Below are 121,896 nucleotides of genomic sequence, written 5' to 3'. Positions count from 1 at the left end.
TCAGTTCTTTCCACCACTGGGGCATGCTGGACTGTTTTTAAAGACAGTCACAATGTCCACCTTTTAACTAAGTCAAAATGTTTTATTTTCTGTTTTTTCACTTTTCTAGGACCAGTGATTAATATCCTTATCAAATTACCTGATCTTTAGGAGAGTCAAGAGGACTATTCCTAGGATGAGAGCTATGCAGGAGGAGTAAGCAATAATGTAGACAGTTTCACCTAAAAATAAAACCAGAAAACAAAAATGAAGTATTTGCATTTTTTTAATAAGAATCAGACTTGAGATCTGTATTAGAAATCATACATATGTGAGCTAAATTAGTTATAAATTTTGGCAAAATTACTTAAGAAGAGGAAAAAGACCTAGATGTATGTCAGTGGTAGGAATAACTCGTCCTTTGCCATTTGATGCAACATAATTTTCAGACTTCTTTTAATAAATACCAGTTCCAATAGCACTTCATATGTATAGCAGTGCCTTTCACTGTTGCAGGGGAATGGCTTGTTACTATGATTTTTAAGTTTTCTCCCTACCGATTTAAAAATGTCAATTTTATTCTGTGTGTCAGAGCAGACTTAGCTCTTACTTATCAACTAGACTAATTTTCCTTTTTCACATATTACTGTAATTACACTGTGGAGCAATACTCCACCTAGAATCAAATTAACTTAAAATGGGATCTAACACTGTTTTTCTGGGCCCCATTCCCATGGAGTTTCCCTTTTCTGTTAGGCTTCTCACCAAAAAGTCACCTAGGTGACTTATGTGCTAAAAATTCCAACTGTTGAAAAACTGGGAGCGGTTTCAAATTTTCCAGAGGAGGAGTAACTTTTTTTCCTGAATCCATTGGTTTTGATCAAATGTCTTAAGGAAACATTTCAGTTGAGAGTGAAATATAAGCCCTGGACACGAGATGGAGAGGTGTGGAGGTTAGATGATTTCACAAGTGGCCACAAATGCAGAGCCACAAGCATAAAACACGAGACCTTTCTGTGACTTTCCTGTTGCACTGATTCTGTCATCTTTGTACAATCAGATAAGTTTTGTTTATATAGGAATTCAAATGCAGAGAGCCCTAACTGCTCCTGAGCTTCTCCATCTTACATAGCCAGTGAAAAATTTACTAAGGAAGAGATGGATTCCTGGACTCATCATTGAGCCACTTACCTGGGCTGTGAGAGGTCATATTCTGGTCTCTGAATAAGTTATCAGCTATTATATGTTCCACGTGTTATGTATATGCACAGAAACCCTAAATGAGACATTTCTGTGTACACTGCATACATGCAGCAGGTGTAATGTATCATCTAATACAAGCACAGGTGGTATGGATGCTGGAGCAGCCCTGGGAAGAGAGAGTGAATATGTATTCCACAGCAAGGAAAACAAGGAGCTGAGCAGGGCATTGGACCTGCCTGGCTTTTGTTGTAGGATTGTGCCCACTTTTTCTCTGAAAACTATCCCAAGTTCAAGCTTTCCAAGGTAAGAAAATGAAAGCAGTCAATGAACCACCACAATCTGCACAAATGGGATGAACATTCCATTTAATCCAGTAACATACTGGAAAATACTTAATATGCTGAATCTATGAAGAAAGAGGGGTGAGGTCTATCTTAGAGAAGGACTTCTAATGACATATATTAAAAACTACATCAGCAGTTTGCCTAACTCCCAAGTTACAACATTTCTTTAAGATGATGGGTTTTACCGAAAGAGTAATTTGTAGGCATTTTTTTCAGTTTCTGAATCTTAACTGTACATGCAGCTATTTTTTAAAACTTTTTACAAGTGTAGGAGCAGCTGTAGGGGCAACAGTTTCTTACTTTTTTGAAGTGGAAAGCGACTTTCACACATATTTTAAACAAATGTAAACTTTTAAAGTATGTCACCACAAAAATTGTTATAGCTAACAAATTATATATTGTACAGTCATGGATGGTTGAAAATGGGCTAATAAATTTTCAGCAGAACAGTGTTATTTTTTTTATAAAATTTGTAAAAGGTGCTTTATTTCAATCAAACAAACACTGAAATGACCAACTGAAACTTTTTTTCTATTTTTTTGACAAAATCTGAAAAAATGCTACTTTTTCGATGAATAGCTGGTAAAAGAGATGTTGACTCAGCTTTATAGGGAACAAAGAGGGATTTTGGTGAATCTTACTCTATTGTAGATCTACCTGCTTACGTATAGCTAATGCATATTCAACAAACAGATTAATCCCAGCCTCTTCTCAGAGGTTTCCTGGCTACCTGCAGCTTGTCACAGGCTTTTTTCTACAATTATAGAACTGTCAGACTGACAGTGTTTGATACCTTATAAATTAAACTCACTGGAGCTGAACTAATCTCCGTTTCCACAGCAGCTGGTATACTTACAGATAAAACCCACCAATTACTTGGTTATCTAAGTACTCAGCGCAGCAAAACTCCTCAGTAGGAAATATATGATAACACTAAAATCTAACACAAAATTTTAACCATTTTGGGTCAAGCCCAATTTTATTGTATCTCACAAGAACAGGGTAAGTGTTCTGTATTTCTAGCTTCCTCTTCCATAGGAAACTCACAACTTTGCCTCAAAGCTCCATGGTGATAAAAGTAAATCCTTGTCTTCTCACATGAATAATTTTTCAAACTAAAGTGCAGGAAGCAATCTATTAAATTATTTGGATCTGTAAATTCATTGATATAATTTGCATAGGATAAAGCCAAAACCAGGCTGAAGACACATAATTAGGTAGGCACATTAGAAGTTTGGATAAATTTTACTTGATTTATCACTTTTTGAAATTGTTTCCAAAATGAGATCAAATTCAAGCTTAAAGGAAAAGCCTCATTAAATTTTGTATGATTCTGACTCTGCCCACACCACATCTTTTTAACAGAGTTGTATCAGCCCAAAGATGACTCTGTTGGCCTGTTCCCTCCTGAGAATGTGAATGTGTTTAAATCTAGTAAAGATTTTTACATAATCCTGGTGTTGCATTTTTACACCCAAAGCTGGAACAAAAATTTTTCAACTTCCATTGTTCTACTTATTTACAAATGTATTTGAATATATATATATGCTTAAATTTATTTTTTTATTGTGAAAGACTCCTATTAAAGCAATCTTATCTAATGGGATGATTTTCAATTCTGCTGAATAAAATCGAGAAATCTGTGGTTTTTGAGCAGTAAGCTATATTTTAAAGCATAAAACTAAGAAAAAGCTGAAGACATACTGAGTTTCTTCTGGGCATGTTCATCTGTAGACACTATTCATTTCATCTGGTGAAAGAGTTCCTTGTATCTTTCAATGAAAAACTAAGTAAAGGATTCTTCTGAGATTTTAATGTGGAGATATCAGCAGATTTTATCTCATGTTTTTCAAGAAGAAAATAGCCAAGAAGCGAATGTCTTCGAAAGTCTTCACACATGTGAAAGGCCATATTTGACAACTTAACTGTTTTGCCTCTGTGCCCTGAATTCTTCTTGGGATTTGATTTCATTAAAGATAAATATTTTGTGAAGATGATAACTCCCTTTGCAGCCTGAGTGAAGCATATTTATTAGCATATGGACACTGAGTTAGATTTTTGGCAGTGGGATTTATGAAACAATTTGCAGTATGGTTTTTTACCATCAGGCAGATATCCTGAATCAAATTCTTCTTCTTGACCTGGCTTCCTATGAGACTTTTATGGCTTAGAGTTCCCATCTCGTGTACGTGACAGCTACAATAGAAAGAGTATTTTATTGTATGGCTTAGACTGGTCAGCATTCTTTTTGTTTTTCTAAAGCCATCCAAAGTTCTGTTAAGACTTCAAGGAAAGGTTTTTGGAAAGTTTTCAGATTTCAATGTGAACAGAATTAACTGGGTGCAGGCTGCTTCTTGCAAATATTTATCTGAATCTCTGAGTGAAATGTAAAATACATTTTACCCACCAAAAAGGGCTAGTCACAGGGGTGCAATATCTCACATTTTGCATTTTCTCAGTGTAGAATTTCTTGTATTATGACTTGCATTATTTAACCACTAGGGTCTTGTTCCAGCTAGGGATTCAAGCTCCCTCTGTAATTGGCAAGGAGAAGTCAATACTTTCAGTAAGTGCAATCCAAAAAGATTGGACTACTCTTCCTTTGAGGGTCCCTGACTTTCTTCTCTGGCTACACAAAGCACTTGGATGACATTCATGATTCTTAAGTAACTTTAATGCTAACATTACAGCCAAATGCTTAATTGTGCACATACAGGTCTCAGGAATCTCATTCCCTTAATCCATTTTTATATCCTTTTTATCCCTTATCCAGGTTGCCCACTTCAGCAATAGTTGAATAGTTGATGGAGAGGTTAGAAGTCACTTTATTTTGTACTGCATGCAGAAATTGAATTATTTTTTTCACAGTTAAAAGTGTTCTGTATGAACAGTTCTGGGAACTAATTTGTAGTATTGTCTGGAGAATTGTAATCTGCCCTGCACAAGGTAGAACAGGTCACTCTCATTAGGGGTGATATTTGTGCATTAAGCTCTTTAGTGTTCTCACTCTGTAATTGGGCCCCTCAAAAGGAAATATAAAACAATATTATTTCAGCAATGAAAACATTTGTATATTAATTCAATATCCTTTATGTTGCTTAATTTCTTACTGTAAATGCATGGAAATAAAAATAGCTGCAGCTCTGCAGCCTATGGGATACTGTGTGCCCTTCTGTTGTGTAAGGAGGTGGAGTCTGATGGAGTGTAACACAAACCCATTCTCAGACCACTTACTGTGGCTTCTCATTTTGTTGTTGTAACTACTAGAGCAAGTCAAGAGAGATTGAAGTCGGTGTGACACCAAAAATAATAATTTGTATTACACATTATGACTGCTACTCTCTAATGACTGTACAGAGAGTCAGGCTCTGGCAGGCTTAATAGCTTAATTTTCCCCAATTATAATACAGTGATTGTGAGACATCTATTTCAAAGCCATTTATCAGAGTAATTGGTTCAGTCTGATTAACTTTATTTTGTGGATATATAAGTTAAGCCAAACAGATAGGGAGATTTCCAGACCAAATGAATGAGCAACAGGTTGAGTCCACCTGCCTGAATCCACCCAAGGGACCAGCCTTTGGTCTCTTCTATCATACATCAGGGATATGTCAAGAGCATTGCTGTGGAAATCATGGAGTGCCTTGCCCAAACTCACCATTAATTGCAGAAGAATGGAGCTGTGCTCCAGAAATCCTTTCCCCTGGCATTTCTGTATTTACCCAATGAAAACCTTTCTTCCGAATAGAAATTTGACCTGGATATTGGAAAGAAAATATCCATTCAAAATATTACTTTAAAATAATAATATAAGTGAATATTGTTTGATACTTTGATAACAGCCACAGAATTTATAAAGGGAGCTATGTAAAAATACTGTTTACTGATAGTTGAACAAATTGACTGAATGCATAACAGTTCTTCCTGTTCCACCTCAGTTTTCTTAATGGATGACAAGCTTTGAAAATATTCTCTGCAACAAAACAGCTTAAATTCTCTTTTCACATAAACTGTTTTAAAAATAGGCCCATCAAAAGAACTGTGTCCGCCAAACCAATATAGAATATAGAATTTCCACAAGGAAGAGTTTATCCTCCAGCTGCATTTCTAGACATCAACAAATTTTTTCACAAGGGCCTGTTGTCTCAGTGGGCATAATTTCATGAATATACCTGAAAATACATATCTTCTGTTGAAATGAAAAATAGGAGGTTTACTTAGGTAGTATAGTTTTCAGAGTAGGAGGCTAAACCATACAAGGATATGTCTGGTCAATCACATGAACAGAAAGCTGAGAAATTTTGTAATGCAAGAAAGGCTCACATTTGCAGCTTGGAACATTGTCCAAATAACAATGGACTAAATCTACCTGTAATTTGTTTTGGTTTTTTTCTGTGAAATCCAAAAATACAATTCAGAGATAAAATATTTTAGAAACTTATATTTTTTCTTTCCCTCACTGACATTTTTGCTTATTCCTGTTGAGACACTGATCCTACATTGGCAAATGATTCAACTGTGCTTCTGCTTCATACAGTAGCAGTCACAATTCTTGCCTTTTACTGAGTCTGCAGCAAATGCAATCCTGTGAGCACAGTCTCAAAAGCAAACATTTGCAGCAAAGGCAATGCCATGCAAGACTAGGAAGACAACATGGTGTAAACACCGCTGGTGGGTCTGTTCACAGCAGTTCTGGAGGCAAAGACCCCCTTTCCAAATCCTGGGTATTTGCCCATTCAGAAATGTTTCAGAGTTTAAGATCATTGCCATTGTAAGAGTGAAAGTCTGCCAAAGATCACCAACAGACCAGAGGAATAATTCAGCAGATGGGGCTGGGTGGACACTGCAACAGAGTAGTCACTCCACATCTCTGTATTGCCACACAGAGAATGGCATTAAAAACATGCTTTATAATAAAACCCATAATCACCACCATCAGTTTAGCTGCACTACAACTAGATATCTAGGGGGGAAAAAAAAAAAGCCAAAATAAAGCAAGAATAACAATAAGCTGCAAGTGTTCAGTGGAGTATGTACTGATCCACCAAAGGCTCTGGATCCCTGAATTTTTTGTTTAACCACCAGGAAATTGTTGTACAACACAAGAAATAGAAGCTTCTGTTCTTCAGTCCCAATTAGGTTAGGGAAGTTTCAATCACAAAAACCCTCAAACCATTTTATCCTGAAACTGCTTCAGGGAATGGCAAAAGCTCATCAGCAATTATTTGATTATTCAGACATGAGGATCATTCTTTTGCTTTGTAGGTTAAGAAATAACTAGCATGGTGATGGGTTCATTTGGACTGTTAAATTCAGCTCTAAAGCAAGCAAGGAAATAATATTCTTCAGCAAAATCACTGCTAGAAGTCTCAAGTCTAGCAGTGTTACATTATCACTTTTCCAGGGGAGTTATAAGATTTTTAGTATTTTCTCAGAGACTGGATTTCGGTAATGATTAACTAAACTAAGAGCAATGTTTCAGCAACTTGATTTTAATTTTTGGGTAGCCTTTGAGTGACATGAAAAAAAAAAATTACACCCTTATCAGTGGGACAATTTTGGTTTCTAGAACTAAACGAGTAGCCACTTCATTCAATGAAATGCATGCATGCAATCCATATATGTTTTCAAAGTACTGTCCATCAGAGAAAACTATGAAATAACCATTTCTTTTCATTGAAATCTTTAGTATCGTCACCTCTCCAGGTTAGTTTAAGAATGTATATAATTTTAGAGTATACATGTAGAAGCTGGCATTGGGCATGATGCACTGGCGAGTAACATATCCTAAGAGGATTTAAATTGCAAAGTAGTGGGTGTGATAAGTCAGGGATTTGAGGAGAAGAGAATACTTTTGGTCTTTGATCTGGTTTATGGACCAGATGTCTGCATGCAGCTGGAACACTGCAGAGGCTGCAGATGAACCTCCAGGTTCAGTTTATTCTGCAGGAGACCAGGAACCACCCTATGATAGAGAACCATCCTGTGATGTGACCCATGGCACAGTAAGTGGGGACAGAGGAGCTTTGCTTTGAAGGCGCTTTGCAGATTCACAATAAAACATTAATATTTGCTTTCATATTGCTGTTTATTGCATTAACAATTCTCTTAACCAAAGGCTTGGCAAGGACATGTATCTTTAACAAAAATAATTAGCTAATCAAGCACATGAAAGCCATTACTGGTTCTGAGAAAGTACCTATATTTCATCTCAATTTAACCCAGTTTTTTTACTGAAGACCAAATCCTAAAGCCTACTTTAAACATTTGAAGCTATTTTCTGCAGAATGAATTCTGTTGCTAAATATATGTAAGGTTTACTAATATTCAGACTCCAAGAAGAAAAGAAAGAAAAACCAAATGCTACTTCATATTATTTGTAAGAACAGTGTACCAAAGTACAACATTAAGCCAAGAACAAGAAGGTTTTGGACTATTCCAATCTGCAAATTAAAATAGACTCTAGAAATTACTTCTTTATTTCAGAAAATTCAAATAATGAGACATGTAGTCAATTCCATTGGTTTACTACTATTATAACTTTTTCCCCAGACCAGAGGAATAAAACTGTGTGTCCAATTTTTGTTTTGATTTGGATTTTAAAAAGCCCTCATCTGTAGATATCGCTGATACCAATCGTAGCAAAGATATAGTAAAGATTTGATGCAAATCAGCATCTTAATTCTCTTTAAAACTAATTATTCTGTAAAGCTGTAAGCGTTACTCACGTAAGTCACTGAAGCAGGATTTGCTGTGCAGCATGTGATGGAAGAGCTCACACAAAGGCTGCTCCACAGGAGGCAAATTCTGGCAGGTGCACTCCATGTGCAACATCGTGCCCCAGTTGCTGATGTAGGCTTCTTTGCAATCAGCGTTGGCAGAACAGGGCATGTCATCCTTGATTAAAGTTTCAAGACAAGCTTCATCATTATAGCATTTTTTTGTCACGTGTCTCCAACACTTTGACTGAAAAGTTGTGTATTTTTTCCTGGTAGGGGTAAAAAAAATGAAAAACAAAAAAAGTGTACAATGACTCTTCAACAACTGTGATTTCATAAAAAGACATCTAATGAATACCACTAGAAGAGAGTGTATTTCCAAGGTAGCATTTAAGCCTTAAAAATTGCAATATTCAGTGACAGCTGATATAAATTTTGCTCTGATTTTGACAAAAAGCAACTGCACTTCTAATCAGCACCTGTTTCCCAGAGTCCAGTAAAAAAACCAGTATGAATTCCAACAGTCTCAGATATTCAGAGAAGAAATGTGAATATAGGAATTAGACCAGTCATCACAATGAGACTACAGCAGGTGCTGTTCTAGTGGATCAGTTTTTGAGCAGGGTGAATGAAGAATAAACATTCAGCTTATTTTGCAGTAAATAATCTACATCCAATGTCAATCCCTTGGCCATCCAAATGCTAACAAAATACAAAATGTCCAAGGCTCAGGAAAAAGTACAAGTAATTCAGTAAACTTAAAGATGAATTGATAGCAGAGATAAATTACATTAATAATTAACTTGTCACCAAGTTCAATAATCTCAAATTATTTCTGGTTTTTTGCTGTTAGGATGGAAAAAAATTGGCCTTTAATGCACTGTATATTACAACAGAAAATACCCATTATAAATTAACTAAAAAAAATGTAGATATTAATTAAAAACAAATCTATGTCATTAAGTTTTAGAGGACGATAAAGGCAAAGTCTAGTATATTGTACATTAAGTTATTAAAATATTCTTCCTTAATCATATAGATATGTTATTAACTTGCTGTTGATATTGTGTACACAAGCATGTCACATGGAAAAGCGTGGACTGTTGCAATACAGGCTAGAAAATTTTTGTAAATATTTTCATTCAAAAATAAAGATTTCAAAGCAGATGCCACCTCTGCTCTAATGGAAATATTTTCATTCACTTCATGATTTATGGATGTGACTAGCCATAATTCACAGACTAATTTTGCTAATTGTATGCATTTATTGTCAATGCCAGAGAAACATTAATGTTCCCAGAATGATGGGGAATTCAGCCATTATGATCTTACATGTACAGACATACATTTCTAGCCCTTTGGCCGATCTCACCGACAGCAATCTGAATAATCTGCACAAACCCAAAACCATCTCTTGGCCTCCTGGTTTATTCACTGAAGGTTAATTTGAGCACAACTTTGAGGTAAAATTCAACCCTAATCCACAAGGTGACTACACTGAAAAACAAAGTGGGCCAATTGACTATCCATAAAAGGAGGCAACGAAGTTGAACTACAACTATGGGTAATCCTGCTGTATGTTTTAAAAATATAAAATGAAACTTTGAAAAAAAACATTATCCTTCATGAGTTTGGTGGTCTGTGTATGCTTCAGGCCAGATTTTTGAAAGGTTTTTGCAAGTATCCTTGAGATGAAGACAATAAGACAGAAGTTTTTTGAACAGGCCAAGTTGGTTGCATGGCTGTTGAGTACAAAGGATCAGACTCTCCTCTCGAAAGGTAATTACTTTTACCAAACAAACTTTGTCTGGTCTGCGGCACACCTTGTGCAAATTGCTGGAGGGCAAAGGTGCAGACAGGCAGGTGTTATCTGAAGAAAGTGGTAATGAAAATATTCAATAGCATAGTTTGTCCAGCAGAAATGGTGTTAAGTGTCATGACAAAGGCAGAAGAAAAGCCCACATTAGTTTCCAAACCTTTCTGAAAATTAATCATTTCAGTTTACTTGTGGTATTACTTCTGGAATTACCACAGTTGGTGCAAACATCTGTGAAGATGTCAAACACAGCAGATACAGTACAGAAAATAATTTTGTTATAGCTGAGATATAAAGAATATAATAAAAATTGTTTGACCAAATCATTATTCAAAAGCACCTTAGTGGGCAAAATACTCACCTACACGATTCATTCTCTTCACACATGTGGATTACATTCAGACATGATGGGGGTGGAACTACAGTAACTGCACAGGCCTTGCCATGGAGAAGTTCTTTGGCTCTGTGGCAAGATTCATCATGCTGGATGCAGTCACAAAATATCATCATTTGGGCAACTTCAAAAGGCATGTTTCGATAGAAGAACCTTATGGCTGCTTGACATCCTTCCACATTGCATTTCTTATTTACTGAGCAAACTTTAAGGTATAGGGACAACTGTTTGTTACACACTTCATCTTCAATGCACTCCCTGTTCACATCCAAACAGCTTCTGTTTGTTGTGTACACTAAAAAGAATAACAGGTTTTAAAATAAAATCTCAAGAGGATGTTTCTCAAGTGATGACTGGTAGGTATCCTGTCTACAACATTCCCAGTAAATCAAACTTGATTCCCAAAACTCTGACACAGCTCTTCTAGCATTGCTGCTTTTAAGCTAGTGAGTAACTTCATACTTCTTTCTTGCACTGCTTGGTGGCCACAAGACACCCTCCTGAAACTGCTGAAATCTCCAGTGTGCAGTCTTATGCTAGGCTATGTAATAAGTAATGAAGAAGAGAATATAAATGAATTTTTTTTGCTATTAACATCAGTTTAGATATTTCCAAACTGTGAAATAAACCTTCCAAAAATATCTAGAAAATTCTAGACCCTAAAATTCTCATGGGATAAGATTTGCCTTTGTAAATTTGACAGAATCATGATTGTTACCTGATTTATATTTACATTACTTGATTGTTACCTGTTACATTTTCGGGTTTTTCTCTATCCAGTACCTTAGCTGAAAATATGTTGGATCTATTAACTCCCTGCTCATCCATTTGAATGAAAAGGATTAATTTTAATCTGAAGGTACATTGTATACTGTCTGAAAACAGAGATAAAATTATTTATTAGGATTCATCAGTAAATTCAGACTTACCTTGTTTGGAGAGAGCAGATAAACCCCATTGTAATTTTGTTTCCATACTAATATTGTCTAGAAGAAAAAGATACAGATACAGGCATAAATTCTAAATAATATCTTAGCTTTTTAACTTTGAAGTATTGGCTGTCTTGCTGGCATAGTGCCAGGAGTGAAAATAAAGGATAAAACAAATTGGTTTGACCAAATAGAACCCACTAACAAATTCTAAACCCTCTATTACATACATTCATATGTTTTAGGGTCAAAGCACAGTTTATCAAAGGCTGCTGCTAATGTTTTTTACATAATTATAGAACCTATGAACTCAAGAAGAGTTTTTTAGAGCTTCTCAGTGCATTATAAAGTCAGATTTCTTGTGAATAAATAAAAGCCAGAGGCCTTAATGTGTTTATCAGTTAACCAGTTTCCAAGTTCAACTAACTGCTTGTCATGACCTAAAGTCAAGGCTGGCAGACAATTCTTGCCATTCAAAGATTATTTTTATTGGTCTTATACTGTGTCTAGTTATAGTGAAAAACAAAAACTGACGGATTTAGATCAGATTGTATCAAATTAACACATTGAATGACAACAGTATTTGCACTCAGACTACCATTTTCTTTCACGTTACAAATTTATTTATAAATAAAACTCCTAAAATGATCTTGTTTTCAATATTGAATTGCAAATGGGCACGAAACCTTTTTTTTGTAGACTGTGGACACTATTGTTATGTACTAAACATTCAGACTGCTGGAATAGCACTAACCTGTGTCAGTGACCAGATTTTTCTCACCATCAACATCAGCATTATAGTCATCATCACTGCCATCACTTTCACTAGCTCCTGAGGCTTGGGTCTCCTGAGAGTATTGTAAACATGGGTTGTTAAATATTCCCTTCCAGATTTTAATGCATCTCGTCTGAAGCGGCTCTGAGCACGTGCACTTTCCCAGAACTGTTTTCCTCAGTTCTTTCCAGGCTAACAAACACTTTCCAGGCACAGGGAAGCTGCAGGTGTCTGCAGCTGCCTGGCAGGCGCGCTGGAAGCTCCTGTACGCGGCAGAGCAGCGAGGCTCCGCTTGGCAGCGCTGCTCTGCGCTGCTGCAGTCGCTCTCCAGTTCCAAAGAGTGTCTTTGGTCTTCAGGGTTTCTGTGCTGCCAAACACTCAGTTCAGTGTCTGACCTCGAGAAAGACTCCAAATAGTCTGTAGAAATAGGTACAAACAGAGTTATAAATCAAATGGATGATGGATAACTGGAGTGTGAATATCATAGAAAAGACAAAACTAATTTTTTGGGGGCATTTATCAGACTTGAGAATATGCATCATCACAGCACAAAAATTCAGGGAAAGGGTACTTGTCTCAATGAGTGAAACAGCCCTAGTTTAATTCTGAGCTGTGTGTAAAGACATAATAATTTCAGAGTCTTACAAACTAATGAATCTTCCTCATGTTTACTAGGTGCTGTTAGCTGTATGGTACAGTCCACTCTAACAGTCCAACTGCAAAACAGTAGTAAAAATATTCCCTAAAATTATTGCATAAAAAGTTTAGCTTCACATAATTTTAACCACCTACAGTTTTGACATATCATGGATTATGATTTTAAGCAAATGCATAATTTTTAAAGAGAGAATGACAATTCCAGAAGATGCTTGATTCATTACCTAAAATAGTAATTTAAGTTAGACAGAGAGAATTGCTCCTGAAAGTGCATAGCAACACCATATGCTGTCCTTTGTAGGTAAATTCAACACTAAGTCCATCCAAACTTGTTTCTACAGTGAAGATAAATGTAATCTCAGTTGGCAAAAAAATACAACATGACGTCTTTTTGCTAGAAGCAAAAGCAAGTGCTCCAATGACATCAATATCAGGTTTCAGATATCCATCCTTCTTGTTTGGGCAAGGAGTTTGGGGCAGATCAGGGTGTTATTATTCCCTCTGCAATAATGCCATATATTCTAGTACTGTATGATGAATGCTGTGTGATGCCAATAGGGTGTGAAGGATCAGTGCCAGGAATCACTTTGAAACTCACTTTGCAGGCTCTCATTCATTGGCTGATTTTAGCTGTCTTGTGTCAGCTTTGCTAATTATTATGCCAGGAGACTTTGGACAAGAAATTGCAATTTCTTCATATACCAAGTAATTCTCAATTACTGAGATAGGTTTTCTGCAGGGATAAGAGTTCTCAAAAAAAAAAAAAAAAAAAAAAAAAATTGAGGGGAGTGGGCCCATTGATCACCATAGAATTTTTATAAGACATTTTAAAATATTATGTATAGCTTTATGGAGGTGTGACTATGTTTCACACATCCAGTAGCCTGTCCTAGATGTAGTGAAGGTCCTCCTGCAAATCAGTGTGACACAACTGCACCCCTGTGCATCCCCATTCACTCATTCTCCCATTCAGAAGGTACTGGATGTGTCTCTCTATATACACAACTTAGATCAAGTGCCTCTCAAATCTCGCTGGACAATGAGTAGCCCTCAACACACACTGTGTATTCACTCTTGCTTTCCAGTGGATTCAACAAGAGTTTTAGAAGCCATTTCAATTTCTCACAAGCATTTTATCACTTTTGCTTGTGGAATTTCTTTCATATGCATGCTGGAGTGTGAATATAATAGAAAAGACAAAACTAATCTTTGGAGGCGTTTATCAGACTTGAGAATATGCAAAGAAAGTTGAACCCACTTAAAATGATGGTTATAAATTTACTGGGTTTGGTCTTCATAATTACAACTTTATGCTTAGTTACCTTTACTAATGCTGCACCATTTCCCAAGCAAAGTTGTGATGCTACAGATATTGTCTGTAGTGCAGACACAGTTTTTAAATTCTGGGTATTTCTCAGCCAGGACCTGGATTATTCTATTACATCCAACAGTGTCTTCTGCCTTGCATCTATTACCTAGAATGCACCATTAAAATTATAATTTCATTAATGTTTATGAATGCTTAAGGGATACAGTTACATAAAACAATTCAGCTGAAGAACAAAAATAACATGCTTTGCTAAGATAAGATGATTTGTCATATTTTAAAAAAAATTAATAACATTCAAAGTAATATAATAAGCTGTGGATACAATATTGACTTCTTTTATTTGATCTGATCCATTGCCAGAAGCTCTCATTTACAAAGTACATAAAATCTTAAACTCACACCTTTTATTTTAGGCAGGTAAGGCACTGAGACCAAACTAAAAATGTGTCAGGAGTGGAAGGTGCACACACTGAACTGAGAGACTTATCTTAATCCTGTGTAGTAGAAACGAGGTGCCCGGTACAGGGACAGGAACACACAGTGCAGGCTTGAGGCATCGCCATGTGATGGAGTGAGAGACAGGACACAGAGGGTAGACCCAGCCCCATGATAATGGTGATGAGAACCCCAGGCTGAGGAGATGCCAGCTCTGGGTCAGATTCTCTCTCTCATGTGAGGATGGTGTGAGCCTACAAATGCCATTTGGATACTCCCTTGAACTGCTACCCTATAGAACAACTTCACTGCCTAAGTGTGAGAAAGACAACAGATTTAAAGTAGGCCAAGAATAGTCTGATTTTTAGGATTTTTTTAACAAAAATGAGGGAGATGTTAACATAAAAAAAAAATAAATGTGCAGAAACCTTAATTTGCTGGCCTAGTTTCAAGTCTGTTTGCACATGCACTTGGACTCAGTAGTAAAGACACTCACACAGGATGTCTTGTTTTCCGTGTATGGGTAGCGAAAATAAAGCACATGTACTAGTTTGTGGTACAAAGGTAAATCAATCATCCATCTACTTTATGAGCTAAAAGCTTTTCAAAATTATTATTATTATTATTATTATTATTATTATTATTATTATCATTATTATTATTATTATTATTATTATTATTATTATTATTGATGATGATGATGATGATGATTATGAAAGTGGGATCAAGTGCATCCTCAGCAAGTTTGCTGATGACACCAAGCTGTGTGGTGCAGGTGGAACATTGGAGGGAAAGGATGCCCCTGGAGAGACCCTGACAGGCTTGAGAAGTAGGCCAATGCAAACCTTATGATGGTCAATGAAGCAAAGTGCAAGGTCCTGTACCTGGGTCACGGCAACCCCAGACACAGTTGCAGGCTGGGCAGAGAAGGGATCGAGAGCAGCCCTGCAGAATAAGACTTAGGTGTGAAGGTTGATGAAAAACCTGTCATGAGCCAACAGGGAGTGCTCAAGCAAAGTCAGCTGTGCCCTGGGCTGCACCAAAAGCAGCGTGGCTAGCAGGCTGAAGGAGGTGATTCTACACCTCTGTTCTCAGGAGACCCCATCTGGAGTGCTGCATCCAGCTCTGGTGTTCCCAGCATAAGAAGGACATGGAGCTGTGGGAGCAAGTCCAGGAAGCTGATAACAGGACTGGAGCTCTTTCCCTGCAAGGACAGGCTAAACAATTTAGGGCTGCTCAGCCTGGAGAAGGTTGTGTGGAGACCTCACAACAACCTTCCAGCATCTGAAGGGGACTACAGGGAAGCTGGACAGGGACTCTTTGTTAGGAACTGTAGTGACAGAACAAGGAGTAATGTGTACAGACTGAAAGAAGAGAAATTTAGGTTAAATTTTAGGATGACATTTTTTACTGTGAGCATGATGAGACACTGGAAGAGGTTGCCAGGGAGGCTGTAAATGCCCCATCCCTGGTAATGTTCAGAGCCAGACTGATAAGGCCTTGAGCAACCTGGTCTAGTGGTAGTTGATCTCTAAGGTGCCTTTGAACCCTTAACATTTTATGGTTCTATGATTTATTACTGTTTAAGAAAGTTACACATAAGAATGTTACATGTGAAGCAGTTTAATTTAGTTAAGTTTTATTTTGTGGAAGCCATGATCTACCTTGTTCAAACAGGTATATAGCTCCCCAAACCAGCACATTTCCTCTCTTTACCTCATAGATATTAAATGTTTCACAGTATGTAAGAGAAGCAGCATGTGGCTCACAAGATCCAGCCAGGTCACAGGGCAGCATGAGGATTGGTTTTAGGCTACTGAGCACACAGGCTGACGTCTCTGCCCTGTGCTGTTCCTGCCTTGCTGCTTCCCCACAGGTGTGGAGCAGGACTCTACACTCAGTAAAAGGCAAAGTGAAAAGTCCTGTGTCACCAGCACCATGGGCAAGCTTTGATGTGACCAGAGCTTTAAAACACATGTTGTTGACACAAATAGCAGTGCAAGGCAATGGAGGCAAAGCTCTGCATTTTGCCTTTACCTGAAAATAATGAGAATCAGCTATTCCAGATTTCCCATCCCTGTCCTGATCCCCTTTTTTTTCAGACTCTCAGTACTGCCCTTTCTCCAGTTGCTGACTAAGGAGGGTTTGGGGGGTATATCAAATAATATGCTACTAATAGGGGAATGTCCCAGGCCAGCAAGAGCTGCAGGTCCCAGCCTCTGCTCCCACTCCACCTCTTGCATCAGCAAAGAAGGAGGTGATGGTGGCTGGGATTGCCTGTATCTCTCCAACCCCATTTCCAACTTTCCTTCTGCTTTTTCAGAAGCAGATCATGAGCTCTGACCCTTAGTCAAGGAGCTCAGGAGATTTATCAAAGGTTGCAGACACAGGATACTCCCTGACCATAAAAATAGGATGGAATCCTTTCCATTGTGGTGACACAACCTATGAAGATGAGTGGATATTCTATTCTGTATTTTATCAGCTAAATAAGGGATAATAAAAGAATTTAAGGAAATCGTATTCCAGTAGAAAAAGAACAATAAAGATCAGGAGGGGCTTGTGTAAAAATTAGCTTACTCACACAATTTATGACTGTCTTCTTCAAGGTCCAGAGTACACTTCAAGGGTGAAGGTGAGTAGAAGAATAAACCCCCATACCCCAGTATATTTTGTGCAGCACCACAGCCTCACTCAGCTCACCTGTCTTCACAACACTGACAAGTCGTGGCCAGGAGTCAGGGGCTGTGTTCAGTGGTCCCCTGAGTCAGCACCTGATGGCTGGGGCTGAGGCAGAGGATGTGGGGCTATGAACATGCAAAGGGCATAGACAGAATCAGGAAGTGCATCAGATTTATGGGGCTCCCTTGCATGTCTTCTTGAAAACTGTGTAGAAATAACCTATTATCAGTATTTCTCTGTTTGTACATGGTATTGATTCAGCTGTGACAAACAGCAGAAAATATTTTATTACTGGTTTTCAATTATTGGTGCTTTACCAGAGATTAGTTCCAGGTAATATATTTTATCTTATACATATGCTTCTAAGGCATTTACAAAAAAAATGCTCTCTCAACCTAATGTTTGGAAGCCATTATTCATAATTTGTTTTATTATTGTACATATTTTGTACATAATTCATGTACACAGGACCACAGACAGAAGTGTGACAGAGTAGAAGCTGACACTCCAGAGTGATAATCTCTGCTTTTTCTTAATCAGCTTTTCAGTCATCTCAGTGGGAATTGAAGACTACAGGGGAAAGTCTGAGGTTTTCCTCTCTAGCACTGGTGAGACCACAGTTTGGATAGATCTCCAGAGATCCTTCCGACCCCAATGAGTCCTTTATCCTAAGAAAAGTAAACTCATCCAAATCTAATTCAAAATGAGATTCCTTAAAATTTAAGTGCTCTGAGTATTTTTTGTTTTGTTTTGAACACTTTTTCTGTTTCCCATTTAGAAAAATTAAGAAAATTTATACTTATGGTTAAAACACAGGTTAGAATTTATTTTTTTTTAACTGAAATAACAGGAAGAAAATCAAACAAATAACCAATCCCACAAACAAAGCATAAAAGCCCAAACCTTAAAGTCTTCATTCTGCAGTGCTGAAAGCCTTTTGATCATTTCAAAATGAAAAATCTTATTTCATCAAAATTTAGTATTTCTATCTTTTCTATCCTGACCTGGAAGCTGATTCATAGACATTTTTACACTCTGTTTTTTCTTTCCACCATATTTTTGCCACAGAGGTGAAAGAAGGATTGGACTCTGAAGAGTATAAACTGAGGCTCTGGAAATGCTGCTGGAGTAGTGGGGAAGCAGCAATGGAAAATTTGACAGGAAAAGGAGGGACTTAGGCATTAGTTTGGAGAGTGTTCCCAGACCTGCACTGAAAAGCAAAAGATGGAGGTCTTGATGATGCACGCATTTAACTTTGAGGTTACAGTCTGATGGACTGAGTTGTTGAACTTGTACCCCAAAGGAGTTTAATTATCATTTGTAGCTAGGTTTTGAACAAAGAAGCTAACAGAACAAATATTTATCCCATTGTCTATTGCCTCCAAGTAATATATTTGTGCTCAAAGGACATCTTCCATTCCTACAGCTCATCCATGAAGTTTCTAGACTTTCACATGACAGACAGTGTTATTCATACTAATGATGCTGCTAGTAGGTTTTCTATTTCTGTGTCTATTCTCTATTTTCTATTCTATATTTTCTATTTTCTGTGGGCTGTCTGAGGGGTATCATCAGCTGTCTGACTGGATTTACATGCTCTGGAATCATGATACCTAATAAGCACATTTAGTATAATTCATTCTAGACCCGACACAATATCTGAGGGCTCTGCAATGCTGGAGAGTCTTTGCCAAAAGCTATTATCCTAAGGAAACATACAGATGCAAATCCAAATGAGCAATCACAAGAATAATTATTTCTGGAAGGTTCCTCTGGCCCAGTTACAAATATTATTAGTATCAGTGAATAAGTACATAGGACAATAAGAGAGAGAAATGTATTGTTATGAGACAATGGTGTACATCCAAAGGAGAGCCACAGAAGTAATCATGCTGGCCCACTTCATCTGACTGTAGGGTATTGAGATTAACAGGCTACAGCACAAATATATATTTTTGTGACAAGTAGTTCTGGTGCTAATTTGTTCATGACTGATGTGAGAGAAGCAAATTCAGCTTGTTCTGTTTTGGTTCTAGAGAGCTCATCTTCAGGTCACTTGAGCCAGAAAGTACTGCATATTCCAATTTTTTTTTTTCTAAACAGCAACCATATCTTCTGAAACTGTTTCACTTCACATAAAATATTTAACAGACCAATAGAACATGGGCTGAAGACCAGCTGCTTTGGGGACTGTTGTAACTGTCATATTATCATGTATTTTTCATTTACTTCATCTGTTCTTAAAAGTATTCAGCCATTCTATGCAAAGTAGATAAGTATCTGGGAAAGGACACACTAATAATAAAGACCCCTCAGAGAATTTTCTACTCTAATTATTTTAAATACTGCCTTGTGACTTGGGAAATTTGGGACATCAAATACATGCAACAGATCAGCCAGACAGAGGCATTTATTCAGGTAGCTCACACTGCAGGTGAATGTCTTAGCAATGGCTTATTGACCACGAAGGCAAGCAACTTCTGCTGCCTGGCTTCTCCCCAGAACTGTCAGACTGGGTCCTGGCATCAAGAGAGGAACATTCACATGGTCAACTCTGCTGCAGCTGAGGCCCCAAACACATTATAGCATCACAACATGACTTGTTCTGTTCAAATAACGTCATCATCATCAGAAGGGAGATTTCCAGTGAGATGTAGATAATTCTGATTCACCACTGCACACGAGCCAATGAAAGGTAAACTTAATCAGAAAATAGTCCCTGGCCCTTAGCATTTGCTAGTGATGATGTAGTGGCAGATCACTTGACACTTAGCAATCAACAAAGGTGTCATTACTAGCTTGGTCTAATGACACTACCAGATTACAGTGCCACTCTTCCTCTCCCTTCTGTATTCACAGCACCTGGATTCTCAGCATTTAACAGCAAGGTCTTGGAAGGATTTAAAGAAAGAGCTGAGTAATGACACCCAAGACTTGCTCAAGAAGACAACAGGCCTTCAGAGATAGGAACATTTTCATTTGAACAACCACAGAGATTAGGATGAGTTTCAGGTCAAATTTATAATACCTGGTTTTTCCCTACTTAAAACATAGATTATTTTGAAATGAAGCACAAACTATTGGAAATGCAATAAACATAGACAGAGACTAATTATCTGCCTTCATTTACATGAGAATCAATTCAAGGAGGCCTAGTCATGACATAATCTGCACTTTATCATACCGCCACCCCCAGCAAGTGAATCACTGTGATGTGTTGGTACTTTTCACTGAATAAATACAGTGTGCTCCCCTACAAGACAATTTTCTTTGAGGTCTTCTTTATTTTATTTGTTTCTTATTCTATTACAATAATTAAAAATTAGTCTAATTACTACATTGTTTTGAGTATTATGTAAGATTATAGAACCATAGAATGGTTTAGATTGGTAGGGACCTTCAACCCCTCTGCCATTGGCAGGGACACCTTCCACTAGAGCAGGCTGCTCCAAGCCACATCCAACCTGGCCTTGACCACTGCCAGGGAGGGGGCAGATCAACTCCTCCAAATTGTGTCAAACAAAGTCGGAAATCCTTTTCCAGTTGCACGCAGGCTTCATTTAACAGGATCCCACAAGAGCCTAATTTCTGCTGCATTCAGACTTCTTGAGTTGGTTCAGGCTCTGACTTTGATCATAGTGCAGAAATTTCATTTATCACTTTCTTGAAGACACAGTGTGACTCTTACTAAAAGTAGCACTGGCCATTGTAAAGAAGCTGACTTTCTTTTGCCATAATTGTTTTCTTTGAAATCTCACTGGCTTCATTTAGTTACCACAGCAATACTGTAATAAACTATGAATATGCAACCATACAGCAATTCAAAATTAAGCTGTGTACACCATACAGAATTACCTGAAATATTGCAGGCATCTTCAACCACATTCCAGACACTCTCACATCCATTTCCAGCATTAATACATTGCTCCCTCAAGTGCAGACAGTCAGTAGTCTGGACAGTAGATATACACGTGAAGTAAATGAACAACACTGTAAAAATAGAATATAATGACTATTTAATGCAAATACTGTGCTGACCCTTTTCCTTTACACATGGATTTAAAAAATATAAATTACTATAGTTTTTCTATATTTTCAAATTTGCTATCTAATTAATTTTTAACAGAACAAAGCTTTTCCTGAGTTTTGCAACTGGAAAATTAAACTTAAATGTTAAAAGTTTCAGTGTGGCATATTATGCATTGGTTTTACCTCAGTATTATAACAGAAACCATAGCTATACATGAAATCAGTGCACAGATACATAAAATTGCTACAGTTCTCAGATCCATAATAAATTACAGAAAGGAAGACAGTAAAAAATTAAGAGGAAACAGCATTTTATTTGCATTAAAACTCACCAAGCTAGGCTGTTTAGGAATTCCTATGAATAGAGTGTGTGAGATTTGATAACTACAGAACTGTTAGATAATAAATGTGATTTTATTTTATTTTATAAATACAGTATATTTATATATATATCACCCTCTTTATTTTTACTTCACAGATGCATAATTTCTTGAAAACAACCCCCACATTTATGTTTTTATCTGCTTTCCTGAATGCATTGAGCTTGTTAATTACATAAAGAAGCTCTGGAGATTTCAAGGTAAAGAATTTTAAAGCAGCACTGCTTGTGAATTATCAGTAGAAAATTAAATTGCCTTGTTAAGAAAGGATAAATCAGCTGGAGTTTATCTCTTTCATTAACATTCCCATGGTAAGACAACCTCTAATTTGTAATCATGTGTCTTTACTTTCTATAAAATTAAGTTTCAGTCACTGATTTCAGGCCTTATCAAAACTACCTGCTGAACACCTGATGTGTTTTCTTTAGTTGTTGAAGGACACAGTACCTCTCTGACAAAATACCTTTCCCTCCCCCACACCCCCTGCTTTATGTTTGGGTAAATTCATATGGAATTTGAGTGGTTTCCAACGTTGTTTAATCCCTTAAACATCATGTGCAAGAGGCATGAAATATTGCTTCAGGATTTGTCCAGACCCTATCAAAAGAAATTAAATTTTTCCAATGGTACATTTTAGAATAAGAAGTTATATATCAAATATCCCTCTTGATAACCTTAAAGACCTGCTACAGTCTAGAGGTGATGCCATCCCTTTTGGAAATGATTTACTGGTGACCCAATAATGCTGCTGTAGGGAACACTTTTTGGATGCATGTCGATAAATATGAAGCAACGTTTAATACTTTATAACTGACAGGTGCAACAGCATCTAGTGTGCCTATGAGACAAAGAAGAGGCTGCATGTGCTTATTTTAGCTGGTGCTAATCCTTCCTCAGTTGTGCATATTCCTGGCAGTTCTCTGCAGGACTGATGGCGATCTCAGTGAGTTCCAGCCTGAAACACTCCTAGGCTGTGTCTGTTCATTAGCCTTGAAGACATATTGAGAGAAACAGCTCCTACCTCTTGACATTGAGGAATGTGCAGCTGCCCTATCCACAGGGACATTTTTGGCTTATTATGACAACATTTAGTTCCAGGACTGTCTCCAAAAGGACTTTCTTATTGTGAAATTAGTCACTATTTATTCAGATGACAGAGAAAAAATGTTGCCAAATACCTTACAGGTGAAAATGACTGCATATATAAAACAATACAAAATTATAAACCCACAAATTTATTAAGAAAAGGTATTTTGCTGGATGACCATTTATCTATTTTGTAGATTCTAACACAACAGAAGACTTACTCATCTGACTAGGATTCACAGCACAAAGTCTCTGTGCTCTCTCCTTCCCTCATGCTCAGACAGTTTTCAAGGACCAGTGGCTGAGACAGTCAAAACAGGACTGATTGCACAGCCTTCCTGCTACTTTTTAGGGAGTATTTCACACTGCTGCTCATTTTGAAACTACCTGGAAACTGGCCACAAAATAAGAGGTTATTTTTTCGCAAAATAAAGGGGTGAGTAGCATCATCTATTATTGAAGGCACTTCAGCCTAGGAATGGGCTTCTTTAGGTCTAATGACATATTAATATCCTTAGCAGTACAGAGGGGGTACACTGCCAGAAGCCTACAGGAAACAAGCTTTCCTATATGATTTTAGAATCCAGAGCACTGGATTATTATCCAGTAGCTAATGCAATTCCTTAAATTGACAAATATTACTTTAGTTGCTCACTTTACTTATTTATTCTAGTGTTTGGAATACTAAGTGACTTCTACATAGAAAGACTTCAGGGCACCAAGGTATTTTAGAGGGATCCATACTGACAAGACACACATTTAAATTTATAGAGATGCCTTTATTTTTTATGCAAAGGCCTATTGATTCACTGGGTAGGTGTAAAATTCTCTGTTCTCTGTAGAATTTGGTGTCTAAAGTCAAAAGGAGGAGGGAAAAGGAACATTTTTGCACCTCCACTTTGCAGATTGGGAACTGAGGAATGAAGGAATTACATTTCCCAATTCATAAAATAATCATAAAATAATGTAAATAAATAATAATGAGTATTGGAAAACCAAGCCATGGTTTCTATCCAATGGCTACAGCAGCGAGATAATAAGCTCTGAAGGCAAAATGGCAAACTGTAGCTGAATATACTTGGCATATAGTTGAAAAGTGATACAGGACAACTTTATTCTAACAAAACCTGGGGCAGAACTACCTACGGAATACTTTTAACGCAGAAATACAAGTTTAGAATAGTTGGGTGTTAAAGAGAGAAGCAGCAAGTATATAGTATGTAGCGAGTAGAAAAGGAGAATAACAAGAATTAAAACATACTCGTCTCATCATATTCTCCTGTACCAAATCTTTTCTGTACCGGCTTGGTTGATTTTCCCTTTTTCTCCACTCAAACCCAAAGAAGTGTCAGCAGCACTGGCAGCACCCAGCGCTCTCCAGCCGGCAAACAAGTGGCTGCTCATTCACACCAGGAGTCCCGGCCGGGGCTGTCCCCGACGGTGCCGTACCTCCCGACGGTGCCCTATCTCCGTCCGGTGCCCTGCCTTCCTCCGGTGCCCTATCTCCGTCCGGTGCCCTGCCTTCCTCCGGTGCCGTGCTTCCCTCCGGTGCCGTGCTTCCCTCCGGTGCCGTGCTTCCCTCCGGTGCCCTGCCTCCCCCGCCGTCCCCTGCCTCCCGCCGTCCCCTGCCCCAGCCCTGCCGCAGAGGCGCTCCCGGGGCTCCCCGAGCTGTGGGGCCGAGCCGCGGCCGCGCACCCCCGGGCCCCGCGCCCCGCCTGGAGACCCGCGGGTGAAGGAGCCGTGGGGAGGAGGCGGCCGGGGGCGCGGGGCGAGGCGAGGCTCCGGCGCTGCCCTCCCGCCGCACTTACCGGGCCCGAGGAGTGCGGCCATGGCGGCGCGGGCGCGGCGGCTCCCGCCCGGCGGGGCCCAGGTGCCCGAGCGGCGCCGCCCCTTCAGCACCGGCCGCGGGACAGCGCCGCCCGGCCCGGCCCGGCCCGGCCAGGCCCGAACAGCGCCGCCTCCGCCTCTGCTGCGGCCAGGGACAGCGAGCCGAGCCGGCCAGCCCCGGAGCGGGCTCTGCCGCCGCTGGCACGCCTCTGCTTACTTTTCTTCTCCTGCCACAGTCGCTGAGCCCGACTGCGTCCGGATGAGACGCGTGAGTCTTTCGGCATCTTCCAGGGGATCTGTCACTCCCTCTGCACTTAGTTGTCATCTGGTCTCCAGAGAAATTGACAGAGCAGGTCTTTGGCTGCTGCTTACAAGCTCTTTGGAAAATGCCTGTTGCTATCTCCTATCACCTTCTGTAAGCACTTTTCAACGCATTTTAGATGTGAATTTCTTTGTTTTCATCTCAGATGTGGAATACAATCTCGATCGGTTAAGGGGACAGAAGACCTATGGAATATGTTGGACGGCAGACCACGGGAAAAAAAGAATTAATCTCTAGTCTAGACCCAGACTGGACTATGAGTGTAACCTCAGGTGTTCAGTAAAATACCTCAAGAAACAGTTTGCCATACAAAAGTCAGCAGCTGACTTAACAATGAAGCAGTCAACCATAAAGGATGCACTCATGCACCTGCTGGCTTCAGTGCTGGCTTCAGTGCTACTCATGAATCTTCTTTTCACAAATGGCCTATCTCATACAGAATATGTTTAACTGTAGTTGGTCCTTAAAGGTCTAAACAAAAAGATGTCATAAAATTTCCAGCTTAGCTATCAGAGAGACAGATATTGTGGTTGAAATCCTGTCCCTACTGACAAAGCAAAACATAACCCAAAGTCCAGATTTTGGTTATTTTCCTTAGCTGAGGGAAAATCAATTTTGTATGTAATTTCTCATATTTTTTTACACAGATTTTTAGCTTAGTTTTTGTTTTAACTGAATTATTTATGTAAGCTCTTAACAAGAAAGTTACGAAATATTTGTTTGTGGGCTTTTTAAATTGTTCAATAAATAATATATTACTTTACCCAATATATCCAACAGCCACTGAAAAACCTAATTGTCAAGTAGAAAGGACAGCCTGAGAGATTAATATCATTTTAGCTGTGAGACAAAATCTAGGTTGGAAAGCTAAATTTGCCTTTTTTGTGCTTAAACCATTGTATTATGCAGCAGTAGGATATGATACATCATAGAGGGAGGGCTGAGTTAAACTAATGTATGGTGTATTCTCTGTCCTATAAAGCACTCTCCAGGTTAATAACACGTATCAATTTTGATAATATCAGAGAATGAGATGGTTCTCTCTGTGTAGTCCAGAAGAAAAGGAAAAACATTGTGTTTTTGGAGGTGGAGACAGGGAGATATTATCTTACATTCATTGTGACTGCAAGGCACAAGCTTATCACTACAGTGACAGCAGTAAAGGAGAAACCGGCCAGAATATGAAATGTGTTGAGAGACAAAGCACCAGAATGATGGTGGCACAACATCTTATATCTGCAGGAACAAATTTAAACCCAGTGTTTAATGCTGCTGTGGGCAAGTAGAGACAATGGCATGAAAACTCTGTTTCTCCATTTCTCTCCATTTCAGTAGTGGAAATATTAGAATAGCAAAGCAGCTAGAGGTAACAAAATGCAATTAAGGCTCAGCTTTCAGATAATTTTCAGTATTTATATGCTGGATAAGACCTGTACATTCATTATACCCTCTATTGTCCCAGCTATTTCTATCTCCAATGCTGGCTATTGCTCCCAGTGATTATTTTAATTAAAAATGGTATTTCTTGATTTTTTTTAAACTAAAGAAATAAAAGCATAGCAATATTTTCATCAAAAATATTTATTTTTGAATGAAAAATATTTTCATAAAAATAACCAGATATTTATCTTGATAACCATATTTCACCAATATTTAGCTTGATAAGCATAGTCTCTGTCAAAAATACGTTAATGCTCTCTATCTATTCTCAGAATTTCAAATCTGAAATAACATCTGATTGTAAAATTTGAATCTGAAAGATATGCTGTTTACTCAATAGAAATTGTCCAGAGAAAACCCAGAATCATTTTCTAATGAATGTCTCATATTTTATTTATCTTCTCCACATAAAAAGTACTGCTAAGTTAAAGTTGTGGTTAAAAGAAATTCCTAGAAATGTTGGAACATTTTAATTCTGAAGATCTAGGTGAAAATAAGAAAAGATAAAAAAGAGAATAAAAGATATTCTTTCTCTTACAAAGACAAATTCAAGGCCAGAACCTCCCTTTCTAACATGGCACAGAACACCTCCAGTCTCAAAAAACTTCCATTGACCTTTAGTAATGTTCTTGCCTCAGAACTAACTGAGCTAACACAATTTATCCCCCTGGCATTAAGGTAGAAGCAAAAAGAATACAAATGGTGTCAGCAGGTAGTTTTCACCCCCTCTTTAGAAAGATTCTAATTAGGATTTTTCCATGAGCATGACTGACATTGATATTTTAGTTCTTTGTTTGCTGGCCCCACGTTAGGAGTACTGTACCCTTTTCCTCTCTGTTCTCACAGGGATCTGGACAACACACCAGATGAAGCCTAAAAATTTTGCTGGCCTTCCACAGTGACCCATGACCTTCTATGTTTGAAAAGTATACATGTTCCCCTCTTATGCTCTCCAAGTTTTCTTAAATAACCATAGCTTTCTACATTCTTTCTCTTTCTTCAACGAAAAGCTAAAAATACATTTTCTGAAATAAAAATAAAGCTTTGCCAGATCTGCATTTAAGATATATTTTTCAACTGTGAGCTGAAATATTTTATGTCTCAAATAAATGATTACTGATAACTATTTTGCAGCTGGGTTACTATAATAGCTTTTAATTTTTTGACTATTTATTTGGTTATAGCTAAACAAAAGAAAAATTTAGAGGACTTTTTAAATTCCATTTTCCCATATATGTAATGTTTTAATTCAGGAGCTGTTTGTTCAATCATTTCAAATTATATATATAAAAAAGACATATCCTGTTCAACACTCTTTAACAATTCTGCATTTTCCATGGTTGAAGAGCAAAAATAGCCTTCTCATGGTAAAGGAATTGAGATAGCTATGAAATCCTGTGGTGCTTTCCACAATTATTTGGGTTTTATTTTCTTAGAAGAAACAAAGCAAAATAATTTCTTGAAATAACATTGACATAATAGCTATACTTAAAAATTAGGCTTACACATAGGAATATTGAAATTCCTATTATTTTATTTGATACTTAAACATTCTGTCCATTTATATATTTTTCTTTATTCTTTTTTAATCAAAAAAAGAGTATGCTCCTTTTTCTCTTTAAATAGAAAACTTGAATATACAAATGAATGCAAATCCCTTTCTCTCACTTAACACCAATGTAAACTAGCAGGAATTGCAACAATGTCAAGTAAAACAGCTGTTGGGGAAGGCTAAAGCATAAAGTGATTGAGCACTTCATAAAACTATAGTTGCCATGATAGACAGTACATTGCATGACACTAGGTCAAAGGAAAACCTAGAAAAAATATTTACAAAAGGTAATCAAATAACACCTGGTCAATTAACAATTGGCTTTACAGAAACATTTGAATATATGACACAGTTTTCTTTCTAGGCCGAATTCTTTTTAATGAAAAACAAAGTCCTCCCTCTCATCTTACCATTTCTTTTGAAAAATCTGGACTGAAACGCAAAAATAGTACCACATGGAAATTGTATCTCAGTTTCTGATAATTAGCCTTTTTCTAACCAATAGACCACATTCTTCTAGAAGACGAAATCTCCAGTGATGCACCATCTTCATCCTTTTAAGGAGAAAAACACAATACATAGTAGGAAGCTCCAGGCCGGAGAGATTATCCCATAAATAGATTTGTAGATTTGTAAATTGATTGTATCTTTCGTATTAAATAGCAGTTGAGAGAGAAGTCATGAAAATGAAAGACTAACTAATATTTCCGTGTCAAAGATTTTAAGAGATCTTCTAGAGCAACTCTTAAACATTACAGACTAAAATGAGCTACCAAAGTTAAAATGTCCTGACCTTCAGTGGTGCTGACACTTGTTATTCCTGTTGGCCTGAGTAGGAAATTTGAGCCTATAGCACCTTTGAGCATCACATAAGTTTTATTTAAATGGTTACTTTTTAGGCACTCAAATCTGAGAAAGAAAAAAAAAAAAAAAAAGGCTGTTTAAGTGTAACCTTATGAAAACATCTGACTTTCAGCACTTTGGATTCGTATCTTAGAAGCATGTCTGTACTTCGAAAAGTAATGTGGACTCTCCCCAAATCAGTATGAAGTGAAAGTTCCATAATAAACACAGAACTTACTACAAGTGGATTTGGAGAAAAAGAAGTGCAAAGTAATGCCAGGATATCACTAGTGCATAAGTAAGCGTTCCTTGTACATGAGTCAATCATTTCTAGAAAGAGGATATAAATAAATCATGTTTGAGCCTTCTTTCAAATACTTAGATTTCTTTATATGATATATTTTAGAACATTTCACAGCATCTAAAATATATAAAAATAAATATCTACAATATTTACAAAGTATGATACAATCCAATCTTTAAAAAGAATTGTAAAGACGTTCTTTAGCTCATACTGAGGTAAGTAGGTTTCTGTAAGACTGAGAAGAAAGAGGATAGGCAGTTATTTTGAAGGAATCCCTTTGTCCAGTTGCAGTCTGTACCACAGCTAAAAGCACGTGACACTCTCTGGCAGTTGTAGTGTATTGAGCCAAAGTCACCCTTGCTGTAACTCCATCGAAGTAAGTTTAGTTATACTAGGGACAAATTTATCCCACTCTGCATTCTCTGTTCTGGCAGTGTCTTCTGCAGAAACCCTCATGGCTTCATCTATATTTGAAGTCATGTTCATCCCGGGTATGTGGAGATGCAGTTCCGCTGACTTCAATGGGCTGAGCATAGCTGGGATATCTGTAGATAAAACAAAGGTTTTAAGATTGTTTCACTGCTTGTATCAGTTGGCTGGCTAACTCACTATCTGATTATCTCTCTCTGAATTCTGTGCAGGTGATAATCTAGCAATAAAATGGTCTTCCAGAAAATGTTTCAAATTGCATTTGAAAATTTTAAGTGAAAGCTTCTTGACTGAAGACTAAGGGCATTTCTGATGCATAAATCTTGATTTTTTTTTACTTTTCATGTGTTCTACTACTTATTAATATGCACTATTTAGTAAATTGCCCTGAGGTTCCTTCTCCAGATGCCTCTCTGATCAGCAGGGCACCACAGCTTCCTGTTGACAAGTCAGTCATGGAATCATTGATAGTTTGGGTTTGAAGAGACATTTAAAGACCATCTAGTTTAACTCCCCTGCCATGAGCAAAGGATAGAGAGAAAAAAATGATGATAAATGAGAAACAAAGGGTAAAACATAATTTACAGCCATGCTGTCATATGGGTTTCATATTTGTGACTTTGCTTGTGCCATACATAAAGGAATGGAAATACTACTGTATTCAGGTGAAAATCCCCATTCCTTATACATTAAACAAAAAGTGGCTTCCCAGCTGTTCCTGAACACATGCAATAGCCTACCTAACATGAAAAAGAACAGAAAATTTTGGAAAAAAATAATATTAATTTCTTATTTGATCAGCCTAAGTCACACCAGAATGCATGCTAAGCAGATAATTTGAAATAGTAAAGGACATTATGGTACTTCAATCTCTACACCCAATTTTGTTCAAAATATTTGTTATAAAATATACCACAACTTCAGATAATTAGATCAGAGTAGAATACAGCTGTTCATAAACACAGTCCAATGACAGGGAAAATAATTTTCATACTTTCAGGTGCTTGTTCTTTATTTACTTAGGAGTCTAAAAGAAGTAGGTATCCAAAGAAAATAAAGTATGACTTCTTTACGCCCTCCCTATCTGCAACATGACTTCTGAAATAAATATGATGAAATTTTCTCTTGCCATTACATAATCAAAGTTATGGCATATTCTATAAGATATTTATTTTCATTTTCTTTTCTTGCAGTCAGTTCTTAATTTTAAACACCCTTCTCTCTTTGTGCTTAGATCCCAATATTGATGGATGCACAATTAGAATTTACTTCTATGGGATCAAAAGGCATAGGGACCAGTATACTAAGAGTGGGTAATAGATGCAGTACCATTTGATGGAATTGTGTTTACGTTGGACAATGCAACCTGTTCTGAAAGTTTTGAAATGTTATCAAAATTGCTGATCTGGGTGGTCAAGGATTTCCGACTCTCTGTACTGGCACGACCTCTGGTGAACCGTTCGTCATGGTGGCTGCGAATGCCAAGGATGCAACAGGAAAATGCTGCTTTAAATTCTTCTCTAAATTTCCCTGTCAACCACACAAAAATCACTCATGAAAAAAGTGTACCATAAACCGCATTTCATCAAACTTTATAGATTTGTATATATAGGAGTTATCTAGAGCAAAATTAATGTGAAACACCCAGATGCTCTTCTAATGAAGAAGCAGAAAATTACAGTTTAATCATCTTGGAGAAAGACGAAAAAAAGACAACCTTTCTAAGAAGACGTGCAAGGTATGATGTGAAGACTGAATTATTATTGGTAGACAGAATGGACAAACTAGAATTATTAATGAAACCACCTCATAGATAGTTTGCTGATTAATTACATATATAACAAAAAACCAAATGAGCAAATATAGGCTTGACTGATTGAATCCTTAATTGATATGTGAAATGAGAGAGCATGGCTAATTTGTGTTTTATCATTAATAGATTTTAAAAGAAGCTTCACAATGTTTGACAGTTCCATGCTTCTGGGGCTCAGAGGAAATTGTTCAGATCAATCCCACACTACACACCACAAAAAAACTACAGTGGGCCAATATGTAGAGAGGATCAACAGAGTTTTGCCTCCCTGTATTTAGCTGCAATACAACCAGTTCAGGTCCTGATTCTGCTCTCCAAGCCAAATGACACATATTCAAACCAAGACAAATCTATAATAAGTAAGTAAACAGCATCTTGGCTGGTTCTTTGAAGTTGACCCTACTTGGCACAGTCTGGTCATGCAAGTACTATTAAAGACTCACAACTTCCAAATCCCAGTACTTGAACACAACATGCCAGCAGGGGACAGCCCCGGGACTGTGCTGCCTGCCAGAGAGCATCCAGGGAGTGTTTAAAAGAGTGGTAATTGTTTCCGATCCAAGTCATGCCAGGAACTTCTCTACCACATTAATGTCATGGACAGTCACACTCTAGCACTTGGACTCAGGCCCTGGCACACTCTAGGTTACTTATTGGTAGACAGCCTGAAGGTAATGGGATACTTCAGGCAACTTCTTGTAGGAAGAGGATCTAGCTCCCACTGGAGGAGCTGAGCTGAAGTTAAACAGTCATTAATTCTTGCTATGGTTCATTACATTCAAATTATACATTAAACTTGAATTCTAGGTAACTGTAACTTACCACTGAGGAAGTTATAAATAATAGGATTGGCTGCACTGTTTGCATATACAAGCCAGTGTGAGAATGTGAACCAGGCATATACAGTTTCTCTGTCATCAGCATGATTAAACATCCCAAAAACCCTACAGAAAGAGAAAAGAAAACCTGAAAGATGGCAAAATTAGAATTAATTTTTAAAGATTTTACAAGTTCTAGCCTAATGTTCTCTCTGATGACCTATTTGGAGCACCACAGAAAGGCAGATTCAGCAGTGCTTTCTTGAGAGAATCCTCTTCCCAACCCTCAGCCTCCTGTCTTGGTGGCTTAGCACAACTGAGACTTTACTATGGTGAAGATGCATGACTTTTTTACCGAGTAACTGAAGTCATCTGGTGTAGATAAGCCAAGAAAAGACTGGAAAAGTTGCTTTCGATGTACTTTACATGTCACTGAGCTTCCTGGCTCTAAGCCCACTCTCCAATACACTCTTTAGGCTACTCTCCAAATATCTCTTGAATTGAAAAGGCATTGAACTGCCTGCAAACCTGAAGCTACCATTTTTCCTCCAGGAAAATCTGCATTTCCCAGACTCTTTACACATTACTTCTGCCATTTAAATGAAAATCTAACTCTGGGCCTACTCTGCTATTGTTATTGAGGCAGCCTGTGTATTTCCTCTGTTTCAGGTTGTAAGTGGCCTGAACCATCTTCTGGAAATAGCTCTTTCTCTAGATTTTCTACAGAGGGACTTGCAAATGAAAAGTATTTAAATTAGGCCTCAGGGAAGAGCCAGAATTGAGTGGGATGTACTTAAACCTTGAAACTATCTCTTAAAAACTAAAATCTTCCAATAACACTCCAACTAAAAAAGCACCAATAACATGCTTGTTATTTTTAGGATATTCTGCCTTCTGCTATGTGCCATTACTTATTGGTATTCCAGAGGGCTCATGACATGTAAGTTTACCAAAGCCTCAGTCTGTCAGGCACTGCAGAAAAACCAAGAGTGTAGACACATATGAAATGTACGGAGAGGAAAAGATGAAAAATTAAAATAAAGCTTCATAGGACCAACTGAAGGGTTAGCCTAAGATCTCAAAACTCTACATAAGTAGCTTAGGTTTGAACTCAGCATTTCACAGTCCTCAGAGCCAAGCCACAATGCTACACTCTGCTGCTAACCTTCAACTGCTGCTTTAGGTGACTGCACTTCCCTGGGGGCATTTACAGCAAACAAGCTGTAATCCCATGTAAATGACAAGGTTTAATGAGGAGATAGGTTTGATCATTTTCATGAGGAAGACCTTGTTAATAAGAGTTCCATAATCTGGCCTCTAGTTTAAGTACTGTGGATAGGTTATATACATATATATATATATGTAAAATACACAATATATAATATTTTCTTGTGATTGTATGCTTATTTTCCACTTCTTTATCATGCAATAAGTAAGCTTATCCATCAAAAGTATCTACCAGAATAAAAGGAATCTTGTAACAGACAGAAAGCTTTACCAAGTGTTTATATTTTGGGATAAACTTTACCTTTTCAAGACATTGAGGATGCTGATTGGTAGATAGCAAAGTGCAAAAACCAGAAGGACAACCATTAGCATACGTGCTGTTTTCCTTCTTGCACGAATCTGTTTTATTTCAGCTGCCACAGCACTAATCTTTGACTTTGTTGATTGTCCCAGCCCACGGGGCTGTGCTGAGGGCTGCTGAGGCTTCCATTTCTTCTGAACAACAGAAGAAGTTCCTGGGATCTAAGGCAGACAAAATAAGGGACATTTTGAAAAAAAAAAAATTTAAAAACTGATTTTTTTTCCACAGATATAACAAGAAAAATAGACAGTTTGACATACACAATGTAAGCTCACACAGATAAAAAGGATTTTTAAATTAAATTAATTGACGTTGCTGCTGTAAACTAAATTTCAGACACACTAGGGGGAGTGCATAAAAAATTGTGTTTTATTCACAGGTATCAACTGATGCCTTCAAATTTTCTGCACTTCCCACATACCTTGCCTTGCTTGTGTCCTCAAACTATTAAAATTACTAACCCTATTTCTGCAATTACATTGCTATAAAGGTCTACATTAAATGTTTTCTTGTATAGCGGAGTAGTTTTCCCCACTAATATGCTGCCAATATAAGATACTAAACAGTTTTTCAGTACTGGAAAATGAGGATTTAAAGCCTGCATAGCTTTAAGTGCCATAAAACTTCCAGACATGCAACCTGGATGACAGTGAAGTAACTAAACAAATAATTGCAGCTGAAGTGTGGATATCTCTGCAAAGTTCTTTAAAACTGAGGGAAATCATGGAAAGGTGCCAAGACACAGAAAGAATGGGTTTAGTCAAAGCCATATTGCAATGAGCATATGTAGGACCATGCTATTAAAAAAAGAATTGTTTTTTTTGTTTTCTGTGCCCTCACATAAAACAAGCCAAGTTAAACAATTTTGCTTCAGTTCTTTTAAATTACTTCCTGCCTGCAGCGAAATGTGAAAGACTGCAGATGTCAAGGACTTTCTCAGAGAACTCTTATTACAATTACATTTATAATATTTTCAATGCCATACAGTGTGAAAACCTTTTGGCTGTAAATACAGTTTTATTGATGTGTAGTACAATTGTATAGGAGGTGATTAATCTTGTGAAATATTTCAAGTTCAAAAGTATCTGGAAATTTCACATTGTCTACTGTAAGTTTTTTTAGTATTTTTTAATGGGGCTTATCCAGAAAAACTGACCAAAAAATTATGAATTTTTTATATTTATTTAAGAAAGATAAAAGTACACTAAAAAGCATGCACATTCAGAATTGTTCTAGAAAAACTACTATGTTGAGGTTTTGTGGTGTCGGGTGGTTTTTTTTGGTTGTTTTTTGGTTTTGGTCTATTTAGTTATTTGTTGGCAGGGGGAGGGGGTTGTGTGTGAATATCTTCCTTGCACAGACAAGCCCTTAGATCAGCATTTATGTGCCACTAAACATGATTTACAACTATTGGAACATTTTGGCAAAGTTGCCATGTAATGATCAGGAAATCTAAGAAGCAAAATTGGAGATAAGTTATAACATTTTGTTTTTTCTTGTGTATCCATGGATTTAAAACAACTCAGCTTCACAATTGCACGTCTGTCCTATTGCAAGGGGTTTACCCTACCTGGCTGTGGGGTATAGCAGAGAAGTGATAGAATGAGAGGAAATGGTCTTAAGTTAGAGACAGGGAAGGTTTAGATTAGATATAAGGAAAAATTTCTTTACTAAAAGGGTTGTCAAGCCTTGGAGCAGGCTGCCCAGGCCAGTGGTTGAGTCAACAGTCCTGAAGACATTTAAAAGATAAGTGGATCTGGCACTTGCGGACATGGTTTAGTGGTGGACTTGGCAGTGTTAGGACTGTGGTTGGATTCCATGAACTTAAGGGCCTTTTTCATGATAAATGTTTTTATGATTCTATGATTAAGTATGTACAAGTATATATAAGTGTATACATGGGACCATAATGCATATATTTGCTTTTTGGTAATGAATCAGTCATAGAGATAATTTTGAAGCATTTGTGTAATCCCAATGTTTTATGAAAAGCCTATTAGCAGTGAATAAACAAGTACTAAAATTTAGAGTTACTTTCTTATGCACCTTTTCTCTATCTCCTCAGATGGTTATCAAGGGGTTTATAACCAAAGAAAATCTCTCAAATGTAGTATCAGCTCTCAAATGTAGTATCAGCTCTCAAAGATTGGAAGGGTATATTTCAACTACCAAAAAAAAAAAATTTAAAAAAAAAAGATGGAGTTACTAATTATTAATACAAATGGACTTCAGTGTCAATGCACTTGGACATCAGAAAATTGAAGCATACTTGGAACTTGATATTAGAAATCATGTATCAACACTCTCATCGTAAATCCATTCAGTTCTGTGTGTTCAGAAGCTCTTTTTAATCTACTTAAAATCCACACAAGAATATAGACATCTAAATCACTATTTCCTTGCTAATCATTAAAATAAATTACTCAAAATTTCTAGTATTTTTAAAATTATTTTTCTTGTCTTTATAAAGGTGAATTGTTAATTCAAAGATTTGCTTCATTTATACAATCAGAAATTTTAAGAGCTATTACGCAAAGTACGGTAACAATAACTTGTAAATCAATGTTCTATTTTTCATCTGAAAATTTGCATGCACAACACATTACATTTTAAAAAAGAACCTTTAGAAAAAATGTAGGGCATAGAAAGCATCTACTGTTTGTTGTGTTTTTTCTATCATGAACATCTGAAAGGCTCATTGTACCTTGCAATAAGATCACCACATTTACCTGAATTTCTGGTAAACAGCATGATTTTTATTTTAAACTGTTACCAAAGAATACATTTAGAGCACTGAATTCATTTGTGCTGCATGACTGATTACAGCACACCTGCTGCACTTAGAAAAGTGCCTGATGGCTGCAGCCAAGTCACAGTTGATAGTAGATGTGCAGTGGTTTTAATTTCACTTAGCACAGCCTCTTGTACATAATGCTATCATCTAGGCCAGGCAGAGACAGCTGTAATTTGGCACCACCGATAGCATTAAGCCTGTAGTAGAAATTCTTTCAGCCACTGAAAAATAAAGGATCATCCTAACCTTGTCAGAATGCAAGATGAATAGGGAGAAGAAATATTGTGAAGAACAAACAGACCAGCTAAAACAACTGGGGAGTGGAGGCAGGGGGAACCCCAAAATAAAGGTTGCTTTCCAGTCATTCAGCTTCTGTTCTGCATCTGAACCAGAAATTTCAACTACATGTAGGTTAAGAACAACTGCTTTCCATTAACTTAATTAATTTAGAGCTTGAGAGGGTTGTCAGGTTGTAAGGAAGGTATAGAAGAGAAGGTTGAGAAGGATTATTGTGATAAAGTCATTGGGTGATGCAGGACAGATTCAGCAAGGCAGAGCATATTAAAAATATGTTTAGACTGAACTTAATAACAAGACAAAGCAAGAAATCCTTTGTTCTGGAAAAGAGTCTTCTCAAACTGTAAAGGTTAAATTTTATCTCCAAGATATCTTGTTAATTAATCTTATCAACCTAAGAAATTAAAAGCAAAAATAACAATTTAAACATGATAAATTTAGCAATTTAAAGCATGACAACCATGATAAACAGCAATTCTGGTTTAACCTAATCTGATTAAAGTAACAAGAATTGCTGTTATGACTTATGGAAGATAAAAAAAAGCCTTAAAGTGGATTTGGTATTTCCTGTATATGAGTTACTTGCAAGAGATATATTCTGTCAGCATAAGATTTTATTTTTGATTTTATCATATGTATATCTAGAAATCTAAAGTCTATTTATAATTTCTTTGATGAATCAATTTGAACTGCATGAAAAATGTTTCTCATAGGGCCGGTATTAACCCTTGCCCAGGACAGCCTCAAAATTGGATGGTATCAAACATGCTGGTGAGAGAAAAGTGATTCATGCCCATATGTTGATGGAAATATGAACCATTGTTAGAAGCACTTGAGAGAGAATATCTTGCATTATTTCTTCTACAGGATGAGTTTATTGTCCTTTACAGAATTACAGGGCAGCTGGTGGTGGACTACAGCTATAGATAAATCCTGGACAAAGAAGACAGAAGAGAGCACCACAGACTGGTGCATGACAAATTGCAGTTCACACACATAAAATAATTTTTATAGTTTCCTGAGAAAAAACTACATCTTTTTTGACACTTAAATTCAAATGTTCTTTGTCTGTCTGTCTTGGTGGGTTTTTTAGTTTGTTTTGTTTAGCATTCTTGTTTTCTTTCCTGTATTTTTTATTTGAAGCTTGAAAGAAACAGATGTTCACATTAGAAATGGTGTCAATTATTTGTCATCAAATCACACCAAATGATATTGGTAACAGCCAGATTCACATCAGGCAATTCCAGTCTCCCAGTACTGATAGCTGGACCTTCTAGTTTTCATTTTGTTCAGATTGGACCTGACATCAACCCGAGTAAGAAAAATAAAAATAAAACTAACAAAATAAGAAAGCCAGTCTTAAATTTTGACTGCTACAGGAGATTTTAGCAGTATAAATAAGGTCACCTAAGGTATTTTGGTAATCATTTCAGATACAGTGAGGGAGATCTTTCTTCTACCTATAATCAATTTTTCTGTTGCCTTTTGCTTTCCTTCTCTCTAAGAGAAAGCCTTTCACAGACAGAAAACGAGAAAGCAGTTTATTTTCTGACTCCCTTAATTTTTCAATACATCTCAATGCTTACCCAAGGTGTCTGTACACCGGTATGGATGTAAAAATCAAAGTCTTAAGCGACAACATGGAGTTTATAAAGAAAGAGGTTGTGCATGGGAATCTGCACAAAGTTGCAAGAGCAAGTAAACAGAGCCAGTGCTAAGTGACTTACCTGGCGACACCACAGCTTTCGGAATATTTGCAAATAGGCCAACACCATAAGACACAGTGGTGCCATGTATGTCACCAGAAAAAAGCATGTGTGATACATTTTGGGGTAAACCTCAGCTGGAAAGAGAATTCAAATAGGAAAGTTGCATTTAAATATACATATATTTCAAAATCACCTTAAGAAAATTATTCATATAGATATGCATGTATTTTTTAACATAATAGGAAAATGTACCAAATAATATTATGGTCAAGATTTTTTTTTTTAATCACTTCTAGATACATTCTATTAGAAACATGCTTTTCATCTCAAGGATCTCCTCTATCACATTACTGATTTCTTACCATATTATTTCTTTACTTTACATTTTACTTTTTGTTAAAACAGTGATGGATAAATTTTGTTATCTAAAAGTGAAAATATTTTGTTATTATAGGTAAGTAATCATCCAATCTAACTCATCTTGTCATATTGAAAAGTTGTGTAACTGTCTTTAGTTTTAATTCTGCAAATGCTACTACATTTACTACTAGTTTACTAATCCCTGAGTAAACTGCACCTATAAACACTGCAACTGCAAACTACAGCACAGGACACTGATGGAAGGAGAGACAGACATTTCATAAATCACTCTTTGGAGGCAGAATATATGTGATTAAGACTCAGTAATTAATTATTATTATTAAATTTAAAAAATAGAATCAATGCATTAAAGTGCTTTAAACCTAGGATATCTCCAGGATGTTTTTTAACTCAGCTTTAACAATAATTAATTTGGTACTGTTGTGTTCTAATTTCCCATGTATCTCTTTTCAAAAGACAATTTATGAATGTTATTTGCTTAGAGAAAACATTAAAAGTGCTGTGAGTGTATTGAGTTTTAAGAATGTTGCATCTTAAGCTCCATCAGTAGTTTATACCAGAATGTGCACTGCCTGAAAACTTGTCTTCTTTTGAAACATTAATTGTAGTTTGCCATTACCAACTGTTGCTATTAATTACAACTTAACATCTATGGATGGCCTCAGGAATGGAATGAACATTTTGGAGCATAACAACACATAGCAGGAGAGAAACTGCACCTCATGAGGAGTTAAACTGCAAGGCAATCCTAATCATTGAATCTTGGATAGAATAAAGAAGGAAAGTTTATGTTAATTTCCAGAATTTCCAAATGTTTCAGGATCATAAGATCTGCAAGTGAGATTCTGTATTGATTGTTGTTTTAATAAAAAAAACTTTAAAAAAATTAAAAATAAAGAGTTGCATGAGATCAAACCTTTGGTGCATCAAAATTATTTTCTGCTTGTTAAAGTGACTGTAACTGTGGACCCTATCAAAGAAAAGCATGCCAGGAGAATCTCAGAGCTTGTTCAGACAAAGCTATACAAAGACATGCTCCATAACTCTCACAGCAGGGAGGAGAATACCATCATGTAAATTCCAGGCTCACTCTTAAATGCAGACTCAAGTAATCTCTCACTTGTCATTGGACCTGAAAGTGCCACCTGGAAGTGGCCAGTCAGAAAACCTTCAGTATCAAGGAGATGGAAACCTGCTACAGAAAAATCCAGCCTATCTTCTTTCCCAGCAAAGGTAATAGAGATGCTGCCAGGGACATTTGATAGTTTTGATGGATCAGGGTCCAAAAAAAATTCAGATGAGTAGTATTTGACATCTTACTTGCTCTAAGATCCTGTAGCAAACCAGTTTACCAACTCTTAACTAGCAGCTGCAGTTTACCAACTCTTGTCAATATCCCTTGGGGAGCCAGACCATTTGGGGCAGTTTTTTTATAATTGGCATTAAGCTGAGATTATATGTTGATTAATAATCCCAAACTTGCTTTTGCATTCCAGAAAATGCAGCCCCACAGCAGTCCTGCTAGCCAGGGAAATACTGATATGCATGCTTCGCAGGTGGGGAGTTTAAGGAGAAACTGGAGTAACGTGACTGGCTGGGATCACAGGAGGTCAGAATTGAAAGTACATTCTTTCTGCTCAGGAGGAGGTGCCACCTGCCCCATCAATGCTCTGCCGGCAGCCGGGCCCCTTTCAGGTAGAAGCATGGTACATATTTAAAAGGCCATCTGGAGTTTATGACTTCCAATTTAGCATTCCAAGTAAAGTAAAACATTAAATGAGCCTAGCTATCTACAAAGAACTGAGGACCAGGTTGGAGGAAGATCCTAACACTTGCCTTTGAAGTTTAGCCACCTGGAAAGTGCCAGCTGCTAAACATCAAAGGAAACCTGTCCCTCCTCCACCCAGGGCAAAGCCCTTTGCAGAACTTTTCCCTAAGAAGCATGACTCTGTTTAGCTTCTCAAGCCAAAGAAAAGCTTTAAAGCTGTTTGACAATCACACCAGCAAGAAGGAGGAGGGCTGGCCAAGGATATTATTCATTTATCAAGTGAGTTCCAGGCTCCTTAAATGCAAACATCAATCAGTCTGTGGTCCTGCCTGACTGGGACAGCTGAAACTCTTACAGCCCAGCAGAAGAGGAGAAAAGTGTCCTTGCCTTCCACAGTCACATAATGGACTTCAGGACAGTGGGTGATTGCTCTTAGCTGGAGTAACCATCTCTTTAAGAATAAAATAATGACTCTCATGTCTCTGGCTACTATTCTCTTGAAAAGAGAGAATAAAACATAAAGCAAACAGGTGGTCATAGGGGTTGGACTGGGTTCAGATCAGCATTCCTACTCAGCTTCATTCATACACTATAATTACCCCACCTGATAAAGAATCAGTATGTTAGAACAAGCTTTCATCTGTCTACTACAGGGGTTATTAAACACATTTTAAAATTTTCTAAAGCTTTCTTCTCCACATGGTCTTCCATTCCCAGTCTGAAATTGGTAGATTGAAACTGGATTTTTGCCAAAATTTTGCTATATTTGTGTAAATATATATATACATATATGTATATATATACATATGTAATCAAACTGAAATAAACAGACTCAAAACATTTTGATATGTCTAGCAAATGAAATAGTCCATTTAGCCATAGTGCTTAAAAAAAAATTGGTATTCCTGACAGCTTCTTTAAGAATAAGGAAAAGCAGGACTATCAAGTTTGTTGAACATCAGTAGAGTTCCCAGGTTCCCTAATCTCAGGAAGATACCTATGAGGTTTTGGAGTTATCAACATAGAGAAGCAATGTAAATAAAAGTGTATATTTTTAAAATGAAGCTTAATAATTAGGGATGTTAGGAAGTGGGTGCCCATAGCACAAAAAAATCAACCATATAATGCACTGCTTCCAAACTAAGTCCCTACATCAGAGTACTTATGGTTAGCTAATACTAAAATTACATTTTGAAACCTAATATATTGTGCTTGAGTTATCAACTTACAATAACACCCAGCATAATTTTAGTATTAGAAATATTCTGACTTCCTCCTGCATTAAAATATTCCACAAATTTTTCATTAAATTCTGAGCATTTTGATAAACAGGATGTATAAAGCTTCTTGTAGTACTGCAATTTCCAGCTATTTGTTTTCCAGAATTAAGACAATGTGCTTTTTGTACTATTGTATGAGTAGTCTAAGAGGAAATGGAACACAAAGTCTTTCCTTTGTTTCCATTCAACCATGCAGTTTTGGAAAAGGATTATCTCCATATTCTTTTTATCATTTGCAAAGGGCTTGGCTAATGCACTTTGGCTAACACTCTCTTCTTGAACAGCTCTAAGACAATGTACTTAGCTGACTTGGACACATGGTGAACTCATTTTAATACACATTTCTTTTATTTTGGCACTTTATCATCAAATTCAGCACAGCAATTACAGACTATTATAGAACTGTGGCCAACTCTGGCTCCTTAAGTGAGCCCGCATAGGTCACATGTTGGATCCTTCTGCACTCCCAAATAAAATATTGTTATTAGACAGTACTCAAGATGAAAAACCCTCAGCCTAGAACTGGCAATGCATTTTACATTCAGGAATGCCAGAAGCAATTATAAGGAAATTGAGCCCTGCTTTAGACTGAACTATTGCTCCATTTGCAGTCACTGGCAGTCTTTAACATTCACAGTTTAACATCCTTGGAACATGTGGTGTACATGATTCTCTGCAAAGATTTTATCAGATGTATTGTAATTTTAGACAGCATTAATTGTATGCAGTTCTAAACAAAGCAACAAACACCCAAATACAACCCCTTTCTCTAAATTGGTTCTCCTGTAGGACTTTCTCAGGGTCTCTTGAGTGTGTGCAACATCTACATCTCTACTTTCTCTTTGCAAAGAAAGGTTATTTGTAGTAGCATGAATTTCCCTCTCCTTCAGCATCCTCTTAGTTAGCTCTTTGTTTGACCCTCTATATTTGCATAGTCAAAAAAGGCAAAAAAAAAGCCAACAAAAATGTAACTATTTTCTTTTAAATTGTTAGCTTTTTATTTCTTCTTTCAGCTTTAAGGTTCACTGTTCTTTTCAAACCACTGCCTTGTTACCCTTTTCTTTTTTTCTTCTTTTTGGGGGCCTTTGTGATTTCAAACACTATTTTTCTGTAGAAAAAACACATATTCTATGCTTTGACCTAACTCAGAGTCCTTAGACACTTTCTAATGGGAAATTAGAAATTAGAATAGGAATGGGAATTATTTTTTAATGACACTCTATAGTCTGAAAGGGTTGTGTGTGTATATATATATATATATATATAATCCTCATTGATAAAATATGGTTAATTCTAGTTTTACTAAGAAATTTTGAGAAATCTGTTTGTAATTTAATGCATATAAAGATTCTTCTTTCAAGTTACTCTGATTAGCTATTATTAGAACATGGAGATTTTTTTAAGGATATCCAAAATGCACCAGCAGAATAAGTAGCAATGATGGTGCATTGCCATTATAAGACTTATTCATTAAAAAGGCAGCAAGATAAAAATAGGGTTGTTATCTTTCCTTGGAGTGAAAAGCTTCCCATTTCAGAAAACTTGTTAATATAAAATTATTATTTTCATACTCAATATAAATAACAATTAAAAGAAAAATTGGAGTGTTTGCACACCCTTTCTGAAGTCAGACACAAAGAAATTTATTCTATACACAAGTATCTGCCTTTATTACAATCCCTTTTATCTCTCTAAACATCCAAGTGAAGACTCACATCATAACCTGAAGACCAGTAGATTTAAATTCAGACAAATACACTCCATAGGAGTAGAGTCTTGCAAGCACAGAGGAGTTTGGGTTGGTTCTTTCTTGTTCATTTTTTGTATAGTGGGTGCTTCACCTCAGGCTGCAACTACTTCAGCACAATTGAACAAGAGGCACTCTAAGTTCTAAGCCTACCACAGACTCTGTAGTTCAAAAGCAACACTTTCCTACTGGGAATTAAAAAGTGGCCAATACAGAGCTGGAAATTCTGAGATTACACTCCCTGATGAAATGCTCTCTTGACTTCCTAATTAATTAACCACATTATTTCCTAGGCTGAGATGAAAAGAATCTTTGCTGCAGAGTTAACCCTGAAGTGATGAAGGCGTGAATAATTGGTTCTGCACCAAAATGAGTGGACAAAAATTGTACTTGAAATGAACGTTGTGAAAGAAGATAGTCACATAACTACTGCAGTATCCTGCAGCAGAAGGGGATACAAAATTTTTCACAGATGAAGAAAGAACACTAGAAGAGCAGATGTGTCCTCTCCAATGAAACACTAAGTACAATACAGCTTAACAGAGGCTTCCTCTCAACTACAAACTCAGAGCACACCTTTGTCAGCAATGAGCACCAGTGAGCTAGTGGCCACATCTACTCCCTTGCCTTGTCCCAGAGGACTAAGTGGGATGAAGGAGATAAAGAGCAGGGAATGCGATTCCCAGTGTCTTCTCATTAATCCTCTGGTGGCTCCGTGAAAGCCGTTAGCAGGGAAGGAACTTCCAGAACAGCACATGAAGAGCCCTCAGCAGTTCAGGCTGTTTATGATAATTTATCATGATAATTAAGTACAGGTGATCCAGTTGTATTTTATCATAATTGTTCACAGGACTGGAATCTTCTTCTACAGAGACAGATCTGGGAGAATATCTTATTCTGCAGACTGAAGGCTTTTAAACAGGCACCTTTTAGTTACATGTTTTAGCAAACTTGGCTTTATTTTCCTGTGTGTGAATAATGGTATTACTGATGGCCATTATATCCAGTGTCAGAGTCACAGCATGTAACTCATGCACTCTGTTAGCGTTGGAGGTCTGCCAAGGCCCACCAGAGTCGAGCCCTAACCATTCGGGTGGGTGGCTCACACCACTTGCTGTGAACGAAGACAAAATAGAAGAAGTTACTCCCTGGCAATCCTTATAGCTTCATTCACACGCAAAACATGTTGGATTCAAAGTTAATCTGGAAGGGCAGGATTACACTTATTGTATAAAATAATTTGTAACAGATTTCTTCCCCAAAGTTATTTCAATGATTTTGTCCACTACAAATTTCAAATTTTTGTTTAACTCACTACCCTATATTGATGACACCACTGTAAATTCTGCAATGACATTTATTTGTAATTTGTATTGAACTCCCAGGAGATACCTATAAGCACTAGTCAAATGCCAGCAATTAGCAAAATACCTGGTAAACAGAAAAATCTGTTCTTGCATAGTTACTTCTTGAAGCTAAATAGTGAAGTCTTTGTAAACCTGCAATGTCCATCAGTTACAGAACTATATAAGCATAAACATTGAAGGGTGGGAACATTTCTGAATTCTGGGAAGCATTAACATGGTCATGACACTTGTCAGCCTCATTCATTTAAATTTCATTTAAAATGTACTTTAAGCCTCAACAACACAAAAGAAATTCACAGAAATTTCAGAGAATTTGAAAAATGATAGTTCTGGGAAAGCTTATATAATCAAGAACATTTTGTGTTATGTTTATACAACTTGACTTCATATTAACATCTCCTGATATTTTGATTATTTTATTGTGGTACAAACTCAGCTCGTATGGTCAATGACAGACTCACCTCCCCAGCGCTCATCACACACTGTGAACAAGGTGGTTTTATTGGCTAATCCTGGGAACACACTGCTGCACTCCATAACAATAGCCTGAGGAATCATTATGATGCAGGACACAATCCAGATAATTATAATGCTGTTCCTTGCTCGCTTGGCTGTGCTTTTAAACATCAAAGGGTGACAAATTGCATACCATCGATCCAAAGCAATGCAGCTGAGAGTTAGGACAGACACAGAGACAGAAACTGTCTAAAGAAAAAGGAATATTCTGTAAATACAAATGTAGGGTTTTTTCCCAGAGTTTCAAAAATAATTTGCATTTTTCCCCCAGAGTTTTTAAAATTGTCTTTTCAACATAGTTAGTTCTTTATCTACAATTGTTAAATAGACTCCCAGAAAAAAGACTCCTTTTAAAATCATTTCTTACAGAATTACAACAGATATCCTCAGCTGCTGAACTCCTACTAGAATCCACAGGACAACTCACACATCGAGATGCTAACTAAACTGAATAGGTATTGCAAAATCAAATTGTGAAAAAGAAAATTTAATCAACTGGAAATTTATAAAACTTTATCTGAAAAAAAAAGCTTTTAAAACATTAGACTGTGAATTTAATCTTTTTTTCTTTATAGAAAAATTAGTTGGTTTCTATGTTATATTAGCATACTAGAGCCAGTATTTTGCTTTTTATTTTACAAGAACAGTGAAACTCAGGATCTCATGAAAAAGTCCTTGACAACAATCAGCTTAAGGCAGATTAAGACATTTTACCTTTTATTCACTAAAGGAAATAACCTATCACTTCAGTTTTATTCTTTCAATTTGTATGCTAGATGATCACTTACTCTTCAGATTTTCTTTCAGATTTTCTTTCACTAGAAAGGAGGTTTTGAAAAACAAAGTTGTGATTTTGATTGTATCAAGTAGAGCTCATAGCTGCTGGAGAAAATTGCCTTTGACAATATGGCTCTTTGGCCACAGATGTATCTTCTGCAAATATAAACTGTGCTGCAGGCACAGAGCTGGTGATCTGCATACACTCTGAGTACTGCTTAATTCTTCTGAATTTTAATGACTACGAAGCCAAGCACTTGTCTTTCGAGTTTGCCCAGTCAGTTCATCCATACACCTATTCTTAGAGAAGGTATTTGTCAATCATTTTGATGCACATGTTTTCAAAACTAGTTAAGTAAATGAGTAGAAGCAATTATTGCTTAAGGCAGCCAATATGATCAACTCCCAGTGAACCTGGATACTTTGACACAAAACCAGTAAACACAAAAAAAGCCCATACTGCCTTCAGAAGTTGGATTCTCTGTCCTGGACACTTGTGTAGCTGTTCAGAACCACACAGAGAAAATATTAATTACTTTATTTCTATTTACAGATTTTTCTATTGCTTTACATCCTTTCTGAATCATTAAAAAAGATCACAAAAAGTAAAGAGCATCAGAAAAATGTCCCCAAAAATGTATTGCCAAAGTCTGACAATCAGATTGATCAAAACCATTCTTTATTATGCATAATCACATTCCACAAAATTCCACAGTGTTTTAGGCCTCAGCATGTACTCTGAGATACCTACTCAGTATCAGGTATAGACACTCATTGGATTAGAAGTATTAGGGAAATGCTATTGTCATTTCTGGTTTTCATAACATGGGTAACGTGTACACAAACAGAAAAATAATACCTGTAAGTAGGGAATCACTTTACAGAGGGTCTGCCCAAAGAACCACGTTTCTGTGATGTCCACAACTAAAGTTGCTGGAAGACAAGTAATTGTGACCAGAATGTCAGCCAGAGAAAGATTCACTATGAAATAGTTGGTAACGGTCCGCATGTGATGATTCTTCCACACTGCAAGGCAAACTGAATTTGGAAAGACAAGTTAGTGAGATGGAAGTGACTTAGGGAATGCTTTAAGAAGAAAACATTTGACTTCATGGAATTAAGGAAATGTTTGTGTCCTTTGTTTAACACAGAATATCTGAATATGCAGTTCAGTGCAAGAACCATGTGTTTTCTTTTAGAGTGGAAACAAGAGAGTACATGTAGAGAGATTATTCATACACAAAGAATAGCTTTCCACAGACTGCAATGTGGGAAATAATCCAATATATAAAGCATCTTACTTCTTTGTTAATCTTCACTAACTATCCATACAACTTTCTTCATTTCTCTTTCAAGCCATTGGCTCTATTCTACAGCAATATACATCCATACCTGTAAAAGTTTTTCTCTTTTCTTATGATAGCATGATGCTTCAATCAAATTGCTACGACACAGAATCTTTTAAACTGTACAAATATAATTTTATAAAATATTTTGCTGGATTTAACATATTTATTGCATCTGCAGAGAATCTGTAACAATTTTCTGGGTAACTGTGATTTTAATTTAATAAAAGTAATTTTTGCTGTATTAAATGTTACATTTTTGATAGTGATCAAAAGCAGCATGTAGCAGGCACCTTATAAGATGTGCCTTTAAAGCTTGTTTTGTATATTTTATGTTGCTCTTTTTCAAACTGAAAGACTTTTAGAAATGAGGTAAATCGATCTTTAAAATCATTACATTGAATTCATAAGCTGCTAAATTAAAAATGCCATAATTAAGTCTGAGAAAGTAGCAGAAAAGTAATTTTTACAATCATTTTGGAAGTCAAACCCTGGGTGACTGGAGCAATCAAAAGTTTTTTAATTATTTAGATTTTTAAATCCATGCACCCAAAGATCTTTAAAAACTGATGCACAAAATTTTCCAGAAACACCACAATACTTCTTGTAAGACAAGGATACAATTCATTGTACATCAAAGGGTCTTCCCTGCAAACAATTATTCATCCATCACGCACATCCAGATGAAGATTCAAAGTCTCCTAATCTGCCAGGATATAGCACAATGCTTAATTTAGATATATTAAACAGATTAGAGAATGTTAAAAATTTGAGCTTAAAAGGTCCTCAAGAGGTTGCCCAAACCTAAAATGGAATCTGCCAGAGTTAAGCTGCTCTCTTATAGCCATTAAATGAGCTAAAACAGCTGGAAAAAAGTACACAGTCCTTAAGGCACATAAGCTCTTGAGATCAGATGCTTCTTTAGATCCTAAGAAGGATGATGTGCCTGAAAGCTTCTGTCTGTCTTCCAGCTGTATCAGTTGATCTAATAAAATATATTACTTCACAAATCTTATGTCCTTAGAGCAACAGAACTACAGCAAGACTACAACTAAGCAACTGTTGGTAAATTTAAATTTGAAAATCTGTTATATTTGAAGATATCACACGTCTCTTAAATGTTTTACATTGTTTAATTATCTTCCCCACCTAAAAACAAAAAATTAAAAAATTCTTATGTCTAATCTACTTTTATTTTGCTGCTATTTATATAACTTTTTTTTTTCTGCACATAGGCAGGAATGAGGAAGAGTTATTTTCCTGCAGCAATGCTTCACATATGTAAGGATTTTTGTTACATATTTCCTCAGAACTTCAGAGCTCTTTATCTTTTACTCTGTCTTTTCTAGAACTTCTGCAACCATCCTTATTGCTGCTCTCTGGACACCTTCAGACTGAGACAAACCTTTCTGGTCAGAGTGCAGTGACCAAAACTGGCAGAATACTCTTTCAAGATCTTATCAGTGCAGTGGCAGGAGCTGAGATTGGTTCTTCACGGGGGTTACGTTTAGACACTTAGACTAGGACACAGAGAAAGGGAGAGGCTAGGTGGCCTTCGGTTTCTCTAAGACCAGGTGATTTTATTAACTATCTTCTTAAGATGCAGGCTTCCAAGGTTCATCTAAAACCTCTGTTGTAATGCAACATATGTTTTTCATATATTTTAATGTGTTGCAGAGATAGCTCTGTATTCTGTAGCTCATATAAACTTAATTTTTGCTATATACATATCATGCTCTCACAAATGTAAATGAAAACCTCTCTACAAAGATCTTCAATGTTCTTGCATTGGTTTTGAAGAGAATACAGTATACATTTATTCTATTGTTTTCTTCCTGAATACAGAATTTCCAGTTTTCTTAGTTTTGGCCCCAGATATCTAAAAGGTAAGGCTTATAAATTAAAGGCTTAAAGGAAGCATTACATTGATTTTATTTTCTTTCTAATTGGAAGATTTGAGGTACCTACCAAAGTAATTATTTCTATAGCATTGGATGATTATTACAACATAAATAATTAGAGCTTTATAACTGTCACTTGTACATAGGGTTACCACAGTTACAGTCTGATAGTGCAGAGGCAGCACCTAACAGAAAAATAATACATTGCTGCCCCTCTGGAATGTTGTTTGCAGTTGGAAATGCAATGCTAGGGAAAAAAATAATTTCAGTTTTGATAATTTTAATACTTAACTCTAAAAATCTGACGATCTGGACATTTACTTATGGCTGGTTCTTTGCCTTAAATGCAATTCATATTGAAAGTATGGTCCGGTCTTTTACTTGGGCAAAAGTTGATATCAAGTGGCAATGTTCTTCTGTACTTCATATTCCTTTTATCAACAGGCAAAAATTAAATAAAAGGTTGTTTAAAAGTTCAGTTTGGCTACTTTTTCCTCATATTATGGTTTCAACTGTGTTCTACCCAATTCAGACAAGCACGTCATTTACGGCCATGGATGTCAGTGCCTAAAGGCACAAGGTTTAAGCAGATATGCTTGGTCTTTGACTAGGCCTATTCCCACTTCTCTGCTGGTCCATGTGAAAAAGACCTGAACATAAGCATTATTTCTGATAAAACAAATCCATTAAATTGACAAATAGGAGGTCAATCTCACTGGCAGCCAGCTGTATCAGAAATCAACTCAACGCATTCTGCATGTTGAGTTCAAAGCTATCTATCAGTATGAGCAAATGAAACCTTGTGATACCCCAGAGATCTAAGAATTACTACCATTTTCATCTCTGACACAAAGAAAGTGAAGTGCAGAGCAGAAGTTGTTAAAGGGCGTACAAGTAAATCAGACACAGAATGAGAAACTTGGACTGCTAATTCCCTGCCGTGTACTAAACCTTCCAGATCACACCGGCTTAACACAGATGGAATTTAGATGAACTTCAGAATTCCCTCTTCCTCAGAGTAACATAAAAAGACTATGTCCCTTTCTACTCAGGGTGTAGAAGTGTTGAGGAAAGCCAAGGTACAGAAACTACCCCTGAATTTCACTGAATTCTAACCCATGGGAGTAGGCACCCAGAAGGTGAAAAAGCCTAATAGTTTGCAAGCATAGAAATGCAAGATAATTTATTGCTTTTTATTTCTCTGCTTATGCTTGTGTATTTCCCCTTTTGACCCCTTCTCTTCTCAGCATAAAACATTTCCCATTCTTTTTACAGCACATACCACAAGAGCACCTTAATCAGCTTTAAGTGTACGTAAATATTTACATACTTCCATAATAATTAAGTATCTCAGAAATTCATTCCACTAATGCATTAAAAAAAAAAAAACAAAAGTGAAAAGAAGTCTGAAGAGGAAGTATTTTAAAACCAAGTCAGCTTTCTCTGCCCTCACTGCCCTCTGCTGTTTGCAGTACTGTTTTCAGCCCGCCACAAGCACTGGTAATGTTTTCTTTCAATGCAAGGCTAAAAGCTGTGAGGATCTGCTACAAGTTATTTGAAATAGGACAGAATGATAAAAAGCTATAAATAAGTCCTAAATGACATAAAGTTAGTTCAATACATTTCTTCCAGCCTCACTCTTTTTGAGTTTACTACAGTCCAAGGTTACTCAGTAGTCTTGGACAACAGCTTCATTGATAGTGTTCTAGGAGCTCATCAAGAAAGATTTTCTAGCCTGTGCTCAAAACTTGCTATTTTAAGGCGTGAAAAATAGTTTGACTATGCCACTGAATATTGTGCAGCTAGTTAAGTGTCACATCAAAAGAATTCAAATACTCTCCACTTGCACTCCTTTAATTATACATTTTCATCTCAGGCAGTTTTACAGAGAGGCACTCAGCTAACATAGAAACACTCTAGTAACATGCTAGGGAAAGAAAGTTCCATGGAGTGGAAATGCCATCTGCCTACCCAAAAAGAAATAGCAGAGAGCTGTGAATTTCCACTTACCTTGAAGATGAGAAGAAAGGATAAGAAAGGTAGTAAAGATTCTCAGTTGGGAGTGTATTTTACCAAAAAGTACTTCAAAATCATAAAATAGGAGATGAGACCAGCAGCAGCCTTCCTAAAAAGCTTGGGAGATACCACAGTATTAACAGGATACCTGTTTAGCTAGAGCACAGAAGAGAGGCCCAAACTAAGCTCTTTATACCTCCATTAAAAATATCTGTGAAACAGTAAAAATAATTGAATAAAACCTCAATTTAACATTATGTGCAAAGCTTTTATGCAGCCTTTGATGTTCCTAGCTATAAATGGGACTGAGAAAGTGAGTGGGGAAAGTGGTGTTAACACAGACACTGAAGAAAAGAGGATTACAATAATGGAAAAAAAAAGGGGAGAGAAATTTAAAAAAACAGTTCTGAAACCTGCTTCTGCTGCGCATGATTTTCCCTACTGATAGTGCTCTAATGGAACCTAATTACCTGTCCAATGTATTTTCCATATTTTTGCTTTTGTTTTACAAAACCAATCAGAATTATAACTATTCCTGCAAGTGCAAACAGGCAGGTCAGGTTTCACAAGGAGCAGCTGTTTTTCCAATGGCTGTTAGACTGTCCCAGATCCTTCATCTCACCGGGGACACTTCCCTTTTCTTTTTCCAGACTTCAGCAGAGCTTTAAGCGAAGCGCTTGCTGTTCCCACCTCTTCCACACAGTGTCAGCGAAGGCTCGGAAACCAGCTGGAGTCAACAGGCTGAAAGCCTTCGGAAAAAAATTGTGGATACTCTCCATAAACCAGGACAGTTCTGTGATAACGAAGCTGGTTTCTGGACCCATCCTCCAAACACTGACGATCTTCCTTTCCCCAGAAAAATCTCACAGGAAAGTCCCAACAAGGACAAAAAAATAAAAGGTTAAAATCAAAGTTAAAATTTAAGATGCATTGCTTTTAGAAATCCATCAAGAAAGCTTCACTTCATATTCCTGAAGAAAAAAAAAACACCTTCTCTAATATGACAATATAGGGAGATTGGTATTTTTCACGTACAAATTTAGTCCCTGTGGTTTAGTGTCCTGAGGCATTTTAATTAGAGGCTGTAATGGTGTTTAATCAATTAGCACAGCTCATTGTATCTCAAGCTGAATATGAAAACAATACAAAGGGACCATCTGGTATAAAGTGCAGCTGCTTGCCTCCTGGAAGATTTATGTCGTCTTGAGCATATTAAACATTGTGCTGCAGTCCTTCTACTGGCAGAGTCCTGGGTCAGCTGTCAATTTGTTTTCTACATGTCAATCGTAAATAATTTCCCTTACACTCCAGAAGTCGTGTCAACCATTTATTCAATGGGTCACCTTTCAGTGCAACTTCCTGGCCAAAATAGAAACGTAATTTCCATACCCAGCAATACCTGACATTTTCATATATAAAGGAATGACTTTATCTCTTATCTAATTTTTGATGTATAATAAATCCCAGATGGAAGTAAACAAAGAATTATTTTTCATACTAAACCACAATGATTTTATTTTGCTTTAGTAATTCAGCCTCACAACTGTTTGACTGAAATATCATAATATAGACATATAGAAGTTATTTGGAACTGATGCTGTGATTATAAGACCTGGTAATCAGCATGTCCAAATGTGTTAGGTGGAAAGCTTCTAAAAAACTACTCTTTCACCATATTTTACAACCAGTGACAAGAAATGTGATAGAGTATAAATAACATATAATTCAAAACTGTCTCCTAACCCACCCATCCCCAATTGTTTTCTCTTCACAATTAATTGGTTCTCCATATAGAATTCTTCCTCTTATTCTCTTTTGGTGATAATAGCTGCTGCAAATCAAGATCTGAGTGGTGGGGTGTCAAGCAACACAATCAAGGAAGGCTGAAGGAAAGGCTGAGCAGATATGCTGCCAAGGGGAATTCTGGAGAGCTAGAGCCCCTGTGAAATCACTGAATGTATACTGCTGGAAGGAAACCAGCCATGAGAACAAAAGATCTAAAAAAAAGCATTATCTTCTGTGATGAACAGGGAGACATCTAATTCTTAGGCTGTCCATCTCTTACCCACTATTAAGCTCTAAACTCACACATTACTTCATTTTTACATAACTAATCTTATCTGAAAGAAAGGAGACCAACATGAGACCAGGCTTACACTGAGAAGTATCAGAAAGAATGACACAAAGAAAATAAGCTGCTTAATACAATGCTTATTATAAAGGAAATACTGGAAAAAAAATTTCCTGTATCTGGTAGCAGTGCCTGGCAGATAAGAACTGTCCTTGAATATGTGCTGCGATAGCTGAAAGATGGCAAATACTCTGAGAAGAGGAAATACATGGCCTACCAGTGAGGCAATAGCTCCTCATCAGCAGCAAACACTAAATGTGTTCCAACATGTTTGAAGAAATTCTTAGAAACACAACAAAAGAAGCACGTGGCTAGGTCATGCTCCCTATGTATCACATATCAACAAGAGTGTACGTGTAGGTTCCATCACACAGGAAAAAAAACCAAAACTGTAAAAAATGTAGTTGAATAACACAGAACACATGAAATCCCAAAGCATTTTGTTGAATATCAGCTTCACTGGAATGTACAATGTAACTCATCACCCAAAAAAGACAGTGAGGAGCTACAGAAACTGAACAGGTAACAACAGTTAATTTGGTCTAGCAATATGTTTTCTTAGGTTTTACACCTAAGAAACAAACATGTTCTATTGTACCAAAGGTTTTAAACAGACTAAAGAGTTGTGGGTTACTCATGTGCTCCAGCACACTTCTACATCTTAAGGACTGGCTTATCAAGGCATTAGAGAAGAAAGCAAGAACTGTTTTCTGTGTACTGGAACTTATATCTGTGGATCACAACTGGGAGTAATAGAACAACCATCTAAATGGCACTGGATTCACTTTCTAACTCAACCACATTACATAATCTTAGGCAATCAACAATCTAATGGAAATGGGAGTTACTAGTAGAAGATCAGCTATGCTATAAAAACAGACTGCCCATAATGCCTGGTTTGGTCAGCTCTGGAGGAAGTGAAAGGTGCCATCACAGTTTTCCTAATCTAACTGTATTGATTATGACAGGTTGGTTTAAAATATCCACCCCCTGCCTCCCAAACCATTGCCAGTACTAACTGGCTAACCCAGTCATCTCTGCAGAGCTGGCTATACTGATTGACTAGGTGTTTCAAAATAATAATTGATATTATTACAAATAAAGCCTACAACATCTTTATCCACACTTTGTATTACAGGTGGAAGAGTCAGAAATTTAGATGTCATACTGTATGCGACATTACGATAAAAAGATTTCACACTCTGCTGATTCAATTTAAAGCTGACATTAAAATGAAGGTGTGTTTCACAGCTGAAATGCTGTGCAACTTTGAAAAAATATGCTTCAAAAATCATCCATCGGTCACTGCAACACGAGTTGCACTAGGAAAAACCTTTCCATGTCCACGTCTGTTTCTAATGGAGATGAAAGACTTAGTGCCTTTTCTGCAGGATATGAAAAAAAATACAAAGAAAATACAATTCATTATGCTAGTGACACGTTCCAGCAAATATCTTGCATATTATACAACTTCTAAATCTCTATGATGGATCCTCATTGTTAATACAATATTGTACAAATTGGCTAAAATCCTTGCAGTCCTACTGAGCAAAGAACCAGGAGACAGAGCACAGTTCTGTCAGAGCTGAGTGCACCCGCAGACAACCTCTGCCCCTTGCCCAGGAGCTAGCTGGAGGCCAGCTCTGGTACGGAGCAGCATATAAGCTGGGACCAGGCTTCTGGGAACCAGAACCAGAGCTTTTGGAGTTTGGGAGTACTCTTTTGGGAGCCAGCCTTCTGCCCCAGAGCTGTATGTAAGCTCAGGCACTCACACTAAGCTCAGGCAAAGACCAGGTTGCAAGTATGCTTTCACCTTGCTGAATTTGACTGTAAAACTCATCCCCTGACTTGATCTTCTGGCTTAACCTCAGACCCATTTCATCACTATAGATTTGTCTGGCGATTGCTGGGAGGTGACTGAAACCTGGTAAACATCTTCAGACCTATCAAGCTCTCAGGCACTGTGGGACTGTGCTGGTGAGTACACTGTCCTGTCAGTCTTGCTGCTGCCCTCAGTTCCTGGCACCCCTTCCCCTGGGGAACAGTCCATCATAGTTCTTCTGACACATTACACTTGTGAGACAGGCAGTAAGTCAGCTGCTTATGTCCAAGAAAACAAAGAAGGTTTCACCTGACATGCAACGCAGAAAATAAACTGTACTTTATAACCAAAAAAACCCAACTTTTCAACATTTTCATTTCAACCCTTCAACATTTTTTTTTTTTGTTTTGAAAGATGGTGAGTAATCCCTGTATTATGGAAACAGCAATGTACTTCAGTTGATACCAAACTCTTACATAAATTGAGCTCATACTTTCTCTATCTTAGGTAGAAAAAATATATACATATTGTCTCATTTCCTATGTGCTGTCTTCTTAACAATGATAAAGCCATTCTAGTTATTATTCATCCAACAGATAAAGGTGACTTTCATGCTGATATTACAAACAAAGTCCTTTCAGTGCCAGATTCCCCAAGTAATCTGAAAAAAAAAAGTAATAATTTAAAATGTAATTAAATGAAATATGCCTCATCTACAGCAATGAAATACGATTCATGAAAATCATTTAAGAGAATACATGACTCATCCAATTCTACCAACACAGGCATGTATGCCTAGACATCAGTATTCACTGGATATCTTTAAAATTATAACAGAGCAGCATTTGAGAGAGTTGCCTATTCATAGGCATTGAGCAGGACTCTGGTATTAGAGCCATACACATATTTTTCTGCTCCAGCCCTAGAAAAATCAAATGGAGGCTGTTGAACTCTGTGAGTCAGTCTATGAGCTCTTTGAAGAAAGAAGCATAGCTGGGTTCTTACAGATCTCAGCAAAACTAGCAGTTACTGTAAAACAGATAATAAATAATACATCTATCCAGAGAAGGCGAAGTCTCTCACAATCTCGTTCTGAGTTGAAATGAAAAACAAGCATCACCAAACTGTGAGTAAAGAAAGTTTCTGAGACTTCCTTCTGAAGTACTGCATGGTCTCTTACCCTTGGAAGCCAGCAGTGTTGAGGACTTTCAAGCTGGGCACTGGCTGCCTGTATGTGCTAAAGATTTCAGCTCCTGCCAGCTCTGGGGAGGCCTGCCAAGAGGCCCAGCAGCCCAGCTGGTGGGATGCCAAAAGGTTGCTTGTTTTGCCTTCAGTCTTTGATCAAACCAAGTGATCTCCGCTGTACACTTTCATTTTGATGAATGCATGTTCCCTGAGAGAAACCATTTTCATTAGAAAAATCTTGACCCACGTGAATGAGTAACTTCAACAAGGGTAACTTGCATTTTTCATATGTATAAACAGAGTTAAATACATATAGTTGTACATTTCATTTCAATCCCTTGTAGTCTTACTCCAGTTATTAACTACTGCAACTGATCAGCCAGGAATGGCATCAGTAACCAGCGACCTCCAGACATCCTAAAAATACCTTTTCTTCCTTAATTATCTAGTTTCCTATTTTTAAGCAATGTTTTTAATGACATGTTTTCAAATAAATAAGAAAAAGGTCTTTACAGTCAACATACATTCTACATTAAGTCCTATGTTTTGCACTAGATGTGCAAAGAAATTTCAAGAGTTTCACTGCTCTGCAATAGTAAGGAAAATTTTTGGTCTTGTTTGCAATACAAAGTCCTTACCCACCACACTTGTTCTGCTTCCAGTTCTGTTCTTCACCAAGTGAAGAAGAAAATAGGATAAATCATACTGATATTGCATCTATATTTCAGATTCCCTGAATGTTCATCCAAATATGTCATAAAACCATCTCATAATCTGTTTCTTTTCCTTCACTTACACTGAAATACCTGGTAAGTGGCCAACCCAGGCATACAAGAGAATCATTGACATGAAGCACTTTGTGTGCAATACTGAAACCTGCATTCATATACAGAGACTTGCTAATATTTTTCACTTTAGCTGGCTTGTGCAGCAGCTCAGTCAGTCTGTGTCAACTTCCCTAATTAAATTGAAAGCTAAATAGCAATGCAGACCTTGTTATATGCTATTATTAGTGGAATTCCTACTGTGTATCTCACTCAAGAACCCAATAGATGTCAATCAAAGTTTGAGCTTCTGATTCTACCCTTGGTTGTTAATTAACTGTCAGAATGCTTCAATCCAGTTTATTACTAATATCTAAGGGATGTGCTGTGTCTTCCACTTGCACAGATACAATGTCTGGGACATTCCTTATTCCATGTGAGTGCACAAACCAAAATAAGAAGCAGAACTGTAATTTTCAGCACCACATATGGAAAGAGAGGTTTTTTTCCCAGTTGCTTAAGTGTTATTTGAACAGGACATGTTAAAAATAGAATCAAAGTATTGACTACACATGTCACAAGCTCTGCAACACTGGGCAAACATAAGCAAAGGTATGCAATGCATCTTTAAGGATAATATTATAAGGCATTAAGGATGATACTATAAAGCACTAGTAGTCATTAAAACTTTCTTTAGAAGCACTCCTGCCCTTCTTTGAGAAGGTCCATGAATAAATCCCAGATTAACCTTGAATATAGATTTTTCAAGCAGCAGAAATCAGCTCCTCAGAGATACCAACATGTGCACTGTTCTACATCAGATTTCACTTGTAGTAAAAAAGTTCCTCAAAAATGTCTTTGTAAAGAGCATTAGATTACATCCATTTCTCTCCACAGAATCACATGAGCCTGCAATCAGTGTACTGAGAGCTCTCTTGAATAAAGATGAGACAGTATTCAGCTACCAAGCACCTGCAGACACCACAAACAATTCACCCATAAACAGAACCAGCAATATGGAGCAAACAGCTTGAGAAGGATCATAGAATCATTTAGGTTAGAAAAGACCTTTAAGATCATTGAGTCCAGCTGTAAAGCTGAATTATCTGTTGTAGGATTTACATTGATTTAGAGGAGCGGATAGAAAGGTATTCAGGTACTTCTCTCTCCATTTTAAGACACAGATTTTCTACCTACCACATACTACAACTTGGAGAGAGAGATTTCAGAGGACAAGAAGTGGACATTCCATCCAGTAAAAGAAATGGTGGGTGGACAGCCAGATACCAGTTTCCATCCCAAGCAAAGAGTTAACGTAGGCAAATGTGAGGAAAGAACAGCTGCACTGGTCTGCACTGGTATCATGTCTATTTGTGAGTGCATAGAGAGGAAAGCTTTTCTCCTCTTGGCTTCAGAGGGGAAAAGTGTAAACAGGGTGAAAGCTCCTACAGCTGAAGATTTGACCTTGAATTTTTACAGGTGAGAGGACAGCTCGTCTACAGTATCGGTGGAGGATAACAGGTGTTTCTCCTAAAATAGTCTTTTGCTCAAAATTAGAAAGAAGGACAGCTTTTATCCTTGTCTAAAATGAAGCATCTTTGCCAGGGCTGTTATCTTTACACTGTCGGTCAAGCTGGACGCCGAGCAACGGACTGAGCAAACGTGCACACAAGCACTTAGCGCAATGCCACATAACTCCTAAAAAAAAAAGCACCATCAGTCCGTTGAAATCTTAAAAAATGCTTTTAAAAATATTGCCTTTGGCTGCAGTCTCATTTGCATCTCACTTCGGGAAGCCTGTAGAGTTTGCTGTGACAGCCCTGACACGCACAATTCCTTCCGAAAATCATGAATGAAGGACCCGTATGGCGGGGCGGGGCCCAGCGCGCTCCGTTCACAGCAGTGTCACAGGGATGGACACGGGAATGCCAATGGCCGTCACCCGGGGGGTCCTCCTGGCGGAGCGGGCTCCCGGCGCCCACACCGCGTCCATTCACAAACACAGAACTGCTGAGGAGCAGCGCCTGTTCCGCTCCCCCGGCCACCCGCAGCCCGGGAGGGGGGCACGGCCGCCCCAGGAACGGGGGACACGGCCGCCCGGGAGGGTGTGTATGGGCACGGCCACGCTCCCCTGCACCAGCAGAAGCGCCTGTTCCGACGGCCCGGCGAGAGCCCCCGCCGTGGGCGGCTGCGGGCTCGGGGAAGCGAAGAGGGATGGGGAGCGAAGAGGAGCGAAGGGGGACAGAGGGCGGGCTGCTGACGGCCAGACTCCTCTGCCGCTCCCACACACCACTGCCGCCCCAGCCCACCCGTGCCCCCCTCCCTTCACTATCCTCAGCTCTCCGCCACACTCCAGCGCCCCTACCGCTCCCTTCGAGGCTGCCGCCGAGCAGCCCGGTGCCCCCGCCGCCTCCTTCAAGGATGAATGGAAGCCGGAGGAGGCGGGCTCCAGGGGAGGCACCGCCCCGCCTCGCTCCCTCAATGAGCGCCGGGAGCGGCCGCCTCGCCCCCGCCCCACGGCCCCGCTCCGCTCCAGCCGCGGGGAAAGAGCCGCGCTCTGCGCCCGCCGCGGCTGAGGCGACACTGCCGGTTCCCCTCACGGGCCGGGCGCCGTCCCGCTCCCCTCGTCTCCGTCGCTGTCCCGGGGAACCAGCCCGCGCTCGATATCCCCAGCGCCGGGCCAGGGCTGAGCGAGGCAGCAGCGTCCTCCCGAGCGGGCTGAGAGGCGGAGCCGCCGCCGTACCGGGAGGGTTCAGCACCTCGGCCCGGGGGACAGGGGCGGGAGCCGGCCGGCAGCCGCGGCTTTGGGCCGCCGGGCCGCCCCGGTGCGCTCCGCCACCCCACTGCCCGTGCCCGCCCTGGAGGAGAGCGGCAGCCGCCGCGGCTCCTCGCCCGGTAGGGAGAGCGGTTTTTATGGTCCCTTCCGCGCAACCCGAACTTTCCCCCTCGGCTGGGGACTGCCGCCTTTCCAGCGGGGTGTGCCAAACCCACACCGGTTTTCAGCCACTCTCCGTGCACAGCCCATCTCGGGAAGGGAAAACGGGAAGTTTTAGTGAGCTCGACTCACCTAAGACGTTCCCGACGAGAGCCACAATGAAGACGACGATGTAGCCGGCGATCAGCGCCCATTCATATTCCTTGGGATGCAAATACTCCTTCCAGAGATATCGCAGGAACTCCTCATCATCGTAGTCGGAGGAAGGGGTAAAAAGAGCCTCCCGCGTTTCGTTTAGTTCCGACCCACTCGTCCAATTCCTGTACGGAGGGGAACCATCCTCTGGTTGAATCCCGGACATCCCTAGTGGTTGTTCCGGAGGCTGGGAAAAAAGACAACAACCAACAAACCCAAACCCAGACCCTCTCAGAGCATCCGAGCTTTCTCCCGCCCGTCCATCGAGGCTTGTGGTTGCCAGTGCGAAAAGCGGGGTGTGGGGAGAAAAATGACGCGGGAACTTACGGGAACCAATGCGGGAACAGGCTGGGGATCCGCGTCGGTCCCCAACCCGCCCTGACGAGCCTTTTCCCCGACCGGGCAAGGGGTGCAGCCTCCCCCGCGGAGGCTGCACCCCCTGCACCGTCGTGGAAAAGGCTGGTCGGGGTAGGTTGCATGCCTCAGGTGCTAGAGTGCACCCGTCCCCACTGGAAAAGTCACGTCCGTTTCAGACGATGCCGATTTTTGTTCCCCAAACCATGCACACGCACCCTCGCACACCCCCACATCTCTCCATGTCTCCCCCCTCTTCCTCCCCCCGCTTCAGCTCATCCCCAGCTCCTCATCTCTCCCCCCGGTCCTACTTCGAGCTTGCCCATCCCTCTTCTGACTCTGCTTCTCCTCGGTTTCTCACGCTCTCTTGCACAAGCACTTCCCTTTAGACCTTTCTACATTCGATTCCAGATACATTCAAGATATTTGTAAATTAAAGGCTGCGGTGGGGGGAAGCGCAGGGTTAAAGGAGCCATTAAAAAACAGTGGCTAATGAGACTGTCTCATTTCTGTGCTGCTTTGAAAGTTAGGCTAAAACGGGAACCCTGTGGGTTTCCCAACACTGGTGGGAAAATCCCTAAGAGAGATGAGCAGATAAATGTGAGGTTTAATTGGATTTGAAGATTGTGAGACCTCACTGTAACTTGAGTTTAGCATGAATTCACTGCACTGAGGTTGTTTGAAGCATCCAGCTTGGGATCTCGATACAGAAACTACCCCTCAGCTATTCTGAAATGGGCTCAGCTGTCAGAATGCAGTTCAAGAGAACCCAGAAGTGCTAGTTAAACAGCATGATAGGTTTCCTGGCTTCTGGTCATTGCTTCTTGAAATATTTTCATACTTTGCCAAGTGTACAATCTCTGAAAGGGAAGGGATAGGTCTGGACTTGTCCCTCCATGACTGATAAAATCCCCTCTTATTCAGGCAATCTGTTCACTTCATATCTGAATAATTTAATGAGTCTGATAAAAGTGCCATTTCCTTTGTGACATGGCACAACTAGCTTAGTTAACCGTTTCAGTGCAGGGTCTGCACCTCCATAGAAATGGAGGAAGTATTATGATGCAACCCTACTCCAACAAAAGCATAATAGAGAGACAGCTATTCATTCATCAACACCATGCATTGAGTGCTTACCTCTAGACAGTACTTCAGGCTACCCAAGTGTTTTTTTACTGGTGTGCAGCCTTCTTTACTGCCTTCAAAGTTCAATGCAGCATACCTACACTTGGAATACCTCCTCTATTTCTATAGACCTACTTGCTTTGCTTTAGTTCCTTGTAAAATAAAGAAAAAATTTCTTTCCTATTCCACACAGAATTTAAGTGGACCTTTGGGTCTAAATATGTTATGAAATATACTCAGATATACAGGTAGGTAGGATCAGCATCTGTCCTGAAGGGTAGAGTTTGAAAACACCGTAAACAAAGTTTAGATACTTTGCAGCTAACAAAAACACCTAAGGTTATATTAGTTGAGATATGAATATAGAGATGTGATTTAAACTCTCCTGACAATGTGGGAATGCAGGATTACTTGGTACACAAAAAGAGACTTATTTAAGGAAGGCAGCTTGTCATGGTCTTTGCTAGTGGTAAAGAGATTTAGAGAATGACCATTTGGTAATCAATAACAGAGAATCACACTCATGCTCCAGCTTGCTTCCTCTGCTAAGTAATTCCACTATTTGCTTCCAAGCTGCCAAAAAATCAAGTAATGTCTTTTTTGATATAGTATTTCTTCCTCTGTTTCTTCCTCCAGTAGTGACCCCACCTGCTGTGCTGCATGCAGCATTGAGGTCCCCAGCACAGGAAGGACATCGACCTTTTGGAGATAGTCTAGAGGAGGGCCATCAAGGTGATCAGAGGGAGGAAGCGCCTCTCCTATTAGGAAAGATTAAAAGAATTGTGATTGTTCAGGCTGGAAAAGAGGGGGCTTAGGGGTGACTTAATTGTAGCTTCCCAGTACCTGAAGAAAGCCTACAAGAAAGATGGAGAGGGAGTTTTTACAAGAGTGTATAGTGATAAGAAATGGTGGGGGATGTATTTAACCTGAGAGTATACATATACTAGACAATTGGAAGAAGTTGTTGACTGTGAGGGTAGTGAGGAACCAAAACAGGCTACCCAGAGAAGTTGTGGATATCCCATCCCTGGAAGTGTTCAAGGCCAGGTTGGATGGAGCTTTAAGCAACTTTGTCTGCTGGAAGGATCCTTGCCTATAGTAGAGGGGTTGGGACTAGACGATCTTCAAGGTCCCTTCCAGTCCAATTCAAAGGATTCCTATGAATAGTAAGGAATGGAATGAAAAAGGCATAAATATTTGGAAACAACATGAATTTGTGAAAAACTTGTCATAAGACTCATTCTTTTTTTCAACAAGATTACAAATTTGATTGATAAATATATATTATGCAGATTAATTAGCTGCCTAAATTTGGTATTCCTAGAGAATAGGAAGACATTTGCTTTGATACCACACATTCTGATTAGGGAGCAGGGTAGTAAAAAAAAAAATAAAAAAAAAATCAATGTATTACATATTATAAAGATTAAAAATGGGTTAGCTAACAAATCCCAGAATGAAAAGGTAGACAAAGAATCATTGCTGAGCCTATGCATTCCTACTGTCAGTTCTTGGTTCTGTTATACTCATTCTTCAGTGGCCTTTAAGAAGCTGGCAGGTGACCCAAAGATCAAGTGTAATCAGCTAAACACACATGCTCATCACGAATCTGTAGCCAGAAAGCTTCATTTGATCCTTGGTTGTATAAGTGAGTGTACCTGTGAAAACAGATTAAGTTTTAAAGTATGAGAGAAACTTAGTGAAAATATTCACCATGTACAAAGCTCTGCTACCAAGGAAATGGTTTTCAAATGGAGCCGTTTTTGCTATGCATTTTAAAATCAAGATCAAATGTCTTTCTAAAAGATAAGTGCTAGATGAGATGAGAATTAATTCAGAAAAATCACATGATGTGGAATGCAAGAGGTCAGACTAGATGATTATGGTTGTCCTCCTCTGGCTTTCTAATTTGTGAAAGTGTGTTAGCTGAATCAATTCCCCTGATGAATTTTGGTTCTGATTTATCTTTTCTTTTAATTATACTATCTACATCAAGCTTGGTGCAACAGTTTAAATCTGTTCCTTTCATATGGAAGTGTACAGCAAATGTTCAAAATTATGTAATTCTTATTTTAACTGTGTTTTTTTCAGTTCAAAGCCTGCTTGATATGGTTTTACAAACTTCTGTAACTAAAGAATATACTGATGACACAGCACTTAGAAGAAGCTTAAATTCAAGGGTATATCTATTAACCTTCTTATCTCAGGAGAGTACTGTCTGGTACTTTATTTAGTTAAAAGGTTCACATGCATTGATATCTCTTCTAATCCATAACTTTCCATCACTAATCCAAAAATACTGAAATTAAATTACTAGCCCTAGAAGATATGTCTTGTGGCTTTCAATATCACTTATTATATGATATTAGACCATGTGAATATAAATCAAACAGAATTTTATGCTTTATTGCATCTGATAGCTCACAGGAACTGACATTCATAGAGAATAAACAAGCCCTACTTCAGCATCCAAGTTTATCTCTTCGTGAAACACATTTCCCTCTCCATAAAAATAATTTTACTGAAGACCTACATTTTTATTAACCACACAAATAGGCAGCATTTTTTTCTTCTGTCAGAGACTAGCCCTTTCATTTAAAATCTATTTGATTCAGAGGATGAGTTCCATAGTAGTCAAATACCATATTAAATTAGAAGCCCTTTTCTCAGGTAAGAATTAATTTTGCATTTTTTGCAACTTGGTTTAAGAAGCAGCTGAGCTGGGGAGTTTCTGTTCTGCATTTGTTGGACATTTTAGCAGGTGATCTTGTTGGGAAGCAAACCACATGAACACAGGCACTTCAGAGAAACAGACTGCTGTGCTGGCAGTAGAGACAGACTGTGAATGCCTTCCTTCCTTCCTTCCTTCCTTCCTTCCTTCCTTCCTTCCTTCCTTCCTTCCTTCCTTCCTTCCTTCCTTCCTTCCTTCCTTCCTTCCTTCCTTCCTTCCTTCCTTCCTTCCTTCCTTCCTTCCTTCCTTCCTTCCTTCCTTCCTTCCTTCCTTCCTTCCTTCCTTCCTTCCTTCCTTCCTTCCTTCCTTCCTTCCTTCCTTCCTTCCTTCCTTCCTTCCTTCCTTCCTTCCTTCCTTCCTTCCTTCCTTCCTTCCTTCCTTCCTTCCTTCCTTCCTTCCTTCCTTCCTTCCTTCCTTCCTTCCTTCCTTCCTTCCTTCCTTCCTTCCTTCCTTCCTTCCTTCCTTCCTTCCTCCCTCCCTCCCTCCCTCCCTCCCTCCCTCCCTCCCTCCCTCCCTCCCTCCCTCCCTCCCTCCCTCCCTCCCTCCCTCCCTCCCTCCCTCCCTCCCGCCTTCCCACCTGCCTCCCTCCTTCTCTCTTCTCATGGAACAGTTTTTTCCCTTCGTCTCTCTCATGAAATATGCCCTGAGAGTAGAAAACCACCAGTCTTAATGTTTATTTACTTGAGTCATCCTGGCCAGTTGAATTCCAGATTTTGCCCATGAAGATCCTCTGGTATCTTTCCTCCTATAATAGTATTTCAAGGTGGAACTGCTGCTCCCTGGCACCAGTACTAAGTAGTTTCTGAGAAGCAGATGGACTATTATCAACTAAATAGTGAAGACTATAAATGAGCAAGTAGAAACAAGCCAAGACCAAGAAAGGAAGAGTGAAAGAAAAAGCCAAGGTTAGAAATCTATACAGCCATAAACTTCATTGGAGTGATAAGGGTGGTGGACATCAGGCAGTGAGGTGAAAAGGATCACAAAAGAAAAATAGATACTTGACTGTATTTTTTTTATGAACAGAATGAATTAATCAGTTACCCTTATAAGTAAACTTAATGATGTTCCACAATGCATTTGCAGCACCATGTTTCCTTTAGGTCTGTTCTTGTCTTAGCACCAATTCAGTGATGAATTGTAGGTTAAAGATTCAAAAATAATTTTAACATAAGAGATAGTCCTCAAACCTGCTGCTAAATTTTTGAACTGGAAATAGGAGAAGCATCCAGCAATTACCTTTATTTAGGGAACCTCAGGCATTTTTCTCTTTGAATGTAGAAGGCAGGATCCTGTTAAGCAGGATCTTGTTTTAAACAATGCAAAAATTTGCAAAGGTATTATTACCCCAATATAAGAAGAGTATGATCAACACTATTGATTTATTAGCTGACTAGCACCATTAGAACAAGTCAAAGCTAAGATAATTTGCTCTGTAGTGATCAGATAAAAATTAGCTGTTGCTTAGCTCATGCCATCTTCATTATTAATATCTACCAATGCAGAACATATTTGAAGTGAAATTCTGATTCTAGTCTCATTCACTCTACTGTAAATTAGAAGTATCTTCATTCATGTTACTAGAGTTATGCTGCTGTAATATAAATTAGAATAATAGAATTCATAGTTGTTCAAATTCAGACAAACTGAAAGCAATATGAGAATCTGATTCTCAGTGATAACTCTGTTGTCCAGCTGGGAACAGAATTGCCTAACATCATTCCTATATGTTAAAGATATAATTTGCAAGGGTGTGCAAATACATATGTATAAAAGTACACTGCTGCACCATGCTTTTCTTAGTCCATGTGCTTATTAACAGCCAAGTACTAAAACAGGTTTTAAAACATTTTATTTATTTTAGAAAAAAAATGGGTTTGATATGAAAATGAATGTGTACCATCTGCAGTATTCTCTCCTCCACCAAGTCTACAAATATTTAAAAGCAAACACATTTAATGATCAGGGCACAAATCCAAACATAGATACAACAAATTACAAGGCACCATTCTGGAAAATGTCTCTGAATTGTATATGGAAGTTGAAAAAGGGATGTCTGTTAATATTTTTTTTTATTAAGTCGAGGAATGCCCAATGATAATTTCAGTCTGCAAGTTTAAATATGTAAAAAAAAAAAATCTCTTTACTTCATAGATATATATATAAGCACTGAAAGACTCTTTTGAAGAAGCTAAGACAAATTTATTACAAGTCCATCTAAGCTGTTAAATTAAGCAGTTTGATTGCTACATTGCAGTCAAAAGTTCTGAAGCCACAGAAAATATAACTTGAAATAGAACTTTTTCTTAGAATTATTTTGCCTGAATCTTCTTCTGACCCATTTGGAAATGGCAGAGGATCTGTGGTGTGATCTGAGATGAGATACATGCTTTCATATTAAGTATTTTGTGGAACAAGAAGGAAGAGGAACACAGCTTTTAAAAAATAAATATTCTGGTCATTTTAAAGGAAATAAAGGCCTTTCAAATGAATTCAGCACAAAAAAATGTATATTTTATTGCAAGGTTTTCACGGTGATTAGAGCATTGGATCTGCCCTTAGCAACATGGTGCAAGGAACAGTCTCTATTCTGCAGATTGTACGTTTTAAGCAGATGAGAAAGATTAGGAATGGGAAGTAAACAGTGACAGAGATGGCTCTAAGGGACTTAACATTTTCAGCATCATCAAAGCTAAATGACCCCAACATGTATTACAGGCCTGTGACCTGTATTTTTTCGATTTGGATTCACTGGCCTCCTGAGAGAAGACCAGAATAAAATAACTACATTGTGCTATTGCTTTCATCAAACTGGTTCTTACTTTGTTCTCTAACCCTTCCTGTAGCCTAAGGCCAGCAAACCCTTCAGTCATGGTTACATCTCTGGCAGTGGCCAGGAATAGATGAGTAGAGGAGAACATAAGGGTAAGGCAAGTTTGCAATGATACTTCCCAACTTTCTATCTTTGAGCAAGCTGCAAGTTAGCAGCTTCCTGAGGCAAGTAATTATGTCTAGCTAACAAATCGGTCTTCACATGTTTTTCCCAACAATTTTGCTTAATTGTTTCCTGACCCCATCAGAACCTCTGGCTTCCACTGAAGCTAGAAGCAATGATTTCCACAGTTTGTTACAGTGCTCCTCCTTTGCTACCTTTAAAAGTGTTCATAAATAATTTTATTTTAATTAGTTTGTTCCTCATACAGTGTAAAAATGGCGTATTTCCCTTTCCATTTTTTCCATACCATTAATGATGCATTTTTCTTCAGTCAAGTCCTCCTTGGAACTATCTCCATTTCAGCAATCATTTTATTTTTTCTAATTAACTTAGCATAACAGAAAACTTTTTTACCTTCTATATTCTTGCCCTGAATCATCTCTGATCTGTTTAAATAAGGTCCAGTTAACTCAGTGGGGTTTTTTTTTCTGTCACTTGTTTGAATTTTGTTTGGTTTGTCCTATACACTATGTTTCGTTTGAGTACAGCATTCTGTAACCACCAGATTAATCATCTCAAATGGCACACTTTTTGGAACATTGGCTTTCAGATATTAAAGTTAAAACGTACCCATTTTTATTTTAAGCTTCATCAATAGATTTTCCTTGGATAGACTGTGTTCCTAATATCAGATTGATCTTTTATTAAAAACTTTTATTAAAGTTTTGCCCATTCTTAACAAACTGACTCTGCTCTTTATGCCATTTCTTGACACTGCACTCCATCTAGCCCTGTTCATGGTGCTGAGAACATTTCTCTGGTCATCTTCACTCAAAGATTTTCTATAATCTGTTGCTACTATTCTATAATATGACTTCTTGAGATTTCAATTTTAAAGTTAAGTTTTCAGAGAATGAAAGAGAAGTATTTTGTCATGAGAAAAGTTCACAAAGAATCCAAAGCATTTGTTTCCATGTCATTGTTCACCCCTTGCTATTTTGTTTCTTAAGGTGTGATTTCATTTTCTGCTTAAGTATATATATTTTCACATGGCATTTAAAGATTTTAATGCTGCCTTGACAGTTTCTTCCATGCCTGCTTTCTTTTTCTTTTTCCTAGCTAAATAAAATTTTCAGCTAGGTAACAGGGAAGAGCCTAATTTCCTCCTGTTTTCAATGAACTGGTGCAGGAATATTTTTCTCATTCATTCAATGAGCTTGCATGTGGGTATACATTACTTTGGACTGCAACATGCAGAACTTTGCAATAATTTACCTTATTGTTACAAGGTTTCAAGTGATAGAAAAACATGTTTTGCACATCAGAAATTGAAAATAGGAGGAAATTAGACCATTCCCTGTTACCTAACTGAACTAGCTCCCCAAATATTGATCATTGCTTTCTCTTTTTGTCTCTTACTATCAGTTGCAGGTTTCAGTCTTACCTTGACTGGCTGTGCATTAAAGAATAGTATTATTACCCAGTGTCCTATTAGACAGTGGCTGGCTGAGATTTTTACTTTGCTAAACACCGTAAGCCAGCAATTCAACTTGAAAAAAACCAGCCCCAAAATGTCAAAAAGAAAAGGAAATATTAAAATTTCTAGATACAGATCAACATTATACTGCAGAAATTACCCTAGCCTGAATATCAGATGAGCCTTTTAGTGAATTAAACCCACATTTTTTCATCTCAGTCAACTAACTTCAGTTTTCATGCCTGAGAATACCAGTACTTACTATGACAGATTTTTTCTTTTCCCTTTGCCACTTGACAGTATTTGAGCCTCAGATAATTAGAGTTCTGCCTTTCCTACTGTAAATATGTGTGTATGCTTTGCAGGAAAAGCCTGTTATCTATGGGGGGGGGTGAAGGAAGAAGTCACCTAAGGACCATCTTTGCTGCTGGTAAAGGCAATTGTGTAAGAATCAGAGCTGTGACCAAGCCTATGCAGACTTACCCACCTCTGGTGCAGCACCACACTGGGGCTGGCAGGGGCCTGAATGGGATCAGATGTGTGACAATACACACATCACTGTTGATTTGGGCCATTAGATAGAAACCCATCAGCACACAAACCTTCCATGTGTTTTTTTTTGTATTTATAAGCAAGCTGCCAACTCAGAGTCATATTATTAAAAAAACTATTATCATCTCTCACAATACTGTTACATGTCAGGGCACCAACACTGAAAAGGAGAAAGACTTGTTTTCCTGTGAAGCTGAAAATGTGAGGCAGTGCTTAATATGCTTTGAGTGATGAGTATGAACCAGGAGATTGTAGCAGACTTGCACCTTTAAGTTTCTTTCAGGAAGGCTTTGGGGGTGAGGATGTCTCAGACTCTGCAATTCTTCCAGTGATTGTGAAGATAAATAATCCACTTCTATGAGATTCAAGACTATAAACAAGATTGAGTCTGTGATACTTTTCATTCTTTCCTCTTCTAAATTGTAATTCTATTGGCTGCACATTTTTCATTTACTTCTATAGAACAGCTTGCAAACAAGGCATCCTTTTCTCAGTTTAATTTCAGCTGGATCAGATTAATCAAGATACTCAACTAAAGATCTAAATATCTCATGGCAAAGCATGAGCAGAGCTTGGAAAAGTATCATTTGAAAAAGCACTATTCACTTTTTCCCTTCCAGGTTTTCTGCCTGTTTGAATTCTCAGACCTTCTCAGATGTTTATCGCTCTTTCTTTAGTGACTTTTTCTTCTGACTACTTCAAAACTTAAGGTGTGAAGATAATTTCTTATGAAGCACAGCTAACTCTTAGCATTTTCAACTTGATGAGAATTCTGTATATTTATACACATCATAGTCTGTTGCTTGCAATCACCTATAGAAAACTCTGTCATCATTTAACCTCATCTTCAAGTTACTCATATACAAACTGAGTTCACAGAATTTCCTTAGTGTGAATATCTGTAAAAACATAAATTTTAGGTGCTATGAGTGAAGGGGGTGAATGATGGCAAGCTTAACACATAAATTTATACAAGTTACCTAAATCCTGATACTGGTGCACTGAAAATATTCAGACTGAGTCCACTGAGTCCAACCTAAATGTCAGAACATGAAAAATCCATCCTTTCCTTTAACAATTTTGTTTCTGTAAATTTGCTTAGTCTTTCAATTTGTGTAAAAAAAACCCACAAATTATTCTGGCTTCAGTATATCAACTCACATCTACAATTATCTAGAGTTGATATATAACTTGTGTAAATACTTACGTATTGTTTTACAGGACTTATAAACTGCTCCTTCATTTTCCATTGTTCTTCCCAGAGAAGAAGACTGAGCTGGATCATGAGATGGAGAATCTATGCTGCAAAACGAGCTGTTGTAAATGCACCCCAAATTATTTGTTTGTTGTTGAAGTCTACTGAAATTCTCTAATTAATATGTATATTCAGGCAGAAAGGACAATTAGGGAAAAAATACAAGAGTATGGTATAATTACACAGATCAGTGTTATCCCATCAGTAATACTGTTGGAAGTGCTAGTGAATCTATCATTCAAAGTGCACATGGCAGGTCTTGAAGACCTTTCTAAAAAAGTGGTGAGAATGATAAACACCATGAGAGTTTCATTGCAAAATTAGAATATTTTACCATAGGAAACAGATCAGAAAGAATATCAGTACATGTGTCAAAAATGAACAGTAGGACAAAAGCAAACTACGTGTTTCTGCTCTAACTCATGGCATGAGAAGGAATCACCAAATGAAAATACTAGTGGGAAATAAAGGATAGATCCAACAGCTTTTCTTCCAACAAGGTCAAAATAGACTGTAAAATTAATTAAGGTAAAAAAATTCAACTACCTTTTAGAAGGTCTCATAATCAATATAATTAGGAAGAATATCCAGGCTAATTAGAACTAAAGGTTTGGCTTACCTTTCCTGTGTTACAAATTATGTGAGATTTCTGAAGTTTCTTGTGGAAATCCTATTGCCCATAAATTAACACACTATGGAATCCACTAATAATGTAATAAGATGCACATAAAATGAGCTAAATTTCTTTTCTCCACAAATCCAGCTTACTGTAAGTAAGCCAATTATATCCAGATTAACTATATATCTCCTGTTACAAAATCACAGTAAACATGGATGATTACAGTTGAACTGAGTGGTTTTTTTTAAGTTACATTATTATTTGAAAAACAGTTTAAGAAAAGTATATTCCATCTTGAATATAAGATTGCAACATCGGTGAATAATTAAAAAAACAGGCTTCACTTCTGGCTAAAGATGAAAAAATGTATGCATCAGAATTATGCCCAATTTACTTTTTATATATTTTTAATGTATTTGTAGCTCTGCAGACTATCATTGTATAATTATATGGTTTCTTAGCTAACTCCAGTACTTTTCCTACCCTGTTAGAAAACACATTCCTGGAATCCTATTCTAATCTCACTTCTTCAGTAAACCAAGGCTGTTTCACTTTCCCATTCAGACATTGTTTATTTAGACATAAACAATGTAGGGCCAGAAGCAAGTGGAGGCTTCAGTAGGGAGCTGAACCAAGAGGGGAATTACTTCTTTAACTGTACTTCTAATTGGGGAATCTTGTCAATTATGCTAATTTACTAAACTTAGAAAGGTGTAGAAGCCCTGTATCACATGTGTGTTTTATCATTTTTATCTTGTTTGGCTCTTGATTTTAGGGGCTAAGAGGCAACAGATATGCAGATTAATGCCCCCCAAATTTGTACCTCTGTGTTAGGCAAGACAACCTCACAGAACTGTAGTAACAATATATTCTTAAAGTCTGTACTTGGGTCTTACTCAGCTTTCCTTCTGCAGAGAGTATGAGAGGCTAGCATAAGTTACCTGGAAACTGTCCTGAATTGCTCTTGAGTAATTCAAGATATTTGTGCAGGAAAAAGTCTCCTCCTCCTAGATCCATTGACAGAGCTTAATATCGCAGGCTGAGAGCACACTGGATAGAAAGAAAAAGGGTTCACACTGCCTCCTGTACATCATCCATCTCCTAGGAAACTCGTTTTTAATTCATTACCCAGAAACTGCTCCCTTGCCCTGTTAGAGACAGTGTAGTCAGATAATATTTCTCCACGCTGTGGAAAGGAATAAGTTAAGAGGGAATGTGCTTTACCTAGGAGCCAAATGCTTCCTTTTGCTATCAATGCCATCACAAGCAGCACTACAATGTTGGGTTGTACTTTATTTCTGTAATACTGAACTGTACTATCTTGTGACTTCCAATACTTTTTATTCCAGTCTGTAATTGAAGATGTGAATTTTCTACATATTGATTATTTCTTTTCTTTAAATATTGTTATTCTCCATGCCCTAAGGAAAACAGCTTCTTCGCTGGTTTACAAGATGCAGCATTTTTTGTTGTTATTATTATTATATTATTATTCTACAACTTTCCTAGTGACCAGTTTTTGAACCAAAATTTTAGATTTTCTCTGTAAATAATGTTTTTCTGGAGAGACATTCATACCCAGTTAAAAAATAAAATTAAATTATTATTTGCATTTCATCAAAAATACCAAACTTGAATGTTGAGGAAGCTTCCCATTTTATCAGAATTTATGTAATTTTTTTAAAACTTACACTTATCTCTGCTGACTTCTCTTTGTATTTTTATGTTAAAGTTAACATTTTTTGAGCAGTAACAAACAAATCAAACATGAGTTACTTCAAAATTGAAGTACTCACATAATTGCAGTTTCATTTTAGAATTAACGGTTTGAACAGACATCTGGAAAATATATCACACACAGGGGGATGTGCCACAGATCAAAGGTAGTACCTTTCAGTTGTTCACCTCTGCTCCACGTAAATAAAATAAATAAATGTTAACCAGTGTGAGAAAAGTTCTGCTGCTTAGAGTAGAAGCTGGCTTCAGGTGAGCAAAGTGTTTACAGTCTGCTTGTCTATGTGCTTGCCCTGTAGTTCCTATGCATGTGTCTAACTAATAAGTGAAGCAATGAATGCATCTATAATTTATTTAAATGGGGTCAGGGGCTGTTCTCTGGTCCTGAGACAGTGGGTCACAGGCTAGAAATGTCAACACTACTTTGCTCTCAGCTTTGGGTCTTTTGATGGCCTCTCTACTGGTCCTGGTTGTTACCTCTGTCTCTCTTTCCTTGCCTCCTTTGGGCTCTGCTCTCTGTGGATATATCTTTTCTTTTAGTCTCTCAGCCTTCTCTGGGCTCAATTCTCTGTGAATACAGCTTTCTATAGTCTCCCAGCCTCCTCTGGGCTGAATTTTCTGTAGATACTGCTTTCTATAGTTCCCCAGCCTTCTCTGGGCTGAATTCTTCTGGGATCCTCCCTCGTGGGGAGTTCCACTTATCTCAGTTCTCATTATTTGAAGTAAACTCTCGAGCTCGTTAGAATCTTGTTTCTCGTGTTTATTGAAGGATCCTTACAAAACTTAACAGGTCTCTCCAGGCTGGTTACAAGGTTAATCTTTGCAATTTGGTACATTTCTTTCTTCTGATGGTACAAACAAGGCCTTGTGGCACACTTCATGTCTGATACACAAAATGTATCAGACATGAAGTCTACGCAGTTCTTTTATCTTTATACTTATTTTTATCCAATTAACAATAGACACGTGTATTATTTTTCTTAATGACCCAATGACCCATCACCTCTGTGATGCACTGCGGCATTTTCTATCCAATTGCTAACTATTACCCAAAAACCTCTAGAAGAACATGAAGAAGAAAGAAGAAAGACAAGGGACGACACCCTAAATCCTCCATATTGTCTCTTATTCTCTAAACTACTTTTTCACCCAGTGATTTAAGAAACTTTCTAATCTACACACCTACACTTTCTTATCTAACTTTATCATTTGTTTTCATGTATCACTATGAAAACATGCTCATGAATTTCATATTATATGAAATTCAGTGTTCTCTTGAATCCCAGAACTAAACATTAAAAACAAGGGCACACAGTCTGTATTTCAGACTCCAACACTGGCTGTATTTATGTAGTAAACTAAGCAAAACCTTTGCAGTGCCTCAGTATGGTTTGGAGGTTAAATTAGGGCAGGAACCATTTCCAACATACAGTTTTCAGGACACCACACATTTTCCAAAGAAGAGTTTATCTCTGCTGACATGAGCCACGCCAGGTTCCTGTCTTGTGTATTTGTCCCTGGATCTTCTTTGTTGCACTTCTTGAGGATGAGTGTAGCATTTTTTATTTTTACAGTCAGTAAAAATCTTCCTTGATTGTTGTGACTTTTTAAAGATAATAGAGAAATGAACAATGCCAGTCAATGTCAATGAAATTGCCAGTTCCTTTAACATCACTGGATTCAACCCATCCCAAATTGAATTTAAAACTTCCTCAGCAGTAGTAAATAATGTCATTTTCACACCCTCTCCAACGAGATGCAAAAGACCTGAGAGCAGACCTTGCCAGAAGAGACTATGAAAAAAATGTCACTGAATACTTTTACCTTTTCTGTGTCCTTTGCCATTAGATGAGCACACTGAGCAGCAAACCCACATTTTTCTTCGTTTTCCTTTTGCTTTACATTAAGAAACTCTTATTTTTATTCATGGACTTCACTAGTTTCAGCTCCAGATAATATCTAACTTTGCTAACTCCAGTCCTAGATGTTTAGGCAATATCTCCATAGTTCCCCGAGTAGCCCATCCCAATTTTCACCTTCTTTTAATTTGTTTTTTTGTTTGGATCAACACAGTGGTAAATCTGCTTTCAGAACTGGACATGATAAAAATGTTCAGTCACTTGATGTGTAAAGCTCAACCTGTACAAACACTTCTACTTCAAATATGCTCATAATTCTTTGAGGAGTTTTAAGTTAGGTCAGAAATCATCAATTTTTCAGAGCTAGCATAAAACATTAATAAATAACCCACTACACAGAATCACAGAATCAGAACTGCATTCATGTCCTTATTTTCCATCTGTGTACAGCCAGTACTGCCAGGTGACCCAGCAGCACCTGGATCTTGTGTTGACGATGGCTGAGCCATGGCCTACAAGGACCTGAGAAGTAAGCAGGGAGCTGCTGGTTGCCTCTCCTGTCGATTCCAGCTGCAGGTCCTGTCATCCATATGACAGGTTGCTATGTCAATATTTATTTCCTGCTGGAATACACACTGTTTACTTACTTAGGATGGATTTTACTTGGAAGAGAAGTGCCTTTGATGTTTTCTATGACAAGTACTATCTGTATTGTGTTTGGACTGAGTTTTCAGTTAAATGAAATTAGGCAGTGCAGGTAATAAATCATAGCCTTTGAAAATTAGAACAAACTCCCTTGTTCTTATTCCAAAATACAGCACTTAAAAGAAAACCACAGTAGCCTAGAAAACATAAAGAAACAGAATTAAAGGAAAACTAGTAATCTCTGAAGAAGTTATTATGGGAGCTGACACAAAAGAAAAATGTGGGAGAGCAAACAGGAAAATAGAGCTGTGCAGACCTATCTAATGGCCCAGAGTCACTCCCACTGTTGGAAATCAAACTCATGTCTCCCAATTTCAAACCTTGTACTTTATACACCAGACCTTTGCATCTCAGAACTACAGGACTGTGACCAGTGTGGAAATGTGGCCTATTAAAAAAAGAGGCATTCACGAGCCTGAGCATTTTAATATATTCTTAACTTTTAAAAGTATATTCTTTCCTTAAAGCAGTAGATGACAGCAGAGCTATGGCTGTGTATGTGTTATTTCAGCTGCTCATCAAAGCCTCCATTCCCTGTACTGGATACCTGTTGAGGGTTACACACAGGGAAGGCTGCTGGAAAGGCTTGAACAGATGCTGCTCTTAATCAGCACCTATTAAGTTTTCTCCTGAGCTCAGTTTGGCTCCTTGGAACATGGAGTCTCTTAGCTGTGTCTAGGTCAGGTGCTCGCAGGGGTGATGTTTAAATGTAAGACATCGTAAGTGCTGGTACAGAAAACCACTGTGCTTCAAGGCAGGCAGCCAAGTACCATCGCCAGCAGCTCACAGCCCTTTGTGGGAGCTTCCATCTGAGTAAACAAGTGGTATTTATCATGAAAGTGAGGCCATGCCTATACTAATAAATTAGTATTCCAGACACAATTCTCCAGAAATTGCATCGATACTACTTAACTATTTTACTCTTCAAATCAGATGTCTTCAAAACACGATGTCCAAACTGTATTTCAATTCACTACTATAAGCCCAGGTATAGTCTGAATGTGTACAGCTCATGTCAGTTAGAGGCCTCTGAAATTTGATGTAATTCTGAATGAAACACAAAGAATCATTTGTGTTTGAAGAAAGGTGCGTGGTGCAGCATCACATGAATATTTCTGTTGATGCATGAGCATGACTAGACAGCTAAACTATTATAACTCAAGGATTTCTGTTAAAAGCAGTTCAGCAGGGTTCTTAGAGCAAGAGGCATTTTAAATTTTTCCACTTGCTCATAGCCTCAAGGCTTGTTCAGTACTAGAAACTAGAATTGCAGGAATGTGTCAGTGGGTCTAGTAAAGCATAGAGAATTGCCATTTATAAAGATGTTTCTTTAAAAAATCAGGAAACAATCTCAATGTTTTGACTTAAAGCCAATTGGTTTTGGTTCCTATCCAAGCATTCCAGAAATTTTTCTTCAGTGACACAAGAGATGGCACAAAGTTCCTAGGGAGCAACTTGAAAAAAATTATTTAGTCAGGAGCTTCAACTATAAGGAAGGAGTACTATAATCTGCGTTACAATCCACATATTTCTCATGTTTATATTGCTCCCAGGAAACAAAGGGCTGTTATCAAATTCTTTGAAGGATTATATCTTCTTATAAAGATGAGAGCCAAATAAACTAGCCATGGGAGGTCTCACCTTAACAAGTACTGGCAAAGATGGGGATGGTGCCGATTCCAGTAATGTATTTCTTTCTGGTATATAAAACTTCAGGTGATAAAATTGATAGGGAATGCCTTAAGGGAAAAAAAAGCCTTCAGCAAAGTCCCCAATAATTCTTCACTTCTATAAAGGCAACAGATTAAAGAGTCACATCTTCAACATAAAACAGATAGCTCTAGGCATAGAAGGGTGTACATACTAAGCACACTGAGATTTACTTCTTCCATCACTCTCCCTTAGGATTAGCCAACAGAACCTTAAAAAAATGAGCATACTTGCATGGGTGCAAGTGACAAGCTTATATTATCTGGAGTGAAAAAGAAAATAAATGCCCTGATTTTATTTTTATTTATGATTACATAAAATCATTTAGTGATGACATATAAAAGAGGCAACAGAGGTCTAAAAACAAAGAGGGCAAGGAATCCAAAGTGATTATGTATTGGGCTGATGGCAAAAATTCACAGCCCACAGAGTTTCTGTGTCAGCCAATAACACAGGAGGCAATGTCTCCTGGGTTATAGGTGTTTGCATAGAGTACAGATGAAGATTGAAGGAAGTACCATCAACTCATGGGAAGCTTACAGCGTGTTTCTATTTGAGAAGAATTTGAAAGTTTTCCAGCATGCTGATGGCAGACATATTTCAGACCCAACATCACTCCATTTCATTTGAAAATAAAAGCTCTTCTATGCATTACCATACAGGCTTAGAAGAGCAAACGGTTGGTTAAAAAATTAAAAAAAGATCTGACCTAAGCTCTTCATGACAAAAACTATTCAGACAGTTATCTATGCCAATGTCTGAGTCCAGGCACTGGAATGTCCATGTCCACAATTCAAAATGGTTAAAATTGTTCTGGAACTGGTTTTCACTAAATAATTCCTCTGCTAAAAAAATTCTGGGGAATTGTTCAGCAGGTAGCACAGGCAAGAAACATTCCCAGTAGAGTCTATAAGTAAAGAATCCTCCTGTCCTGAAGTCAGCTTAACTATACTAAAGCAGCCTAATCCTGACAGTTCTCTTTGGGACTGGAAAATGAACCTGGACATTGTTACTTTGCTGACACAGATGCAACCTGACAAAATTTTGAACATGTCACCAATGTAGATTTCTTTTAAACCTTTCCGTCTAGGAGCTGGCCCTATCTTCTGTTTGTACTGATATATAGAAAAATCTATTTTTCAGATCCTCTGTGAATATGTAAGTAGCATGTGAAAATAATAGTTAAAGTTGCTGATAGTTAAGATACTTCTGTTGGGGATCTCAAGGGACCTAACTTTATTATTTGGATAATGTCATTTAGGTATGATAAAAAAAAAAACCCTTGTAATTCTCCTACCTTCAGCAGAATTATATTTCAAAAATAAGGTTCAAACCATACCATGTTTGATAGTATGTGCTAAATAATTTGCTTTTTCCACTGTCTGACAATCACATCCTTTCAATGAATTATTTCCTAGACAACCTAGTGAGAGTTCTGTGATTTCCATTATTCATTACCTTTTTGAGCTGATAATAGACAGGAACTCCCATGGCCGTCTTCATTTTGAGAATAAATGAATGATAAAAATGGGATTTTTCTTTGTCGTATACACAAAGCCTGTTTTCCCTCAGTACAAGAGGAAAAGGACCTTTCTGGTCATCTTCTCCATCAGTTCTGCACCCATAGAGCACCCTTCTTTGAACCAGGTGCATGACTGCTTTTTGCACTTTTTTTCTTCATGGGTGTGCTTTCTTCAGGACTCTTCAGTTGCACCCAATTAGAGGGAAATCTCTCACAAAGTTTAGCTCATCTTTGTCCTGGCTCTGATATTTGGCTAAGTTTTTTAGGAGTTTTCTTGTTAATTTTTATAGCTGTCAATCTGTAAAGAAGGCTGAACTAGATGTGTTGTTTAAACTGAGTTTGTTATTGTCTGTTGACACATTCACAGAAACTAGTAACACTTTCCAGTAAAAGAAATATCTATACTGATCCCATTAATTCCTGTGATTATTCATGGTGCAAGAAAACCATTGCAAGTTTGATGATAGTTAAATTGAATCCTGCCTGCTGGAATTCCAATGTGGCAGTTCTGCTGGCATCCCTGCTGCCTGACCCAAACTTGAAAACTCCATCATTTTGTGGTTGCTATGCCCACAAATTATTAGCTATGAACCAGCTTCACCAACTGTCAGCAGAAAAACCCTGGGAAACCTGTGTAACCCTGAAGGCCATGTAGGCACCTGCCACTAGGGAAGACAGAATAAGAACCTGAGCATGCATGGGGATTGGAAGAGTTCGTTATCATGAAAATCTCCTGATTCCTGTTTGCCTTAAAAGTTAATAGTACTAGCATTCTCTGTAATCAGAAATTGAATGGCTCATTGCTTACACAGTCACAACTTTGGAAGGTTCAACAGAAGCTCCTCTGGGCAAATAGGTCATCAAGTCCTTTGGCTCCACACTGAATGCAGGACACCTGCAGTACGCGTTCAAAGTATGGCAGAATTAGTTAAGCTATATGCCTCTAAAGATAGAACACAGATATCAGGTTCTGTTTAATAGAAGGCATCCTCTTGGCATGTGCTTTATCTATGGCATGACAAAATAATTTAGATGCTGAACTGGAACATTCAAGTCAGGATTGTCAGTCCCACAGGGTCAGAGTGGAGAGAGAAAGCTAGGCAGAAAAGTCTCTAGAGACCTGAAATCTTACAGACTTGTCTGGAAGCCTTCCCTGACCACAGAAGGAACTTGAAGGACCTCTGTTTGGAACTTTAGTGTCTTTGTCAATTGTTTAAAGATAGGCAAAATGGTTTTACCCCAGTGTAAGACTTGATGAGATGCTGAGAAAGAATAAAGGCTTGTTGTGTACTCTCTACCTGGAACTTTATGAACTGTAATCATTAGACCCCAACCTGAACTTGACATGTAGTTCAGATCATTCTCAAAAATAAACGTGGAACTCTCTAATGTTACCAAGCCAACATGGTAACATTACTAATATATTAAAGTATGGAAGAGAATGTACCTCTGAATCCACTATAGAAATATCTTGTTTTTCTATCCTGTGCAGAAAGCTGTATTCCCTTCAGTTTAATCCAGAAACACCAATGTAAGCTTTCCCTTTTTCTTCAGTTAATCCTTTATGTTTAAAAGATTTACCTTTTTTGTAAGTACATTTGTGAGATTTAGATATTTAAGAGCTACAATCTGAAAATTAAATATAATTTAACACAAATTTACTCTGAAATCAGGTTTAATATTACTTTTATATTTTTAAACTAAGATTCTAAGCTACTTACAGCAAATATCTTTTTCCCCTAACTTCTTCATTCCACTGAGACTTGAATTTCTAATTTGGCCACAGCTGACAAAATGGTATTGTTTACTGCAAGACTATTCTGCTTTTTAGATGTGGCGAAGTCTGCTATTTCAGACAATTTTAATTAGCATACAAGACAAAATATTGTACAGGATATGTGGATGTTTATCATTTATAAACCAACTTAATAGACTGTGATGATTTTACATCAATTAATTCTTTAAATTGCAAAATAATGTGTACAGCATACTCGTGTCTGGTAACTTGTTCCTTGAATTTCCATTGTTAATAAATGGAGGCTAAAAATTGTTTTGATAGGTTATAAGATATTTCATGATTAGTTTGCTGCTATTTTTAATATTGGTATAAGAATTTGCAGTCTATTCTCAGTATTTTATCTAGGTCTTATTTGTCAAACAGTTTACCAAAAAAGTTAAACTGATAGAAAAGAAATGGCACCTGAGAAAACCTAAGTGCAGAACTACCCTGAACAAATATAGAAGTATCAATATCTTAGAGATTTGCATTATTCTTTTTGTTGCCTACAAGTAACTTGAACTAATCCTGAGTCATGAGATCACTTTCACCTTAAACAGGTGAGGAAAATGGTAAAAAATATGAATATGTTGTACAAATTCAAACATATCTATAACTGATAACGCATTTGAAAGGTTCTGTGATCTGCTGGTTCCCTGAAGGTAAAGCATTGTCTATAATGAAAAATTCTCTTTTAAAAAGATAAAAATTAAATGCATGGAAAAGAAAATAAAATGGGTGGAAAATGAATAGTTGGATATATATAATATTGGATATAAATGTTAGGAAAATTGCATGCCTGCAAATCTTTGATTATTTCTATTATTCAGATACCTGCTTGGCTTATCAGTAGACACAATGATTTAGCCATGCAGATTTTCATTTCAATAAACAGATGCTGTTCAAACTGGAGTTAATAATAACCCGTTCTCTGCTGTTTGTTTTGGGGTGTACTTCCTGAAAGTGTGTCATTAGCACAGTGACTCAAAGGCAACCCTGAGAAGTATGTGGCAGGGAATTATGCCCATATAATGTGAAAATAAAACAAAAAAACTCCACAACAGCAACAAAAAAAATATTATTTTTTACCCAATTAAATATTTTTTACCCAAAATATCAAAACCATCAATATATATACACTTGCCTTCTTTGATGTTGTCAGAAGCATAGTATATAATACAAATTTCATAAGTATCTGACATTTTCTGAGGGCTAACCAACATTCTCTGACACATACTATACCACTTGAAACTTTTTAATTGGCAAAATGTATGTTTAATGAAACCAAAAGAGAAAGATTATCACTATCTCTCTTTCCCTTTTAATTTTCCTGGGTTTTTTTTTCACATTTAAAAGGTATTTTTATGCAAGTACCTCTATCTGTAGCCTGGCACATCTTATCCATGTTCATAATACATCAGCCTTCCCTAGGGTAAAATCTATTTTTGTGATTGTAATAACTCTCTCATGTGTAGAACTTGGACTATGTGTTTACCTTTTATGGTATAATAACTCAAAGAGCACAGATGTGGAACACCCAACTCACAACATGCAAGCAAGACTCAAATTCTGTTTTCTTTTACACTCAGACACCCCAGGAAAGCCAACAGAATGAAGTACATGAGTGAAATTTTATCAGTAGCAAATTGCTTTAGTATGATATTCTGACCTCACTGGATTACAGCTGGTCCCTCCTTGGATACAGCCAACATTGATGGGCCATCACAATCTGTCAACAGAGCTCATGGATTTAAAGTTCCAGCAGGGCTGTCTGTAATAAAGTGACCTTACATTACCCATGCACTGCATAATGCAGGTGTGGCTGAGTGCCACGCCCGGGGTCTGCAGAGCAGTGGAAGCAAAGCAGCAGTGCTGAGGCAAGGTGGTGAGGCACCACCCTCTGGTGTGCTGCTCCTCCTCAGCTGCTGACAGCAGATCCCCAGGAAGAGTATTAGAACACAACAAGCATATAATGATACTTCTCACACATAATCTCCTAGCTCCCAGTGATTCTTGAGCTAGGTTATTTGTATTCAATAGCACACTGGGTTTTGTTCCATAATATTGTCATTTAATCCTACTGTATTTTCAATATGCACTGTCTGCTTTGAGACAAATTTCTTTTCTTTATAGCTATACTAAAAAATTGTTGAAGTTACTCTGTGAAAGATTGTGTGTAAATGTTCCACTTATGTCCTGTTTAGGTCTATCATATGTCCTCATGTGTGTAGAGAGATGTAAGTGGGAACAGAGGAGCTGTGTCTATGAAAGTTCATGTCTGTATTTCCTTACAGGAACACTGTCAGTGCTGCCTTGTAAAAGAAATACAGCGTGACTGCCAAAGATACTAAAATCTGTCAGTAATAGTTATTAATAAAGAATGACATTGGATAAAATTTGAGAATATATAGGAAAGTATGATATGGACATTTTCAACTAATTTCTTTAATTTTTTTTTACTTCTCCTTAATGAAATAAATTATTTCAGTTAATATAATAAAAAACAGGAATGAGAAACAGCAAAGAAATAGCCCATACATTAAAAAGCAGTGATCTGCATATACAAATTACAGTGTTTGTAAATAATGTGGGTTTTCTGAAGAAATTGAAGAGATCCCATTTCTGGCATTTGGTATACTAACCTTTAGTTTTAAAAATACTTTTATTTTAGAAAATAAAGGAATGGATGTTCAGCCTATCTGGTATATGCATGAGGTAAAAATGGAAATTTGACAGATGATTTCACAGAAAACTGTTTGACTAAAATAGACTACTTTTTCCATATTTTAAAAAGAAAGCATGGTTTAAGAGGAAAAGCAGTTAGAGGTCTATTGAACCTTGGCTATTCAGTGCTGGCACAATATCAAACACACATCATTACAGTTTAGCACATGCTTAATCTATCATTATTGCTAGTGAACTGCTCTGAATTATCCTGTGAAACACATTATATGGTCAGTTGTCATTAGATAAAAATAATTTAATATAGTAACTGCTTCAAAGTCCTTTTTAGACACCTAAGGTTTGCCAGACCAGGCTGAAATGAATGATCTGAGAGATTACAGGAGTTCCTGGGGAATTTAGACATTGAACAATGAGACAGAAATATATTCCGTGTCTGAAAACATTGACATTACTCAGTGTTTTCTTATCTCCATATACTCGCTAGCTCTGATGGTTTTTCCTTACATATCCCTGAGCAGCTCAAAATTGAGCATTTGATGCTTGCTATTTTAAAACCAGTCTCTGTGTTTAACACTACAAATTATATTTTATATCCTTGCTGTATAACTTTAATGTAGACTGTAGAAGTTCATATCCAAAAAAAAACCAGCCTAGCAATCTTGCAGTTCAGAGCTCCCCAGCTTCACTTGACACATTCCTAGTCAGTCAGTTTCTTAAAAGATCAAAATTAGGTACCAGTGCATGCTCAGAAATACGGTGGGGAAATACAGAAGAATACAGAAATATTCTCACCTTTAACTTCTTGTGTGACTTGCTGAAAAGTGATCAGGAAACGGCTTAATAGCTCCAGAAGCTTGAAATCTAAAATACTGGAAAAAAAACCCCAACAGGCACAAACAAAAACTCACAATATTTAGAAAATGTTTTTTAACTTCAAACAAATGCAGGATTATGGGTTCTAAACCATTGTCCCAGAGGACAGTAATCATAGCCAACGTGTTTTAAAGCTTTCAAATATTGTTTTGCCTATCCCTTTTAAGAGATTCTTTTTTATTTGTCTGTTCTGAAGATTGTTTAAATCTTCACTGTGGTCACACTTTCTCCTTTTTCTACTGAGCAGTTTTTGGTTTATGAGCATTTTGTGCTGTTGATTTATTTCTTCATACTCCTTAATTAGCCACATTGGCCTTCCATGCCCTTTCCTCCTTAAACCTTGTTGAGATCAATTTCAACTAAAGATGAGTTCATGGCATAGAATTCTGGTCAGGATCTTGAGTAGGCAAATTTTAGAGTTTGTGTTCAGTTTTGTGGCTTAGAGACTCATTTACCAATATCTGCTGAAGCTTGTCTCTCTTTTTAAACCTTGATCTAAAAGCTTGACAATGGATGGATGTACCTTATAATTTGTTTATGCATCATAAATCCCAGAATGAGTGAGTTACTAAATCACAACTAGGAGAGTATTATTAGTTTCACTTGTTACTTTTTTTCAAGGTTGAGAGATTACAGAATGCAGTAGTCTTGTGTTTTCTTCTCAAATCCAGTATTTCTATTTCTGTAGCCTTATTCGCAGTTACAGGCCAATACTTTAAAAAGACCACCATTGCTGAAAATAAATAAAATATTCCTTTGTTGGAGCACCATACTGGATTATCTTCCTCATTTGTGGTGTAGGACCAATCCTACTCCTTTCTTGTTTGATTTATTTTTTATGAATTTTGAATGAACTGTTCACTGCAGTTTGCCAGGTGTTGCTCAGCTGTCTTCACTACATTCTATTTTCTCCTTAGTTTTTTTGGTTGTTATTTATTCCAAATATTCTGTATAAAATGTTTTTTCTTTTGTGGAGACATGGAGCTTCTATGTGCTTTCCTCTTGACACGAGCTGCAAGCACCACAAAGTTTTATACTCAGCTTAAAAGAAATTCCCTATGCCATGTTACAGCTAAGCCTCTAATCAATGACCTCAGCTGACTTCAGTGAGTTTTCTAATAAAAAGATTTTTTTTTAATAGCATCATTTTACAGATCCAGTTTAAAGCAAAATAAATTACCAGCTTAGAGTCACAAGAAATGGTATCTCCAATTTCTATGAAGAGGTGAAGAGGTAAGGGACAGAAGCCTATAAATGAAGGTAGGAAAAAGAAGGATGGAGCTTAAAGCACTTTATAATTTCTTAAAGGTTCGTAACACAGATTCAAACTACAGTTTACCTCTTGAAAAAAAAAAAAAGGCTTTAGCTTTCTGATTTTTGTTTTCCATTGAATTGAGTCAGCTTGTGATTACTCAATTTTAGTGTCTATAATCAAATTGTCACTGAAGCTCTGATGACTTTCTAACAAAGTCTGAGAAACTTAGACTCCCAAATTACTGTGCTCCCCCAGCCTCCTCTCTGCTGGGGTGCTGTGATGGGCAGAGAAGGCCTTGACATTGTGTAAGTGCTGCTCAGCACTAAAAAATCACCCTTGTGTCATCAACACTTTTTCCAGCACAAATCCAAGACACAGCCCATACTAGATATGAAGAAAACTAACTCTATGCTGGCCAAACCCAGCATGTGGGTGCTTCTGAAATTTGTCTCTTTGTCAATTACCTCCCTGGAGCTCTGAGGTTCATTTTTAAATTAAACAGAAACAAATATAGCAAGTCTTCTCCTGATTCCAGGTGCCTTTAAGTAAACGAAAAAAAAAATAAAAATCATTGTTTAAAAAGGAGGCAAGAGTGGAGCCAGCCTTATTAAATCTTGATTATTATTTAAAGATAACTGTAGACCTGCCTCTGTTTAAAGAGGTTTCCACCAGTATTTAACTCCTAAGACAGAGATATGATCAGTGGGCTAAAAAGCTTGACAGACTAGGGGACCAGCTCTGTTGATCTGAGAAAGCAAGATTCTTCAGGTGGAGGAGGCAAAGGAGAAAACTCTCATCCTGTCTTTTTGCTGCAAGGGTAATTTCTGCATTTTATACTGAAGACTCTCTAGAAAAATTACAGTGACAGGACTTGACCTCAGGCTCCTACATAGTCACACAATCAGCTTCCTTCTTTCTATACCTATTCTAGTACCAATGCTCTTGGCTGCTTGTTAATCCAATTTCTGTAGGTTTTGGAAGCAGATTATTTAGGAGCTCCCTGGAAGTAGATTTGTGTTCAGTTCATGGTCACTTAGGCAAGTTGTAAAGTCTTCAATTTAAACACAGCTGAAAAACCTACAAATACATATATACCTTTCTGATGCTATATTTACTCAATATTACAGTCATTCTTCAGGATAACTAGCACTACCAATTTTGGAACCTATTGACTTTATAGATTAACCATCAGTTCTTGGAACAGAAAATGGCTCTGAATTGGGTTACTACATTAGGCTGATTCATGTGATGCATCTATAAGCTATGTTTACTCTAACAGTTTTCAGTCAGCTGGAGAACTTACAAAACAGTTCCAGGGAGATGGAGATTTTTCAGAATCAGCAATTTTAGACTGTAATTGTTGCTCATACAATTTGGGAACAAACTGTGTATCCATACAAACCTGTGAAAGTCAGTACTGTAGGTCATGTCAAGCTGGAATAGATTCAGATGTTTTGGCAATGAGGAGCAAAATTTAAAAAAACTTCAACAAAAGAATAAAATTACACAAAATAAATAGAATACAATTCAGTGAAATTAAATGACAGAAAAGAGAATAATAAAAAGCACACTGACTAGGCCTCAGGTCTTGAAAACAGGGCCTGGAACTTATGAAAAAAAATAAATAAATGCACTAATCCTACAGTGAGAAAAGGCAAAATTTTAGCCTAGTATTAAAAACAGAAGCAACATAAAAATAATTGACCTATTCCATTAGTTATTGGCAACATGCCAGCTGGAAAGGTTTAAGAGACAGTGGATCAGTTTGGGAAGAGCCAAAGAAGAACCACAAACAATTAAAAGGGCTAAAATATATGAAGGAATATTGAATACGTTATTTTTGCTGAAGAGGAGTAGATTAGAGAAAACTTTTTAACAGCATTCAAGTACACAAAAAATCTACAGCAAGAAAAAGAAAAACATCTATTTTTCTGGTCTTTCTTACTAAGGATAGAACAAGGAAAAATGACCTTGAGTTATAGCCACAAAGATTCAGATACAAGGAAACATTCTTACAGTAAGGCTAGACAAGCACTGGAATAGGTATTTTAATAGGGTATGAAATCTCCATCTCGGAATGCTTATTAAAAAAGATTAACATCCTTATCTGGACAGGATGAGGGGGTAAATAGATCATGGATAGTTTTGGACCAGGCAATCTCTGAAGATCCCTTACAGTCCTGTTTTATATTCTTCTCTGTACACAAAATTGTAATTAGAATGATGTGGCTAAAATCTGAAAAATAAAGTATCTCATCTGATAGCAAAACTTAATGGAGGGACACACACATACAGTTTGCTCACACTGACACTTACAAACTGCTCTGTATATCCACATCACATTTGGGATCACAGAATCACAGGATGAACTAGGTTGGAAAAGACCTTTGAGACCATCAAGTCCAACCTATGACCTAACACCTTCTCATCAACAAAACCATGGCACCGAGTGCCACATCCACTCTTTTTTAAAGCACTTCCAGGGATGGACACTCCACCACCTCCCTGGGAAGATGATTCCAGTGCTCAATCACTCTTCCAGTGAATTTTTTTTTCCTGATGTCCAACCTAAACTTCTCCTGGGGCAGCTTAAGACTGTGCCTTCTCATTCTGTCAGTGGTTGCCTGGGAGAAGACGCTTACCCCCACCTGTCTGCTTTCAGGTAGTTGTAGAGAGGGTCACTGTAAACACCATTCTGGGAGACTTAGTTTAATTTGACTGAATAAAAATCAATTCCTTCTCATACAGTTATACATTCAGAAATATGAGGGAAAGAAAATGACTGCAATGTGATATTTTCACTAATTTTTGGCTGTGATTCATAGGATGAGCATTTCCTTCAAATAAAGTTAAATTAAAAAGCCCAGTATAACATAACTGACAAAACTGCAGAGAAAGGGCATGACTTTCTTCAGTCTGCCTTTCTCTTTCCCTTCATCTTGTGATAGGGTTCTTTTCCTTTTCAGAACAGCTTTTGATCTGACATTTCAACAAAGAAACATTCATATTTACCTTTTCAAGGTACTGCACTGTTTTGAGACTTGCATAGAATAATGAAGGCACACATTACCCCTTGACATGCCAGTCGTATTGTCCCTCTGGTAGATAAGCACACAGTTTGATAGACCAATGTGAAAATACACCAGAGAAAATGTATCTCTGCAGCAGCAAACGTGCATCCTTGTGATGAGTGGAAGACTAAATTTATCTTCCATAAGGACATGAGACCCTGAACACTGGCAACATTTGCTAGTATTCTACAGTACAGACAGGGTATTTGTGGACGCTGCATTTAAGGCTTTTGGTTTCTTTTTAGCTTTCAGAATATCTTAATATCTCCCACTCCCTGCTTCTCAAGTGCATCATTGGCACAGGGAAGCTTTAAAATGAACATAATAGCTGTTTTATTGTTCAAAACCCTGATCCCACAATATTGATCAATTAGTACACTCAGTATTTGCATTGTTGTGGAACAACTGTCTTTCTGAGACAGGACTAGGCAAATGCTTTTTGTCAAAACTTTTTCTCCAAATTGTCTGAGAATTAGAAATGTATTTCCAAATCTTATGAGAATTCTACATTCAGAAGAAATATGAAGTGTCTCCGTTTTGTTGCAGTCATCAGCATTTAAACCATTTTGTCTGTATAAGTCTGGGGAATTTAATGGGGATGTCTACACCCCCATTAAAAATATTCTGGGAAGGCATGTTCTTGCTTCACAGAAAAGACTGAAGACTTTTAAAAATTGCCAACAAAATAGTGAGGTGCCCTTGCCCTGGTTGTTTCACTAGGGCTATAAATGTCATAACAGGGAAATGGGAAGGCAATGGGATTTAGGACACCATAGGAACTCTTTCTGACCTTGTAACCCTCAGGGCATGTACTTTGTGAACTTCAGTATCTTAGACTGCAATTCAGTAATGGCATATCCTCACTTCTGCACTGGAAGTGGGCAAAGTTGACTGGGGAAAAGAGCCTCAAGGGTAAGATAGGGGTAGAGCAAGTTTGAGAAAGACAAAACATGATACATCAAAGACGATGGTACAACAGTAGACAAAAAGGTATAAGCTGTGTCAAGCTACCTCTCCTATACAGGCTTCAAAATTAATTCCACACTGCAAATCCTACTTGATTTAAGACATTAAATTTATCATATTTATGCATTGCATATGCATTTAACATATTAAATCTCCATGTATTTTTTTTTCCAGATGCTAGAACAAGGAAGGCTCCACTTTTTCCCAGGTAAGGGTGGGCAAGAAACTCCTGCTCTGAAAGAAGTATGAAGAGAAGGAAGAAAATTGCACACCAAATTGTCTCCCAAGAGTAGGAACTGAATTTGGGAAAGACTCAGATCTCTTATTTGGGCTTGGATCTGCAGGCAGAACACACAAAGCTTGCGCCAGAAACTGAGTAACAGCGTTCAGAGGCATGTGCTTTATTCTCCTTAAACTACTACAGGAAATGAAGGGGGGACCATGATAGAGGTGGTAGTAGTTGGAAAAGGATGTCAAAAAGTCAAATGTACTTGGAAAGGAGTAGTTCCATGAAGCTCTCTTGAGGCAAAGCAAGCCAGTAGCATCCTAACTACTTCAGGAAGACACCTGCCATTAGTTCTAGGGAGACAATCCTGGCCTCTGCTCAGATCTGGTGAGACACATTTGGAGTGCTATCTCCAGTCCTAGGATTCCCAGTACAGGAGAGACACTGCTGTGGGTTCAGAGAGTGACACAGATATGACTAAGGGATTAGAGCATCTGATATACAAGAAAAAGCAGAGAGAGATGGGATTGTTAAAGACTGGAGAAGATTTATACATGTGTATCAATGTGTAGGTCAGGAGTAATTAACAAGTTGGAGCCAGACTCTTCACGGTAGTATCAAGGGAAAGAACAGAAGGCAAGGGACATAAATTCAAATATAGGAAATTCCATTGAAACATAAAAACATCCTTTTTTTTACTGGAACAGGCTGCCAAAAGATGTTTTGAAGTCTCCACTCTTGGAGACATTGAAATCCTGGTTGGATATGGTTCCAGGTAGCCTGCTGTATCTGACCCTGCTTTGAGCAGAGGATGGGACTAGATGAGCTCCAGAAGTCTTGTCCAGACTCAGAAATTTTGTCCACTGTGAATTGGCCTTCTTGCCCCCAGGGTAATGGCGACATCTTATGCCTTCAATTTGCAGAATTGTCCTTGCAGTAATGCCAACACAGTAGGATGCCAGTATGAATTTAATCAGATTTTAATGCCAAATAATCAAAGAACACATTTGTTATTTTAAATATTGGATTATTCAGATTGTTCAAATTATGAGGAAGATTGATGAATTCAAAGGCTGAAACTCAGGCCTCAGTTTAATACACGTGGATATACATGACGGCATGATTTTGCATTTTAGAAAACAACTAACACATCCTTGCACATCCTAACAAACTTAGCAATTGTAAAACTCTAAACATACCTTGGATCTAATATAAAAATCAATGAAAAATATATAGTGCTCTTCAAATATATTGTACTGGACATATTGCTGTGATGTATTTATAAGGAAAATGGAAAAAACTGTATTAAAAATTAAAGATCTGAAGAAAACAAAAAATATTTTAATTTTTCAATGATTAAATAATGTATAAATCAGAAATGTTTAAATTCCTGTAATCTGATAGTAATTAGTGGTTTAGTGGTTTAAAGGAGGCTGCAGAACTCAGAAATATACACTGTTATACTCTGCAAGTATTCTTCCAGCTGAAATCTGGCTCCTGTTTAAGCAGGGGAAGTGCACTTCATTACAGGTACCAAACCTTGGAAACTTGGTTAAAACTGACTTTTTAGATATTAATTTTACAAAATTCTGCATCCAGCATAATTTCGAAGATTTATATGTGTTAAGAACATTACAGCCTACCTGAGATTGGAATTTGTGTCTTTAGTGACAAAATGGTATTAAATTTTAATTACTGGTGATTAAATAAATGATTGTGCAGTATGTGTGGGTGACAAAAACAAAATTTTTAAATATATATATATATATATATATATATATATTTAAACATATTTATACACATACATACAGATAGATGTAAATATCGATAGATATAGATAGGCATACATAAATACAGATGGGGGGACATTTCCTTGAGGTAGAAATTTATAATTAAATTGTAGAAGGAACATGTGTAAAGAATTAAAGACTTTACTTCCTTGAAAGAGAATTCTTTAGGGGAAAATTCTTATTTCATGAAGGTTTGTTATTTCTTCTTTAATAAAATCATTCAGGTTGGATAAGATCTTTAAGACTGTTGAGTACTACTGTTAACGCAGCACTGCCAAGTGCACACTAAACCATGTTTCTGAGTGACACATCAACACATCTTTTGAACACTTCCAGGAATGGTGAATCAACTGCTTCCCAGGGCAGCCTGTTCCAATACCTGACAACCCTTTTCTTGAAGATGTTTTTTCTAGTATCCAATCTAAACCTTCTCTGGTGCAGTTTGAAGTAATTTTCTCTTGTCCTGTTGCTTATCACTTGTAAGATGAGGCTGACTCGCACCTTTCTACGACCTCCTTTCAGGTAGTTGAAGAGAGCAATAAGGTCTCCCTTCAGCTTTGTTTTCTCCAGGCTAACCCCAGTTCCCTCAGACACTCCTCCTAAGACTTGTGCTGCAGACCCTTCACCCTTCTCTGGACACTCTCCAGCACCTCAATGACTTTCCTTTAGTGAGAGGCCTGGAACTGGACACAGTGCTCCAGTGTGCCAAGCACAGTCACAACCCTGGTTCTGCTGGCCACACTATTGCTGATCCAGCCTGTCCAGATCCCTCTGCAGAGCCTTCCTACCCTCCAGCAGATCAACACTCCCAGCTAACGGCGTCATCTGCAAACTGACTGACGGTGCATTTGATCACCTCATCCAGATCATCGATAAAGATGTTAAACAGGACTGGACCCAACAAGGAGCCCTGAGGAGCACCATTTGTGATGGGCAACCCCTTTTATCACCACTCGTTGTGCCTGGACATCCACCCAGTTTTTACCCAGCAACCATGTCCCAGTCAAGCTATGACCAGCCAGTTTCTCCAGGAGAATGTTCTGGGAAGTGGTATCCAAAGGTTATGAAGGTATAGAAATACAACGTACCAGCAGATAAGAGAGGAAATCAGTAATTTAATTTGAATTTTATGGATCAGATTTATGTAAGAAAAAGAGAATATAATCCAATTGTTTTAAAGGTAATTTCTCAAATTGACTTCTCAAATTACTAGTGAATGGAAATTGACATAGAAAATTTTGTGGTTTTGCTTTGCATATTTAATCAGTGCATATAAAGTCCATGCTAAATTATGAATATTTAGAAATTCAATCTTTTGAAGTCATCCTTCATTAACATAACACAATTGGGAAAATCAAGGAAATGGGCTGTTTTTTGCTTTTGGTTTAATATCAAAATAAATACAGGGGAGAAGCTTCTGAACAAGAAAGCAATGAGACAACAGATGGATGAATCATTGCAGAGGCTCTGATAAAAATACACTGACCTCACTCAGACGTTTAATCAAAACCCAGTCCTTTGTTGTTTGAAGTTTTCTTCAAAATGTGGCAATTAAAACAGCAGATTGAATATTATGTGGGGTTCTTAATGTCTCAGTTCAACTGATTGGTTATCTTACCTATTAGCATATTAACTCACAGACAATAATTTACAGATTTTCTTTTGAGTGCAACATATTTAGAAATTATTTTGAATAACATTTAAGAGTCCTCCTGTGCTACTGAGATCAAATTGGAAATTTATTTATCTATCAGTTCTAGAAATCTATATCTATTTTTAAAATGGAGTAATACATTTTAAGGAGTCATTATTTGAATTCTAAGCCCATCACAATAAACCTAAAGTTCAAAGCCCCATCCCTGTGCTTCTGGATAGCTGATAAAAAACTACACTCAAATTGAGGAGGTGCCTAAAGCTAGAAAAGAAGAAACTCACTGACATTAAAGGGTTTTAAAACCGAGCCCTCTTAGAATTTTTACAATTGAGCCAGAAATATTTTTTTATCTGTCTACATTGCAACTAGTGAATTCTGTAAGACCAAAACTCAACAAGTTGGTTCTGAGGATCTGACATTCACACTGTAACTGTTTCCGAGGGCTTTTCCTAGGAATAGGACAGTGTGGAGTCTCCAGAGCCAAGATGTGCAAAGAGGCCTCTAATGTATGAAGTTAAAGCATAAAGGGAAGGTTTCCCCCCATAAAGAATAGAAGGAAAAAATCTTTTCCAATAGTTCTTTGCACCACCATTTCACAGTTCCCCAGTTACATGTACCCAGTTGGCCTGTTGGCTGTCTCTCCCTTTTTTACCTTCTAGGTCCTTCCCCATGAAAGTTCTCCCTCCTCTGTTTCCCCATTGGCGTCAGTTTGCTGCAATCCTCTGCCCCTGTTATCCCATTGGCTCTCCCGGTCCCTGACTCCCCCTATGCACCACTTGCCCTGTTCCTATTGGACCCTGAGCTTCGGCTCCACCCCCTCAAACCCATATGTATCCCTGCACCCTCCATTGTTCCATGTCTTTGTTCCTGGACCCCTTCAGTGTGTGGCTGCAATAAACCCCACTGGAACTCCATACAAAGACCCTTTCCTGGCTCTCCGGCGTTGCACATGTATCCGTGGTGTGCTTGTGAGTGCGTGTGTGTGAGTGTGATTGCTGCCTGCCCAGATGCTTCCTACCTGGAGCTGCTTTTGGGAAGGACCATCACCACCCGATGCTACAGGACAGCTTAGTCCCTACACCTACTAAGGAATCACAGTCTAGACTCTTTGAAGAGTTGTTGAAGAGCTGCATGGAAGGTGGCAGTGGTGATAAAGGGCATGGTTTCCGTATTGTAGATCACAGGAAGCAGTAGGCTACACTGATCATCTCATCTGCTCTGCTGCTCTCTGATACAAAAGATGTGAGTTATTTTACCACAGTGGCCCTGCTTTACTGTGGGTGAACAAAATCCTTCTCTAAGAAATTATCCTGGCAAAAAGCAGCTCAGAATTGTAAACTTTCATTCTAAAGAGGGCAAAGGCTCCCAATTCCTTGGTGAGTAAAAGCAGTTCCTCAGTCCCAACTGAAGAGAAAACATCACAAATTTTATTATTGGAGAAGCTTGGCCCTGTGGACGTGTACTAAGGAATATTCATTGTATGCCATATGAATTCCCTCTGTAGATACAAGCTTTCGTTCACCATCTGTTCAGATGGGTCCTCACAGGAAGGCGGCAATGAGTGTCCAAGATTGAAAAAACTAGCAGCATGCTCCACCTTGAACAAGCTAGACACTTACATAGCCAAAGTGGCAGAGGGTCCTGTTCAGGTATTGTCAGGTTTGGGTACTCTGAGCAACAGTTTGGACTTTAATTTTGGCTGTAGACACAGGAACTTAAAATCTGATTGTGAAAAGGATTTGTAATTTAAATACATAACAATTATCCCTCGTGAGAATGAATGACTAGTACAAAAAGCCTTAAACATTAATTTATAACAAGCAATATTCTTTCCTTGATATTAGAACTTTTATTGACAAATGTAGCAGGGAGGTACAATTGATTTTTTCACTAATATTTTTATGAGCAACATATGCAGTCAGGTATAACTTCTGTAGCTCAACCATCAGTTTGCCTTAAACCTGTGACTTAATCACTGAAATATCGTAAGTGTGAATTATTTCAAGATTCCAGGACTGACTGAAAGGAAGTACTGCAGAATCAACAGTGTGTTGAATGTGAACTCATAACCACACCAGAACATCTGTTATAAATAAGTGAGATAGAAATTATGTTTTTATTTATAATAAAATATATTTTGAACAGCAAAATATTTTACTGATATTTTGATACTTGATTTTGAAGGGCAAATTTCATGCTGCCAGACTGTGTTTTAGGAAACTTCTTGAGGAAATTAGTCACATTAATTTTCCTACCTAGTGAAGAGGAAGATTCCTTCTGAGACTGAGTCAAGGTATGTGTAAATGGGAAGGCTGAGATTACCCCCAAATTGTGTCTCTGATGATTAGAGTGAAGCACAGTGAAGTATGTTTCAGTTTCCTAATCCTGCTTCCCTCAGCAGAGAAACCAGCCATGGGGACTGACAGATATGGAAGTATCTGCTGATGAAGGCTCTAGCTAGGATTTTGTGAGGATGCATGCTTTACAATCAGTCTAAACAGACCTTTCATGAACCCAGATTGGGTCCCTTTGCATTTTTTGATATGGGGCATAGTCTCTATTACTTCCATTTAATTTTTCTTCCCCCAATTTTTCTCACCATCTTTGTGGTACATTGTTCGACCCTTCATATCCTGCTTTTTTTTTTCCAAAGGTGACTGACACTGTTCTGGTAATTTTGAAACATCTCTTGGAAGGTTAATATGACAAGGCTTCTTCTCCAGAGAGAGAAAGGATTTCCTGTAGGGGAGTTAAGAGTAGGTCTGAATAGCTTTCTGAAGGCACTTCTTCATTCACTGAGGATAGAACGCCTCTAGAAAGATTAACTTCACTCCAGTGCAGTGAGCCTTTCTTCTAATTATCTTCTACCTAAATACTGTAAGCTCTTCAAGTCAGGGTTTTGCTTTCATGTCTACAAAACCCAAAACCACTAGGCAGTAGTAGATTAAACACATATTTAGATATTATAATTAATATGATACCTTGTGGCAGAATTAAACTCTCGCTCAGTATTCTGAACTGTTCCCTATTGAAGCCTGTAAGGAACAGACATGTGATCCAGACAACCCATGGAATAAACTTTGTGTATGGGAGGAGAGAGCATCTTCTCCTTTAAGGATGTGTGGTCAAGGACCTTTTCAATGCAAAAAGGGGATAGTAAGAATAGATGGAAGACATAAACAAGAAGATGCAGAGGCACAAACCTGACCGACAAGCATAATGGAGACAAAGACAAGAAATAAACCTGTCCAGTCACAGTAATTTGTTTGCTATCAAGAAGCTGCAAGCAAACCTGGACTTTGCAAACTCGAGGGTGAATGAAGATGGAAAGGGGTCAATGAAGTTATGCATGCTGATGAGACAACATGCAGGGGAAGGGGGAGCAGGGAGGAATGAGGGGGGAAACTGAGAGAAAGGGTTATAAAGGGGCTGGTTGCATGTAAAATGGATCCATTAACACACTTGTGTTCTTGCCCTGCAGCTGACCATCACAATTCATCCTATCTTTTTATAGCATACTATAGCAACTAGCTCTGAATGATCTCATCCTGTGTTCCACATGGATGAGGGTGAGGTCTGAGTGCTGCCTACTGGGATTCTGGGGTGGGTGAGACACTGTGGTTCAGCAGTGGCAGCTGAAGTGGGACCATGGCTCACAGCTCACACGCCTGGTGCCAGTTTGGGGTGGGAGGACAAGTGTCTCTATCACTCTGAAGATGGGTGTGCATGGAGTGCTCATCTGTCATTCAACAGCAAACTCCAAGCTGAACTCAGCAGCAGTCAGATGCCCCATGCTGGAGCAAGAACATCAGGCAGGTAGAGTCCATGGGGATGGGGGGCTGTGGGGTGCCTCTGCAATGAGTATGTGAGTCTGTATGTCATTTTGCAGCAAGCCCTGAGCTAGACCAGCTGGCAAATCAGGGACCCAAGGTGGGGGTAAGGGGGCCTGGAGTCCTGGCAGGGGCATCAAATGGACAGAAGGGTCATGCTGTACTCAGAGAATCTGTAACTGTGCATTTGAGCCTGGACACTGATGTGTGTGTGCCCACACAGGAGACCTCCTGTCTCTGCCCACCCCGGGGGAGGAGGGCATGGTGTTCTCTGTGCTTCTCTGATGTCATGGGAGTCCTATGTAGGAGCAGCATCTTTGTCCAGCTAGCCATGGCCATGTTCTGTAAGTGTCCTGTGTATCTGGGACAAGTGTTCACTTCCCCAGGGGATGAACCTGAAAAGGAAAAGGGCAGCCATATCTCACAGCCTGAGCAGATACCCCAAGTCTCTGGGGCGCCAGGTTGGCCTCCAGAGGTCAGTCAGGAAAAAGTCTTGGGGCAGACCTGAGGACTGCCACTAACAATTCTTAGCAATAACCGCAGTCGATTTTATAACACAGATTTTTGATCTTTAAATCTGTTAGTCTATGAGAAATAATTACCCTCTTTTTGGAAGTTATTTGGGAAAAAAAATCAATATTAAGTTACTCTCTAACATATGTGTATCCAAAATTACTTTTGAAAAAGGTCTTTAACATTTCCAAGAAACATTTGTTCACATAATTTTTATATTTAGGAATAATTATACAGTTTCACATACACAAGAAAAAGGAAAAGTAATTATTTCTACAATAGATCTAATTACAGAAAGGTTTTATGGAAAATGGAAATGTCAGCCTTCAATTAAGTTCAAGTTGGATTTAAATTCCAAAACGCTTGTTTAATCAAAAATAAATATTCCCTCAATATAGTGTATACTGAAGAGTTATAGTAAGAAATTATCACCAAAACAGAATAGGAGAAGGTAAGTTCCTATATTTATGAGATTCATTCACTGTTTCATTGTTTCTGGTTTCATTAATATATTCCTGCAAGGAATCATTACATAAATTAAATGATCACACAGAAACATACTTTTTACTCTTTCTCATTCATTTCTACTTTAATATCTGAGAAATTTTTTCCAGTCATCCAGATGCAATACACCAGGAAAAAACCCCATAGAGGTATCATGGTAGCTACTTTCTTAGTGTCCTGATGCTTATGCTTATGCTGCAGTCTTTAAAGAATGGAAGAGAAAGTCCTCTGTCCATCCTACTAAATCTTGAACCTCTCATTTAGGAACACTAGACTTTCTGTATAAACATGTAACCCTCAATTAAAATCCAGGTGAGAAGAGATGTACAGAATACAGCAATCACCTCCAACTTGCATTCTGTTCAGAGTGCAGCCCATTGATGTGGGATGAGCCGTGGGACCAAACCTTCAACTGTTGATCTTGAAATAAATATGTTAATCTTGTCTTCGTCTTGTCTTCCTTGTTTCTTAATTAAATTCTTAATAAAATTCTTAATTTATTACTAATTACAGATGCACAGGTGCAGAGTACACCTTTTTGGTATGCAAGGGCTGTCACATGAAAAGTAAATCAGGGGTATATGATTGATGGTTGGGTTCTTCAGCACAGCTCTTAAGCACTTCAGGATGGGGTGCAAAGCACCACGTTCTTGGAGACATATGAGACATTGTTCAACTGAGAACAGTAGGCAGGAATATTAACATTTTTGGCAATGATTACTGAATTTTAGATGCTTATCTGCAGAGTGAAAAAATTAATAGGCAGCAAAACTTCAGTTTAAAATTTCTGGAACTGTCAATTTTAGCACTCTAGAAAATCAGACTGTAGGGATGTGAAACTGGGGAGCTGAATCTTAGGACTACTGACTGTATTAGTCTGCACTGGTAAGACTGGCCTTTGATTCTCCCAGGTCCTTAAGATTAGCTGGAAAATCTGGAGCAAGGAAGACTTTCCCTTGGAGGAGGAGGACCAGGTTAGGGAATATTTAGATAAACTGGACATCCATGAGTCTAAGGGGTCTCATGTGATACAACAATTGTCACTTGGAAGTTATTGTAACTTGGATGTTATTGTAAGACTACTCTCAATTGTCTTTGAAAGGTCAATCAAGAGAAACTATTGAGAGCTAGAAGGGACCAAATATAATTCCTCTCTTCAAAAAGGACAAGAAGAAAGATCTGGAGAACTACAGGCAGTTTCACCTCAATTCCTCCGGAATATAACAGAGCAGACATTTTCAAACATATGTATTACAAGAAGCTGGTTAAATCTAGTCAGCATGGATTTACAAAGGAGAAATCCTTCCTGATGCACCTGATAGCCTTCTGAAATGAAACATCCAGCTTAGTAGCTGGGAAATGAGCAGTAGCTTTTGTTTATCTTGCTTTTAAGAAGATATCCCTTACTTCCATAATACCCTTCTCAACAAACTGGTGAAGTCTGAACTATGTAACCAAAATTAACTGTTTGGCTCAAAGTGGTTTGATCAGCAACATGATGTCCAGGTCAAGGCCATCACCTGGGGTGTAGTGGAAGAGTCAGTGTGAGAGCCAGTATTGGTCAACACTGCCATTAATTACCTGGACAATGGGACACAGTGGTCCCTCATCAAACCAGCTCTGCCGAGGTTGAATCTAAAGTATTGTGTCCAGTCCTGGGCTCTCCAGTACAAGAAAGACATAGTCATACTGGAACAGGTTCAGTTCAGGAACATGAATATGGTTTAGAGACAGGAACATCTAATACACAAAGAGAATCACAAAGAGATGGGATTGTTTAGAGAACAGGCTGAAGAAGAGGAATCTTATCAATATGATGGGATATATAAACCTGATGGGAGGATATAAAAGAGTCAGGCTTTTTTCACTGGCATTTGGTAAAAGGAGAACAAACAATGAGCACGAATGTAAATACAGGAAATTCCATTTAAACATGGAAAAAAAGTTTATTACTGCAAGGACAGTGCCCTGGAACAGGTTGTCTAGAGATGTAACTCAAAACCGCCAACATTTTTCTGGAAAATGCCTGCAGGGGACTGGGCTGCTGAAAGTAGGTCAGGGACCTGACCACTTTTACTGTCCTTGGCCAGTAGGGAAGTATTGTTTCAGCAAGAAAGGATGAAAAGAAGTTTTTTTGCCTTATTTTGAACTTATTTTATATACTTAAATGCTGAATCAAAGACTCAGCTGTGAAGGTAAATATAATCTGAGACTCTAACTCTACAAATCAGGTTGAGTTCACAGAAAATGGTAAAATTTAAAAAATAAAAGAAACAAAACCCAAACAACACCACCAAAAATTTTGTGTGAAGGTTTGTTGAGTTCTCTGGTCAACTGAAATGCCATTTTTCTTTTATGAATAATGCTAAAACATATGACTGTCATAGCACTTAAAATTATGTTGGCCTTGTGTGGAAGCACTGATGGCAATTCCATTTCAATTGACTAGAAATTAATCAGTACAGAAATGATTGTTCTTTCTTCACAAAGCTAATTTAGAGAGATTCAACAACAGAACATTATGTACATCATGGCATTTGCTCACAAACACAGAGAAACTGATTTTCTGTTAGCTCCTGCTGAACATCGGCTATCAAATATAGTAAGATAGCCATGAAAATTTGAAAGTAAATATGAAGACAATATATGAAGACAGAATATTTTTAAAATTGTGTATTGGCCTTCATCTGTTGCAGTCAGCAACCTCAGGATCTCGTCCAGGGAAGCAGCAGGGTTCTGGGGACCAGCATGAAACACCAACGAGACGGGCTCCCGTTCATGAAACCATTTATTCAGCATGGGAACAAACTCAGGTCCAGAACAGAGAGCCCCGAACAGAGGCACAGCAGGGGTTTTTGAGGGACAGAACCGAGGGTTTACACCTTTGAGGGTGGAGTTCAGGGTCAGGGACCATTAGAAACACACCAAGGGAGAACCCCCCAGGGACTCAAACCCAATCAGAGCACCTGGGCCGCCCTTCACAAGGGGTTTGGGGTGGAACAATGTTAACTCTTTGTCTCCCTGAGGCCCCTGCCACATTCATCCATAAAGAAAAAAAATATTACTGCTGGAGTTGCTAATATTTGGCCAGTAGATCAGAGATCACACAGGTGAAATGATAAAAGCATTGGTTATAACCATAGACAAAATTAGAGTATTTGGTGAAGGCAATTATATTTGGTATCATGAACATCCTGCTACATTCAGAAGGATACTGGAAATCTAATATTATTTTTTCTATTACTTCTATCATGTCAAAAATATATCAGGAATTCATTCCTCTCAGATTACTGAACTTCACCCTGGACATGTCTTGATAGTTTTCTTTGGAGAAGGGACAGGTTATCTGCACTGATTGCTTTCTTTCAGGTCTGTACCAACAGTCTTGATGAAAAGGAGCACTTCTATTGTCAGCTACAGCTGTTCAAGGCACAAAAAAAAAAAAAAACAACAAAAAAATAAAAAAAAACCCACCATAATTTGGAGGTTTTAAGATCGTTTAGTCCTGGCCCTCTGCAATGACCAGGGACATCTTCAACTAGACCAGGTTACTCAGAGCCCCATATAACATGCCTCAAATCTTTACAGTGGTAGAGCATCTACCACATTTCTGGGAAACCTGTTCCAGTGTTGCACCACCGCCATTGTAAAAAAAAATCTTCTTTATATCTAGACTAAATCTACCCTTTTTTTAGTATAAAACCACTTCCCCTTGTCCTGTTGCAACAGACCCCCCTAAAATGTCTATCCCCATCTTTCATATAAGTACCTTTTCATTATTGGAAGGCCACAATAAGCTCTTCCTAGAGATCCTCTTCTTAAGGCTGAACATCCCCAAATCTCTCAACCTGTCTTCATACAAGAGGTACTCCAGCCCTGTTGATAATTTTCATGGTCTCCTCTGGAACTGCTTCAATAAGGATGTGTCTTTCTTGTGCTGGGAACCCCAGAACTGGACACAGCACTTCAGGTGGGGTCCCACCAGAGCAAGATAGAGTGAGTAGAGTAGAAAGGAAGAATTCCCTTCCTTGCCCTGCTGGCCACATTTGATGCAGTCTGGAATGCAGTTGGTCCTCAGGGCTGTGAATGTACACTGCCTGCTCACGTCATCCATCCATCTATCCATCCATCCATCCATCCATCCATCCATCCATCCATCCATCCATCCATCCATCCATCCCAAAGTCCTTCTCAGTAGAGTTGCTCTCAGTTCCGTTATCTCCCAACCTTTACTGATGCCAGGAATTGCCACAGCCTGTGTGAGTTGTCTGGCACCTTGCAAGTGGCCTTGTTGAACCTCATGATTTTCACATGGACCCACTTCTCAAGCTTTTCCAGGTCCTCCTGATGTGTAAAGTGCACCACTCAGCTTGGTGTCTCTGCAAATTTGCTGAGATAGAGAACAACTTGAAGTGGGGAATCAAAAGGTAGGGGCTACTTGGAGAAGCTGATACTAGTGAGTACATGGAGCTATAAGAGATTAATTCAAGGGTGTTGAAATAGCACATTATCATGAGGAGGTTGACTATCATCTGCACACAGTAGATGACAGCTCTAGAAATTATCTGCCAAATGGAAAAAGTTTAAAGTTCTGTGAATCTTCATGAGCAGTAAGAACCACCTTCCGAACAATAGGCTGATCAGCCTCACCTCAGTCCATGGAAAGGTCTTAGAGCACATTTCCTTGCAATCCATTTCCAGTTTATTCAAAGACAAGAAGATAACATGGAACAGGCAGCCTGCAAACCCTGCTTAATCAACAAGATTGTGAGTATTTTACCAGGTGATGGTAAATAAAGGGTGAAGGGCTAAACTGGAGGACTTTAATCCAGAGCAGATTTGAAAAGCTTGAGGACTGAGCTAAAAGAAGCCTCATATAGTTCAACAAAAAGAAGTGCAAAGGTCTGCTCGTGGAGAAAAATCCCTTAATAATAATAGGTGGGGAAATAGCTGAATTTATAGCAGCCTGCTGTAAAGGACCTAAAGTGCATGTGGCAGTGTAAATCATTCTACATACGTGTTACAGTCATACTGCAGACATCCTAAGATTAAAATGAATCTTTCATCTCTTTTTGTAAAGTATAGAAGATAACTGGTCACAGCTTTGGTAATCTCAATGTGAAGGACACTTACTGATATCTTGCATTTTTTTATTTCCTGTGAACTTTTCATGTCATTGGATTGGTCAATAATATTTTAATTAGCTTTAAAAACTTCAAATCTTACCAAATTAGTCATCACCTCTAACTTTGCATTTAATATCCCCATTAAAAAATGGGAAAAATATTTTCATTTACATATTGAAACATTTCTCTAAGCTTGCAAACTAAAAGTTTTGTGATTCCAAGGCTAATATAGGTGTGCTATTTATTAAAAGTCCTCATCTTCTGAAAGGAGGTTTGGACTAGACTAAATCCCAAACTTTGGGAAGTGCTTGGGGGAGTATTATTGGTTGAGGCTGCCAGGTATGGTTATAACAACTAAATAGTGTAGGAAGTTGAGTTGCCATTCTGTTCCTTTTACCATGCTGCTTAATTTGCTAATATGGAGGTAGCAAAAGGGCTTGAAGTAAATCCCAGTAGGTAAAATGGCAAAAGAAAGTGTTTAAAAAACATTTAAAAAGAAAAATCTGTACTCCAGTGCAACATCTGAAGTATAAAAGATTTTACATTTATATGTAGAATATAATTTTTTTATTTGTGTTTTATGAACAATCAAAGTGTTCTGGCACGATGCAACAGTTTCAGGTCATGGCATCATGTGGCCTAGACAAATTACACCTAATGGACTTAAAGAAAGGAGCCAGAAAGCTCTGTGAACATCATATAGTTTAATGAATTATGTATTAAGAATTAATCTTTGGGAATGGAAGAAACCCTTTGGAAGACATCTGCTCATATATTTCCAATATTTAGATATGATAAAAAGAGTGAAATGAAGCATCACTTCTAAACAATATTCAATGCTAATTCAGGACCAGCAACAGTGACTTTGCATGTAACTGACCAACACTGAGTGACTGACTATATACTCACACTTCAACCCTTGCAATGTGTTCAAAGCAGTCTTAAAAGACGGCAGATTCAGAAAAAAAAAGAAACCTTTTGATGCAAAACGTGAAAAGCACACTCTATCCAGCTAGTCAGAGGGAAGCTATGGACATTACTTGTCCATAACAATTAATGTGAGCTTATAATTTCCGTTGTGGCATATAGAGAAATATTTCAGACCTACATAAAACAGCATGAGATAGCACAGTTGCTAGAAGATGAAGTCAGGCCACTTCCCTGAGGATGAAAATTAAATGTTGGAGTTCATAAGAAGAGGTGGGGGGATGTTAAGCTCTTGCAGAGATATTGAATTTCATTTTAACAGCCAGCCATTGATCCATCTCCTGGGAGCAATCCTGTAGTCAGTGTTCAGAGCAAGTCTGCACAGATCACCATATGGTCCCATGGCAGAACCTGAGTTTCTCTGTGCTGAGCTACCCTGGTATAATGCCATGGCACAACAGACAGGGTCAGAGTCCTCAATGCATGTCCTGTCATGCCCTATGCCCAGATCCTGGCTGTGAGCCCAGTATGGACTGGTGTCTCTGCAGCTGCCAGGGCAAGCTGTCCCCTCTTGAGGCTCTGTGCACTGCTAGTGTCAGCCCTGCAGGGGGGATAATTCCAGCCTGTTTCAGACTCTTCATCTGGAACCACTGTAGGCTTGTTTTGAATTTTGTCTTATCACTGTCATTCACATTAGTCTTTGGACAAAAAGACCTCTCAGATTGAGAATCTCACCTGTACCTCCCACTACATGGTCAAAAGATACCTGCTCAAGTTGTATGTTAAAAACAAGTGACCCCTTCTATCCCATACTGACAGAATGCTTTTGACGAGTCTTCGTGACCGACTGTTGGAAAGCAGCTGAAAATACTCCTCCTGTGGCTGTAAAAGAGAATTCAACCCAACACTTCAAAGATTATTGAGAAGATTAGACAACAATAAAAAGGAATAATTAGCAATAATTTAAAGAGCTTGTTGTTATGAAATGTAATTCCCAAATCCTGTTCTCTTTCCTGTCTTCTGAAGTAATAAATATTTTCTGGCTGTCCATGCCTAAGCTTCTTACCAGCTCCCAGCGCACTGTGGCTGTGCTGGGACATTATTGACACCATTAACAATCTGTTAGTAGAGGTTCCTGGCAAATGGTTCTGGCAAACCTGGGGTTGATTGTTGTAGTTGATAGCTTGAAAAGTATTTTTTCCCATCTTTTAGTTGTGATTCCACCCCCCCCCCCCAGCTTCTCTTTCTCCTAATTGTTTACCTGGCGTCGTTACCATGGTTATTGAAGTTTCTCTCCTCAGCCCCACGGCGAGAGGCCGGATAGAGTAAAGAGAGGACCCTGCTGGCATTTCCAGCTGCTTGAAGTTTCTTTAGCCCAGGAAAGCACGGGGCTGGGAGAAGAGAGACCCTTCTTTCCAACACGGAAGTTTGTAACTTTGTTTTTCCTGTCCCAGAATGCCTCTGAGCTATGGAAGCTGGGAGGGCATGCTCACCTTCCCTTTATTTCCCCCCTGTGTTGCCAGGAAACCAAGCCCCCCCTCTCTCCCCCTCTGCCCCTCTGTGGAGAATACTCCTACACTTCTGTGGGCATTTGAAGAAGTTGGTGTCTGTTATTTCTTATCTTGGTGTGTGTAACCTTGATTTGTAGAAAGTTTGTAAGATGTACTAACTGAGAAAAATAATTGGTTATCTCTCTGATGTTCCCTCCCTCCGAGAAACCCTGTTAAAAGAAACCCCCCAGACCCCAAATCCTTTGTCTCTCGTCCTTTGGATTCCCCTTCACAGAAATAAATTGTGGAATGCAAACCAGAGAGAGAGTCCCCCCCTGATTTCTTTACTCGCTCTATAGACTTGAATTCTTGAAGAAAATCAGTGAACCCCACAAACATATGCTGGCTCGAAACTCGAGTGAAGAGAAACCTCATCACTGAGCTAGCCGGGCCACACTCGAGAAGATCGAGTCAGTTGATAACATGGTTTGACTGATATTGCATGCACTGAAGGCCAGCCAAAACACATAGTTCAGTCCTTATCTCCACAAGCCCAGGAGATGGACACATTTGAACTACACTGGATGGACTTACAGCATACACTGATTCCTGAGCTGAGGCCGGGTTACTGCCCAGTCATACCAGGGCCAATGCTGAGAAATGAATATGAGGAAAATACTACTTGGGTCTGTCCTCTAGCCCATTTAAAGAAATAAATGTGTGTATAGGTGTAGGTGGGTATCTCAGCAGCACTACACTAAGAGCATCAACAAAGCTCTACTAAACTATAGTGCTATGAAAATAACCAGTGTGACTTTGGTCTTGAATTCTCTGGTATCAAGAAAGGACCAAAACAAAATGTTATTCTGGATAGCAGCCCTATTACGAGGGAAATATGTGGCGTGAGCATAATGTTAGTGCTACCCAGCTCTTCCTTTTGCCTTCATCTTCCATTCTGTAAGTGCTTATATAGTAATATAACACCACAAAATACAAGAGAAATAGCTCAAGAGCCTGACTGGTAAGAGTATGCCAGTACACCAATTGTCAATAGTAGATGAAGCCCAAAAACAAGAAAAAGAAACAGAAGGCTAAGCAGAGATTTCAAGAGACTAGAGGCCATGCTGCCTTATCAAAACCAAGAAGTGAATTATTTTGGTTTAGGTGCCTTATAAAGAAAATAATTTCTGGGATACTGAAAATCTGGGATGTCCAAACAATTGCATGCCTAAACAAGGAGAAAAAGGGTAAAGGATTCAGCCATAACAATGTGTAAGCAAACTGAACAAAGAAATGTGAGCTCATTTCCTATGGCTCAGAAATCACAATTAAGAGCAGAACATATTAACATGTCTCTGCAGTTATTTCTACCATCCCCAAAGACTAATCAGCCTATCAATACTTCACATGCTCATCCCAGACAAATATATACTTCATCAGCTATGATAAATACAAAAATCAACTTGAGATGGTGTGGTGGTTTCATGCTAGCTGGAAATTAGACTCAAAAAAGCCACTCCCCTTCCCCCTTCCCCTTCTGATAAGAGATGGACAAAGACAGAGACTATGGGTTGAGGTAACAATTTACTGAAAGCAAACAGCTTTGGAATAAGGAACACACAGTAACAGCAGCAATATAAATAACAAAAGTATAGGAAAAGAGAAGGTACTTCACACACAAAAGCTGTTCACCACCTTGACTTAGGTCTGTATGGCTTCCAGGACAAAGTCAGGGTGGTGGACGCTCCCTGTAGGTTGAGTCCACATGGCCCCAGGACAAAGACAAGATGGCTCCCGTTCCCATGCAGCACCACATGGTTTCCCCAGACAAAGACAAGATGGTGAGTGTTCTCCATGGATGGTTTTCCCATCCCTGAGCCCAAGACAATGAAAAACAATGATTGACAAACCCCCAAAACCTGGACCAGCTGTGCTGTGCCACCTGTTGTTTTCCAGCAGGTGTGCCCTGCTGGTTCAATCCCACATGGTGCCATTTCTTTGCACTGTTCTGCCCCTCTCCACCTGGCTCTGTCCTTTCAGCTGGGCTGGGATCAGGCTCATCTCTGCTGCTCTATCTCCCATGGAGACTTTCCACACCAGAACCACTTTTCAACAAAACTCCATGGAGCTGTGTCTTGAAGGAATGGAAAGGGTGACAGAGGACAATGTCTGGAGGGCTGATCCTGACAACCTCCCTGATGGAGAGAGGGAGGCAAAACATCACACTTCTAGTGGTTGTTCTTCCCCCTAAAACCATGGCCCCAGTGATGATGTGGCATTAAACAGCACCCCGGCCATGCCACATGGTGCTAAGCCATGCCCTCTCTCTGCATTCAGAGCAGGTGGGTATCTATGCTGGGGTTCAATCTAAGATGAAGATATTTAAAATAATAAGTGTCTGTAGGTACATCAAGTGTCTCATTCTTTGTTAGGGTCCATGGAGGTGGAGTTGTAGAGAAAGCAGCTCATCCTTCAGCAGTAGCCTACAATGAAATTCAGCTGCCTAGATATTGATGTCGAGCATTTTCTCAGTTGGTGTATGGTACAATACCTGCTTTTCAGTTTTCAGAGGGAGGCAAGTCTCATGTAAGCTGTGCCTCAGTAGGTATAATGCACTTCCCAGTGTGTCCAAACTGGCACTAGGGGACTACATAAAAGCAGCTGAATCCTGCCCATAATACTGGTTCAACTAACTCACTCCACTTGCTGCAAAGAAAACTTCAACACATACAACATACCTAAATACCTAAATGGGAGTCTTGAACAGAATTCTGCCTCCCTGTTACAGAAACTGTATGTGATAAGAAGCAGTAACAGACTTTTTTGTATTAGCTGACATGGGTAGATGAATTACAAAATTACTTCATCTGAAAGGTCAACACTGAGATGCAGTTGCATAAATAGTCTTATTTGGCATATACCCCATGTTTTCTTTTAGGTGCTAGAGGCTTCAAAAACTTTTAGATCAAATAGAGTTGATATACTGGAACAAAGAAGGATAACTCACATTTGAGATATCTCAGGAGTTTATAGTCTTACCTTCTGCAGGTCAACTGAGGTTTGACCAGGTTTCTCATTCCCTTGTTTCATCCAGGTCTTAAAAACCTCCAGGGATGGAGCCTACTTGATCTTTTCGACAATCTGTTCCAAATGAAATAGAGCTCCAAGCAGAACTCGTATTCTTTGTGTGCACTTTTGAGAATGTTATTTAGAGCTTAATTTTTGGAAACGCATAAGCATTGCATGCAGTCCTGAAGAGGCCGAGAATGAGGAAGAAAAGGATTTAATTAGACATCCACAGAAACTGGCAAATTATGAGCAGTTTTGCAATAAGTATCATTAATAAGATTACTCTAGATACTACGTTCCTGTTTCAGGACAAGAGATGAGAACAATCTCACAACAGATCACGATATGAACAGTGATCATCAGTACATGACACCAGACTCCACCTTTGCCCTGTAGCTAGGACTGCGTCGTGTCCATCCAGCTGCTCTTAAGAAATTAGGTTGCAGATACAGAAAAGTACAGAAAAGTGAGAAAGAGGAACCTAAACCCAGAAAGTGGAAACTAAACCCAAAAAATCTTACCAGCAATATTTAAACTAGACTTAATCTTGGACCCTCTAGAACCGACTAACACAATTCATTTAGCAAAGGCACTGTATCACAACTGGGGAACATACGGGTTTGCAGTGATGTCCTCTTCAGCCACCTGCAGGTGCATTAGATCTTTTCTATTCACAGTAGGTTTCATTAGAGATGTTTGAGATGTGTTTTCAACAAGGACAGTGACACTTAACCACTACTAAAAGACTTTCTATGAGACAAACAGGTAGTTCTTATCTCTCAATATACCCGTCATGTTTAAATTTGCTAATTTATAAGGTCAGAGGAGTATATGGAGAAAGCCCCCAGAAACAAGAAATTATACGTACATGTATCAAAATAGTTTAGCCAGTTAATGGATTTTGGAGATGTATTCATGACCAAATAATCAGGAACTTTAGAAGTAATTTAGTCCGTTTGAGAAACAAATTTGGTTTGGCACTTTACACAATTGTGTAATGGAATGTTTAATTAAATATTGAGCAACTTGTCCAACCTTTGTACTTCCTGGTTCTTATTTAGCTAGGTTTGTTATATAACCTTTCCTTTATGAGAGCAAATTACATTCTGTCTATGAACTATGGAAACTTTTCCCACATCAGCTGTGAAGACAGAAGCAAGGTCACCATCCCTTTTCCTTTTCAAATGGCCAAATGTCAAAGGAGCATGGAAAACATGAAAACCTCCAGGTCACGATCCTTTCTCCTCTGCTACAACTCCTTAAAAAATAAAGGAATCTTTTATTTGAAAAACTGGGGAAAATTTTGCACAGAGCATGAGAATTGTCAGCATTCAGAAGAAATACATTTCTTCTTAGTCTCTTAAAATCACACTCTAGACTCAATTCATTATATCTGATCTTATGACTTACAAAGTAAGCTACAAATATTCAGATAAATGTGGAATCAACAGCTGTTAGTTCTTAGGATAGTAATTATTGTTCATACTAGAATTCCCCAAAGGAAGAATATTGGTGGTGTGTACCATTTGGGACCACTGGATTTTAAGTTAATTTTCATATGAAATGATGCAGTACTTTGCTTCAGGCAATACTGATTCAGTACACTAGAGTTTCTTTAAAGCTGTCAATCTTCAGAGCACAGAAAACACACCTCTAATTGAGACACAAGCAAGCATTGATTTTGGACATTACTTCTTCATTTCATAGCTTGTTAGCCAAAGTAAATGAGGAAGAGCCAAGAGACAAACGGGGGATAAGAGCTAGGGATAAGAATAATATGATAAATAGCATCTTTTAAAATTAAGTTTGCTATTATTATATGAAAACAGCAGCTGGCAAATACAGTCAGTCCAGAGAAAAAATTAATATGGAATTATTATTCTCAACTACCAGCTGGAGTAGAGAAGTGTTGCAGCTCGTTTCCTGTCACTTTAAGTCTTCTGGCATTATACAGGTTTGTGTACTCTACAACTCCAGCAGTGAGTGTCTCCTTAGAAATGCTGTACCTACTTTTGTTGCTTTCAGGCTGCATTTTAGTGCACCCACACCAGGCCTTAGGACCCAAGACAAATGACTGGGAAGAAGAAGGGTTGGGTAAAACAACCTGACTCATATGAGAGATTAAAATACAAACAAATAAGGAATTGCTCACCATGTCTTCCAATGAAATAATAAGGGCAATCAAATAAACCTAGAGAGTGGCTGGTCACCCCAAAAAAGACGGTAGTTCTTCTTGGTGCAGATATAAGCTGTGTTCATTAAATACATATCTTCATCAAAAGATTTCTGACCTTCTGGGTGCTGAACATTCAAAGAGTATCCTGATGTCCTGGTAATCTGGGCATCTCCCAATGGCCATTAGTGATGATATGATGCAGAATGAGATGGACTGGTATAGTCATCTTTTCTATTCTCCCTCTCTGTATTTCCCTCATGTTAAAAATTGCCAATAGCCTTCATATTCCCTCTTTGATGCTCAGATCAGTGATCCTAATAAGAAGCAGAAGAGCAAAGACACCTCCTGGTTCTAATTTTTCACTGTAGCTGCCAATAGGAGACAAAATGTGGCCCAGTATTTTTTCCCTTAAGAATAAGAAAAAGAAAATGAACACTGACCAGATACATTCTCCTGAAAGCAGAGAGCTTCAGGGCTTGAATGAATACTGAAGAACACTGAAATGTTCACTGAATCCAGCTATTCTTTCCAGAGGAAAAGGTCTTGTATGGGTATGAAAACAAAGAGGTCATGGAAACCCTGACTGCATGCAACTGATTGAAAAACATTGAATTTCAAGAAGGTTTAGCTATTTAAACATCTGCATAGCACCCTCAAATAGCTTTGAATGAAATCTTCAAATATTTTGCTGAATATTTCCAGTAAAGATTTCAGAGTCATATCATGGAAAAGCTAAACCTTGGCAGACACTTTATTAAACAACAGTTGAAATGCATTTCATAAACTCAATCAAATCTAACAGATGCAGAAAATCCCAGGTGGAAAAATATACATTTATGCAAATTTTCTAAAATAAGATGATTTTGCACAAAATGTAAAGATATAATTATGGTTTTAAGAGTACAGTACCCCACAGAGAAAATGTTTATACCTGGTAATTATGTTCCAGTAAATTGCATCATTTTCAGCATATAGATAGTTACATGTGAGATCCTACTGCATTAATTTAAAGGTCGTGGCTTCACCGGAGAAGTGATTTCTCAGCATGTGTCCTCTGCCCTTGACTTTATTATGGTTTGCTCATTCCTAATATCTCTGTTTATCAGTTTGGTATCCTTGCTGGCTACATCATGCATTTTTCAGCAAACATTACTAGTGAAAGGATAATTCTTTAGAAATGAAAATCTGAAAGTTTGGAAGATTTATTGACTAATGAAAAAATAAATTAAAGGGTATCTGGCTCTTATTATTTAAATGTATCTGCACATATTTAGCAATAAGTTGAATCTAGCTAGAATATTTCATTTGGCCTTGACTAATTTTTCATAATTCTCTCCTTCATAGAAACACACAAGACCTGTATTTATATAAATAGATCTAATCTTCTGATCCAACAAGTGAAATAGCAATTTTGTGAAAGAAAAAAGTGACTATTTACTCAAAACATAAAAGCATCTTAATTTGTTGTATACCTGCATTTTTAAGCATATTGATATTTAAAGTGCATAATGTAACTTGCAAAAATACCAACCTCTGTAACATGTAAGTCATGAACCAACAAAAACTTATATTTGCATCAGTCTTGGAGAATAAAAAACAAGTGAGGGAAGACAACAAAGCTATATAGTCACATTTTTAATAACAAGCCCTTTTTACTCCCTAGATAGTGGTGGGCTGAAAACTTTAAGGCCTTCACTTGTTATTTTTTTGTGAATAAACCAACACAGCTAGTTAAATCTCTGCAACTCCTTTTGTAGTTGTAAATTTTGGAATAAAAAGTGTACCAGAGCAGTACTTCCCACTTCTGTTATAAATTGCTGTGAAGAGGTCTTATTGTTATAAAGTGATATAAATTTTAATGGCTAAAATTAGGGGGGAAAGCAATTTATGTGTTTGTATGGTGTTCTGTGCAATTTTGTGATAAAAGCTTAAACATTGTGACAAAACTTACCCAGGATTTCACCTGGGTACTTTCATTCTGCAAATGGTTCAGGGCAACACAAAGGAAAAGCATGTAGACAGAAACAGTTCTTAATATTAAACAGCTCCTTAAATCCCTGTTTAACTTGGGAATTACATTTTGACTCTATGTGTGCATTCAGAATGCATGATATGATAGAAGATAGGTAAGAAGATAAGAAGAATGATAATAAAATAGGTAGTCTAGACTGAACTGTTATACAAAATGCACTAGGCAGAAGACGGTAACCTTCCTATTTCTGTCTCTGTCTGAGTTTAGTGTTAGAAGTAATGTATTACATTTTATTAAGATGTCAGAAAACTGCAGACATGCCCCTAGGCTTGCCAAAAAATGGTGCAATTTGGATTAGCTCACCAGAGAGCTTAAGTGAAGAGAACTGGAGATGCTCTGTGGTGTTTTTTAAAGCTCAGAAAAAGTTGCAAAATCACATCTCTGTTAAGCAGGAAAAAATAATGAAACATGGACAATCCGTTATTTGTATAAGGAACAGACAGGTAGGTAGAAAGTGTGTATGGAGAAGGGAGCAGGAAGACTACCATAAAAGTGAGAGATCTAGTCTAAGTTTATGATCTACTGACTAGGTTGATAAATTTTCATACAAAGAATGAGGAAATGTTGATGGTCAGAAGACGTTCACATAACTACTACATCAGGAAGGTAAAAATCCACCATTTCTTTGTACTGGCACTACAGAGCAAAAGTAAATAAACTTAATAGAAATGAAAAAAATAATCTCTTTGTAGGAGTCAATTTACTCAGTTTGAACTAATGATCTCTAAGGTCCTTTCTAACCCAAACCAGTCTGTGATTTTATGATTCTTTGAGACTCCTATTAACTGGGAAGAAATGGATTACCTGCTGAGTAAAGTGTGAGAAGGTTTTTTGGGACCTGATGTTCTGTGTGACCTTGAACAAGATATCCAGGGTCAAATGTACTTCTTATGCTTCATTCACTGTTCTCATTAACATGGGTCTTTCTCTTCAGTAAGGTAATGAGAATTGGTTTCCCCTTTTCAGGAATTAATTCCTTTGGTTGAAATATTTTTTTTATTTTCTCTTAGTCCCATTATCTTAACTGAACTTTGTGAAAAGTATACTTAGATGCTGCTAAAGTAGGCAAAATTTGGCTCTGCATTGCAGAATTTTATGTACAAAAATGATGGCAGAAATGGCAGTCTGACTCAGGGAGATACAGCAAGACTAATTCATTGCAGCCTTTAAAATGCAGTTTAGAAATGAGAAAAACCTGTGGGATCTGGTTTCAGGCAGATACAGTAATAGTCTTTCTGCCTCCTAGATGGAGCTAAAGCACTTGTCTCCTGTTTCTTGGCTTGTGAGATGGAAGAGAGTAAATAACATGACAAACATAATTGTCTTCTCTTGCATTTCTTGATTAGTAATACCTGCAATATTTTGCATTCCTAAAGAACACATTTTACAGAATTAAAATTAAAAAGCTTAGTCTCTATTTTGTGAGGACAATCTTTTGTGAGTGTAAATCAGGATAAAGCCCAGGATAAAGCCATTTTCTGCTTCTCTGCAGGCAGAGACAATTCTGCTCACTAGATACAGAATTCAGCAAGCACTGCCAGGTACCCAGTTCAGCTTCCTGGAAGACTGATGTTCAGTTTTCTTCCCCCTAGTCCTCATGAAGGATAGATAGAGGACTTCTGCCCCCAGGACAGATACTGAACATACAGCCTAGATGAGACATCTTCAGTGTTTATAAAGGAAGAGATGCCACAGTGTTGAAAGGGAGGAATTTGAAAATAGAACCCAAAAAAAAGGTACCATCATGAGCTGAGTACAGACACAAAAGCAAAACAAACCCTTCAGTTTTTTTCACGTGTGAAGAAACACAAGTCTAATAAAGCATTGCAAAGACCCCACACAAGTGAACACAGCCGTGCCATCCAAATCTATGTATTCTGTTTCTGGGAAGGTCATACAATGTTAGGAAAAGGATGCTCCTCTTTCAGAGTTGTAGTGAAACTTAAGTCAACATAAGCACGTACATAGGTCTCTGTTTATCTGTGCAATTCTGTACCCATCAGTGTACTGAGACATTTAATTTTCACAGCCTCATTTGTGATGAGTGTCAGCAATTCAGTCTACCTACACATATTTTGGGGTGGCAAGACCAAAAGAAATGGAGGAGGCATATCAAAACAACCACAGGGTGAAAGTGGAATGGGAAGAGACAAAAACTCTTCACACTGTACAGAGATACAGAAGACAGGACAGATAGAATAGGAGTCTAAGAACATTCAGAAAATAAAACTACCATACCTGAAGAAGACTTTTTAGGTTTAAAAAGGGGAAGAGGATGAAGAGGTAGCTGGTGTCCAGTGCATCTAGGAAAAAGATTCTGGCTATCTGGAAGACAAGGGAGTTAAACCAGTGAATAGTGAAACAGTGAAACTATTATAGCAAGTTGGCAAAGCAGAGCCACTGCAGAAGAGAAGAGAAGGTCAGACCCTTTCCTTTGGGTTACTGGGCTTCTGTCTATGCTTTTGGACTCATTGAAACAAGCAGACCTGAAGTGCAGCCAAAGAGGCACTGCTGAATCTTTATGCCTGGCAACTGGTCTGTCTGCATTGCTTATGATTTTAATGGCATAAATTTATTGCAATATCTTATGATGGTTGTAAATTATTTAATTTGATGCTTGAGGTAATTTTTAATTATTTAATTTGTATTTGTTCCCTAATGTTGTTGCCTATAATGATCTGTGACACTGATCCTACAATGACTTCCTTATTGGTGTAGCTCTTTTCTACTGTGGACGTGCATAAAAGGTCTGTGCATATGACAAGGAATTTTCTTGTTTCTTTTAATTAAACAATAATTATGTATAAAAAGCTCTATTTTTATTTTATTTTATATCTTATCTTCAATTTATTGAGAAACCATTGAAAAATGGGTTATTTTAATAATATTTGAGCCCTAATTATCACTAGAATCTGGTCCTTGAGCCTGCTCTTTCAAAGCAATGTTCTCTACACAATATCTTTGTTAAGTTAATACATCTGCTTTAAAAACAGACCAGGTTCAGGTTTGGAGACTGAAGCCACAAGCCATAAGATTTTCCTGTAAGGATCGTACCTCAACTCCAGATCTCCTAGTTGAATGCTATTATGCCATAAAACAGCATCATGTGAAATTCAGGCTCACCTTTGATATTTCAATATTTTTACATCTCCAGGATGCCTAAGTATTGCAAATGCACAGCACTGATTAACAGCCACATTCCATAACAACTCCCTAGTTTATATACTGTGGGATCCTCTGAAAAGTTACTTGTCAAAAATGAAAATATCCCATACCCCATAAAACATGCTAATGTTCTGTAATTGTGTATTCTATGTTTTGGCAGGGGATTGAGTATAAAGAAGACTGAAATAAGGAGCATTATAGAAGTCTTTAAAGAATATCTATATAGGACATATTTTGTCATCCTCCTCTGGCAAAATCACTACTGAAGTCTTGGCCTGGTTCTCAAACACGCCAAATGCAGGTCACTCCATCTCATAGATCTGGTAACACAGCTGAGAAAACTCTTTCAGGTTGTACCCTCATGTTTCCATCTCTCCTAAGATCTATGCTTATGTATGCACAGATGTGCCTGAAGGATTAAAATCGCATTAGTGCACTGTATTCATTGGCATTCAAACAACGCACATGAAGAGATATTCTGTCCCTGTGCATTGACAGAGCTGCCATGGAACCAGTTTGCACTCAGGAGTGTCACAGCAGGTAGAAGGCTTAGCTAAGAAACCAAGCCCATAGTCTAATCTATTGCTGAGCACAGCTGAAAACAGATGTTAATTAAACTGCTATTACTTCATAACAAGACTTGCATGTCAATTGAAGATAGAAGGGAGCAACATGAAACTGATGTCCTGGATCATTGAACTATCCAGACATAATGTCCCAGGGATACAGAGACAACTGGCTTTGGGATTCCTGCAGCCTCTGTGAACTGGAGCATCAAAATCCTAATGGAGGCAAAAATGAGAAGGTATTCAGAGGCTTTTCATCATGACTGTTACTTGAACTTAAGCTGTAGCAAAATGACATTTAAATAAAACACCTGTCCTCATGGTGAAAGAGATTCCTCCTGTGCTATTAGCTAGCTGTTTGGCATCACACATTTTAGCTAGACCTGCAGAAAAGGAAGTGTGATCCATGAGGAAGCCAGACAGGTGTGAGAAGCACAGAAAATAGACAGATTGCAGGGAATGAGACCAGTGGGAATACTGGTCTTGAAAATTAAAATGTTGCATGATTTTATGAGCTACAAAGCACTTTGGAACACAGATATGCCCATGGAAGATAGAGATCATAAAATTAAGTTTAGAAAACTAAGTAACACTTTACAATCTCTTTACACCTAACAAAAGTAAGTAACTATTTACAATCTCACTTTACAATCAAAGACTCATGAAACAAACAGATCTGAAGTGCAGCCAAAAGAATGATGCTTGGAACACTGTAGCAGTGCTAAAAGTGTTTGATGAAAGAGATTGTAGAGAGATAATTGGGTGACTGTTTTGCCTTATCTTTTAAAACTAAAACCAAGAATCAGCAAAGACAGTAGATACACTGCAGAGTTGGGCAATCTGATATCCACATTGAAATTCAAGGAGAAAATCTTAATAACAGGCTTATTTTGTGAGGTATAGTAGTCTAGTTTCTAGGACAGTCTGTTGAGAGAAAGTGAGATTTGCCTCCAAATGTTAAAGAGTATTGGAAGGAAAAGATCAAAACCATGGTCAAAATTATGATGCTGATAAAACACAATGAAAATTCATAAGGTCAAATCTGAAAGAAATCCAGGACTAGAAGACAAAAAAACTATATTGTATTCAGTGACAAAAATAATAAATACTTTAGGTCAATGTGAAAATATTTTCAGATTTTTTTTGCCTTTTTTATTGCTTTTTAATAAAAGACATTTTCTAACTGTGACAGTCACAGAGAAGAGTTATGCTATTACAAAATAAATGTTTTTGGAAGAGAAGTTCACAGCAGTTCACAGTGAAGACAGACAACTTTGTCACAAACTGCCCAAGGAGAAAAGAAGACATCTTAGATAACTTTTGCTGAATACAGGGACATGAATATGAGGTGTAATTCTATACACCATAACACACTGTGAAAGGCATTAATTAATACACTGCATTATATTTCCACCCTTGATGAGCAGTTCCATGCAACTTTAAGAAGATGCCGTACTACACACAGTAAAACAATTCCCAAACTTTAGAGTTGGCCATAACCTAAAATACAATAATCACATGAAGTTGTTTCCCTCTATCAGCAAAGTGCTGCACTGTGGGTGGAAAAGTGTATCTTTAAGAGGATCCAGACAGCAATGATATCAGATTTTAGAGATGATAGCATTTAATTGATGCATATTTCATGCCTAGAGATAAAATAATGCCTAAAAGGGAGGAGACCCTGTATTTTGTCATGAACATCCATACAGGGAAAAATACAAGGTGGGTAAAGAATACATTGGTCACTCATAAAAGATAACTTTTTAGACTTGAGAAATCAGTCTTTTTTTTAGAAAAGGTTGTGATAGACCTTTACAGTTTTAAGGTCAAGAACTACAATGTCAAAATTATCAGCACCTGCATGCTAAATCATGCCAGCAAGAATTATGATAAGTATTCACAGGAGATTCTGCAAGTTGTAACATGCTGCTGTTAAGCATATGAATTATTGGGTCACAGTACATGCCAGCATATTCAAATGTATTTAATATGTTACTGGAACTGAAAAACAATTATGACCCCTCTGGGTTCCCTATCAGCATCAGTGGTCCAAGCTACAGACTAGTGTTCTGAAATGTATAGGAACCTTATTGGCTTCTTTCAAATTCCCATGGTGTGACAAATCCTTGACTCCAAGAAGTGCTGTGCAGACTGCAATCAAATAAAGGATGGGAAAGGTGTAGAAAAACTGGATCGTATAGGGAGGAGCTCAAACTGCAGAAAGGAAGAGGCTGGAAGTGTCACTATGACATCAGTGTGAGTACAACAGGGCTAATGGAAGCCTACCTGCATCCACACGTTAATTTGGTTTTACAAGCACTGACTTCTCTGATGTTATTATTCCCTGTGCAGCACACAAAACAGGAACACTCTGCCCACATACAGACAGATAAGGAAGCCCAAATAGGACACAAACATCTGGGATCTGGCCCTGATAGGGAAAAGGTACTGGATGTGGACGAAGGCTCATCTTCATCATTGAGCTGGAAGAAAATGGCTTCTGATGTACAGACATGAGATAAGCAAATGGCTTTGCAATAAATACGGTGGTGATCCAGGTCAAATGGTAACGTTTTCATAAGTGCTTTAGTGAATATAATACATAAAAAGACCCAGATTAGCCCTGAGTGTTTGCTATATAAATATGGCACACTTAGGCCTGCAGGGATGTACGAATTACGCATCAAAACTTTCTACATTTTTGCATTTCTGCATTTGCACCACACTGCATCCTAGCAAGTAAATACATTCAATAAGGCTGGTACACACTGCCTTCATGCATCTGTTGTTCTTCCAGTCCTGGAGCTGGATCAACCATTTCTAGCTTGAATGCTCCAGTGTGCTTAATTCACTTAATTCACTTTCAGGACAAACTTTGTATTTTTAAAATCCTTGTATTTTTCCTTTAATGATCATTGGGGCACACTTTTTCATACCTATGTCATTTGGGAAACATTAAGAATTGTACCTATGAAGTAGTAAATGTACCTATTTTTAAAAAGAAAATTATATTCTCTTTAAATGAAAGATGATATATCATTCTCCTTTGTTGATTAAGGATTGAGAAAGACTCTTACTCTTATTTATTGCCCAGTGTAGACATTAGATTTTGGAACCTATTTAATGAGAAATATAAAAGTAGACTACAGTGATTACAATTATTAGAATAGTTGAGAAGAGTTTGATATCTCCAGGCTCTAGGCCACAAAACACACCTAACAGGAGACTATTTGAGCAAAACCTTCAGGAATCAACAGCAACATCAGGAGCCCTTCTTTTCTAGGCAATTTGTAGGACAAGGCAGTGCTTCACCACAGAATAGAACAGTATATACTCATTCCAACAGCAGATCCAAATGGCAGGTGTCATAACCAAAATGCTGAATGTCAAGTAAGATACCATAACAGAGATAACAAGAAGCATTCACATATTAGATGTGAACACCTTGTAAAGAGAGATTATTTTACATTCTGTCCTACAGTCTTCTTCTGGAATCATAGAGTAATTAAAATAATTTTGGAAAAATTTCACTGATGTTTATTGGCTTAAAGGGCTTTTCTGCTTATTGCATTGGTGGTGAGAGAAAATAGGTAATTTAAGTGACTCACACACCACATTGGGACACGTGCTTTTTCTGCATCAGTGAGCATCTGACTTTGAAAAATACAGATCCTGAGACTCTTCAGTCTTTGTGAAAACTTCCACATGAATCCAAATCATGAGCTTGAAGATAATTCTTTTATTTCATGGCAGTTAAGCTGGTGTAAGGTAAGAATGAAATGCCTTTCAAACCCATCAGAGGACTGTAAGATATTTCTGCATTGTTCTCATTTTGCAAACTGATCTCCAGATTGCAGTAAGAGAGCACTTGTTATTTCAATGCATCTTCTACTTTTCTGTTATGAATTAGTATGTTCTTTCTGCCCACTCCACATATGCTAGCATATATACATATATACACATACAGAATTCTAAACACTCTAATACAGACAACTATTAAGACTCCCTTGATTTTGCCTAGAATTTTCCTGAAGCTGATGGCATGATATTTGAATGCCTCTGTTTGAATATTCTGTTACAGAAAGGACCTGGTTTAAAATGGTGATTAAATTAAACTCCAGCTATTTTCTGTTGAAAGGGAATTTTGATTAATCTAGGTATCTTTCTGGAAGAAAGGAAATACTCAAGAATGGGCAAAGAGGGCACTTATCTGAGACAAGCATGGTATAACAATACAGGTAAAGGGGCTCAGTCTGCTGTAACAGGTTTCAGTTACCCTTTTGACTGTGGTATCTGGAGAGTCAGAAGTAGACCATAAACAAAAAGAGACACACTGAGATAAAGGGTATGTCTATATCCATACAAGGCAGGATTCAAACATGTTGCATTGAATATTTCCTGACCACAAACAGGTTTCTTGCACACAAATTCCTAGGTATGTATAGAGCTTGTCTCAACGCCAGAGGTCTCTGAAAAGTGAAAAGTTGAGGACAGTTGGCACCCCATCACATATCTAATATTTCTCTTTGTAAATAGATGGATCAAGCACAGGCAAAGTCATCAGCTTTTTTACCAGCATCTACCTGAAATCAGCTCTTCACAGGTATAATCATGGTTGTCTGATTAGCATAAGAGCTAGTCAGGAAGAAGATATATGACGCTGAAAGCATGCTCATGCATGAGTAGTAGAAATATTGTTACATGGTGCACATCTCTTCCCGCCCCTCCTTTCTTAACCCTCACAACTTCTGCATCTGTACAAAATGAATTTTTTTAAAAGTAAAAAATATATTTTAAGATTTTTTTATTCATGTTACCTTAATAATTTTCTAAATTATCTGACAAATGGCTTAACAAGCAAGTTGTATGTCATTTCAATGGCATGAAAACTCAAGGGAATGGCCTGAACTTATGTCAGGGGAGGTGTAGGTTGGATATTGGAAAAAGCTTCACCCAAAGAGTGGTTGGGCACTGGAACAGGCATCCCAGGAAAGTGGT

The 121,896-nt window shown here is 38.0% G+C and overlaps 2 protein-coding genes across 3 annotated transcripts; both read right to left on the bottom strand.

Moving 5' to 3' along the window:
* Positions 1 to 4,284: 4,284 nt before the first annotated feature.
* Positions 4,285 to 24,614, bottom strand: GFRAL (GDNF family receptor alpha like). The gene is made up of 9 exons (XM_058835691.1): positions 24,567 to 24,614; positions 21,119 to 21,253; positions 14,139 to 14,291; positions 12,139 to 12,576; positions 11,385 to 11,441; positions 10,423 to 10,750; positions 8,255 to 8,514; positions 5,185 to 5,283; positions 4,285 to 4,361 (listed from the first exon to the last, which is right to left on the bottom strand). Exons 1-9 carry the CDS (start codon positions 24,586 to 24,588, stop codon positions 4,285 to 4,287), a joined length of 1,569 nt encoding a protein of 522 aa, XP_058691674.1. The 5' UTR covers positions 24,589 to 24,614.
* Positions 24,615 to 26,589: 1,975 nt separating this feature from the next.
* HCRTR2 (hypocretin receptor 2) lies at positions 26,590 to 63,231 on the bottom strand. Of its 2 annotated transcripts, XM_058836591.1 has the most exons (9): positions 62,753 to 63,231; positions 60,563 to 60,750; positions 47,190 to 47,368; positions 45,499 to 45,742; positions 38,513 to 38,628; positions 33,635 to 33,855; positions 32,111 to 32,232; positions 30,805 to 31,005; positions 26,590 to 29,591 (listed from the first exon to the last, which is right to left on the bottom strand). In XM_058836591.1, exons 1-9 carry the CDS (start codon positions 62,797 to 62,799, stop codon positions 29,398 to 29,400), a joined length of 1,512 nt encoding a protein of 503 aa, XP_058692574.1. In that variant the 5' UTR covers positions 62,800 to 63,231; the 3' UTR covers positions 26,590 to 29,397. The 2 variants fall into 2 exon arrangements, with proteins under 2 accessions (XP_058692574.1, XP_058692575.1); XM_058836592.1 differs by lacking the exons at positions 60,563 to 60,750; positions 62,753 to 63,231 and adding an exon at positions 52,064 to 52,265.
* Positions 63,232 to 121,896: the final 58,665 nt, after the last annotated feature.

Source organism: Poecile atricapillus, chromosome 3 (genome assembly GCF_030490865.1).
Source record: "Poecile atricapillus isolate bPoeAtr1 chromosome 3, bPoeAtr1.hap1, whole genome shotgun sequence".
Taxonomy (NCBI): Eukaryota; Metazoa; Chordata; class Aves; order Passeriformes; family Paridae; genus Poecile; species Poecile atricapillus.
This window is presented reverse-complemented; position numbering and strand designations above follow the sequence as displayed.

Excerpts from the sequence above, each read along its gene's own strand:
- HCRTR2 (XM_058836591.1), bottom strand. The coding sequence starts at position 62,799 with ATGTCCTTCCTGTGCTGGGGACCTCAATGCTGCATGCAGCACAGCAG. Across the intron at positions 60,751-62,752 it reads TGCTGCATGCAGCACAGCAG|GAATTGGACGAGTGGGTCGG; the intron begins GTGGGGTCACTA and ends CCCTCCGTACAG. Across the intron at positions 33,856-38,512 it reads GAAAGCTGTGGTGTCGCCAG|ATCCCAGGAACTTCTTCTGT; the intron begins GTAAGTCACTTA and ends TGTCTGCCTTAG.
- GFRAL (XM_058835691.1), bottom strand. The coding sequence starts at position 24,588 with ATGGCCGCACTCCTCGGGCCCG. Across the intron at positions 14,292-21,118 it reads AGATGCCTGCAATATTTCAG|GTAATAGATGCAAGGCAGAA; the intron begins GTAATTCTGTAT and ends GGTGCATTCTAG. Across the intron at positions 10,751-11,384 it reads ATCTGCTCTCTCCAAACAAG|TGTACACAACAAACAGAAGC; the intron begins GTAAGTCTGAAT and ends TATTCTTTTTAG.